This window comes from Lissotriton helveticus, chromosome 2_1 (genome assembly GCF_964261635.1).
Source record: "Lissotriton helveticus chromosome 2_1, aLisHel1.1, whole genome shotgun sequence".
In the NCBI taxonomy this organism is placed as follows: Eukaryota; Metazoa; Chordata; class Amphibia; order Caudata; family Salamandridae; genus Lissotriton; species Lissotriton helveticus.
The window spans coordinates 2,051,668,404-2,051,812,582 of NC_136059.1; positions in this window are offsets into that span (position 1 = coordinate 2,051,668,404).

Sequence of the window (144,179 nt, forward strand, 5' to 3'; positions counted from 1 at the left end):
AGATTGAACTTTTGCACCTGCTGAGTGCTTTCAGTTTTGTCTGTAATTGCTTTCTGTTGCAGTGTAATTTTTTTAACAGGACCTTTGTTGTATACTTTTAGCTATTCTCTGAGCCTGCTGTGAGGGTCAGAGCAGGGTCGTAGAATAGTTGCAAGTAGGCAAATGAACTCTGAAGGGGCCCCTCAGGAAGCACTACAGGGAAAGGTTACTAATGATAAGATTGAACTTTTGCACCTGCTGAGTGCTTTCAGTTTTGCAAAAATCCAAATATCCAGTAGCATCCACAAAAAGTAGCCCTTCCAGGTCAATATCCAAATCAAAGTGACCAGCACATGAAGAAAGCACTGGGAGGAGCCTGCTGGACAGGAACAGGAAGTTGGAGACTGTGGGGCACTTCCTTCCGAACCACCCCCCCCCCCCCAAAATGGACTCCTTGCAAAGAAAAAGTGCAGGTAAATATCAACCTGAGGAGTTATTCTGATAAAAATCATAATTTTCAAGGTTTATGCTGCCTGCTGGTGGATTTCTTGTGCGAAATTGCAAATTTTGCAATCTCGCAATTGCGAGATTGTCGCTGCCCGCCGCATCTACGTGTTCGCAAGTGTTCACTCCCGCGAAATTGTATAGTATTCTAGTTGGCAAGTGCGACCAGCAAAAAATCCGCTTTGCACGGATTTTACTAATTTTCGGCAAGTTCGCTAGAGTTCGCGGATTGCGAATTTGCCGAAAATCCGCGAGCGGAACGGATTTTACGCCCATGCTTACTTACAACGCACCAGGGGGCGCGTGTGCAGAGTGGTGGAGAAAGAGGGCATGGCCTTTGTCTACCTCTCACCAATCCCACTGCGTGGGTCTTACTGGAGGTAAAAGGTAGCCTGGTTGGCCTGTAAAGGACCCCAGCCGTGAAGCGGACTTCAATCCCCATCGAAGAGCACCCCAGGGAGCGTGTTTGTAGAGTGGTGGGCAAAGTGGGTGTGGCCTGGTACGAGTACTTACCAGTGCTGCTGTGTGGGACTGATTGGGGATATTACTTTGGGAAGTTGGCCCCCAAGGATTCTTAGGGGCCAACTACCCCTCTTGTTACCGCCAGTAAGTCCCACACAGTGGGATTGCTAAGACTTCTTCGGAGGCCATGGCCCCCTTTCTCTACCACTCTGCAAACGTGCCTTGCGGCAGACTACGGGATGGGGACGATGTCCAATTCTGTCCTGAGGGAGTTTGGGGGCCAAGAATCCCTCCTGGTACCTCCGGTAAATCTTACACAGCGGAATTCCTGAGCGTTGGTTGAATGCCCAGCACCCTTTCTCCACCACTCTGCAAACGTGACTACAAAGTAGCATATGTCTGCACCTCTGACTTAGAGGTAGTTTCCATCCCCCTGCCCTATTATGTACTAGGGCCTTACAGAGGAGATCATGCTAATCACAGGTGTACCCCAACGCATAGTGTTTCCTAGTGTATGTAGGTGTTTTCACTGTATTCTAAGTGTCTTTTAGCATAGCACTGGCTCTAGGCCTGGTTAGTGAGAGTCGGTTACCACAAGTACCCATCTGAAATAGTTGTGGGCACAGGATGATTTTGCTACAAGGCCTCTTTCTGCTCCTCTTTTGGTCCTTTCTGCACATGTCTTGCTTCTTCCTGCACTTTTCTTCCTCTTTGTGGACTTCTGTTGCTTCTTTCTGCATTTCTTTTGCTTCTTTCTGTGCGTTTTTCTTCTTTCTTAACACGTCCTACATCTGCAGGAATAGTTAGAAACTAGCATTTAGAAAACCTTTGAAATTCACTTGAAAACCCATACGTTTCAGGCACGTTACAGTTAGAAATTAGCATTTAAAAAACCTTTGAAATTCACTTAAAAAACCATAGGTTACAGGCACATTATAGTTAGAAATTAGCATTTAAAAAACCTTTGAAATTCACTGAAAAAACCATAGGTTTCAGGAACCTTCTAGTTAGAAATCAGCATTTAAAAAAACCTTAAAAATTCACTGAACAAACATAGGTTTTAGGGAAAGTTATAGTTAGTTGGACATTTCACTCGTACAAAACCAGAGAAATTCCCCTGTTATAGTTAGGTCAGGTAACTATAACTAGCGCCCCCGCAATGCACTGCTGATGACATCACATATTACATCACTCATGACATGGTCAGTGACATCACTGATTACATCATTGTTGTCATCTCAAATGACATCACTGATGACATCATCCACGTTGTAATTTGATGCATCTTCTCACACCCTTTCATAATCTTTGATACACCCACTCTAAATCACAGACTGCCATTCTCAAAACCATAGACACTCCAACACCAATAACTACATACCCACTCACTGATTCTTAGGTTTACACAGACATCCACTCACTCACCTGTACAGTCACTCAGACTTATGGTCACTCAGTATAGGACTATCATATGCACTCAATATAGACACACCGCCACTCATCCATATATGTACTCACACACCTAGTTAGAATTTGAATTTGAATTTGAATTTAAACTTTGAATTTAAAAACATTTATATAGCGCACATTTACCACGCGGTTTCTTGGCGCTTTTAGATTGCGAGAAGACAGCAGGAGCGGGGGGGGGTTTTAGACAACGTGGGCTCGGGAGAAAAGCAGGGTTTTGAGGCCTTTACGGAACTCAGTGTAAGAGGGTGTCATGCGAAGTTCCGCAGGGAGGGAGTTCCAAAACATAGGGGCGAGGACTGCAAATTTGGTTCCACCCGCCTTTTTTTTCCTAAACCGGTGAGTGGTGAGGAGTGCCTGGTGGGTGGAGCGGAATTATTGCATTATTAGTCATGCAAATAATTAATCACACTGCCATTTACTCACCTATACAGTTATACACATACCAGCTCACTTACTCATTCAAATTCTAGCACATTCTTACGCTCTTATACAATCACTGATGCAAGCACACACTCATCCATACAGCCACTCTCATAATCACACACTCTCACTTATAGCCATTTATATACTCCAACACACTAATATATTGCCTTTCACATATTTAGTTACTCACACATGTACCACTGATAAATACATTCACTCACTAACACAGCCATACACACACTCACCCACCCATACAGTCCATCACAGATGCACGCTTGAGACCATGCACCCAGTGAATCACCCACTCACACATCTACGCACAGATTCACACACACCCCACCAACACACAAACACTCAGGCACCCATACAGATACTCAGACAACCAATCAATCACCCATATAGACACTCATGTAGCTATTCACAAACCGGATTCAGACATTCACACAGTTTAGTCACTAACCCATGGATTCAGTTAGATATGTTTAATCACTCACTTATACAGTCAGTCACACACCTACTAAATCATCCATTCAGACAGTTATACACCCACTCATTCTTCAATACGCCTTTCCCTATATGAATTTGAATTTGAATTTAAAAAGTTTATATAGCGCATCTTACACCATTACGGTTTCTTGGCGCTTTTGACAGCATGCAGGCAGAAAAGGAAGGATCATTAGAGTGGAAAGGCCTGAGCAAACAAAAAAGTTTTCAGTCCCTTACGGAAGAGGGAGTATTGTTTTGAGGCCCTGAGATGATCAGGCAGGGAGTTCCAAAATACAGGAGCCAAAATGGAGAAGTTGGAACCTCCCCATTTTTTCCTAGTGAACCGAGGAACCTGCAAGAGGGATCGATCGGATGAACGAAGATGTCTGGCGGGGACATAGTTAGTTAAAAGGGAAGAGATAAAAGCTGGGGCCGTTCCCTGTCGTGCCTGAAAGACCATGCACCCAGTCTTAAAAAGCGATCGTTGCCGAACAGGCAACCAATGCAGTTCCTTCAACAATGGTGTGGAATGGTGGCACCGGGGAAGACCATACACCAACCGGGCTGCTTGGTTCTGCACAAGCTGAAGTTTGCGTAGACTATATGCCGGAATGCCGTTGTACAGGGCATTGGCATAGTCTAGCCGGGAGATGACCAAGGCAGACATAATAAGTTTAAGTGCCAAAGGGGAAAAGAAGCGGGAGACAGAGCGAATAGTTCGAAGCATCAGAAAACAGGAAGAAACAACAGCACCAACCTGTGAGTGAAGAGTGAGCTGGTTGTTAATCTTAATACCCAGTGTCTTAACCGTAGAGGACGGAAGGGGAGGAGAACCAAGAGTGAGGGGCCAAAAGGAAGAATTCCAGGGACTGGAAGAGCCACCCATAAGCACCAACTCGGTTTTATCCGGGTTGAGCTTCAGATGGTTGTGGCTCATCCAGTCCCTGATAAAAATCATAGTGAATTGAAAATTAGAGATAGCATGAGGGGAGGCAGAGAGGTCAAAGACCAGCTGGAGGTCATCCGCATAATTGTATACGGCGACCTCCAGCTGCTGAAGTGCAAAGATAAGAGGATAGATATAGAGATTAAACAATAAGGGAGATAGAGAAGAACCTTGGGGGACACCACAAGTGATCTTCAAAGGATCTGCCATGAACTCCCCCAGCCGAACCGCCTGTGTGCGGTCCCGCAGGAAGGACGAGAGCCACACTAGTGCTGACCCCCCGATTCCCGCCGCTCCGATACGTGAAAGCAAGATGGAATGGTCCACCGTATCGAATGCGGCGGAAAGATCGAGGAGCACCAGGGCTTGATGTTTATTTTGGTCCAAGCCCTCCCTGAGGGTGTTTAGGACCGACACCACCACAGACTCAGTGGAGTGTTTAGGGCGGAAACCAGCCTGGCAGGATGCCAGGCCTCCCGTGGCCTCTACATGGGTGCTAAGTACCGCGGCAACATGGCGCTCAAGCACCTTACCCAAGTATGGCAATAAGGATATAGGCCGGTAATTAGTTGGAATAGCTGGGTCGGCCCCTGGTTTTTTCAGAATGGGCACAATGGTAGCTACTTTAAGGGCCGGTGTCACGATTCCTTGTGAGAGGGAACTATTAAGAAAGGCAATCGGGGCCTGAGTGCAGACTGAGAAAATTTGCTGTAAAATACGTGTATATATATATTAAACATATTCAAACTTTACAGAAACTAACAGTCACTGGATGATGTCATCAGTGATGTCATCAGTGATGTCATTTGAGATGTCATCAGTGATGTCATCAGTGATGTTACTGACCATGTCATGAGTGATGTAATATGTGACGTTATCAGTAGTGCATTGTGGGGGCGTTAATTATAGTTAGTTCAGGGGGAATTTCTCTGGTTTTGTAAGCGTGACATGTCCAACTAACTATAACTTTCCCTAAAACCTATGGCTTTTTCAGTGATATAAATATATATATATATATATATGACAAAACATCAGAACCTGGTTCGGCAGTCGTGCCCGCCGAAACACTCCCAGGCACGGACCTCAGCGCGCTTAGTTCAAATCAGCAGACAATCAGGACCAAATGTACTGGTGAAGCAGTGAAGATTTTTGAAAGAAAATCGCCACCAGATAGCCAGGCTCAGTGCCCTTCATGACGCGTTTCGCTCGCATCATGCAAGCTTGATCACATGACGCGTCTCGTGATCGGAAGACAGATTAAATACCAAAAATTGGCAGAAAGTGCTCAACTGCCTTTCAACACAAGGTAAACACATTGAAAAAAAACTAAAAGACAGACTTAATATCGGCATTGAACTCTGAGATGACATGGTATTGCAGGAATGCAGAACAGATCATGACTGTTCATAATAATAATAGGAAATAAAAAATACATTTACATATTCCAAATTGCAACCATTGTAAACCCTGATATAGAGCATGAATGCAGCTCATCACTTATAATGGTAAAGTGCCAAATACAAACAGTCAAATATACACAGATTTAAAGTGCAATTGCAAGACAAATCCCTTCGAGATTACACATGTATAAATATATAAATATGTACATACATAAATCATAGTTAAATAATAACCTGCAAGTGCAAAATTATTAAAAGCTATAGATAAAATGTGTCAATTGATCAGTACACAGCATATAAAGTATAATATGTAAACTACTGCATCATTAGGAACCATTAAACTGCAAGTGCATGATTATGAAAATATCCTGAGGAGCAACGTCAATTGACAAATATTCAGTATATAATCTGATGTTAAGTTAAGGGATTTAATGCAGCTAACAGCCAGATACAAGAGCTGAGACCACTTAAAGGTAAGCGCAATTCATTAGATATCAAATTGCAGCAATCAAGGCATATTAAAAATGGATGCAATTTCATGTAAAACCTAGCTAAATAACACATCTATCTACTAAAAGTGTAGAAATGCCTGTCCTATCTCAATTAAGAGCAAAGAGTGTGCAAACCTGCAAAATGTGCAAAAGAGTATGTGCAAAGTTAAATTTCTAAAACAGCATGCTGTTGCCCTCAGACTATATTAAACATCATATAGTACCATTGATATTTGATGATTAGGATAGCATCATCAATAAACGGAAGGGTAGCCAGCAAAGCTCATCAAACACTTTTTTCACTACACGAACTCTGATGAGCTTTCCTGGCTACCCTGCCTTTTATTGATGTTGCTATCCTAATCATCATCATTTTAAGATTATTGACAAGTTATTTCTTCATGCGCCTGATTACTATTGGATCCATAGAAATGATACCTTGTTATTTTCTAGAGACCAATACTTCTAAGCCGTAACCGACGTTGAGAAAAAATTATTTTCTCTTAGGACTCCGCCTACCGTTGGATTCTTAGATACGGCAGATTACTAATAACTAGAGCCCTGAAGAAGTCTCTTCGGAGACGAAATGCATTGGCTAAAATGGTGTAATGGATTTTATGAAAATTGGATTCAAATGATTTCGTCTATTTTTCAATAAAAATGACAAGTATTTTTGTAAAGAACAACTTGGACCAGACACCTTTCTTTGAAGTCGTCGAGTACAATTTGTGTTTAGTTAAATTGAGAAATAATGTTTGTGATTTGAGGGGTACTGATTCCATTCTTTGTCCTGTTCTTTGGGATTTTTTCCAAATAGTAAGTGTAGAGGGGTGCACTTTAGTGTCAGGTGCGGTAGTCTTTGAATCAACCCTCTGTTATTGCTTCCTTTTCATATATATATATATATATATATATATATATATATATATATATATATATATCCTCCACCAAAGTGATCCTTCGACTCCGTGCGCTCGACTGCGGGTGCTCTGCAAAGGGGCCGGATCCTGGCCCAATTCACCATTCTCCACCAAAAATGCGGCACTCAGGGTTTCAGATAAATAATTTCAAGTTTATTACTCCAACTCCAGCTCGGACCAACGCGTTTCAGCCTTAACAGGTTTGTTCACGGTAAGTGAGCTTTTTTCTATGTCCACTATTTATCCCAATTGGCAGTTAGGGTGCATTATGGGACTAGTAGTTGTTACATAATACATTTTCATTTAAAACATGTGTTGCATGCAATGTATAAACACAATCAATTAATTGATTACTATATGTTTCTATTCGCGCCACATTTTTACGTGCAAACAGGCATTTTCATTCTCATATTATTGTCATATGCAGAATATAGTCAAAGGGTATAGTACTCATTTTAGTTCTAATAATGGTATTTTTTTAGATATATGTTTCTGTCATTGGGTATAGTATGCCATTGTCTCATATGTATATATCTTAGTTTATGAAGATTGTCCGCATATTCCAGTCTTTATTCTAGATGTATATGAAGCTCCTCATCAAAGTTCATCCCACGAGGCATTTTTGTTTTAAGTCTAATTATGAATTTGTATTTGATTTGTCGCAATTTGCGCAGTCTATTGCCTCCTTGTTCATTCAATTTGACCATGTGTATTCCATAATACGACATTGCTCTCCAGTCACTTTGTTGACATATTGACATATGCTTTGCTGTGGCGTATGACATGTCCTTATTTTTCACAGCTCTAATGTGTTCCAGTATTCGTTTATTTAAAGCGCACGTTGTGCTTCCAATGTAACATGAACCACATTTGCATTTTATGATGTATACCACATGCGTGGAGGAGCAAGTGATTCTTCCTTCAATCAAAGTTTTTTTCCCATCATATTCCTCAAAGGAGTTTTTATTTTGGCCAATCTTACATGCCTTACAGACATTACATTTTTGAAATCCATTTTGTTGGTCAGTGAGCTAATTACTTTTTTTTCTAATGTTTTTGACTTAAAATGGCTTTTGACAAGATGATCTTTTAGTGATGAAGGTTTTTTGTAGCTCATCATCGGTCCTTCGCCTACTAGTTTTCCTATGTCGGGATCCCCCGATATTAGATGCCAATATTTCTTGATCTTGCTTTTTATAATGCCACTTTCTTTACTGTATGTTGTCACAAATCGCGGTGGTCCATGTGATTCATCTTTTGCTGTTGGTGTAGTTAGTATCATGGATCTGGTTTTAAGTTCCACTCTTCTTTTACTTTTCTCCAATACTCTTTCACTGTATCCTCTTGATCGTAATCTTTCGGTTGTTTCCATGATTTTGGTTTCTGCATCTTGTTTCTTCGAGCAGTTTCTTTTCATCCCAGTGAATTCACCATACGGTATACTTGCAAGCAGTGGTTGGGGGTGAAAACTGGTTCCATGTAGGATACTGTTTGTGGACGTTTTTTTTCTGAACAGTGTTGTTCGTAATTGATTATTCTCAACATATATTTTCAAATCCAGGAAATCAATTTCTAGTTTACTGGTGGTGTGTGTGAAATGTAGTCCAATCTCATTGTCACACAATTTAGAGAAGTATGTATTGAAATCAGTTTCTGTACCATCCCAAATTAAAAACAGATCGTCGATGTAATGGACCCATAATATTGTTCTGTCCAGATCTGATTGGTTCATGGGGTTCCATGCAATCGTTTTTTCCCACCACCCCATTGTAACATTGGCGTAGTTGGGTGAGAATGAAATTCCCATTGCCGTTCCACACTCTTGCTTGTATAGTTGGTTGTTGAATAGAAATACATTGTTATTGAGACATAACCTGATCATGTTCATCAACATTTCTGTATGTTTTCGTTCTCCGATGTTTCGCTGTTTCAAAAAGTAATTACATGCCTCTAAGCCAACTTCATGTTTTATAGATGTATACAGTGAAACTGCATCTATTGTTACCAGTAGGTAGTCCTCACTCCACATGATGTCTTTCAGAATTCGTAAAAAGTCTCAAGTGTCGTTTATGTAGGAGCTCAGGCTTTTTGCAATGGGTGCTAAAAACAGATCTACATACTGAGAGATGTTTTCATAGAGGCTTTGACATATATATATATATATATATATATATATATATATATATATATATATATATATATATATATATATATATATATATATATATATATATATATATATATATATCCTGGCTCCAAAGTTACACCACAAAAAACGAGTCACTTCTTCGAGCGGGTGCCGCTTACACGGTGGCGTATCCGTGCTAAACAAATGCAGGCTCCAAAGTCTTTCTCTCCCTTCTGAGAAAAAACAAACAGCACTCCCGGGCACAGTTGCAAAAAAAGGTGGGTTTAATTACGCCTTCGACAGACGCGTTTCGGGAGAACACTCCCTTCTTCCGTGTCAAACACCCGCGCAATGCGCGCCATCCTTTTTAAAAGACAATATTTGACGGTCACAAGACATAAATGAGGGACACGCTCATTGAGGATATACGTGAGCGCCATCTTGTAACAGCTAAAATGCATTGCAAAAATGTACACTTCGTGTAAGATTATCACGTTTGAATTGTGCATCAATGTTGCATCTCAAGCATTATAAAACATATCGTTTTAGTCTATAGACTAAACGATATATATATATCTATCAAAAAGTCTCCTCTGAAAGAAAGAGTAGTGACCCCAGGGGAGATTTGAAAGGAGCACTTTATTTTGGCGAGAACTCGGGCGGATGCATTTCGGCTTGTGGGCCTTCTTCGGCGCCCCTCTCCAATCGTAAGTGCTCTGCCGAATATAGTCCTGTCTCCATGATGCTTTATGTGCCTTGCTCCGCCCCTGATATAAATAGGCACACCCATGTAGTGCTGCGTGGGAGGACTGCAAGACCCATAATGCTTCAATGTGGTGCATCGCGGGTGCAGGGATGCACGTATGGGGTGACAATGCTGGATTTGGCACTGGGTGACAGGCGCAGACCACGAACCTGCTGGGAGGTGAGGCAACACCAACGTCCAGTTCTCCCTCGGGTCTCCCCTTCGTCGCTACAACCACTCCGTGTAGAGTCCTTTAGCGGGGGCAGGCAAGAGAATCCTCAGTCGCCCAAACAGGAGATGCAATATCTCCCGACCGCCGTTTTCCTCCAGACGTCGAGGTGGGTGCCAAACGTTACTGCTAACACAGTCCAACAAAATTGCTCAGACAAGCGTGCCAGGACGTTCGGACCTCTTGTGTGGCGAGGGTGCACTAAAGTTGCGCTCTGGCATGTCGCAAAATTGTATAGCAAAAAGTCTCCTCCGAAAGAAAGAGTAGTGACCCCAGGGGAGATTTGAAAGGAGCACTTTATTTTGGCGAGAACTCGGGCGGATGCATTTCGGCTTGTGGGCCTTCTTCGGCGCCCCTCTCCAATCGTAAGTGCTCTGCCGAATATAGTCCTGTCTCCATGATGCTTTATGTGCCTTGCTCCGCCCCCTGATATAAATAGGCACACACCATGTAGTCCTGCGTGGGAGGACTGCAAGACCCACAATGCTTCAATGTGGTGCATCGCGGGTGCAGGGATGCACGTTTGGGGTGACAATGCTGGATTTGGCACTGGGTGACAGGTGCAGACCACGAACCTGCTGGGAGGTGAGGCAACACCAACGTCCAGTTCTCCCTCGGGTCTCCCCTTCGTCGCTACAACCACTCCGTGTAGAGTCCTTTAGCGGGGGCAGGCAAGAGAATCCTCAGTCGCCCAAACAGGAGATGCAATATCTCCCGACCGCCGTTTTCCTCCAGACGTCGAGGTGGGTGCCAAACGTTACTGCTAACACAGTCCAACAAAATTGCTCAGACGAGCTTGCCAGGACGTTCGGACCTCTTGTGTGGCGAGGGTGCACTAAAGTTGCGCTCTGGCATGTCGCAAAATTGTATAGCAAAAAGTCTCCTCCGAAAGAAAGAGTAGTGACCCCAGGGGAGATTTGAAAGGAGCACTTTATTTTGGCGAGAACTCGGGCAGATGCATTTCGGCTTGTGGGCCTTCTTCGGCGCCCCTCTCCAATCGTAAGTGCTCTGCCGAATATAGTCCTGTCTCCATATATATATATATGAAAAAGAAGCAACAACAGAGGGTTGATTCAAAGACTACCGCACCTGGAATATATATATATATATATATATAGAAATCCACAATCCTGGAACGCGAACAGCAACAGCAACGGACACAGCCAGGTACAGACCACAAGCCAAGGATTTCTTAGAAAAATGAAGTGCTTTATTCCATCAATGGGGATGGCGGCATGACGCGTTTCGTCCGGGAAACCCGGACTTGATCACATAAATATATATATATATATATATATATTCACTGAAAAAACCATAGGTTATAGACCATATATAGTTAGGAATTAGCATTTAAAAAACCTTATTTTACTCACACAAAACCATTGAAATTCCATATATAGTTAGTTGCACTAACTATATATCGCGCACCCGCAATCCACTGCTGATCATGTCACATATTACATCATTCATGACATGGTCAGTGACATCACTGATGACATCACTGATGACATCTCAAATGACATCACTGATGACATCACTGATGACAACATCCAGTGACTGTATGTTTCTGTAAAGTTAAAATATGTCTTACATATTGAAGAATGAGTGGATGTATAAGTGTCTGGATGAAGGATTTAGTAGGTGCGTGACTGACTGTATGAGTGAGTGATTAAATGTGTCTCACTGAATGCATGGGTTAGTGACTAAACTGTCTTAATTTGTGCATCATTATGTCTGTTGTTCTGTAAACTGCTGCATGTGTTGATCATTAGCTATACAAGAGGCTATATGTGTTATTAATTGGTTGCCCAAGTATTTCTATGGGAGATTGAGTTTGTGTGGGGGTGGCTGGAAGGTGTGTGACTCTATGCATAGATGTGTGAGCAGTTTATTCACTAGGTGTATGAGTTCAAGAGTGCATGTGGAAACAGCTACATGGGCAGTTGACTGTGTGCATGAGTGTATTGATGAGTGAATGGATATCTCAATGCTACATGTCATAGTAAGTACATATGTAAAACACAGTACATGTGAGAGTTGGCATATATAAATAACTGTGCATGAGAGCCACTGAATGAGTGAGTGGTTGTATCGATCATTGTGAACTTGTATCAGGGATTGTATAAGAGAGTAAATATGTGTTAGTATATGTTTCAATAAGTAAGGTGTGTTTAACTGTATAGTTGAAGAAATGGAGGTGAGATTGTTTCTTTGCATGACTGACTGGGTGTGTGAGTAACTCCATGGATGAGTGGCAGTGTGTGAGTGTCTGTATACACTGAGTGTATCTAAGGTTATATTAGAGTCTGAAGAGGTTTATCGTATTAGCACAAGAATGATGTCAAATGAGATGTCATCAGTGATGTCATCAGTGATGTCATTTGAGATGTCATCAGTGATGTCATCAGTGATGTCACTGACCATGTCATGAATGATGTAATATGTGACATGATCAGCAGTGGATTGCGGGTGCGCGATATATAGTTAGTGCAACTAACTATATATGGAATTTCAATGGTTTTGTGTGAGTAAAATAAGGTTTTTTAAATGCTAATTCCTAACTATATATGGTCTATAACCTATGGTTTTTTCAGTGAATTTTCAAGGTTTTGTAAATGCTAATTCCTAACTATATATGGTCTATAACCTATGGTTTTTTCAGTGAATTTCAATGGTTTTTTAATAGCAAATATCATAAGCTGTCGAATGTCAAGTACGTGGTAAGTGAAAACATTTTCGTGTTTATGCACACTGATCTGCTTTGAATGGTGCCCCCCCCCCCTCATTTCTATTAGGAGTACTCTCTCTTTGCAGATAGTGAAAGGTAGTTAACGCAGGCCTTTGCCCCCGTTGTAGTCCGTCGTGCCTGCTTCTCTCTCCATTTGATTGATTGTTATCCAAGTATTTACTGTTTTAGAATTAGTTCTCTTTGGTTCATTCTCTATTTACAAACAAACACTGAGTCGCAATACTCTGTTTAGTCTTTGCAGATAACGAAAAATCGTGTAAAAAAAAAGAAAAGGAATCGAGCAAAATCAGTAGGCCACTAATGGGATCTCTTTTTGACCTCGCTAAAATAGAAACATTAGGAACAACCCCTCATGACAAATACAAAACTAGTGAGATGAACTGAACTCCACACAATGATGGCTGCAAAACAGCTCGGCTCCGCCACCCACCCCGCCCAAAATAACGATAAAGAACGGCTGCCATGATTGGTTGCGGAATGACCAAGACGGAGCTACGAAATGGTGCTGCTCTCATGCTAACCCCAGCTTCAGTCTGAAACATCCAGAAACACTGTAGACTACCAATTCGATCAGTTCCGGTAGCGCCCCAATGTAACCCGGTAGAGAAGAACTAGCCCTCCCCTCTTTGACTGATGGTTCTTGTTGCCTGTCCCTTCTGTTGTCATTTAACAGAACTATTTAGCCTGCTGAAAGGGGTTGTGTTCCGACCGCTGGTTGGTGGAGACATTTTGACTATATTCTGTACCTGCGTTGTCGCGTAATGCGTCATATGACGCGCCGCGTTAGCGCATCCGGAAGTCATCCGGGGCGCGCAGCGCGTAACGTAAGCATAACAAGTCATGTGACTTGTTAATAAAACTTTTCATTGGTTCATTTTACTTTTCTTATTGTAATGATGAAAGGCTTGGTCATATGACCTAAAAATTACGCTTTTCATTACTTCCGAACATTATTTTTTCTTAAATATATGTTATAATGTTCCAGGCTAATGTACTTTCCCGGAAATTTTACAACTGTCCTGCAAGTAAAATATATTCTTTTTTCGAGAAAAAGAGCGTTTCTTCGTCCCATGACGGAGCCGTTGAGCAAAAGAGGGTCGACCTGCTGTCTTAGTCGCCGATACGCCTGAATATGAGATTCTTATCGATCACTTTATGTTGCAGGAATAGAAAACACAACAGCCCTTGACCATTTATCTTTACTGCGTTCCTTCGTATTATACCTTTTACCCTTCATGTAATTGGTCTGCTTTATTTCACTTGCCTTTTAATGATTCTAAAACAGTCACTATTATTAAAAACTTTACCAATGTATATACTACTACCATGTTTTCTTTTAAAAACCTTTATTGTGAAAATTTCATTATACAAATACGAGCCTATAACCACGTGGGCCTGCCACAGAGCAAACTGTAATCGTATATGATGAATAGACATTTACACTGTAGAGGAACGTAACGGGCGGGCCATTAGGTTGCAAGAACTAAGGTGTCTAACAGTTACGGAATCGGTGGACGTACATTTTATAATTAAAATACGACAGGGCCAGTTACAATAAAATTATCTAGATATACATTTGCGGGCAAGTACCATGGGTGACGTTAATTCGAACTTTCAACAGTACAGTAATCAATAACACATCAGAACTTAATATCAATAGGGATGTCGAAATAGTCAATCAATTCTCGTCCCCGCCCGCCATGTGCTTCAAAACTGCATACGTATCTCGTGATTTCAAGGTTCTGCAACCAGTACACAACAAGGAGTTACGAGTCCCATTTATTCCGGCGCCATTTTGGGCGAGGACGGGCAGGTCCAGGATATAGTCAAAATGTCTCTACCAACCATCGACTATGATGATGTTCATATGCTGTATTTATTAGAGTAACACTCATCTGTCCACATGAAATTAATTTGCCACAATCTAAACATGTCATTTTAATCTTTCCAAAGTTCTTCTAAATATTTGGGACCGTTTCCCTTGCCTCTGAAGCTCTCAGTGCCACTTCTTTGATGAATGTACTAGCAGGTCAGGGGTTCTCCTCCAAATCTCTCTTTTATGCAGCACTATAAATAATTGGTGCCACCTCTCCATATGACGATGCATGGTATAGTTACCACAACTATATTTTTTTTCGGTTCCTCTGGAGAGTTCATCGTGGCAGATGAAGCGTGTAACGTACCGGGCATTTACCTTTTTTTGCATGTACAGGAAAGGAAAAAAAAATCGAGCGTCCGAGTTCTAAGGTGTCCCAGGGCCATTTTAGTGGACCAGGCCCAAATCCAAAGAACAGGCCGCCATTTTGAGAGTCCTCTTGCAGCCGCCTGTCGCTGCAGCATCAAGAGCAGCCGAAACTCAGCTGAATGGCAACTGAAACGGTAAAGGGGCGCCCCACTACAGCAGACGAGCCTCCACCTAGGAAGGCCCATTCACGCCGGCTCCCCCCCCCTTCGGGCACCCCACGTCGTTATTCGGAGCAGTATTGTAGGATGGCCACACCAGTGCGGCAACTTGCTAGACATCACCTCGGTGGTAACCGAATCTCAACGCCTTGTGGTGTCTTCTATTCAAAAAACATTGTTATGCTGCCTTCGACCTATTCGCCGCAAGTGCGCACACAACTCAACTGCATAGCTTGCTAGACACCACCTCGGTGCCATCCGGATCTTGCAATGTCAGCACCTTTTGGTGTCTTCTCTTCAGAAAATATTGTTGCGCTGCCTTTGGCCCCATTCGCACATCAGTCCGCTACTGACGCCATCTCACAGGCTAATGGGGCGCCCCACGCCGACTTTCAGCATTGTAGAATGACCACACCAGTACAGCAACTTGCTAGACATCACCTCGGTGCCATCCGGATCTCGGCGCCCCACTGCAGATGAAGTGCCTCTCAACTATGAAACCACCACGGTGACATCCGGATCTTGGCGCGTTGTGCTGCCTTCGGCCTATTCGCACATCGGTCCGCTACTGACGCCATCTCACAGGCTAATGGGGCGACCCACGCCGAGTTTCAGCATTGTAGGATGACCACACCAGTACAGCAACTTGCTAGACATCACCTCGGTGCCATCCGAATCTTGGCATCTCAACGCCTAGTGGTATCTTCCATACAAAAAATATTGTTACGCTGCCTTTGGCCCCATTCGCACATCAGTCCGCAACTTAGACATCACCTCGGTGCCATCCGGATCTTGGCATCTCAGTGCCTTGTGGTGTCAGTCAGAAAATATTGTTGCGCTGCCTTTGGCCCCATTCGCACATCGGTCCGCTACTGACGCCATCTCACAGGCCAACGGGGCGCCCCACGCCGACTTTCAACATTGTAGGATGGCCACAGAAGTGCGACAACTTACTAGACACCACCTCGGTGCCATCCGGATCTTGGCGCGTTGTGCTGCCTTCGGCCTATTCGCACATCGGTTCCGCTACTGACGCCATCTCACAGGCCAACGGGGCGCCCCACGCCGACTTTCAGCATTGTTGGATGGCCACACCAGTGCGGCAACTTACTAGACACCACCTCGGTGCCATTCGGATCTTGGCGCGTTGTGCTGCCTTCGGCCTATTCGCACATCGGTCCGCTACTGACGCAAACTCACAGGCCAACGGGGCGCCCCACGCCGACTTTCAGCATTGTAGGATGGCCACACCAGTGCTGCAACTTGCTGGACACCACCTCGGTGCCATCCGGATCTTGGCGCGTTGTATTGCCTTCGGCCTATTCGCACATCGGTCCGCTACTGACGCCGCCTCACGTGCCAACGTATTTTCTCCGCATTTTATACCCTATGCCGCATAACAGGTCATGTGACTTGTTTATAAAACTTTTCATTGGTTCATTTTACTTTTGGTTTCCTAATGATGGAAGGCTTGATCATATGACCTAAAAACTAACCCTGGGCGTAGTGGGCGTAGTGGGGCTTCGCGGAGCTACGTGAAGTGGGCGAGAAACTACGCCCACCTCCGCACTCCGCGTAGCCCCACTACGCACCGCAGGCCTCCCTCCCGCCCTCCCTAAATACTTTAAATTAAAAGTGGAAAAGAATTAAAACGCACTTACCTTGCCCGCCGCTGCCCGCCGCGTCCCCGGGGCTCGCTATCTTCATGGCTGCCGTCTTGTGTACTAATGCGCATGCGCGGGCGACCGCGCATGCGCATTTCTCGTGAGAAATGCGCATGCGCGGCCGCTCGCGCATGCGCATTAGATACACAAGACGGAAGCAATGAAGATAGCGAGCCCCGGGGACGCGGCGGGCAGCGGCGGGCAAGGTAAGTGCATTTTAATTCTTTTACACTATTAATTTAAAGTATCTAGGGAGGGCGGGAGGGAGGCGGGTGGCGGCCAGCTACGCTTCGTCTGCGGAGCGTGCGTAGTGCCGGATTCTACGCCTGCTACGCAAAATGCGTAGAAGCCGGCACTACGCACACTCCGTGCACGGAGCGTAGCCGCCCGCCCAGGGTTACTAAAAACAACACTTTTCATTGGATGAAAACTTTTTTTTTTCCCAAACGATGAAAGCCCCACCTTGTTTCTGGATGTTTCAGACTAAACTGGCGTCAGCATGAGAACACCACCATCTCGTAGCTCCGTCGTGGTCATTCCGCGAGCAATCATGGCAGCCGCTCCCCACCAGAAGCCTGCAGGAGTCGGGGCCCCCAAAACTTTTGATGAATTCTCAAGGCGGAGGGGACGCTTTCGAGAATGGGGTCCAAGACCTAGCAGACAAGCGTCCGATTTCCAAGGTGTCCCAGGGCCATTTCAGTGGACCAGGCCCAAAAAGGAAAGAGCCTGCCGCCATTTTGAGAGTCCTGTGACAGCCGCCTATCGCTGCACCGCAAGAGTGGGCGCAACTCAGCTGAATTGCGGCTTTTGACACAGTGGACCAAAAACGGACGGAATGGCAACTGAAACGGTAAAGGGGCGCCCCACTACAACAGATGACACTCCACCTGGAGAGGCCCGTTCACGCCGCCTCCCCCGGGGCGCCCCACGCCGTTATTCGGAGCAGCATTGTAGGATACCAAAACCAGTGCGGCAACTTACTGGACATCACATTGGTGCCATCGTTCTGCTGCCTTGGAACTATTCGCACAACAGTTTGCTACTGATGACCCACCCCCCGCGACGCCCCACGCCGTTATTTGCTGGGTGGCAACTTACTAGACATCACTTTCGTGTCATCTAGATTTCGGCGCGTTCTGCTGCCTTGGAACTATTCGCACAACAGTTTGCTACTGATGAACCACCCCCCGCGACGCCCCACGCCAGAAATCTGGACGTTGTGCTGCGTTGGGACTATTCGCACAGCCGACCGCTACTTCGTTGTTTTTCCCTAAAAATGTTTATATGTTATTACTATTTTTGTTTTCTTGTATATATTTATAAATTATTAAAGTTTTATAATCTTACTACTTTGTCGGAGTGCTATATATTTTTAATGTGACACATAATTGTAAAAACTTTGATGTACAAAGAGTCATCCCTGGAATCTTCCGCTTCACGCTCGGTCCCCTCCCCAATCACAATACAGGATGGTTTTCAGATAATAGCAACGCTTCTGCTGTGACGGATCTCATCGAGTGTGGGCCTTGATCTACTATAACTCCTTTGAAGAGGGGTGATTCTTTACAGCTGTGGCCATAAACTACATCTGCAGGGCTAGCTGATAGCCTAGGACCGGCCTGGACAATCGGACACAGAGGAAAAGGAGTGTCAGAGGGTGCGGTAGTGAATAGGGCGAAAGGGAGGTGTCGGGCGGGCACAGGGTGTGATTCTCAGGGAAGAGCAGCGCAGATGGGGGGAGGTTTATTACCCATGCATAAGACAGAGAGCGGGGGTGACCACTGCCTGGGTGAGATGCTTGCGAGGGTGGGGAGCCATGCTAAGGATCGACAGCGTGCACAGAGTGGGTCTGGTCAAGGCATCTAAAATGGCTGCCGTGCACGACAAAAGTGTGGCATTTGAAAAAAGACAAGATGGCGCAGACAATGTTTTTCAACACTTCCTGATTTCCTTCGAATCGAACGTTAACAGACGTTGGGGCATATTACCAAAGTTAAGCGATATTTATCCCTAACGATGCATTGCAAAGATTTTTTTACCGTCAGAAATTATCGCAGATAAACCTTGCTATTATCAAGGTTTATCGCAAATACGATAAAAAACGACCGCAATGCATTAATATCGCTGAAAACTCAGCGATATTCTTGCATTACCGAGCTAATGCTCTTAGCCATGTTATCCACCTCCCATTGGATAACATGGCTAAGAACTGCTCAGGGCAGCTGTTACTTTTTGGAGATATTCGCGCTTATCTCGAATATTTCCAAAAGTTGATAATAGGAGATAGCGATGTTAGCGACTGTTTCCAGTCGCTAACATCTTGGCATGCCCACTTTGCATGTCATTAGTGATAAATATCACTCACATGCAAAGTGGGGCCCAAGATGGTCGCTATCTCCTACTAGCCGTCGCTAACTGGTGTTAGCAACAGCTAGGTAATACAGATATAATTTTATCTCCGCGAAGCGGAGCGCTGTTACAGATATATATCTTGTTTTTGAACGTTAATTTCTCAAAATGCACTGAAGCACATATATTGAGACCTAGCAAAGGCACATCGGGCTACCAGTCCCTAATATTTTACCAAGTTTCGTGCAAATCCATTCAGCCGTTCGATTATTATTATTATTTTTTTTTTTTGCCCCGCGGGGCCCTTTTAAAACCTCCACATCAAACCTAGGGGGTCAGCGAGGATCTACTATGCCCCCTTATGGTCATTTGCCCCTTCGCTTTGGCCTCCTCTTGTCTCTCGATCCTACCGAGAGACAAGATGGCGGCCGCTACGTACTGTTTGGAATGTTTACAGACACCGGAGAGCCAATCAGCTTCGCTTCGCAAAGCTCCGTAACGCGAAAAGTACGCGAAGCGGTGCGCTGTTACAGATATATATCTTTTTTTTAACGTTAATTTCTCAAAATCCACTGAAGCACATATATTGAGACCTAGCAAAGGCACATCGGGCTACCAGTCCCTACAATTTTCCCAAGTTTCGTGCAAATCCATTCAGCCGTTCGATTATTATTATTATTATTTTTTTTTGCCCCGCGGGGCCCTTTTAAAACCTCCACATCAAACCTAGGGGGTCAGCGAGGATCTACTATTCCCCCTTATGGTCATTTGCCCCTTCGCTTTGGCCTCCTCTTGTCTCTCGATCCTACCGAGAGACAAGATGGCGGCCGCTACGGACTGTTTGGAATGAGGACAGACGCCAGAGAACCAATCAGCTTCGCTTCACAAAGCTCCGTTGCGCGAAAAGTACGCGTCCTGGAGCGCTGCCCGGTCCACTGTTACAGATATATATCTTTTTTTAAACGTTAATTTCTCAAAATCCACTGTAGCACATATATTGAGACCTACAAAAGGCACTTTGGGCTACCAGTCCCTACAGTTTTGCCAAGTTTCGTGCAAATCCATTCAGCCGTTCGGGCTAAAAGTGAGGCCAACCGCCCTATGGAAAACTCAATGTTAAAAACACGTTTTGGGACCCCCCTTCTTTCTCGACCCCCCCTTGACGAACCCCCCCCCAATTTTCAGGGGCTGCTCAGAAACAAAATGTGCCATTTTCCTGAAAATTTCAGCCAATTCCGTCCACAAACGCCAAAGTTATTAGACATAGAATTTTCAAAAAACCCATAGAGAAAAAATCCTAACTATATATACCTACTGGCGACCGCCAGTAGGTATATATATATATATATATATATATATATATATATATATATATATATATATATATATTCCCAAAAGATGCCCTGCATTAAGGACGCACTCCACAGCCGGTGATTTTCACAATCCTTTATTTCAAAAAGAAACAGGCATTTCATTCCGATCTTTCTCAATCCTTTCTCCTAATGCATTTCAGAGCTTCATGCTCCTTTCTCAAAGTCACCAGAACACACAAACAGATTTCGCGCTGCCACAGTTCCAACTTCGTGCTTCCAAATTATTTAGGCCTCCGGTGTGCCTTCCTTAATGGTCTCCTCGCAAAGCATTCCGGAACTTGTGGTTCCATTTTGACGCTCAATTATTTCCCTCCAGTGGGCTTTGTGTGAATTCGGCATTTTTAAAAGGACACACAGTGCTAATCTCTCCAGTGAGCCTCAGTTTGAAAGTCCGGTTTCACAAAATTATTGAACCAGCTGTGCCACTTTCAGATTCAGCAAAGTTCCAAATCTTACGTGCCCATATTTAATTTCATGGTGGTGCAAATCCTCCACGGCTGGACCTGCCGTGAATAAATATTCCAAAAAGATGCTCTGCATTACGGATGCACTCCACAGCCGGTGATTTTCACAATCCGTTATTTCAAAAGGAAAGAGGCATTTAATTCTGATCTTTTTCAATCCTTTCGCCTAATGCATTTCAGAGCTTCATGCTCCTTTCTCAAAGGCACCAGAACACACAAACAGATTTTGCGCTGCCACAGTTCCAACTTCCTGCTTCCAAATTAATTAGGCTTCCGGTGTGCCTTCCTTAATGGTCTCCTCGCAAAGCGTTCCGGAACTTGTGGTTCCATTTTGACGCTCAATTATTTCCCTCCAGTGGGCTTTGTGTGAATTCTGCATTTTTAAAAGGACACACAGTCCTAAGCTCTCCAGTGAGCCTCAGTTTGAAAGTCCGGTTTCACAAAATTATTGAACCAGCTGTGCCACCTTCAGATTCAGCAAAGTTCTAAATCTTACGTGCCCATATTTAATTTCAGGGTGGTGCAAATCCTCCACGGCTGGACCTGCCGTGAATAAATATTCCCAAAAGATGCCCTGCATTAAGGGCGCACTCCACAGCCGGTGATTTTCACAATGCGTTATTTCAAAAGGAAAGAGGCATTTAATTCCAATCTTTTTCAATCCTTTCGCCTAATGCATTTCAGAGCTTCATGCTCCTTTCTCAAAGGCACCAGAACACACAAACAGATTTTGCGCTGCCACAGTTCCAACTTCCTGCTTCCAAATTAATTAGGCCTCCGGTGTGCCTTCCTTAATGGTCTCCTCTTAAAGTGCTTTGTGCTTCATCGTATTTGCTCCCTCCTAATTCTCCCATGACTTTTAATATTTATTACTGCCTCACGTGGTCTTCCCAGGACTCTATTCTTATTGATCGTACTTGGATGATCGTAATATTTATTTCCTTCTACGTCACGGGGCCCTCCTAAGCCTCTTTTTAATAAAATGTGCGTGCATGAATATCTGTGTCATATTTTTCAAGTGTGTCACGTGCTTTCGTCTCTGTTCTTATAAATTTCACGTCCTTGATGGTATTTTTTTCTGCGTCACGTGGCCCTCCCAGCTCTGTTTTGGATTATTTTTGTGTGCCACTTGCTTTGTGCTTCATCGTATTTGCTCCCTCCTAATTCTCCCATGACTTTTAATATTTATTACTGCCGCACGTGGCCTTCCCAGAACTCTATTCTTATTGATCGTAATTGGATGATCGTAATATTTATTTCCTTCTGCGTCACGGAGCCCTCCTAGGCCTCTTTTTAATAAATTGTGCGTGCATGAATTTCTGTGTCGTATTTCTGAAGTGTGTCATGTGCTTTCGTGTCTGTTCTTATAAATTTTACGTGCTTGATGGTATTTATTTTGCGTCACGTGGCCCTCCCACCTCTGTTTTGCTTTATTTTTGTGCGCCACATGCTTTGTGCTTCATCGTATTTGCTCCCTCCTAATTCTCCCATGACTTTTAATATTTATTACTGCCTCACGTGGCCTTCCCAGGTCTCTATTCTTATTGATCTTACTTGGATGATGATAATATTTATTTCCTTCCCCGTCACGGGGTCCTCCTAGGCCTCTTTTTAATAAACTGTGCGTGCATGAATTTCTGTATTGTATTTTTGAAGTGTGTCACGTGCTTTTGTCTCTGTTCTTATAAATTTTACGTGCTTGATGGTATTTTTTTCTGCATCCTGTAGCCCTTCCTGCTCTATTTTACTTTATTTTTGTGCGCCACGTGCTTTGTGCATCAGCGTATTTGCTCCCTCCTAATCCCCCCAGGCCTCTATTCTTATTGATCGTACTTGGTTGGTAATATTTCCTTCTGCATCACGGGGCCCTCCTAGGCCTCTTTTTAATAAATTGTGCGTGCATGAATTTCTGTGTCAAATTTCTGCAGAGTTGCAGAAGCAAACAAAGCAAAATATTAAAGTTGCCCAGAAAAAGCAGAATGAAAAATATAGAGAGTTTCGAAGAGATATGAGCCGTGCCCCTTCAGCGATAGAGATTTAGTGCTTTTAAAAAATTGCAGGTGAACAATGAGGAAAAGAGGGATTTTGGAGCACAACTTTACTGGACCCTTCAATATTTCCGAAATAAAAGGAAAGCGTGCAAAGTTAGTCAATAGTAGCAACATGCCTTTACATACAACTTATGTCGACATGTTGAGGCCTTATAAATCGAGCGTCAAAGATAATCTATTAAAGGGTACCTTTTTTTATGTAATGGCACATAATTTGGATGTCTTGAGTAATGATGTTCTATTGCCTGTTGTAATGTTCTCCTATATAGGTGAGAAGTTAGTAAGTTGAAGAAGAGTACGTGATTATGTCTTTCTGCACACAACATATTTTACAAACTACATTAATGTAAGAAAAGTATTTCTGATTAGCGTTTTTTGTTTGAGAAAGGTTTGTGGTAGGTTGTTTAAGTAATTTCTTGTTTAAGAAATGTTACGTTTTCATAACTTTTCAAAATTAATTTTCAGGAAGCTTGACGAATGATAATTCTCCAGCACCTGTACCATCTTCAGTACCTCTACCATCTTCATCACCTGTTCCATCTTCATCACCTGAACCATCTTCAGCACCTTTACCAGCTACAGCACATTACCCATCTCCAGCATCTAGTCAATATATACCCCTAAAAAAGGTTTTGGATGTGTAGAAGAATCCAGTAAAATAACGTTTGGGAGCAATAGTGTTGAGCTTTAAAATATATGACAGTTCTTTTTGGTCACTTAAAACAGACCAATGGATAGTTGATGAGGTTAGTTTCTGCTACATGTAAATTGTGTACAGTATGGCTAATAGCGTAGGATGTACATGTTGGTTCTTCTTTAGAAGATAATGTGCTTTCATATATTTTTACAGGTAATCGATGCCTTCCTCTCAAAAATATGTTTGTCAAGAATAAATGTATGTATTTTTTCAATCATAATACAGTTACCTATCTTTAAGTAATAATTTCAAATCAATGTGTGTACTGAAATCCTTTAATTTTAACCTTAGTGTTTAGCAATATCAGCAACAGTGTCATCCTGTATCTTCCTCGGCAAATATCGCTCTTCTACTTTTCGGGTAAACATTCCTATCTGTTATGTGACTTTTCAGTGTTACTGGTGCAAAGCAATATTGAAACTTAGTGAATATTTGAAGTAATGTTTGATGGAAATGAGTAACGTTTTGAAGAGTGAGAAATGTAAGCAAATTTGCTGATTTTGAATATATATTGCGTTGAGATTCACATTTTCAAATTGTTCTAAGTCTAAACATATGTATTTGGTATGCAATATAATAGTTTTTCTTGATTCCCATTATTAACTCTTCAGATACCTTTTGACAAAATATACACTGTTCTTTGCCCGACAAATGCTGACTGTCATTGGATACTTTTGGTAAGTGCAACTTTTTTTTAGATTTATCAATCTATTTAGAAAGTTCTTGTTGGAAAATGACTGGTTGCAATAGTTTTAATTGCCAAAAAAATATGTTTCAAATATTTTAAATGCTAATATTTCTAAATGATTTTGTAATGTATCTAGAGCACTGAAACCTATGATTGCTTTTCAACCTCAAACCTTTTGTGATTAATTGTTTTTATGTACATTAACATTCAGGTTGGACTTTTGCTCAACATATACATTGGTTATTATGTTTTCAGTTTGAAGAATGCTAACTAACTCAGCAGCAAGTTGCCGAGATTTTTACTAATGTAATATTTCTGGGGAATTATCAACTGAAAATTGCAATGGACCTAATGGAGTCATCAGGTTTGACTTTCAATGATAAATAAGGTGTCACACTCTAGTGTTGTCCTGAACATTGGATTATTCTGTATTTTTTTTCATAGAAGGTCTTTTATAGATAAAGGCATATCATTATTTTTAACATACTATAGTAAGATATTGTCATTATGGTTGTGAATTTTCAATGATGTTCGTAATGTAACCATTTGAATATGTTTGCAACAGTTGTGACAGTCTCTATTCCTGGATCTGAAAACACCTAGAATCATGCATGATATATTCCAAAATAAGTTTTGAATTATTAGCATTGATGTTATGATGTGCTAATGTACATCTTTTTTTTACATTTAGAGTCTGTTGAAAAGTATTGTGGTGTCTGCAACCAAGACACTTCATCAATTTATATGCAAAACTTAATGGTAAGTACCCTCAATGACTCTAGACGCTGAAGATCAAAATTAAGTGATATAAGTCCTTTTGCTGTTTTGGTGGCATTAAGTGTCCAGTTCATATTCGTCTGATGTAGGGTTTATGTTAATATGACTCAGATAACAGGCATTTGCAAGGGTCTTTTCAGTGTTGCATCCGCCATGTTGGATAGCTGGCTATGCACCCTTCCTAGTTATAGACTCATTACCACTTTCCCACTGAGTATTGACAGGTCACTTTGTTTACTATGTAAATACATATAAAGTTTTAATTTAAAAAAGCTATACCTTTAAACAATGCAATGTTCATAACAAGTTACTTTTCACTATCTTCCCAACAGGACCAATGTTTTGAATGCCGCAGATGGTTCCACCTTGAATGTATCAAAACGAATGTAACATCCTGGTTACCTTTTACTGGTTACAAATGTACAAAATGTATGTTTTAAAGTAAACATGTGATCGCATGCAAAATGTCTAATTAGATGTTTTGCATACTCCTGCCATGTAGTGTTGTGTCCGAATTATCATAAGAGGTAATGTTGAGACACACTTCCTTCAGCTATCACGACTTGCACAATCCTTTTAGAATTGGGCCAGACTTCATCTAATATTCCTACTTAATTTTCTTTTTGAAATAAAGCAACTATTTTGCTACGGTGTGAAATATAAATTTTAATCTTCTTCCTCTTTCAAGGTGAACAAGCAATACCGCTTATCCACACATTATTGTTCAATGGTAGTCTAAGAGGTAGTGGTAATTCCACTATCACTAAGGTAGACGTCTGACAGTGGAATCTATAATATAGTTACACCACTTTCCCTGAAGGGCAAAAAAAGTTAATGCTCCCTTAGTAACCTGTAAAATTTGGCAAACAACTCTTTCAAGGGGTGATCCATCCGAAAAATAATGCTTTGGCACAGCAAATATGGTGCAACACGCCAAGAACTTGCACCCCAACAACTTTGCTCGAGCTGCAACACGGAGATTGCAGGACAACCCACCTGCTGCTGCACCAAGCACATCAACTGCCACAGCAGCATCTTCAGCAAGCAGTCCACACCCACATATTGATCCTGATTTTGGTGAAGTTAAATTTCATTTATTGTGATGAACTTTTGTGTTACGGGGAACAGTCTATCGACCTGATAAAATGAAGGATGCAGGAGCATTGTTGTCCTCGACATTAGTATTTAGGCATATATCGAGCCTTTTTGTTGTAACAACTACTCCAGCCGAAAGCATTAAGAAATGTGCACACTTACTGCCGTTCTTGGCTGAGGTTATCAATTTTTCGTCTTGTAATTCAAATTCAAAGTGCAGGCCCTTTATTGAGCCGTCTTGGTAACTACTACCCGTGAATGGCAGTGGGTAACTTGCACACTTTCATCCTTTCTTGCGTCCTTTTTACCGCACATTGGGGCTGATTAGGATGGCCGACGGACTTGCGTCCGTCCGCCACCCCTGAGTAGGAGGGACCGTCCGCATGGGCAGCGGCGGTCCCTCCATGGCAATTAGGATGTGACCGCCACCCTGGCGGTCACATCCTGTATGTTTTACATTGCGGCGGGTGAAGCTTGAAGCAGCACCCGCCGCAATGTAAAAAACGAAAGCTGTGCATTTGCATGCACAAAGCGGCAGGCACCGCGCGGTGCCTGCCGCTTCGTGCACGCAAAGGCTGGGGGGTACCATAGGCACCCCCCATGTGCACCCCCCACGCAACCTTCACCCAGGGGGCCCGCAACGGGCCCCAAAGTGATTGTCGTATGCTTTTCCACGGCGGAAAAGCCGCAGCGGAAAAGCATTACTTTCCCTACATCCTAATATGGCTGGCAGTCTCTGATAGACACCGCCAGCCATGTTAGTGCTTTTCCGCCGTGGTCGCCTTCCGACCGCGGCGGAAAAGCGGCGGACACATTGTGAGACCCACCAGCCATCCTGATTTGGCGGTGGGTCTTTCAGGCCTCCTCGGCGGATTTCCCGCATACTCCGGGCCAGCGGTGGCTTCCGCCGGCCCGGAGTATGCGGAAAATCCGCCATCATGATGACCCCCATTGTCTGTACTTTGTGCACTTGCTTACCTCCTTAGATGTGGTACCCGTTTCTCAGGCTCCCACTGCGGAATCCGACGCCCTGTCGGTGTAATGGACTGGAAAACCAAAAACCCACTTCCCTTACAAGGAAGTGGGTAGTTTGTGCGTCTGCAGCCTTTCTTATTTTTCACCTTATTCATCTTCCACTCAATCACCCACATCAGCCACACATACACACACCTACTTGCTGACTTTCTTGGCTATGGTTATCAACTAGAGTATTTCATGAAAATGGGGGAAGAGGAATGGGTGTCCTATCTGTTCCCCATAACTAGGTAAATTTCATCAAAAAGGATAGGACACTTGTAACCACTTACTCCAAGAGATATATTGAAATATGATGAAAAACCCTCATAAACGTTGTGTTTTACGAGAAGCGGTATATGTTGTTCTCCGCCCCACACAAACGTTATGGCAACAGTCATTGGGTTTTTGCATTCAGTATCTTGCCAGCCTCACCCGAGGCGATCTCTGGTTTTATCGTGGTAGTGTCCAGAGAAAGTTTGAGTGACCCCACTGAAGCTGAAAAAGTGAGTAAAATAGTTTCCAGGCGATACTGTATTTTATTCAAATCGCTGGTCCACTAATTAAAATATAAGGGTATGCTCTGGGGATAATTAGGAATCCTTAGCATAGGTCATTAGGACAGAAAAAACGTCAACATGTTTCTGCTCTCTTGGCACGTGGGTCTAAGAGCATTCGTCAGGACAACAATAAACACACACAGTTAAAAGTATATTGTCACTATTTTGTGACAATAGTGGGTCTATACAACATAATAGTCTTACCCATGTAGGTTCTGAATAGTCACCTAGAGGATTAGAAAGGAAAAAGGGGGGGTGACAGGTGGCATTTTAACAGTTTTCTGTTAAAAAACGTGGTTATTAAGAACATGCATTGTGTTTTTTCAAAAGTTATACGCTCATGTTAGAGACATATGCAAGTTTTAGGAAACAAAACAACATAAATGACATCATGGCGAGTTAAATCAAGGAGTGGTGTCTCAGCGGTACGTAGTGCACAAAAAGCTAAATCACTTGTGACATTGTATAACTATTTTTAAATCATACCTCTATTTAGGGTGTACACAGAATGAACCTGGATAGGGAAAACGGAAGTATTATGAAAATACTACTCGTACCGAGTGTTTGGTGCTCAATTACCTCATGTGAGGTCTTACCTTTAGGTAATTGTTACCAGGTCCCGTCAGGAGGTACGGACTTTAAGTCCCAGGCTATAAAGATACCAAGAGGGGGGTAATTGTGAGGTTGCTGTCTGCCGGTGGCATTGGGGCAGCGAGCGGTAGGAGAAACACTCACCCGCGTTGGAAGCGTGTTCCGCGTCTTGTGCTGGCTCTGCCTCCTGGACGCTGGGAGCACGCTTCCGATGGCGTTTTCTTCGTTATCGGCCATTGCGCTAGAAAGAGGACTGCTTTGCAAATGATCGAGTGACCTGATTAAACTCAAAATTAAGCGGTTTAACTTTCTTCAAGTGCAATAATTTTCATTTTAGCGTTAATAGGGGAAAGTGTTTGTAATTACCATAACGCTAGATGGGAAGCACAAAATTTGAAAATTTATTTGAAAAAATGTGCAACAAATGTAAAGAAACGTTATCTCGTGTTGGACTTGCACTTAGATGTTGTATTTCAACGTGCAAAGTGGTGCCATGAGATTTCATCATTTAAACCATACTGATTCGTTTTCAGACGGTCAACCCAACGTTGTTCCTTTTCATACAGTACCTTTTCAACATTGGGTGTCCCTTCTGGTATTTTTTCGATGACAGTCCATCTCAAGTCCTCAATGCTGTGATTTTGCTCAACGAAATGGGAACAGAGTTTAGTGGTGTTCTTTTTTAGGCGAATATTACTTTTATGTTCCCCTATTCGTAATTTCACCTTCCTGCAAGTCATCCCGATGTATTTCTTTTCACATGGACAGGTGACCATATAGATCACATGGGATGAATTGCAGTTGCTATGTTGTCTCTGTGTCCAATTCAATGTGGGGGAAAGTTGTAATGTTTTTGAGCTGGTGGTTGATTTGCAGGCCAAACATGTACCACATGGGTAATGTCCTGTTACAGGGGCCATGTGGGCATTCCTAATTGGTTTGGTTAGGATGGCTTGTCTGGGGCGAGTATGGACCAACATATCACGTAAGTTCTTGGTTCGTTTATTGGCAAAGCGTGGTTTTGGCCAGTTGAATTGTCCTGTATTTACAATGTGCCAGTTCTTCTGAATGAGTTTGTTTACTTGGTATGATGCTGGGCCAAACGTAGTCACACAGGTCATGAGGTCCGCATTTTCTCTTTTTTCAAATGTAGTCAGTAGATTTTCTCTCGGTTGGTTCAGGGCTCTTTTTTGGCACTTTTTTATGGTTGATGTTTTATACTCCCTTTGTTGTAATCTGATGCTGAGATCCTTTGACTGGACAAGATAGTCAGTTTTTTGGCTACAATTTCTTTTGAGACGTAAAAACTGGCTGTATGGTAAATTGTCCCTTAATGGTTGGGGATGGTAACTTTTATAAGACAATAAACTGTTCTTGGCCGTTGGTTTTCTGAATGTTTTTGTCTCAATTTTGTTATCCTTTGAGTATATAGTCAGATCTAAAAAGTCAACGCTTTCTTTATCAGCTATATATGTAAATCGAAGCCAGGGATCGCGTGTGTTCAGCCACTCCACAAATAGTTTCAGATCGTGGTTATTGTGCCAGTTCAAAAGAACGTCATCGATATAACGTTTCCAGTAGAGTATACTGGAAACGTAAGGGTTGGTTTGTGTCAGTACGTGATTAGTTTCAAAGTTGCTCACGTAGAGTCCTGCCACCGAGGGGGCAAAAGCACTCCCCATTGAAGTCCCGTGACTCTGTAAGAACAGCTGTTCTTCAAATTCAAAGTAGTTCTCGGTGAGTGCCATCCGGCAACACTCTAGGACAAAGTGTCTAGGTGTCCTAAAATCCCAAGAGAACATCCTCATGGAAACTTGGGATTTTAGGACACTCTACGTGAGCAACTTTGAAACTAATCACGTACTGACACAAACCAACCCTTACGTTTCCAGTATACTCTACTGGAAACGTTATATCGATGACGTTCTTTTGATCTGGCACAATAACCACGATCTGAAACTATTTGTGGAGTGGCTGAACACACGCGATCCCTGGCTTCGATTTACATATATAGCTGATAAAGAAAGCGTTGACTTTTTAGATCTGACTATATACTCAAAGGATAACAAAATTGAGACAAAAACATTCAGAAAACCAACGGCCAAGAACAGTTTATTGTCTTATAAAAGTTACCATCCCCAACCATTAAGGGACAATTTACCATACAGCCAGTTTTTACGTCTCAAAAGAAATTGTAGCCAAAAAACTGACTATCTTGTCCAGTCAAAGGATCTCAGCATCAGATTACAACAAAGGGAGTATAAAACATCAACCATAAAAAAAGTGCCAAAAAAGAGCCCTGAACCAACCGAGAGAAAATCTACTGACTACATTTGAAAAAAGAGAAAATGCGGACCTCATGACCTGTGTGACTACGTTTGGCCCAGCATCATACCAAGTAAACAAACTCATTCAGAAGAACTGGCACATTGTAAATACAGGACAATTCAACTGGCCAAAACCACGCTTTGCCAATAAACGAACCAAGAACTTACGTGATATGTTGGTCCATACTCGCCCCAGACAAGCCATCCTAACCAAACCAATTAGGAATGCCCACATGGCCCCTGTAACAGGACATTACCCATGTGGTTCATGTTTGGCCTGCAAATCAACCACCAGCTCAAAAACATTACAACTTTCCCCCACATTGAATTGGACACAGAGACAACATAGCAACTGCAATTCATCCCATGTGATCTATATGGTCACCTGTCCATGTGAAAAGAAATACATCGGGATGACTTGCAGGAAGGTGAAATTACGAATAGGGGAACATAAAAGTAATATTCGCCTAAAAAAGAACACCACTAAACTCTGTTCCCATTTCGTTGAGCAAAATCACAGCATTGAGGACTTGAGATGGACTGTCATCGAAAAAATACCAGAAGGGACACCCAATGTTGAAAAGGTACTGTATGAAAAGGAACAACGTTGGGTTGACCGTCTGAAAACGAATCAGTATGGTTTAAATGATGAAATCTCATGGCACCACTTTGCACGTTGAAATACAACATCTAAGTGCAAGTCCAACACGAGATAACGTTTCTTTACATTTGTTGCACATTTTTTCAAATACATTTTCAAATTTTGTGCTTCCCATCTAGCGTTATGGTAATTACAAACACTTTCCCCTATTAACGCTAAAATGAAAATTATTGCACTTGAAGAAAGTTAAACCGCTTAATTTTGAGTTTAATCAGGTCACTCGATCATTTGCAAAGCAGTCCTCTTTCTAGCGCAATGGCCGATAACGAAGAAAAAGCCATCGGAAGCGTGCTCCCAGCGTCCAGGAGGCAGAGCCAGCACAAGACGCGGAACACGCTTCCAACGCGGGTGAGTGTTTCTCCTACCGCTCGCTGCCCCAATGCCACCGGCAGACAGCAACCTCACAATTACCCCCCTCTTGGTATCTTTATAGCCTGGGACTTAAAGTCCGTACCTCCTGACGGGACCTGGTAACAATTACCTAAAGGTAAGACCTCACATGAGGTAATTGAGCACCAAACACTCGGTACGAGTAGTATTTTCATAATACTTCCGTTTTCCCTATCCAGGTTCATTCTGTGTACACCCTAAATAGAGGTATGATTTAAAAATAGTTATACAATGTCACAAATGATTTAGCTTTTTGTGCACTACGTACCGCTGAGACACCACTCCTTGATTTAACTCGCCATGATGTCATTTATGTTGTTTTGTTTCCTAAAACTTGCATATGTCTCTAACATGAGCGTATAACTTTTGAAAAAACACAATGCATGTTCTTAATAACCACGTTTTTTAACAGAAAACTGTTAAAATGCCACCTGTCACCCCCCCTTTTTCCTTTCTAATCCTCTAGGTGACTATTCAGAACCTACATGGGTAAGACTATTATGTTGTATAGACCCACTATTGTCACAAAATAGTGACAATATACTTTTAACTGTGTGTGTTTATTGTTGTCCTGACGAATGCTCTTAGACCCACGGGCCAAGAGAGCAGAAACATGTTGACGTTTTTTCTGTCCTAATGACCTATGCTAAGGATTCCTAATTATCCCCAGAGCATACCCTTATATTTTAATTAGTGGACCAGCGATTTGAATAAAATACAGTATCGCCTGGAAACTATTTTACTCACTTTTTCAGCTTCAGTGGGGTCACTCAAACTTTCTCTGGACACTACCACGATAAAACCAGAGATCGCCTCGGGTGAGGCTGGCAAGATACTGAATGCAAAAACCCAATGACTGTTGCCATAACGTTTGTGTGGGGCGGAGAACAACATATACCGCTTCTCGTAAAACACAACGTTTATGAGGGTTTTTCATCATATTTCAATATATCTCTTGGAGTAAGTGGTTACAAGTGTCCTATCCTTTTTGATGACATTTTTTTATGGTTATCAACTATTCTATTTCATATTCCTATTCAAAGTGCAGGCCCTTTATCAAGACTTTTTGTTGTAACAACTACTCCAGCCGAAGGCAGTGGGTGATTTGCACACTTGCATCCTTTCTTATTTTTCACCTTATTCATCTTACACTCAATCAACATATCATCCACATATACACACACCTACTTGCTGCCTTTCTTGGCTGTGGTTATCAACTATTCTTCTATTTCATATTCCTATTCAAAGTGCAGGTCGTTTATCGAGCCTTTTTGTTGTAACAACTACCCCAGCTGAAGCCAGTGGGAATGTTGCACACTTGCTGCCTTTCTTGGCTGGGGTTATCAATTATTTTTGAATTTCATATTCTGATTCAAAGTCAAGGCCCTTTATCGAGCCTTTTTGTTGTAGCTACTACCCCGGCTGAAGGCACTGGGTAATTTGCACACTTGCAGCCTTTCTTATTTTTCACCTTATTCATCTTCCACTCAATCAACACATCATCCACATGTACACACACCTACTTTCTGCCTTTCTTGGCGGTGGTTATCAACTATTCTTCTATTTCATATTCCTATTCAAAGTGCAGGCCCTTCATCAATCTTTTTTGTTGTAACAACTACCCCAGCCGAAGGCAGTGGGAAATTTGCACACTTGCTGCCTTTCTTGGCTGGCATTATCATTTATTCTTCAATTTCATATTCTGATTCAAAGTCAAGGCCCTTTATCGAGCCTTTTTGTTGTAGCTACTATCCCGGCCGAAGGCAGTGGGAAATTTCCGCACTTGCTGCCTTTCTTGGCGTTTATCAATTATTGTTCAATTTCATATTCTGATTCAAAGTCAAGGCCCTTTATCGAGCCTTTTTTGTTGTAACTACTTCCCCGGCTGAAAGCAGTGGGTAATTTGCACACTTGCAGCCTTTCCTATTTTTCACCTTATTCATCTTCCACTCAATCAGCACATCATGTACACACACCTACTTGCTGCCTTTCTTGGCTTTAGCTATCAACTATTCTTCTATTCCATATTCCTAGGCAGAGTGCAGGCTCTTACCGAGTCTTTTTGTTGTAACAACTACCCCGGCCGATGGCAGTGGGAAATTTGCACACTTCCTGACTTTCTTGGCTGGGGTTATCAATTATTATTCTTGTAATTCAAATTCAAAGTGCAGGCCCTTGATTGAACCTTCTTGGTAACTACTACCCGTGAATGGCAGTAGGTAATTTGCACACTTGCGTCCTTTTTTACGTCCTTTCTACCGCACAGTGTGTGCACTTTGTGCACTTGCTTGCTCCTTACATATGGTACCCATTTCTCAGGCTCCCACTGCGGAATCCAACACCCTATCTGTATAGTGAGCTGGAAAACCAAAGATCGACTTGACTGACAAGGCAGTGGCTAGTTTGCGTGTCTCCAGCCTTTCTTATTTTTCACCTTATTCATCTTCCACTCAATCAACACATCATCCACAGATACACACACCTACTTGCTGCCTTTTTTAGCTGGGGTTATCAATTGTTCTTCAATTTCATATTCCTATTCAAAGTGCAGGCCCTTTATCGAGCCTTTTTGTTGTAACAACTACCCCGGCCGAAGGCAGTGGGAATGTTGCACACTTGCTGCCTTTCTTGGCTGGGGTTATCAATTATTCTTCTTGTAATTCAAATTGAAAGTGCAGGCCCTTTATTGGGGCTTCTTGGTAACTACTGCCCGTGAATGGCAGTAGGAAATTTGCACACTTGCTGCCTTTCTTGCCTAGGGTTATCAATTATTTTTGAATTTCATATTCTGATTCAAAATCAAGACCCTTTATCAAGCCTTTTTGTTATAGCTACTACCTCGGCCAAACACAACACGACATGGCAGGACTATGGAAAGCATCTAAATCTACAGCACTACATGCCAAAAAGTGTAAGTGACATTTTCCATCTGTAAGATGTAAGATCTGTTAATAGTAAAGAAACATGTTCTCAGTGAAGTTAAATGAGTTATTGTGATATATTGAAACTATTTTCACAACTTATTTACTGTTGTTTGTTGTTATTGTGTTTGTGCTCCTTACGTTCAATATTTTAAGATACTCTGCAACTATTTTCACAACTTCTTTACTGTAATATCGAGGTTTGTGATGCTCACATAAAATATTTTGTGATACCTTGAAACTATTTGTAAAACTTGTTTACTGTAATATCAGTGTATGAAGTGCTTTCATAAAACATTTTTGGATACATTGCAACTATTCTAAAAAATTATTTACTGTAATATTAGTGTTTGAGGTGGTAACAGAAAATAAATGTGATACATTGTGCTGTATGGCTCACTACAATATTGAAACAGAAGTGTGATAGTGTTTGCTGGAAGTGTAAGAATACATACTGGGGAATTGAAAGTATAAAAGACAACTTTGCCAGTGCATGGAAGAGTGCATGCATAGTCTACAGGTGTTTGAAACAGTCCATGCCCTAAGGCCCACTTTGCATCATGAGTTCTTCAGTACTAGCTTAATGATTACAATTCTGCAAGAAGATTGTCTTAAACCATTATTATTATATAATAATGTATAATAAATGTATTCTTGTAACATCTCATAATTTAATAGAGCTTCTAAAATAATTTCATCATGTATTTCATTTTCCTGGTTATCAATTTCAAAAGTCATATGATCATACTCAATGTCATCTAATGCTTCCACAAAATCAGCATCTAAGGTTTCGTCTAAGAAATCACAACTGATATCTGCAGCATTCATATCTTCCACTTCATTCCCGCTACTTGTAAAAAGTATGTTCAGCTCTTCTATGACACTGTTCCTAATTCGAAACCGTCTTCCAAATTGTTTTGTTGATTTTCCATACTGAATTTCTTATGTTGTAGGTCCTTGTACAAAAACATAAAAACTTAATTTTATTGTTACTGTAATATCAGCATATGTGGTGATTCATATGAAATATATTAAATATTTATCTTGGAAATGAAGCAACAATATTTTGTACTTGAGTGTATATTATTTTGAAAACATTCGAAAAATAAATACAATAAATACAGTGTCACTATGCATTGTGTCAAGTGCTTTATTTAGGATATACAGGAATATGTTACCTTTGATTGTAATGACATAGAAATTAAGACAAGATAGAACACTGCAATGCAAGCACATTACATAATGGTACAAAGCATGTCATTGGAATGTTGGGTATTAGGATAACATACACAACTCGCATATAAAATGATTTCAGAAACTTGTTACTTTTTCGATGATAAAGATTAGTAATGGATTTCCAAGAATATTTGAATATTTAAAAGGGTAAAGTAGGAGGTGAAGAACAGAGGTAAGAGGTTACATCTCAGGATGCAAGATTGGATGAAAAGGATGGTCCAAGGTGTGCATGTACAATGGTCAGTGGAGACGTTTTGAGGGCGAGTACACTGAAGGTGTTCTATAATGTGCAATATGTGCTGACGGTACCACCACACAGAATGGGCAAGAGCAGATAAAATGATGGATTGTATGTGCTTGGACTATGATGAGAATACACTGTAGGAGGACCACGGTCAAGTGCAGAGATTAAATACTTAAGACATAGCAAACGAGGTGGCAACAAGGGCCTGGAGGGTCCAAGAGTGACGGAGGCTGGGTTTCTTAACCTGTGTCCTACCTACTGTGTTGCAAGCTTAAAACAGTGACGACAGGAGTGCCTTACTTTGACTCCCCCCATTACGTTGTCAATTAAGGTGGAGGGGGGAAGGAAAGGAGTAAACTACATGTCTACAGATGTACTGCTATGTTCAGGACACTGAATCAAGCACCGAATAAACAAAGTCAGATACAAAAGAAGATACACAAAAGAAGGCTGCACAAAAGATACACAAAGAAAAGCTACACAAATAGGACGATGAATCTTGAACACAAACTGGTAAATCAGCAAAAGAACAAGAAGGCTAAGAACACAGCAACGGACGCTACGCTGTGGAACACATTGTGATGAGAGGTACAAAGATACTGTAAATAAAGCGGAATTTAAACAGAGAAAAAGTCAAAAAGATACATGGATGACAAAGCCATTGGGTTAATACTCTGTTCCCCAACACAAAAAAGATTTTGCAGAAATGATATGTTCGAATGTTTAAGGAGCTGCAAAGGGGGTACACAAACACCATCACCCTAGTGAACACACACTGCCAACCTAGAATCGGCCTGTATAAGCTCCCTTTAGACTTGGGGGTACACAAAACCACGGGGAGAAGAAATACTATCTGTTCCCCATCAACGGCAGCTGAACCCTAGTCAACACACACTAACAACATACATTCATAGATTCGATATAGATTGTAAAAAAAAAATAGCCTCTTTCACAAATTTTTTATAATGTGGGGGTTGTGTGGTCATGTGTGTGGTTGGTTGTGTGTGAGGTTGGGAAACATCACTTACAACGAAACTTTTACAACGCACTACCATTACAACGCGGTCATTACAACGCAAACCATTACAACGCATTGCGCTGGGGGGCGCTCTAGGATAGGGAATAGGTTAATTTACTATCCAATAACCTTCCCTAGTGTCCACGGGGACTGGAGTTTGAATAGTAAATTAAACTATTCACTATCCAACACCCAAAAGCGCTATGCGTTGTAATGGTATGCGATGTAAAAACCGCATTGTAAAGGTATGCGTGGTAAAAGTATATGTTGTAATGTCATACATCCGTGTGGTTGTGTGTGTGGTTGTGTGTGGACCCCATCCCCCGGGGCTCAAATATAACCCCATTCCCCAGGGCATGGCCGAGTTTTCTTTCTTTCTTTTTTTATGGAGGGGGCTGCACAGCCCCCTCCTATGCCCCCTTTAAGGCCCCGGAGATGCCATCCCCCAGGGCCTGATTTTTTAAAAATATTGTTTTTTTTTAATTGTGAGGGGGGCCGCTTGGCCCCGTCCCGGGCCACTTCTGGCCCCGGGGACCCCATCCCCCGGGGCCCGGCCTTCCTTGTTGGGGGCTGTGGGTGTCTCCAAGCCCCCACGGTCCCTGCAGGCTCCCCGCATCCTGCGGGAGCCGGCATTGCTTTTCTGCATGAGGAGCAGCTAACATGCTGCTCCCCGTGCAGAAAAGCAATTGCTGTGGTAGGGTGGGAGCCGCGAGGCTCCTGCCCTACCATAGCAAACAGCAGTGTCCCGGGGGTGGGCACCCCGGGACAATGCAGGAGTTGGCCCTGGGGGATGACGGTCCCCAGGGCCATCGAGGGCTCCAGGAGAGGGGGCGCACGGCCCCCCTCCCACCTGTTAAAAGCCCCGGGGGTGGTGTTCCCCGAGGCTGGGTGGTCTGTCACGGACCCCCCTATTTTACATATTACAGCCCCGGGGAGGTGGCGGTCCCCGGGGCATGTGGGGGGGTCCCACACAGGTTTAAAAAAAATAAAGAAATAACAAAGCCTCGCTGGGTTTTTGGGCCTTGGGGGTCCTTGTGGGACCCCCTGAGCAGGCCTAGGGGGTCAGGGTGTTTCTACCCTGCCCACTTTTTGCGTTTTCCAAGTTTGTTACTCTGCTTTCTTGTGCGTCAGATCTACGGACGCACAAGATGGCTGCCAACACTTCCTGGTTTGGAGTGTTGACAGCCAATTAGCATTCAGCTCGTGCTCGGGAAGGTACAGAGTACAGTAAGCTTATGGTAAGCTCCCCAAGATATACTTATGATTTTACTTATGATTTTCTCAGGAACTACTGAACGGATTTACACCATCTAACAAAAAGCGTGATCTGCGTACCGAACTCTACCTTTTTGCCAAATTTTGTGTAAATCCATTCAGCTGTTCGGGCTGTAGCCCTGGCTAAAGGTTCCTATGGGAAATTGCATGGGGAAAACCTGTTTTGGGACCTCCCTTTTTTCTCGGCCCCGCTTCACGAATCACCCCCAAACTTTCAGGGAAGGAGCGGAGCGGAGTAGGCCATTTTCTTTGAGAAATTCGTGAAGATTCGTCCACCGGCGCCAAAGTTAATCCAAATAGAATGTTGCGGATTTCCAATGGAAAGTAGGTCCTATATATATATATATATATATATATATATATATATATATATATATATATATACCAATTTCGAGAATGCAGACAGGAACAGGCAGATTTCGTAAACACCACAAAGTCTGTATTAGGCTGAACCGGCTCTACATCAGGTATTCAAGTTCCACCCTACGCGCTTTGGAGCCCTGCGTTCCTTTTTAATGGGCTGTTGGTCAAATGGCAAAAAAGAGCACCAACGTCATGCTTATTTAAATAACGCCCTCCAGTAGGCAGGTGAAAGGAGACCCTTGGCACTTGTAGTGCTTCAATTTAAATTCATGAGGAATTTCGCCAAACAACCACATTAATTAAACATATCAGACACCTTGTTGCGCCCCCAACAGTGTCCTCAGTTCATGTACTGCCTCCTGTTCCTCTGTTGACGGTCGCTCTGTGTCTGCCATCACAGTCCACTTGATTAATGTGGTGGTGCACCCTCCCGACCCGGACAGGTCGCTATTAAATCATACTACGAGCGTCCCAATTTCGAGAATGCACACAGGAACAGGCAGACTTCGTAAACACCATAATGTCTTTATTAGGCAGAACCGGCTTGAAATCAGGTATTCAAGTTCCGCCCTACGCATTTCCGATCCCTGTGCTCCTTGTTCATGGCATGTTGGTCAAATCGCAAAAAAGAGCACCAACATCATCCTAATTTAACTAACGCCCTCCAATAGGCAAGTGAAAGGAGCCCCTTGGGACTTGTAGTGCTTCAAATTAAATCCATGATGAATTTCGCCAAACAACCACATTAATTAAACATATCAGACCCCTTGTTGGGCCCCCGACAGTGTCCTCAGTTCATGTACTGCCTCTTGTTCCTCTGTTGACGGCCACCGTGTGTCTGCCATCACAGTCCACTTGATTAATGTGGCGGTGCACCCTCCCGACCCGGACAGGCCGGTATTAAATCATACTAAGAGCGTCACAATTTCGAGAATGCACACAGGAACAGGCAGACTTCGGTAACACCACAAAGTCTTTATTAGGCTGAACTGGCTCGCCATCAGGTATTCAAGTTCCACCCTACGCGTTTCGGAGCCCTGCGCTCCTTGTTCACAGGCTGTTGGTCAAATGGCAAAAAAGAACACCAACGTCATCCTTATTTAAATAACGCCTTCCAATAGGCAAGTGAAGGGAGCCCCTTGGGACTTGTAGTGCTTCAAATTAAATCCATGATGAATTTTGCCAAACAACCATATTAATTAAACATATCAGACCCCTTGTTGGGCCCCCGACAGTGTCCTCAGTTCATGTACTGCCTCTTGTTCCTCTGTTGACGGTCGCCGTGTGTCTGCCATCACAGTCCACTTGATTAATGTGGCGGTGCACCCTCCCAACCCAGACAGGCCGGTATTAAATCATACTAAGAGCGTCACAATTTCGAGAATGCACACAGGAACAGGCAGACTTCGGTAACACCACACAGTCTTTATTAGGCTGAACTGGCTCGCCATCAGGTATTCAAGTTCCGCCCTACGCGTTTCGGAGCCCTGCGCTCCTTGTTCACGGGCTGTTGGTCAAATGGAAAAAAAGAGCACCAACGTCATCCTTATTTAAATAACGCCCTCCAATAGGCAAGTGAAAGGAGCCCCTTGGGACTTGTAGATCCTTCAAATTAAATCCATGGTGGATTTTGCCAAACAACCACATTAATTAAACATATCAGACCCCTTGTTGGGCCCCCGACAGTGTCCTCAGTTCATGTACTGCCTCCTGTTCCTCTGTTGATGGTCGCCATGTGTCTGCTATCACATTCCTCTTGATTAATGTGGCGGTGCACCCTCCCGACCCGGACAGGCCGGTATTAAATCATACTACGAGCGTCCCAATTTCGAGAATGCACACAGGAACAGACAGACTTCGTATACACCACAAAGTCTTTATTAGGCAGAACCGGCTTGAAATCAGGTATTCAAGTTCCGCCCTACGCATTTCCGTTCCCTGTGCTCCTTGTTCATGGCATGTTGGTTAAATGGCAAAAAAGAGCACCAACATCATCCCTATTTAAATAATGCCCTCCAATAGGCAAGTGAAAGGAGCCCCTTGGAACTTGTAGTGCTTCAAATTAAATCCATGATGAATTTCGCCAAACAACCACATTAATTAAACATATCAGACCCCTTGTTGGGCCCCCGACAGTGTACTCAGTTCATGTACAGCCTCCTGTTCCTCTGTTGACGCTCGACGTGCTTCTGCCATCACATTCCACTTGATTAATGTGGTGGGCTCCTAAGCGCGTAGGGCGGAACTTGAATACCTGATGTGATATATATATATATTCACTGAAAAAACCATAGGTTATAGACCATATATAGTTAGGAATTAGCATTTATAAAACCTTATTTTACTCACACAAAACCATTGAAATTTGCATATATAGTTAGTTGCACTAACTATATATTTTGCGCACTCGCAATCCACTGCTGATGACGTCACATATTACATCATTCATGACATGGTCAGTGACATCACTGATGACATCACTGATGACATCTCAAATGACATCACTGATGACATCACTGAAAACAACATCCAGTGATTTTATGTTTCTGTAAAGTTTAAATATGTCTTACATATTGAAGAATGAGTGGATGTAGAAGTGTCTGGATGAAGGATTTAGTAGGTGCATGACTGACTGTATGAGTGAGTGATTAAATATGTCTCACTGAGTGCATGGGTTACTGACTAAACTGTCCTAATTTGTGCATCATTATGTCTGTTGTTCTGTAAACTGCTGCATGTGTTGATCAGTAGCTATATGAGTAAATATATGGGTTATTGATTAGTTGCCCAAGTATTTGTATGGGAGACTGAGTGTGTGTGTGGGTGGTTGAGAGGTGTATGACTCTGTGCATAGATGTGTGAGCAGTTGATTCACTAGATGTATGGGTTTAAAAGTGCATGTGGGAACAGCTGTATGGGCGGTTGACTGTGTGCATGAGTGTATTGGTGAGTGAATGGATATCTCAGTGCTACATGTCAAAGTAAAGACATATGTAAAACACAGTATATGTGAGAGTTGACATATATAAATAACTGTGCATAAGAGCCAGTGAATGTGTGAGTGGCTGTATGGATCATTATGAAATTGTATCAGGGATTGTATAAGAGAGTAAATATCACATGAATGATGTCATCAGTGATGTGATCAGTCATGTCAAATGAGATGTCATCAGTGATGTCATTTGAGATGTCATCAGTGATGTCATCAGTGATGTCACTGACCATGTTAAGGTTTTATAAATGCTAATTCCTAACTATATATGGTCTATAACCTATGGTTTTTTCAGTGAATTTTGAAGGTTTTGTAAATGCTAATTCCTAACTATATATGGTCTATAACCTCTGGTTTTTTCAGTGAATTTCAATGGTTTTTTAATAGCAAATATTAAAAGATGTTAAATGTATTCTTCTTTTAAAAGAAAAATATATTTTATATGTATTTAATATAATTTTTTTATGTATATATATATATATATTTTTTTTTTTAGTTTCGCTACCGGTCCGCACACCGGGTAGCTTCCCGTTAGCTCATTATTATGCCGTGACCCGGTCCGCGTACCGGGAAACGTACCGTTTGCACAACTGCCGCGTTCGAGAACAACATCGCGACGCGCCGCGTAAGCGCGACGTATCGCGTTGCCGCGTAATGCGTCTTATGACGCGCCGCATTCGCGCACTCGGAAGTGCTCCGGTGCGTGACCGAGGCGTGAAGCTCAGCAGACCGGAAGCGCTCCGGGCGCAGAGCGGGACGCGTAACGTAAGCGTAACAGGTCATGTGACCTGTAAAAAACACTTTTCATTGGTTTAGAACTTTTTTTTCCCAAATGATGAAAACCCCTCCTTCTTTGGTCACTCTGACTTTCATCTTTGTGAGAGGAAGACCTGTTTCTCCTTGTTGAAATAATGGCATCTGTAGTAGCTGCAGCTGGTGGACCCCCACCACAACCACCTAGGAAGGAAGACCACCTAGCAGTTCCTTCCAAACCAAGAGGAAGAGGAAGAAGAAGAGGAAGAGGAAGAGGAAGTAGAGCGGAGGCAGTTCTTGCCTGAAGAGCCCCGGAAATCCCACCACAAAGACAGTTTTATTTGTCAATTTTATTCATACCCTCAAGGCCAAAAAAAAGTAAATGCCCGACATGTGACATGCCTCATTTGTAAAGATGTTTTGTCTAGAGGTACAGATAAAAAGTATAGTTATGGTAACTATACTATGCACCGCCATATGCAGAGGTGGCATCCACTCAATTACAGCGTTGCAGAGATGCATCACCTCCGAGATAACCCACCAACTCCTGTGGCCAGTACATCGGCACAGGTATCTCTATCGGGACCAGAGGCGAGGGAGACGGTCCCAAATATCCAACAGAATTTTGTGCACATGAAGATAGTGTGCCTTTATTGTGGTGACCTACTTTCATGTGCGAATATGAGTATCAATTTGATAAATAGAGCATTTGAAAACCACAAGTGCTCAAAACGCCCCAAGAAATAATTTTTTTTTTGCTCCTGTTGAGCCCTTTCTAATGCCTGTTTTTCGTTGTTCCCCCCAAAAAAACATAAAATTGTTCAAAAAATACAACAAAAAATGTTCAGAAAAATAAAAAAATATATAAAACAACAAAAACATAAAAAAAAAGTTATTTTCAGAACTACCTCCCATTTTTAAAAAATTACTAACATTTTTAGCACTCTTGACTTCATTTTTCTCATGGGTGCGCTTCCCGGTACGCGCACCGGTGAGCGCCCCGTTAGCGCAACAAAAAAAAAAGAAAAAAAAAACAAGAGAAGGAGAGCATAAGAGAAAGAGAAAGAGAGAGTAATGTTAAGAGACAGACAGCAAGACAGACAGCAAGAGAGAGCAACACAGATGTACTGTGTAATACATAGTAAAACAGTGTAAAAGATATAACAAAGTGTAAGAGACAAAATGTAAAAAATATAAGGCTGTGAAACAAAGAAAGAGAGAAGAAGAATACTAAAGCAGAGGCACATGAAGAATGTGAGTGGCTGTAAAGAGTAAAAGGAAAGAGAAAAAATGATGTACAAATAAAAGGTAATAACGGAACCAGATTTAAATAACACTGGTAAGGGAGAGAGAGAAAAAAGTAGTGTGCATAACTAAAGAGGGATGAAATAAGATGGATAACATCGAATAAAGTTAAAACATGTGGATTGACAGAGAGAAAAAACTAAAAGAGGAAAAGAAGAAGTAACAGAAAGGGAATAATTGAAGCAGCAAAGAAATGTAAATAACGTAGTGTGCTTGAACTTCAGGGAGAAAGCATAATGAACAAGTAGTGAAAGAGTGAAGAGACAGAGACAATTACAGTAAGATAGACGGACTGAGTGAACGGGAATGAAGAACTGTGAGAACAGAGGTACTGAGAAAAGGAGTGGAAGGAGTGCAGTAAGTAAATCACCCACACAACACAACAGCTACCCTACCTCAAAGCACTCTAAAATATTATTTTACTGTTTCTCTTTGTTTTCCCCTTGTTACGCTCCACGGTGCGCTACCCATAGTAAAAGTAAAGAGGGGTGATAGAGGGAGAAATATTGAATTAGGATAACACATGGTGAGTGACAAAGAGAGAGGACAAAGAGAGTAAAGGGAACAGTACCTGAATGGGCTTGAGTACAACAGCAAAAAAAGATAAGTAATGCAGTGTGTGTGACTTACAGGGAGTTAGTGGGTGTAGGTCAATCTGTGGGTGTGTAAGGTGTGTCTGTGGGTGTGGCTGTGTGGAGTGTTTTGGTGTGGGTAGAGATGAGGGTGTGTGAAATATGTGTGAGAAGTGTATGAGTGTGGGGTGTATATGTGTTCGATGTATGTGTGTATGGAATGTGTGTATGTTTTTGAGGAGTGTGTGTGGGAGGTTTTTTTGTGTGTATGATGTGTAGGTGTGGTGTGTGTGTGGGGTGTATGTTACAGGTGTGTGTATGTTTTGGGAGGGGGATGAGGTATATGTGTAGGATTAAGGTAAATAATTAAGAAAAAGAGAATGAGTAAATAAGCAAAGGAAGGGAACAGAGGGTAAGTGAAGTAAAGAATAGGGATCAAAAGAAGTTGAATATGAGAGGGTAAATAATGAAAGGGGAGTAAACATGGAGAATAAAAATAAGTGAGAGAAGCAGAGTAAGAACACAGGAGTGAGGTAGATTGAGAAAATGTTAGTGACCTTAAAGCAAAGGGTGATAACAAACTACATTTTTTTAGTCATACTTACCATATAATAAATGTAACTATATTTTTTTTACTACAGTTGGTATCTGTGAAAGAGAGAACAAAAATATGTTATAATTAGTAAAATATGTATTTTAAATTAAAAGATACAAATGAAGAGCTAAAAACATCATAACACTCTATTTACAAATAAAGTGAGAGTGAAGAACACAGAAAGGGAAATAAACTAAGGTAGAAGGACAAAAAAAGGGAAAAAGAAATAGAAGGAGAGCAAATTACAATGAGTAATGCATATAGATTCACTAAGAAAAAGATAGAGAAGTACAGAGAAATGAACTGAAGGTAAGAAAGATACTAAAACAATGTGAGTTAGCAAAACTAAATCAGGAAACACAAGTGAGTAAAAAGATAATGACTGAGACAGAAAACAGTCTAATTAATGATGCATTTAGAAGAATGAGGAATAGAAGATAACTGAGAGTAAGTGAAGAACAGTCATAGAGTGAAAGGATGAAGGGAGACAGAATAATATACAACAATTTAAGGAAATGGACTGAGGAAGTTATAAGGTAGACACACTAAGAGAAAAACAGAGTGAGGTGGAGTACAATGAGTGAGAAAAGAAAAAAAGTAAGTGAGCAAAAAAAGGAAAGAGAGGAGAACACAACTAAAACAGTGCTACTGAGAAAAAAAATGTTGGTGATGAAAGTAAAGAGAAGGACATTGAAAGAAAGGAAATGATGGATAGTAACGGAACCAGAGTAAAAGAAATGGGATGAAGAACGACGAGAGAGGAGCAGTGAAGTTGTTGTAAAAGAAGTGATAGAAGGTAGATAAACACAAGTGAAAATAACACAAGTAGAGTGAGGCACTGAGCACAGAGAAGTAGTGAACGAAAAATAGAGAGAAGAGGTCAAAAGTAAGAAGCAAACAAAGATAAGCGAGGGAGAGTGGATGTCAGAGAATGGGAATACAATTTAATTTACACAATCCAAAGTATAGAATAATTTCTACAACATGTTACATAGTTTATTTTTGCTGTTCTCAGAATATATTGAATTTTACTTAAAGCAGTTCAAATTACTCATCATATGACAGCGGGAAAAAAAACCACAATCTAAAAGATTGTGTTTTAAAAAAACCTTACATACTGACAAACGACAAATGTACGCTAATCTTTGATTGACTTACTTTTCCTTGAGGCCAAATAGTATATCATGGAGGTCCTTTTCTCGTTACATAGTATTTTGCTGTTCACTTAGAAATCCATTTCATCGACTTTCTACAAGAAAAGCTCCAAAACATCTGAAATATTTTCAAAATTTTAATATACTCCTTTTTTTCAGTCATGACTCATTACTCATTCTTGCACCTTTCCATTTGGCAAATAGTGTCAGATGTATGAGTATATATGAGTACTCCTCCCGTCTTCATAGGCCAATTACCTTTACCTAAGTTTTGGCTGTAAAAACACTAGATATGAATTTATAAAGCCAAAAGTCAAACGTTGTTTGAAAGTCAAATGATTGTCGTTACATTGGGTCCAACCTTAAGAAGTTTTTAAATAGCATGTGTAATGCCCTGATGTTGTAGAAGGACCGTCATGAAAAATAAGAGCTACAGTTGCAAAGGTTCTTCCTGATATCGATAACTGAGAAGCCATGACATTTTTAATAGAAGTTGTCAATTTAGTTCCATCAGGTCTACATCGTTGGAACATTAAAATAACATAGTGACCATAATTTTGTAGCAATAATGTGGACAGCATTGCAGACTTACATTGGGTACACACCATATTGTGATCCGCTGCTTTAACTAGATTATTGAAAGACACTGATTTGCAGTCTGGTAAAGTTAAATATATAAATCTTTCAGAGTCTATTCTAGTAGTACTTGATGAAGCATAGTTATCACAGTCATGTTGCCATTGATAAGAAAGGCCAAATAGATTTTTTATATCTACTCCTTCATCTTGTAATACATCAAACATATACATTAAAAATTCCTGACAATCCTGCTGAATATTCTGTGAAAATTGATTTTGACCTGAACATATATCTAGAAGATTTCTAATTTCTGAAACACTTTCTATTTTAGCTCTATCACTACTACATTCCTCTAACACAGAATTCAATAAACAGCACAATGTTTGTTCCCGATTTTCAACAATCTGTCTTTGTAAATTTTGAAGAAAAAAAACAACATTAACTACTACATTAGCATAGCAGTTGACACCAGAACTGTTTTCAAACTGAAATCCAACAACATCTTCAACAGAATCCTTTTTGTTTCTCTTTACAATTACACTTTTATCTACTCTATGCCTTTTTGCTGATACCTCACTGCAATTACTCTCATTTCTTCTTTTTTGGCCTACCACACGCTTTTCAATCAGAGGATATTGAGGCAAATGTGGAGCATACTCTCTTCTTAACCTATTGTATTCTTTTACACAATGTAAATCTGCACAAATCTTTGTTTCATCACACTCAATCAAGTACAATCCTGCTAAAGTTCTGACTCGTGATAATGCCACATATGCCATACCCTCTTTAAACACAGAACTTCCAATGTTCACCAAAGCGCTATCTACACTTAAACCTTGAGACTTATGAATTGTCACCGCATATGCCAAACAAATAGGAAACTGTTTTCGGCGAACATATAAGTCTTTCACGAGCAAAAATCTAGCTGAACAACGACAAATTTGTTCTATTTCATCAATGTCATCAAATTTAATTTTTTAAATTTCAATTCCATCTCTATTTTTGTAATTCAGAAAACCAACAACATAACCCATTGCTCCATTTACTAGACCTCTTTCAACATTTAAATTCCTTCTTAAAATGACACGACAATTCAAACACACATTCAGAGTCTTTTCACAACCAGCAGTTTTAGATATAGTCTTCTCTAATGAATCCAATTTTGATTTCAAATTTTCAGACAAAATAATTGTTGCTCCCATATGCTCTATTTTATCAATAGCTTCCAGTTTCACTATCTCTTCATTTTCAAACTGTAACATTTTGTTGTTGAACATGGAACATTCTTTCAGAGTTGGCAACAAACATATGCCAGATTTCTTCTCGTTAATTTTCTTAAATATGTTCTCTGGAAGAATGTTTTCATTTGGGTACAAATTTGAAATTAATCGTGCATGTAAAGCTTCTTTCCCTTGCTGACTTACTTTTCCGATCCTTACATCTTGTAGAATATTTTTATAATCTTCATCATTTGCCTGCCGCATATTTTGAAGCAGTTCTGCATATTTAAAGTTTAACCATATATTAACGTTTCCGATGCTCCCTAAGCACTTCCTGGTATCTTCATGTGTGAGCGTTTTGAACACAGGTTGTCCTTTCACTGGAGTCAACTGCAGAAGATCTCCAAAAACAATAATATGTTTTCCACCAAATAAGACATCATAGTCTGTTCTAAGAATTTCTTGCATTCTCAAATGCACAAAAGCAAGCATTATATTTGACACCATGCTTACTTCATCAATGATAAGAAGTTTAATTTTCTTCAGGACTCTCGAAACTTCGGAACACGCATCTCCTGATAGCTTGTGATACTCCAATTTGTGATCATGCTCCACTGGCAGCATCAGTAAACGATGTAAAGTAATCCCTTTAATGTTATGTGCTGCCAGCCCAGTTGGAGCAGTAACAACACAAGACAGCGGTGATTCAGTCCTTTTCTGCAGATAAGTTGCAATGGCTTTAATCAGAAACCTTTTTCAATTCCCGCTTCTCCACTCACGTACAGTTGGACAGGCTTAAATGATGTACATGAGCACTCTTTTTTCTCATGACTGAATCCATGTTCAATCTGTTCTGTGACTTCATCATATATCTGTTTCTGCTCAAGGTTTAGTTGTTTCACCAAATCTTCTAAGTTAACTTCATCATCTTGACCTTGTTCCATAGCTCTTTCCACCTCATCCATGGCAGTGGCAGCTTCATTTTGGATAATTGGTCCTCCTAGTGGTTCCTGACTCAATGAAGCAGAACTCTGACTGCCTTGAGAACTGTCTCTCGCAATCTCTGCAGCAATTGTCGCTTCTTGCTCTATTTCTTCATTCAACATTTGCAGATAATTTGGAAAAACAGGACATTCTATGGTATCCTTCGTTGCATTAAAGGAGTCTTCATAACAGAGAATATCTCCAAGAAGTTCCTCTTCTTCACGCCATGGTTTAAACAGTTGCAAAAGAGCCAAATAATAAAATTCTCTTTTATCTGGATTATCACAACTCAATTTGCGATGATTAATCAAATGACCTTTTTTCTGTTTCACTAGACATCCTTCACATCCAATGACTCCATATATTCCATTATTGATATCTTCTCTGATGTTCCTCTTATAAATATATCTCTGCAGAACTTCATAGAGACAAGCGTTCTCAAGGTGATGACTTCTATTTGGATAGTATGATTCCAACATGTTTGTCTTCAAAATATCTGTACTTTCTGGTTCTTTCTCCGCCAAATACTCTATCTCTTGTACAGATTTCAAAACTCGATTTCGTGTTGCAGCAAGACCTAGACTCACCCAAATGATGGTTCTAGATTTGGCATAGAGACTTGCTGACGACAATCGATCAGAACATTCATACGCTCCAATTTCTCGATGCGACAACATCTTCAGACTGTAACTGTATAATTTCTTGCTTAGACTCTTTTCATGTGAAATGTCCTCCCACATTTCCTTTAGTTCTGTATTTTCTTTTTTTGTGATGTAAGACGTCACATATCGAGCCACAGCAATAGAGTTGTCAGCAACAAATTGAATATCCATGTTAGCATTCCACATGGACAAAATCACTGGGTTGTAGTCGTTGATGTACTTGGACTCTTCGTCTCTTTTTAAATTGTATGTATTTTTTGGTGATTTCCTCGTCACAGTATGTCGCAGAGAAGACATCAAATTATTTACTCTTCCTTTAGAAATCACTGGTCGTGGAAAGCTGAAACGACATTTTGTGTAGAACTTGTCCTTGTTTCTGAATTTTCGACGACAGTACTTTCCACAACGATGGGATTGAAAGCGTAAAACTTGTTGCCTTAAACTGTTTTCTTCCGTAGTTTTCGGAACAGCACATGTTGAATACTCTTCAATGAAACTCATCACTGTCTCATCCGAATCTGTTCCAAATTTGGGTGCATCTTTAATCCACAACAACATATGTATGTGAGGAGCACCTCTCGCTTGATACTCCTTTCTCCAAAAGAAATCCAAAACCTCTCCAAGGGGAGGATTTTTTTTGTTGGTAATAAAAGACATCATAGCTTCAAATCTATGATTAAAATATCTGCATACATTCACTGGATCCAAAGAGCACAGTTCTTCCGGTGTTTTGAATTCTATATTTTGTATATTAGCATTGGCCTCTCGTAGAAATTGAAGTAAGTCCTCCCATGCATACTCGGCACAGCTAAGAGTGAGGAACCATGTAGGAGTTCCTAAGTTTCTTAGCATACATTTCAATTCCCCATGGCGACGGTACAAATACTCATTTGTACCACGCTGACATGCCATGAGATTGATTAGATGAGATTCTAAAATATTATCTTGCAGATTCACTTTCTCCATAAAGTCCCTTGCCAAAACATTTTGCAGATGTGCTCCACATTTCAGTATATGGTTTACTGCATAAGAAAGCCCAGACAAGTCACTTTCATACAGTAGATGAAACAAATAGAGAATGCATTGACGAAACCTTGCATCTTCAGCATATAATCTTACAGTTCGATATTCAGATGCAGGAATTTGAAGTGGTCGATCGTCATATCGTCCACCTCGACCTGTTGGAAATAGCTGTGGAAAACAACGAGCTTCCAAACTTTCTTCCCATACACTAATGGGACTTCCTTTTGCTGTTTTCATTTGAAACAAGTCAATTGCATTCTCCATTACTTCTTTGGAATGTAAAGGATGAACAGTATAATGTTCATATATTTCTTCACTTCTAGACACATCAACTTTTTCAATTTGGCCGCTTGAACAATCACTGTCTTCATCTGTAGCTGTTTCCTCTGCTGCAACACATACATCTTTGTAGTACTCATTGTTTTTGACTAAATACAACGTTGCCTTTTTGACTTTCCTAACATCCACTAAATCTTGCCAGATTTTTTTACTCTTTGTTGGAACCCCATTAACTAGAATAACTAAAGGTTCCTCTTCTACTTTTTCTATACCAATTGTATCAATATTTTTTTTCAAATCTAGGGGCAAATACACAACTCTTCCCTTTAATCTTCTCTGCAAATCTGTAGGAGGCAATTTCCCTATCTTAGGCTCCATGCGAACAATTGCCTGAAAAGGATGGACACATTGAATCAAAATAGACTCATATGTATTTAAATCTATCAATTCACGGGGAATGTCTATCAACTCCAGAATATTATGAACAGCTCTAGCAGGCATTCTGTTTTGATTTAATTTGTCATAACAATATTTACAAATACGCTGATCAGAACTCAAATCAAAAGAATTCTCCACCCACAAATAAGTTGCTAAATCTTTCCACTCATAATTATCCATCTTTTCACTTTTTGCATATAAATCAACTAACCTAGTCTGAATCTTATAATGAGTCCGTCGACAACACACACAAGTAAAATTCGGCCTTTCACTTGATTTCACCTTAAACCCGGTAATTTCCTTCTCAAACTTTTCTGTATTTAAAATCTGTACATTGTCTTCCACATTACCTTGAATTGCTGTCTCAATTTCTACACTGTCCTCTTGCTCACGGAAATAACAAATCTCAATTTCTTCACAAATCTTCTTCACATCTAATTCTGTTCCATGCAAAAGAGCACTGTTTAATTGTTTAAGCTTAAGTGCTGGACTTTTTGCATAATACAACATTCTCACTAATTTCCTCATTTTGGTATGATGCACTGCTAACATCCTAAAATGATGAAAAACACTCTGACAGACTTTTCTAGAAAGACAAGCCAGTGAATGGCCTTGCAAACCTGTGATTCCTCTCACTCTGCAAGGATCTAAGTCTTGCAACAACTTCATTTTCTGCTTTAGACTTTTCTTACTATATGTACGTAAGAAATTACAAAACAAATCAATTGATTCCTGTCGCACACTACAAATACTACTACACTTCCAAGTGTACACTGGACCCTTAGTACGTCTCCCTAAAACTCCATCAGATAACACCTCTTCTGGTTCTCTAGGCACAAGTTTCTCTTTTTCAATCGGACAACCGTCTTTCACTTCATACGCTCGACCACTGGTGTCAACTGCATGCACTAAATCATTCTCCTGGAAGTAACTCTCCTCATTAAAAAATGGCTCACAACTTGAACTGTGCATCCATTCTCCAGAAAAAACTTTACAAAAATTAGTCCGATTAATTACTCTATTCCATCTACTGTTTGATTTGAAAACATCAATTGTCTTGTTAAGTGTCCTAATTCTATTGATTATTAAAATAAATAATTTTTTCTTAACTTCAAAAGCCTGATCAACAATCTTCTCTACACTTTTCTTTTTCTTATAAAAAGCAGCTCTGTGTTTACCTTTCCTAATGTTTTTTAACAAATTTAAAACCACCCTATTGCGAAACATTCGTCTACGAATGTCTTTAAACTGATTCTGCCTTCTATTCCAATACATATTATTCTCTCCTGCTCCAGTTTTAGGATTCTTTGAAGTTCTCTCCTTCCTTTTCAATTTTACTCTCTCATTTTCTTTTTCTACATGGTGTCCATTATTTTTTCTGAATGTACATATGTTGCGTAAAAAAGACTTAGTTGTCTTACCAGGAGCTTTGTTCCTGTTTTTTGAAGTATCTGTTGTGGAAGAATGCTGTAATTCCGTTGCTGTTTTTGATTGTTCCCGGTTACGTTGTTTCTTTGTCCTTTCCTTTGTGGGCATCTTTGCTTTTTCTTCAAATAACGATTTCAATCTGTGTTAAAGAAAAACAGTAGCACATTATAGACCACTATTACCAAACAACAAAGCAATGACAAAAAGCAAACGTTCAATACAGCGTTTCAGATCAGGTGAGGATTCTCCAGTGGTGCACAAAAGGTGAGGACTGTATTGAAAAATATAGTGGAAGACAGCTCTGTCCACAACTACAAAGAAGATCAGACCTATGTCTAACTCCACTGCACTCTTATACACAGGCTTCACCACCTATGCTTCCCAAGAAAATATTGAGTTATATAGTTATATAAAATTGTATTTTATAAAATTGTGAAGCTCCATGAGAAAGCGTTTGCCTCAGTCTTATTCCTGTTGTGAGGCACGTGCAAGATTGTACCTCAGTCTTATCCCTGCTGTGAGGCAGATGATTGTAAATAGGATCTGTGCTGTGTTTCCTAAATGTGATGTCAAAAACGATTTTGGAGAAAATGATTGGTTTTTACATTTTTGATTATAATGTGGCGCAGATTTTAAAAAGTGACGCATCTACCTACATGCATCAATTTTTAAATATGGAGCAAAAAGGTACTTGTTTGGGTTTTCCTGGGGAGCGTAGTTGGTGAAGCTTGTGTCTAAGAGTGCAGTGGACTAGGCTTCATGAAGCATATCCCTGTCTGCATTCTTAGAGACAGGTGTCAATTTGACTCTTTACAATGATGTTACCTGTGTTTTAAATCAGTGTAGGAAGCATATTGAGTTTGTTTACATAGAGGAATTGTATTTTGTAAAATTGTGAAGCTCCATGAGAAAGCGTTTACCTCAGTCTTATTCCTGTTGTGAGACAAGTGCAAGATTTTGCCTCAAAACACCTGTGTCTAAGAATGCAGCAGAGATAGGCTTCATAAAGCCTAATCCACTGCACTCTTAGACACAAGCCTCAACACCTATGCTCCCCAGGAAAGCCCAAACAAGTACCTTTTTTTGCCCCATATTTAAAAAATGACGCATGTAGGTAGATGCGTCACTTTTTAAACCTCTGTGCCACATTATATTCAAAAATGTAAAAACCATTTATTTTCCCCAAAATCGTTTTTGACATTACATTTAGGAAACACAGCACAGATCCTATTTACAATCATCTGCCTCACAGCAGGGATAAGACTGAGGCAAAATCTTGCACCTGCCTCACAACAGGAATAAGAGTGAGGCAAACGCTTTCTCATGGAGCTTCACAATTTTACAAAATACAATTCCTCTATGCAAACAAACTCAATAAGCTTCCTACACTGTTTTAAAACACAGCTAACATCATTGTTAAGAGTCAAATTGACACCTGTGTCTAAGAATGCAGACAGGGATATGCTTCATGAAGCCTAGTCCACTGCACACTTAGATACAATCCTCACCACCTAGGCTCCCCAGGAAAGCCCAAACATGTACCTTTTTCCCCATATATAAAAAGTGACGCATGTATGCGTCATTTTTTAAACCTTTGCGCCACATTATACTCAAAAATTTAAAATCCATTTATTTTCCCCAAAATCGTTTTTGACATCACATTTAGGAAACACAGCACAGATCATATTTACAACCATCTGCCTCACAGCAGGGATAAGACTGAGGCAAAATCTTGCACATGAAGCTTCACAATTTTACAAAATACAATTCCTCTATGTAAACAAACTCAATATGCTTCCTACACTGAGTTAACACAGCTAACATCATTCTAAAGAGTCAAATGTATTTCTATTAAACATGCACACATTCTTTATTCCTTTTAAAAAATGTAAAAACTATTTTTATGCTTCATGAAGCCTAGTCCACTGCACTTTTAGACACAAGCCTCACTACCTACGCTCCCCAGGAAAGCCCAAACATGTACCTTTTTGCACCATATTTAAAAAGTGAGACATGTAATTAGATGCGTCACGTCTTAAACCTCTGCGCCACAATATACTCAAATATGTAAAAAAACATTCATTTCCTCAAAATCGATTTTGAAATCACATTTAGGAAACACAGCACAGATCCTATGTACAACCATCTGCCTCACAGCAGGGATAAGACTAAGGCAAAAGCTTTCACATGAAGGTTCACAATTTTATAAAATACAATTCCTCTATGCAAACAAACTCAATATGCTTCCTACATTGAGTTAACACATGTAACATCATTGTAAAGAGTCAAATTCACACCTGTGTCTAACAGTGCAGTCAGGGATAGGCTTCATGAAGCCTAGTCCACTGCACTCTTAGACACAAGCCTCACCACCTACGCTCCCCAAGAAAGCCCAAACATATACCTTTTTGCACCATATTTAAAAAGAGACACATGTAATTAAATGTGTCATTTTTTAAACCTCTGTGCCACAATATACTCAAATATGTAAAAAACATTCATTTCCCCAAAATCGTTTTTAACATCACATTTAGGAAATACAGCACAGATCCTATGTACAACCATCTGCCTCACAGCAGGGATAAGACTAAGGCAAAAGCTTTCACATGAAGCAAACAAACTCAATATGTTTCCTACACTGAGTTAACACAGGTAACATCATTGTAAAGAGTCAAATGTATTTCTATTAAACATGCACACATTCTTTATTCCTTTTAAAAAATGTAAAAACTATTTTCCCCCCCCAAAATCGTTTTTTACATCACATTTACAAAACACAGCACAAGTCCTACGTAGAAGCATTCCATGTCACGACTAAAAATTCACAATTTTACAAAATACAATTACTCTATGCAGTAAAAACTTTTTACCAAGCATTATCAAAAAGCATGACACAAAGCAACATGTAAAGACCACAATTTTCTTCCAAATCTTCTCCATAGAGTATACAAGTCTCTATGTATATTAAATGAATCATAACTCACCTTTACAAATGCTTTAGGAGATTCACAACAGTGTCAGATACACACACCAATATTTCTTTAGCAGAGCAAAAGGTATGTTCTCCAAGCACTGCAAACCATAAAGGCACTAAGCATGGGCGGATTTTGCGGATTGGCAATCCGCGAACTTGTGTATTTACGGATTCGCAATCCGCGAAGATCCGCGAACTCTAGCGGATTTGCGGATTTTTCCGTTTTTTGTGTTGGCGCGTGTTCGCGCCGATTTTGGGACAAGTTCGCAATTGCGAACTTACTTTTCGGCTTGCAACGGCCGCGACTATGTTGTTTCTACGTCTGGTTTATCATCACAGGTTCACAGCACCCTCTGTTTCACCACTGCCACCCTCTGGGACACCCATGCCACCCTCTAGTACATCCTCACAGGCACCTATTAGGTTTATTTATTACTGTAGATTATGGTGGTTGAAAAAAGCTAGCACACCTGCCCTTCTTCAACTGCCATCAATTAATTTGTGTTTCATTAATGTGTCAGTAATTTTGAAAGTTCCAGTCTGGCTGGCACCTGCTTCCTTCCTTATCTGTAATTTGCTTTTTGTTGCAGTGAAATTTTTTTTTTACAGGACCTTTATGGTGCTATTCTATGAGCCTGCTGTTTGGGTCATAGCAGGGTCATAGAATTGTTGCAAACTCTGGAGGGGCCCATCAGGAAGCACTACCTTGAATGTTACTAATGTTAAGTTTGAACTTTTGCACCTGCTCATTGCTTTCATTTTAGCTAAAATCGTTTTTTTTGCAATTTCGCGCGATATTTGGGGCGCGAATCCGTGCGAGATCGATTTCGGAAGCCGCGAATACAAAATTGTTTTTGTTGCGACGTGTATGTTCGCGTGATCTTGCGCGTGTTCGCGAGGCGCTTCTAGCTATTCGTTTGCCAAGTTACCCTATCGGTCGTACACGGGCGCGGCCATCTTGTTGGCGTGACGTAATTCCGTTTCCGCCCGCTATGTGTAATCTCGCAAAGTGTGCTGCTCGCGAGTACAATTTCGCGCGTACTCGCAAGGAAAATCTCGCGCGAACTTACCCACGCGGTCGTGAACGGGCGCGGCCATCTTGTTTCTCATTCATTGCTATGGTTCTGGGCATGCTTTCTGTATCCTCTCTCAATCTCTGCCATCCTTTGCTTGTTTGAAGTTTTTTTGATCTAATTTTACTTATTATCTAACCCTCAATTTTTCTAGCTCTATATTTTTGTGTTTTCTTCAGCTTTTATTTACTTTTAAACTACTTTTTTAAACTCTTTTCTTTTCTTCTTCACTATTCTATTTCTTCTTTATCATTTAAGTTTATTTCTGCCCAGACCATGGTAAAGGGAGCCGGGAAGCACCCTGAGAAGGGGAAGGGTCCCGCACCCCGTGCCCGGCTCCCGTGCGGGCGTTTAAGGGGGGAGCAAGTGGTCCCGAGGGAGATCTTCAGCGCGGAGGAAGTGGCGGCACTGATCTTCCATGTCCAGCGCCGCCTCCCCAAGACGATCCTGGGAGGCGGCAAGATCGCGACCGGCTATGGCATCCGGGAGCGCCGCCAGCGGTGGGAGAAGGTGTGCCGGGCCATGTACAAGATCTCTGGGGTCCGGCGCACATATAACCAGGCCACCCACCGCTGGACCGATGTCATGGACCGGGAGCGGGACTTGCTGGACGCGCTCGGCGTAGAGGTCCCCGGGCTTGGTGAGTAGTAGTAGTAGTACATTTACTACTCTGTTTTATCCTGCTCTGTTATTTGCAAATCTTTGTTCTTTACCAAGAGCAATAATGCTGCCGATTACATTGAGGTAAATTATATTTCAAAATCTTCTATGCATTTCATTTTCAGGTGCACTGCTCTCCTTCTCAGTAGCCTTGCTTGCTACTATGCTTCTTTGTTTTGTATGTTGTGTTCAGAAGCATTTCATTGGCCTGAGAAATTATGTATCAGTGTACTGTAAAGAAAAGAACTGCGTAATGCTAGACAGTAAGGGTCATATTTTCAATTACCGGCGCATCCCTGCAAAGTAGCAGGGATGCGGCAGTAATTGTGTGCCATGCCACCACCACCCATTGGCCCAAAACGTCACAGAAGCCTTACGCATCTGTGCCGTAAAGGCAGCGCATTGCTGGAGTTGCGTGCCAACGATGGCGCAGCTCCAGCAATGCTCTGGGGTACCCTATCTCCCCAATGCTGCATCAAGCCGTACGTCGGCTTCAAGCGCGCAGGGTTTGAGTCATGCATCATTGTCCTAAAAATGACTGATTGACATCTTGTAGATTTCCCTCAGCCACTTTTAGGATTCGTTCCTGCGCAGGTACGCCCTCCCTTGCGCCGGAACGCCCCCTGATGGCGCAGGGCTTTACAACGTGATGCATCGCCCATATGCCCATATGTGTTTTTTTTTTTAATATATACGCCGCACCAACACCATGGCGAGTCTTTTGTTCTGCCGCTGCGTCAGAAAAGGCACGCAACAATGGAGGAAAATCAGCCGCAACTTCCGCAAGGGACTTATAAATCAGCCCCAACAGACTGAAGTCCAGTGTCCTTCCTTTAGACAGTCACATGGCTATCAGAAGAAATAGTGGCGGTGGTGGCGGGTGGATTGATAGTTTGAGTATTCACTGATCTGCAAGCAGGATGGACTTTGTCTGTCACGTGTTGCGCACTACTGCCTGCAGTGCCAGGCCTAGGCAAACCTCTTTAGTAGTCTGTTTATTGAGTTACATAGGAACTTTCTAAGTCAACGTTCCGCAAATCAGGCAATACGAATAACGTAGTATACCACATGAGATAGATCCCGTGGAATAGTTGTCTATCTATTTGCTATTTTTCCAAAATATGTTGTTATTGTTCTTTTGAAATGTTTGATTTGGTTGAAAAATCTCATCCATGTTTTATGGTTTTTCTTTCTTTCATGTTGTACATCAGCTCCCCCCAAGGGCAAGAGGACACAGGAGGAGGGTGCTGAGGATGCAGGCCAGGATCGGGCAGGCGAGGGCTCCTTTGCTGGCCCCAGTAAGTTTACATTTTACTAAACAGTACCTATTTTTTCCTAGCGTTCCTCATTCGATTTTTTCTAAATCGTCTTTGATCTTCTTGTAGACTGGATATAAATTCTTATCCTGCCTCGAATATGACTCCCTGTGGTATTACTAGACTATTCTTATTAGTCTGTCTGTGTAGCTAACTAAGATTGGACATTTGGCAATTCCATTGGACTCCCATTATATTCAGCAATACCTCTATGCACTGTCTCCTTACTGACTAGATAGTGTGGCAGAGTCATTCAGCTCCCGAAGTCACCGATTATAGATCCCCAATGATCTCTAGATTATCGTACGCAGGACAAGAGAGTAGTACGGAGTCACAGCACAGTCAAGAAGTGTCAGAGGCACTCATGCTTGCAAAAATTCCAAAACCTTTAGCTCATCCACTCTAGTCTAGAGGAACAAAAACCACAGAGTCTATTTAAGTGTAAAAGCTTTATTAAAAGTAAACACATTTATTAAAATCTACTTTGTCATAAAACTATTTAACTGTAAACGGAAAAGTGGTTAGTGCTGACGATTAATTGGACACATTTCTTGTGGTCGAGCCGAACTCTCACCTACTTTGAACTTGATCCTGGTCGTGTTCTTAGGACTCAGGAGTCAAGCTTCTGTCTGTTAGGAGAAAAAGTGGTGCGTGTTAAAAATCAAAAGCAAGCATTCATCAGTTGTGCATAAAAGTGCAGCAAGACAACAGCCTTCCCTGGAAAATGGGACATTTTTACTATGGAGTAGACAGTCACAAATTATTACATTGTATTCTGTTTTTTTAACATTTCTCCTAGACCAAATATTATATAGTAGTGAGTGGTGTATTCTAACTTTCTTAAATGTACTTTGTAGGTGTAACATCTGGTGACGGGGCCAGCGCGGAGGTGGCTGTGTTGGACTTGGACGCGGAGGCCTCTGGGGAGGATGCGGCGTTAGAAGAGCTGGTGGCCGTTCCTGTGGGGGATCAAACGGTGGTGGCGGAAACAGGTAAGCTATATATTCCTTACTTATTGAGATTGAAGACTGCATAGTGTGCTTTCTGCACGGGTGTATTACAATTACAAATCAACCAGGTAGTAGCCTCCTCGAAATGTACTTCGACTTAGCTGTGAAGTTTTTGGTGAGAAGAATCCCAATAAGTTCTTAGACGAACGTGATGGATGGGATGAACGAAAAGCGAAAGAAGGGTGTAAGTAAGTGGGACGCGAACTTGTATGATGGCTGGCAAAGAAGAACGATATGTGTTTGCTTGGACCCAGAGGTGGCTGGGAAGGAAAGAATATGGTATGGTGCATGGCTGGGTTAATGATGAAGCAAGGATGGGTGGAAGGACAGCAGCCTGGGTGGGTGAAACAGAAACTGTATGTGTGCGTATACTTTGAATGAATGGATGCCTGGAGCATGGTATTCTCTGACTCTTACATAGCAAATGTGTATCTAGAGAGAGTAGATGGTCGCCAGGTGAAGTAAGTGTTACCTTGAAGAGCATGTACCACCGCACCCGCACGTCCGTCCCAGTGCAGGGAAGGCAAGGAAAAGAAATTGTAAATGTGTCCAATACTACCATGAATAGTAGCAGTACTTTGAATTGCGTTTGCATTCACAGCATATATCTGGTTATTACGGTGGACACTCCGTACCTCTCTTAATAACTTTAGTTTACTTGTAGTACGTCATTCATGTGTGGGTGTATCACTGTGTTCACTCAATATTAAGCAAAGCACCTAAAGTCATCTCATCTGTCATTAAATACGTCCCATGTGAAGTGATAGATAATCAAATTAGTTAGCTTCTTCAGTTTCCTTTTCTAGTACTCATTTGCACTGTAGGGTGAAAGGTAAATTAATTAAGCAGTAGCCCTTGTAACAGAGTATTCTCAGTGCCACCCGTAATAGAAAAGTAATAGCTTCACCACCTGCATGTACTGGACCGGTACAGTAACGCAAGTCTGTCTCCATCATCATGGTGTGCAACTTTTTTTCTCGGGTGCAACTTCACTGTGCTGTGTCCATGTCATTCTGCCGGCTTGCATAAGATAACGTACCCATTTCCCTAAACAAGAGAGAAGAAGAAGAATAAGACTGGTGTACTGTCATAGTCGACTGTAATGGAAGTCCATAGTGGTCGTAGAATTAGTTCATTAAACTACCACTACTGTTAGAGCAAGGATGCAGAAGTGGGAGGTTACATAGATACTGTCCTCAATAGTTATGTACTGTGCTTTCAATTTGCTACTTGTACTCTGTGACCCAACTTTCGGCTCAATCACTTTGTGTTATTAATAAGGAGCATTGGTTACAGACTATGTCTTTCTTTCTTCATATAGTTGCTCCTTCCAAATCAACAACAAGGAGGGAGCAGGCTAGATTGGCCCGGCAACGGAGGCTGGAGGCCACAGTCGCCGAGTATCGGCGGCTGGTGGCCCTGGAGGAGGAGGAGGACACGCAGTCGAGCGGGGCAACATCTTCGACTGTGACCACTGCATCCTCCTCCGTGACTAAACCAGCGGGACCGAGCCGGGCTAAGAAAGCCGACCGCCACCGCCAAGCACCCGAAATACCAGCTGCCCCCCACAGGAGCTGCAAGGAACGCCAACGCCGCCTACGAGTCCGCATGTCCAACCTGGAGCAGGAGGTCCTGAGGTATAAGACCTTGGTTAAGGGCCTCCGCTCCGAGCTTGCCACCCTCCGCAAGGAGTATGATGCCCATGCCGCATCATGCACCAGCACCAGCACCCTCCAGTAGTGGAGTGTCCCTTGCCCTTTTTTTATAGACTTTTGGGGGGTGGGATTTGGGAGTTGGGATCGTTTTGGGACGTTTCAGAGACAATCGTTGGGGTTAGGGTGGGTAAGGGAGATTATTTTGTTAGGGATAAATAAATATATTTTTCAACTTTATCTGACCATACCTGTTTTTTACTGCTTTTCAGTCTGGTGGGTGGGGGGCGGGGGTGTAACAGTAACTTTGTTTTCATGAACAGTCGTAGGACTTTAGTAGTACAACCGTCAATCTCTTGTCTACTCCGAAATAATACTCCATTATACTACCTCCCACCAAACGCTTATCTTACCTGTAATTTGTGTTAGAAATTAGGGCTAGGCCCAGGGCTGGCTCCAGGTGAAATGGGGATTAACGTTGTCATTCCTGGGCGGGTGACATTTCCTCATTGCGGTGTTACTAGTGGTGTGACACAGTGGCAGTTGCATGCCTATGGAAAAAAAGAAAACGAAACCTTGTTTGTACTCCTTACTGTAGCATTACAACGGTTACGGTACGATCGAGAAAATAGCAGGTGACAGTACACTAGAACAGTGCCATAATGTAGCCTAACAAATGGTAAAGTATTGCAAGTATAACTAGTACTTGCGTTGAATTTATTTGACATTGGCTACTACTACTAGAAGATATAGTACTGAAGCTGAGTAAGTCTAGAAGATATCCTCGTATTCCTTCACCAGCCTGTTGCTGCTATCACCTTATCCTCCCCAGCAAGTGTGTGGAATTATTGATGTCATTTTAGTCAGACATCAAGCAAAACAACACAGCCCGGGGGAAGAGGGTTAGGGTTTGTAAAATGGATGGGAATGGGGGTTTCTTTTTGGGTAGGTTTTGTTGAGAGAAGAAAAAAAAAGCAGAGCATGGACAAACAATAATTGAAGATACAGAGTTTACAGACAATCTTTGGTTACAAAGTAAAGGTAAGCACATGCAGCAGTCACACTCATAGAATAAAAGACAACAATGGATACTGTATCTGTATTGCGTATGTTGTTGGAGTTGTCCTGTTGAAATTGGTAAGTAAGTTGCATGCAGCAAACAATTCCTCTTATTGGCGGCACTCCTCCATTCCAGCTGACGCTTCGTCCATCAATGTGGTGGTGAACACTGACAGAAGAGACACCCTGTCCACTGCCTGCCTGGCGGATGTTGACTGAAACCCGGCCTGTAATTATTGAACGGAAAACAGGAAGTGCTATTACAATACCACTGATAAATAAATAAAAGGTATGTACGCTGTGTGGTTCAAAAAGTGACACTTTGATTTCCCTAATAGACAGTACAATATTTTTGAAATTGCGTGCTCTGTCTGAGTCACCTTTTTAAGGATCAATAAGTATGGCCAAAATATTATAGCGGATCTTTCCCCTCAAGGTGGGTGTACTACTGTGTTTTAGAACAAAATTTGACCTTCCCAGCAATGCTCCCACCAAGACCCTTACTAAAGCCAGTCGCAAAAATGTAGAAGAACCCAATCATATCTCCAAAAACGATGCCTAGCAGAAAAATGGTTACAAAACGTACTTTGAAAGTAACAGTAGACCCAAATACAGACCGTGGATTGTATTCAAACCACTTGCCTGCAAGCAAAAGTATCCATAGCCAGCATCGCTCCAACAGTGCTCTACAACAACAGAACCGCGTTGCAATAGAACCCCCCTAAACACATGCAATCCTGCTGCTAGGGCTAACCCTAACGAACCCTAACTTACAAAAAGTGCAAAAACTGGTGTTTCCTTATGGATTTTGTCCAACAAACTTCTAGCCGGTATTAGACCTTCCCAGGAATGCCCCAGGCAAGACCCGCCAACCCACCCGCAAAAAAACACGCGACACAACACCACCAAACAGCGAAAAAGCTAAATCTCATACTTACAATGTCTCTCGGCCTTCGGTCCAAACGCGGCGCTGTGCAGCTAGGTCGTCATCATCATCAATCATCATAACTCCTGTTTTCCACCACGGATTTCCTGAAAAGCAAATGCAATCAAGATTAGACTGTCGCAACAGTGCTTCGACAGAGACCCCGGCCGCAACCCACCCACGAACAGCAGGAAGCCCCCCAAAACGCTACATTGAGCAAGATGTCTGAAGAAATGGCAAAAAAAAGGCTTTTCCTTAAGGATTTTGTCCAAAACACTTCTATCCGGCATTAGACCTTCCCAGGAATGCCCCAGCCAAGACCCGCCAACCCACCCGCAAAAAAACACGCGACAACACCCCCAAACAGCGAAAAAGCTAAATCTCATACTTACAATATCTCTCGGCCTTCGGTCCAAAGTAACGCGCTGTGCAGCTAGGTCATCATCAATCATCATAACTCCTGTTTTCCACCACGGATTTCCTGAAAAGCAAATGCAATCAAGATTAGACTGTCGCAGCAGTGCTTCGACAGAGACCCCGGCCGCAACCCACCCACGAACAGCAGGAAGCCCCCCAAAACGCTACATTGAGCAAGATGTCTGAAGAAATGGCAAAAAAAAGGCTGTTCCTTATGGATTTTGTCCAAAACACTTGTATCCGGTATTAGACCTTCCCAGGAATGCCCCAGGCAAGACCCGCCGGCGCCAATCCACCCGCAAAAAAACACCCGACAACACCCCCAAACAGCGAAAAAGCTAAATCTCATACTTACAATATCTCTCGGCCTTCGTTCCAAATGCCGCGCTGTTCAGCTAGGTCATCATCATCAATCATCATAACTCCTGTTTTCCACCACGGATTTCCTGAAAAGCAAATGCAATCAAGATTAGACTGTCGCAGCAGTGCTTCGACAGACACCAAAAATTACACACAAACCCCCGGAACCCCGCCAAAGAGCACCTCAAAGGCAAGCAAGTCAGCAAAAACGGCAAGAAATTTCCACCTCATATTTGGTCCAAAACACTTTTGTCCATTATTAGAGCTTCACAGCAATGGGCCCAAAACCGTCAACTCACCCGCAAAGAAGTACAACACCCCCACAAGTGCTGAGTCTTTCTTCATTGTGCGTAATCCAGCACTCTGCTTGGAGGGAAATCGCAGTCTGGAGGAGGAGGATAGAGGAGCATGTTCTTCAGAACTTGTGAACCTGAGGAATGTAGACTGCGGCACCTTCAAATCAATAAGCAAACAAGTGAAGACAGTTCTGATGATGGTCTTGTTTTTGGGATTAGGTGATTAAAGTTTGAATTAAATTAACTGTGCAAAACAAAGAAAGAGAGACACAAAGCACACAGGAATAAAAGTGAATAAGGACGAAAAAGAAAGTTCTTGATTGATTGTCTCATTTTCAGGGCTCGGTGTCAGGGAATAAGAACAAGATTTCGTCATCATACTCTGCGAATTCAGGCTGGATGAGGTCAGTGGCACCGAACAGAGAAAAAATCCCCTCATCTACGTTGCTGTCCTCATCGTCTTCATGTGGCGTGCTTTCTCGCACTTTGTAATCTGGTGGTATGAGGTGCTGATTCATCTTGATCATTGTCAGCCGCTCCACATTTTTGGCGATAGGCGGCTCCGTTTGGCAGTTACAATGCCACCAGCAGCACTGAAAACACGTTCAGAAGACACACTTGCGAGTGGGCAAGACAAATAGTTTATAGCCAGGTTGTAGAGCTGTGGCCACAATTGTTTTTTGCCATGCCAATACTGCAATGGCTCCTCATTAAGAAAGACCACTGTTGAGTCATTCAGATAGTCCTGCACCATCGACTCAAGGTCATCAACTGTTCCTCCACTTTGCTTACTTTTTGCTGTGCCTGTGACATTTTTTCGAGAACCATACCCCATCAAACTTAGCCAATCCTCCTCCCCAGCCACTGTTAGTGTTGTCATTGTGTGTGGTGCAGATGATCCAGTTGCCGGTGTCTTTAACGGCTGAGAGGTCACTTGTGCCCCAGCCACAGGTGCAGAAGTGGATTCTTGTGACTGCGGATGGCCTGCTGATGCTGATGCTGATGTACTGGCTTCTCCTTCAATAACCTGCCGTTCTTTTTCAAACCTCTTGGCTGACCAGGCTAACCAATGTTTGTACTTTTGAACATCTGCATCAGCGAAAGGAAAGAATGCGTTGTCTGCCAGCGCCTTTTTGTAGCGTGGATCCAGAATAGTAGCACAAATGTAATGCTGATCTGAGTTGATGTTTTTAAGACGTTCATCACCACGTAGGCGATGTAATAATTTCTCAGACAAAATGAAATGGTTTTTTTTTTTTTCATCTTTTTCAAACTCAGAAGAAACCGCCATCAGTTGGTGCTCCAGTATGCACAACAATGGGATAGCTTTTCCCAAATTACAGTCCTCCTGGCTGACTGCACGCGTGAAGAACTCAAAAGGACGAAGCATGTCTGTCAGGCTTTTAACTATGGCCCATTGCGCCTTACTCATCCGCAGGTCCTCCTTCTGAGATGTAGCCTCTGTCAAGAAATAGTGATCGAGTACCGTATACTGCTCATGCAGACGCTCAAGCATGTAGAAGGTTGAGTTCCAACGTGTTGCCACCTCCTGGATGAGTGCTTTCACTGGCATTCCACGTTGAAGTAGCAGTCTCCGCAGATGCTTCCGGGCCTTAAAAGAATGGCTGAAATGGTTGCACATTTTGCGGCAGGTGGCCATTACCTCGAACGCTGGACTCTCTTTATCACTCAAGAATTTTTGAACTACCAGGTTGATACAGTGCGCCAAACACGGCACTCTGACATGGTGACCCTGTAACATGGCCTTAACTACATTGGCGCCATTATCCGTGGAAACATAACCAATCTTGCGTTTTAGGGGGGATAGCATTGACAACACCTTTTTGTCAAACTCTTCCAAAAGGTTTTCTGCTGTGTGACTTTTCTCCAAGGCAAACATGGCTAGTGTTGCATGTTTCCGAGCAGCTTTGAAAACTTGGTCCGGGTCAACACCTGCGTTTAGCTTTGCTATAACACCTGAAAAAGAGACCCAGTGTGCAGTGATGCACATGTAATCATCGCCTGGGCCACTGGTCCACATGTCTGTTGTCAGATGTATTGTGTGAACAGCACTCTTCTGCAAAGCTGCCCCAATCGCCTGCAGCACATCTTCATGTAGTGCTGGAACCGCAACTCTGGCAAAATAGAACCGGCTCGGAACCTTCCATTTAGGGCAGAGCGTTGCAACTAATTCAAGAAAACCTACCGCTTCTACAAAAGAAAAAGGTAGAAGGTCCACAGCTAGCATTTTAGCCAGCTTAGTGTTATACAGACGCGTCAGTGGGTGGTTGCGTTCATATGGCACCTCTGAAGTAAGCATTGTTCTAATGTTGCCCTGGACCAAGCATTTACGGGCTGATAATGACTTCGTTGACCCAATTTTGCTCGCTGGTGAACTTTTGTGCGTTGGTGTCTCACTCGCTCCAACACTCTTAGTGTGCCTCACATTGGGTGTGCTGCTGAGAGGGGTACTGGGTGTAAGGGAAGTGTTTGACACGTCTTCTTCCTGCTCGTCAACATCAGATGAAACATCAACGTTTCCTTGATTTTGGCCTTTCTTGATCGCAGCTAGGTGCGCAAACCATTGGACAGCGTGCTTTCTGTCAAGATGACCACTCTGGCCGCCGGTACCATAGTTGCTACCTGGCTTACCACGACTAACTGCAAGCTTACAAAGGGTACAAATGGCAAACCTTGGATTTTTGGGACAAACAGTAAAGAAGTCCCAAACTGGGGACTTGAAGTGTCTGTGGGACCTGGAGGAGGCGGCGATACTGGTGGTGGTGGTGGTCATGAAGCTAATGCCAGATGAAGTGGAGGATCTGGATTGGCCAACTTTTGTACGTTTTCCACTTTCACCGCCACTAATTAAGGTCGAGGTTGACGCAGGTCTCTTCTTGCCAGAAAGAAATATGGAAGCGGGACGAGTTGGTGTACTACTTAACTCCAATGATTGTGGTGTTTCCACTGCCTCCTCATCGACAACATCATCATCATCATCATCACGCGCAGCAGCTCTTCGGGCTAGGGTCAAAATGTCTGTTTGCTGCATGCCCGCTGGGGCTGCAGTGACCTTTATGATGACTGGGTCGTCGTTGGCAGAGTCTTCATCAGCAGCAGTATCCGCCACTTCTTGTTGAGCCTCATCACACTCCATAAGTCTGAGACTTTGGACGAGCTTCCTTTTACGCTTAAGTACCTTTGTTGGATCATGGTGTGCCTCACTCTCAGACGGCTGTGGTGCTGGTTCCCAAGTTTGATCCGTATCATCAGAAGGAGGTGTGCTTGAAGAGGATGTAGACACCACCCTTGATCTCTTCCTTGCTAGGGTTGTGGAAGACAATGAAGGATCATCAGGAGGAGTGGCTTCCTCAAATGATACCTCGCCTTGATTGTCGATTTCCTGATGTGCCCCTACTTCGGGAGGAACAACTATTGTGGGCACTTGTTGTGACCCTCCATGCACCTCTGCATGCGCATCTCCTTGCGCTGCCTCTCCTTCCACATGTACTTGGGCTTGTACTTGCACATGTGATTGTTGTTGCCGCTGTGGTTGTTCAACACTCGTCAGATGAGCTACAACAACCTGTGTTGATTGAGGGACATTGCTGCTGCTTTCTTGCGATGAGCCAACATCACTGGTCGATGGTGATTGAAGAAGTATACTGGCTGCCTCTGCAGCACTCAAGGGCTTGGACTTAAGTTGGCGTGGTGGTGGTGGTGGCACTGAGCCCAATGGAGCGGGGGTGCTGCTGCCAGCTTGGTCCCCAGCAGATCCCGCTGCAGCTGCTGCAGGCATACTTTTTTTTTTACTCACAAAAAAAGGGGCGGGCGGCACACCAGTGTCCTTGGTAACTTGCTTCTTCTGCTCCTTACTGGCACCTTTCTTGCTAGAGGAGCTACGGGTTACTTTTTTTGGGGCCATCTTCTTCAGAGCAGGTCAGCAGGCAGCAGTTGCACGAGTTGCAGAGGGTTCTGTGTCCAGACGTGACGTCGCGTGACGTTATGCTGCACACACCGCTGCAGGACTTCTTCCTGGCACTGGTGGTTCTATTGAGTCTTCTTGTGCACCTAAAAGCAATGGAAGACAGAGGAACATCAGTTCAGTTATACACCCCAAAAAATCGACAAAACACAGAAAAATGAGCACAATCCCATGCCATCCATGATGTTTACATTGAAGACACCCCACAGAAAGACTAGGGACATGCAAGTATGCAACACTCACTACCCCTGGGCATAAGGGATGAAAAGTAGGCAAAATAAGTGCAGGCCTCAGACACTGCCTCTCCTCAAAATGGCCCCCTTACACCCCAAGCACATGTTGCCTGTACCAGCCAGCACTCAAGATGGCCACCACCACCACCCACATGGCCAGTCCACATCAACAGTACACCCCCAAAAAACAGAAAAACAGCCAGAAATCACCACAATCCAATGCCATCCATGATGTTTACATCAAAGAGAGTGAGACAACACCACAGGCACACTCAGTCCATGCACCACCACCACCCCTGGGCAAGCAAAAGGCCACACCAGCAGCCCCCCAAAAACGACAAAAAACAATAAAATAAGCACAATCCCAGCCCATCCATGGCCTCAATTATGTTTAAATTCAAGAAGACACCCCACAGAAAGACTAGGCCCATGCAACATTCACCACCCCTGGGCAAAGGGCCACACCAGCAGCCCCCCAAAAACGACAAAAAACAATAAAATCTGCACAATCCCAGCCCATCCATGGCCTCAATGGTGTTTAAATTCAAGAAGACACCCCACAGAAAGACTAGGCCCATGCAACACTCACCACCCCTGGGCAAAGGGCCACACCAGCAGGCCCAAAAAAACGACAAAAAACAATAAAATCTGCACAATCCCAGTCCATCCATGGCCTCAATGGTGTTTAAATTCAAGAAGACACCCCTCAGAAACACTAGGCCCATGCAACACTCACTACCCCTGGGCATAAGGGATGAAAAGTAGGCAAAATAAGTGCAGGCCTCAGACACTGCCTCTCCTCAAAATGGCCCCCTTACACCCCAAGCACATGTTGCCTGTACCAGCCAGCACTCAAGATGGCCACCACCACCACCCACATGGCCAGTCCACATCAACAGTACACCCCCAAAAAACAGAAAAACAGCCAGAAATCACCACAATCCAATGCCATCCATGATGTTTACATCAAAGAGAGTGAGACAACACCACAGGCACACTCAGTCCATGCACCACCACCACCCCTGGGCAAGCAAAAGGCCACACCAGCAGCCCCCCAAAAACGACAAAAAACAATAAAATAAGCACAATCCCAGCCCATCCATGGCCTCAATTATGTTTAAATTCAAGAAGACACCCCACAGAAAGACTAGGCCCATGCAACACTCACCACCCCTGGGCAAAGGGCCACACCAGCAGGCCCAAAAAAACGACAAAAAACAATAAAATCTGCACAATCCCAGTCCATCCATGGCCTCAATGGTGTTTAAATTCAAGAAGACACCCCTCAGAAACACTAGGCCCATGCAACACTCACTACCCCTGGGCATAAGGGATGAAAAGTAGGCAAAATAAGTGCAGGCCTCAGACACTGCCTCTCCTCAAAATGGCCCCCTTACACCCCAAGCACATGTTGCCTGTACCAGCCAGCACTCAAGATGGCCACCACCACCACCCACATGGCCAGTCCACATCAACAGTACACCCCCAAAAAACAGAAAAACAGCCAGAAATCACCACAATCCAATGCCATCCATGATGTTTACATCAAAGAGAGTGAGACAACACCACAGGCACACTCAGTCCATGCACCACCACCACCCCTGGGCAAGCAAAAGGCCACACCAGCAGCCCCCCAAAAACGACAAAAAACAATAAAATAAGCACAATCCCAGCCCATCCATGGCCTCAATTATGTTTAAATTCAAGAAGACACCCCACAGAAAGACTAGGCCCATGCAACACTCACCACCCCTGGGCAAAGGGCCACACCAGCAGGCCCACAAAAACGACAAAAAACAATAAAATCTGCACAATCCCAGCCCATCCATGGCCTCAATGGTGTTTAAATTCAAGAAGACACCCCTCAGAAACACTAGGCCCATGCAACACTCACTACCCCTGGGCATAAGGGATGAAAAGTAGGCAAAATAAGTGCAGGCCTCAGACACTGCCTCTCCTCAAAATGGCCCCCTTACACCCCAAGCACATGTTGCCTGTACCAGCCAGCACTCAAGATGGCCACCACCACCACCCACATGGCCAGACCACATCAACAGTACACCCCCAAAAAACAGAAAAACAGCCAGAAATCACCACAATCCAATGCCATCCATGATGTTTACATCAAAGAGAGTGAGACAACACCACAGGCACACTCAGTCCATGCACCACCACCACCCCTGGGCAAGCAAAAGGCCACACCAGCAGCCCCCCAAAAACGACAAAAAACAATAAAATAAGCACAATCCCAGCCCATCCATGGCCTCAATTATGTTTAAATTCAAGAAGACACCCCACAGAAAGACTAGGCCCATGCAACACTCACCACCCCTGGGCAAAGGGCCACACCAGCAGGCCCAAAAAAACGACAAAAAACAATAAAATCTGCACAATCCCAGCCCATCCATGGCCTCAATGGTGTTTAAATTCAAGAAGACACCCCTCAGAAACACTAGGCCCATGCAACACTCACTACCCCTGGGCATAAGGGATGAAAAGTAGGCAAAATAAGTGCAGGCCTCAGACACTGCCTCTCCTCAAAATGGCCCCCTTACACCCCAAGCACATGTTGCCTGTACCAGCCAGCACTCAAGATGGCCACCACCACCACCCACATGGCCAGACCACATCAACAGTACACCCCCAAAAAACAGAAAAACAGCCAGAAATCACCACAATCCAATGCCATCCATGATGTTTACATCAAAGAGAGTGAGACAACACCACAGGCACACTCAGTCCATGCACCACCACCACCCCTGGGCAAGCAAAAGGCCACACCAGCAGCCCCCCAAAAACGACAAAAAACAATAAAATAAGCACAATCCCAGCCCATCCATGGCCTCAATTATGTTTAAATTCAAGAAGACACCCCACAGAAAGACTAGGCCCATGCAACACTCACCACCCCTGGGCAAAGGGCCACACCAGCAGGCCCAAAAAAACGACAAAAAACAATAAAATCTGCACAATCCCAGCCCATCCATGGCCTCAATGGTGTTTAAATTCAACAAAACAGTTGTATCATGCACCCATAACCAACCCTGGTCCTACTGGATACTGTGGCTACCCACAATATAATTTATTTAATTTTCTGAAAAAGTTCCAAAATTGTACTTGCAGCAACTGTAATGCCCCAAACAAACTTACTTGTGAAAGTTGATTTCTAATCCAAAAGTGATCCAAAGACAGTCAAAAAGGCCTCAAATCCAAATATCCAGCAGCACCCACAAAAAGTAATCCTTCCAGCTCCAGATCCAAATGAAAGTGAACAGGAGATGGACAAAGCACTGGGAGGAGCCTGCTGGACAGGAACAGGAAGTTGGAGACTGTGGGGCACTTCCTTCCTCCCCCCCCCCCAAAATGGACTCCTTGCAAAAAAAAAGGCCATGCAAATGTCAACCTGAGGAGTGATTCTGATAAAAATCATAATTTTCTGAAGGTTTATCCTGTTTGCTGGTGATTTTCTTGTGCGAAATTGCAAAATCTCTATTTCGCAAGTGCGAGATTGTTCCTTTCCGCCGCAACTACGTGTTCGCAATTGCGAACTCTCGCGAGGTGTGCTGTGCAAGGTGGCAAGCCGCGAGTACGTATTCGCGGGCGACAAACTCCCGCGGGAACACGCAGCAAGATATAAAATGGCGCGTCACTCGCAAAGAAAAACAACTCGGCAAACGCTAAAATGACGGAAAGTGAACGCCGTGCACCACGCCGCGCGCCGCAACCAAGCAAAAAATCCGCCGCGAGCGGATTCACGGATTTTCGACAAATTCGCGAGAGTTCGCGGATTGCGGATTTGCCGAAAATCCGAAAAATCCGCGAGCGGAGCGGATTTTACGCCCATGCTTATAAACCTCTAATTCTACACAGATATCCCTTTTTGATAACCAATTAAAACTCTTCCCTCTCTATTTTCAAACCAACACCCTTCCCCCCCCTCAGCCTTTTCTACCTGTTACCATAGCAACTCCCTCCTCACTGAGCTCCCAGGGTTAAAAGTTTATTCTACAATGTTGCAAATCACCTCTGCAAGGATGTTTGACCTGCAAATACACCAGCTTATCTGGTGTAAGGTTTCTTTAAATAACTTTTTTTTAACCATTCAAATTACTTCTTACACAGAACACAACCATGCACCCTAACTTTCAGTTTTCACCTATCTCATTCTACCAATCATTGCTTGTGATTCAAGAGCACTGAAACTCCACAGGTTTTTTTTTAAAACTCCTATTATTCCAAGTGCCATTTCTTTTCCACACTTCATCTAACTGCACCAGAATCTCCTCTGACCATGTATTCTGTCTGGATTATTGGACATAGCTATATCCACTGGGCTCAAAGGTATGCTAGTACCAGAAATTTACACAACCTTGATTTATCAAACGTGAACATAAACATAAAATGGATTGGCCACAGAGGATTAAAATGTCACCAATTGATTCCATTGGTGAAAACCTTTTTGCATTTGCCACACCCTGACCTGTTAATTGTGCACTGTGGAGGAAATGACTTGGGCACTTTGGCTGGGGTAGGTCTGGAAATGCTTTTAAAGGACACCTTTGAGCAATTGATGGCACTTTTTCCACAAACTGCCTTGGTATATTCCAATATATGCCAAAGGCAGAAATGGAAGTGGTCCAACCAATTTTGTCCACAATTTGAAAAAGCACGAAAACATGTGAATAAATCTGTTTCTGCTTACATGAGAGACTATGGAATGGGTTCAATATGCAACAACAACTTGCGTTACAACATGCAAGATATTTGCAGAGAAGATGGTGTGCACTTCTCAGATGAAGGGAATAGAATATTCCTCCTGAATTTAAGACTGTGCATTGGTACCTACTTGTAGGTACCTAAATCAGCTACAGAACCCAATAGCCCTTTTCAGGGCTACCCTATCTCTGATCACTCCAAATGATTATCTTTTTCTAACTTTCTTCACTATTTTTCACTATAGTACGCTCCCCGGTACGCTTCCCGGTGCGCGTACCGGGTGCTCCCCCCGCTAAAAATAAAAACTTTTTTTTTCTTGTTTGCCTATTTTGGCCTCCTAAGACCCCCTCAGAAAACCTAGAGGGTCAAGCAGTGCCTACGATGCCCCCTTATACCCATTCCCAACGTTGTTTGTCCTCCATTTTCTATCTGAAATCTACCGAAACACAAAATGGAGGACTCCCGTAGCGCTGCCGTAACGCGTACCGGGGCGCGCACCGGTGAGCGCTCCCAACATTTTTTTAAAGTTAATTTACATAAAAACCTCTGTAGAAAAGTTCACCAAATATAGAATAGGCAATACTACATACCAGTCCCTACCATTTTCCCAAATTTGGTGGAATTCCATTCAGACATTTGACCTGTAGCCCTGTCTAAATATCCTGAGGTAAATTACATAACAAAAACACATCTGAAGTGTTAGAATTGACAACCAATTAAAATGTTACTTTCATTTTCTATTTTTTTTTCCTGACATTTGATTGGTTATGTACATGAATATAAATGAAAAATGAGAGGGAAACACGGCCATTTTGACTACAACTACCTGAGGTACATCTTGAAAGGATTTTCGCATTTTTTCTTCTCCACCTCTCTCTAAAGTAAGTTGATAATTTGTAAGGGGCACTTTAAGTTAATTTGTAAAAACGTTTTCTGATAATTATTTACTGTCCCTCTGCTATAGTTGGAGATAGAGATAGGCTCCTCTGTTATATTTATTGATTGACTTAGGCTTCTCTGCTATAAATATGAATTTACTTACGCTTCTTCACAGGCACTTTTTTTTTATTTCTACTTCCTGCCTGTTACCATACACTACCCAAAGTTAACTTAACTGTTAAAAAAACAGAACTACCTGTCTGAACTTAAACACAACACTGCCCTAAATCTACTGATATAGTTATTTTTTTTGCAATTTACAGCAAAAAAATGGAAGGGAAGCAAGAAAATATCAATATTTCCTTCGAGATTACATCTGAGGAGATTCTAAATGGAGATTTTTTGGATGAAGATTTTATGGATCAGTCTTTGGATGAACAATTTATTGAATGTTGACAAGACATAGAAACATGCATGTTTGAGGAGATTCCAGATGATGTAATGCTGGTAGTTTTATTGAACTATGAAAATTCTGACCAATAAATTTGTATTTAATAATTAAAAATTGTTTGAGACATTATTCATTTTTATATCTAATTCATGAAGTACTACCAAAATAATTATGTTTATATTATAGTATAAAGTGAAACTTACAATATACTGTGCAATTTTAAAACATCATAAGGGAGCAGGGTAGACTACCCATGATCCCGTATGTCTTCTCAGGGAGTACTTAAACGATCTGTTTCTGCTTTCCTGACAGACTATGGTATGGAATCCATATACCACAATAACTTCTGTAACAACATGCAAATTATCTACAGAGGAGATGGTGTACATTGACTTTAAGACTCAGCATTGGTACCTACATGTTGGTACTTAAAACACCCAAACAACACAACAACTCTATTCAGAGATACCCTACCTCTAAGCACTTTAAATTATTATTTTAGTGTTTCACTTAGTTTTCCCCATGTGTAGACGTGGGGGAGGTGTGTGTGGGGGATGTGCAGGGGGTGTCTGTGAGGTGTGTATGTGTGTGTCTGTGTGTCTAGGGGGATGAGGTGTATAGGTGTGTGGGGTATATGGATGTGGGTGGGGATATTGGTATGTAAGGTGTGTGTGTGGGTGTGTGGGGTGTTTGAGTGTAGGTGGGAGTGTGGGTGTGTGAGGTGTGTGTGGGATGTGTGTGGGTGTGGGAGGTATGTGTTTAGGATGTGTATGTATGTATGAGATGTGTGGATGTGTCTGTGAGTTGTCTCTGTGTGTGTTGGGGGGAGATGTGTGTGTGGGATGTGTGGGGTGTGTCTGTGAGATATTTGTGTGTATGTGCATGTGTGTGTGTGTGTGTGTGGTGGAAGGGGGGTGAGGTGTGTGTTTGAGTATGGGTGTGTGGGATGTGGGTGTGGCTGTGGATGTGTAAGGTGTCGATGTGGGGGTGTGGGGTGTTTGACTGTGGGTGGAAGTGTGCATGTGTGAAGTGTGTGTGGGGAGTGTGTGGGTGTGGGGTTGTGTGCATGTGGGTGTGTGTGGGACACACTTGTAGGTACCTAAAACAGCCACAGAACCCAAAAGCTCTTTTCAGAGCTACCCTACCTGTAATCACTCAAAATGATTATTTTACACTATTATTTTCACTATTTTTCACCTAAGTACGCTCCCTGGTACGCTCCCCGGTGCGCGTACCGGGTGCTCCCCCCGCGAAAATCGAAAAAAAAATATATATATTTGTTTGTCCCACGGGACCCTTTTATGGCCCCCACATCAAACCTAGGGGCTCGGGGGGGTGTACCCTGCCCCCTTTTGCTAATTTTCCCCTTTGATTTTTGCCACCTCTTGTATCTCAATCCTACCGAGACACAAGATAGCGGCCGCTGCTGACTGTTTCGAATGTTTACAGACACCCGAGAACCAATCAGCTTGCCGTGCGCAAGTCGCGTGGCGCGCCCGGAGCGCTCCCCGGTACGCGTACCGGGGCGCGGTTACAGATATATACATTTTTTTAAACCTAAATTACTCAAAATCCACTGGAGCACATATCTTGAGACATAGCAAAGGCACATCGGGCAACCAGTCCCTACAATTTTGCCAAGTTTGGTGCAAATCCATTCAGCTTTTCAAGCTAAAACTGCGACAGACCGCCCTATGGAAATTAACATGGGGAAAACACGTTTTGGGACCCCCCTTTTATCTCAGCCCCCGCTTGACGGATCCCCCCCAAACTTTTAGGGAAGGAGCGGAGTGCCGCGAGGCAAAGTTGCTGACAAATTCAGCCTGATTGCTCAACCGGCGCCAAAGTTATTCCAAATAGAATGTTGCGATTTCCCTATGGAAATCAATCCTAACTATATATACCTACTGGCGACCGCCGGTAGGTAATATATATATATATATATATATATATATATATTTATATGCGTATGTGTATTTTGACTGCTAACCATGGCCCACTGCGTGTTCTAAAACCCCTAAAACATGTTGAAATTAGCTATACCCATAATTGGCAAATTGAACGGACCCTGTATATGGTAAAAAGTGTATCCAGGGCCTGTAAGTTAAATGTTACATGTAGACTATAGTGACCGAGCAGACATGACTTCATGGTTACCACTGTAGTCTATCTATTCAGTTCTAAAACTGCAAATTTAACCTGCCAAAATAAAATCTTTTGACCGGTACAACCCTCCTTTTAAATGTTACATAATCCCTCCTAGGTAAGCCGTAATGCCCACAAGTCAGTGCACATGGTATATAAAAGTAGGACATGTGAAAGTTTAATGTTAAACCTGTTAATACGGTAAAAAACAAAACAAAGCTAGTATTTTTACTTTAGCAGCTTTGGCTGCTCCATAGGAAAGCTTTGGGATAAAGTATTACATTTTGTTATCTCCCTCTAAATAAGATTTAAAAAAGCATTAATTGCAAGCCCAATTTACTGGTAAAGTCAGATTTGTATTACATTTTTGGAAAATATACTTTTAGAAAGTTATATTTTCCCTGCCTAAAGACTGTAGAAGCCAATTTACATGAGCTACAGCTGTCATACAGCAGCTGAAACCCCCTGAATGAGGTGTGAACTTGCTCCCGGATCTAAGACAAGGGCATTGATTGAGCAGAGGTGTGTGGTTCCCCTAGCAGAATGACCATCCAGACTGTGCCCAGGAACTTCATGAACTTCAAAGAAGCCTATCCTGTCACAGGTAAATGTTAGCTAACGCCTGAGTAGGGTAGTCTTTTGTCCACCTTTTCAGGTGGGCAACTGTCCCAGTGGGAGAGCAGCTGCCCCCAGAACTAGTTTGAATTGAGTTGACCACAGGGGCGGGATTGCTCATTTACCTGGCCATACCTATTGGATGGACATAGGAGCGCAGCACAGGGGTAGAATGGTTCTTCCATCTTGGTTTTAGGTAGTGAACTGTAGAATTGTTTGCAGTAGGGCACGCAGGAACTGCTGCAAATGTGGACAGGGTTACCCTTGGGACCTTTTCTTCTATTGGTTAGGGAGGAGCCTAGGAATAAATGTGCTATCCCTGGGCACTCTCTTCAGAACACTGGACATGTGTAAAACAGAAGGATTGCACCAGGATGTTGAGCCCAGTGAGGAGAACAGAAAGGCTGAATTTGCTCTCACTTCCCAGGACAAAGGAATTGAATACAACAGTCAGTTGGCAATTGAATTCAATGAAGGTGCGGTGCTGCTGGGCCACAGATTCAGGTTGTTCTCTCCCTTAGCTTTTCCTCCGTAGCAAAGGCGTTTCAGCTGGATGTCACAGGGAGGGTATTTGGCCCTGTTCAGCTACAATTTGCAGCCTTGCCCCAATGGAGGAATCTGACCTCCAGAAAAGTCTGAAAGTCGAAATGTTCACCGGGCAAAGGCACCAAAAGTATTCTGCCAGCTAGGGGCTTTCTTTGGATGCAAATTTTGAATTTCTTCTATACTAGGCGTGAGGTTCTTTGAAATCTGAACCTGTGTTTAAAATATCATTATTCTGCTATGATTTTGATATCAGAGAAATGAAAATGGCAAGTTTTATATGTGTGTGTATTTTCATCACGATACAATGATGAATGCAGAAGTTATTGACAAATTCATTGTGAGCCCACAGGTTCTATGTTGTGAGCAGCAGCCATCTTAGGTGTTGCCCTTTACATAGGCATATACATGAGCCAATGATTCTGGTAGAGCAAGTATTAAAGGACACGTACCCCTTAGCTTGAGTTCTTCCTGACTCCCATTTGACCTGAACAGGCTGAATCTGCCTACGTGATGTTGGCCTCACCAAACCAGTCCATGCCCTCTAGTCAATCCATATTAAAGATCTGAGCAACTTGTTGTGTACATTGGCCTGAGCAAGATTAGAAGGCCGAATACAGTAGCCATGCCTGTTTATGACCCACAAGCATCCCTTATCCTACATTTCTATCTTCCACACCTGGCTCCGTTTCTCTGCTTCTGGGCTTTTACAATGGGGAGGTGACCGTTTATATGATGGGGAGGAAACCAGTTCTATTGTGATTTACTCCGGCCTGCACAGGAAAATATGTGAAGTTTGACATATGTTCATGATGGAAGATGGGTTGGACAGTTTGGGCAAGCAAACTGGTATTTGTAATTATAACATGCTTTGTTAGTAACATGGGAGTGACCTACAATGATGTGTTTCAAAGCAAGAATGTGAGCCTAGGGCCAAACTTTTTGTATAAAAAGCCTGCCTGAGAAAGCTCAGGCAGGCTCCCTCTTTCAGTTGTAAAACTACGGTTGGACGACGAAGCCTCATAATTAATTATAATAAAGATGTCTTTTAATTTTACAGATTGGCTGTCAATTCCTTTGCTGCTTTATTATGCAAACTTCGGGATAGATCCCTGGTGGGGAGAGTGAGTCATTTTCTACTTTTCCTCAAATGGCGCATCCAACTGTGGGCCTTATCATTGAGTGGTTATCTACAAGGGTGTTTTGTCAAAGGATGGAAAAACTGCTGGGAAAGACAAGACAGAATTCTACCAAAAAGAGGTACTCTGGGCACAGGGTTTTCTGGGGGATTATCTGTCTCTGTGGCCCAGTATGTGTTTTGATTTTTCTGACTTAAAACTCTCCTGAAGTTGCCACTCCTGACTAAGGAACCCATTCTTTTTTTGCTGTAAGTATTTTTTAACAGACTGTTAGTGCAGTGGGGAATTGACAGTTACAATTTGGATAAATATTTGTGTATATGCAAATTGCAATTTGTATAGGCAGTTAATGAAGAGATATTTTCTCCATCTGCTTTAGTTGAAGAATAAAAGTGGGTCGCTCCCAGTCCTTTGTGGTTCTGAGTCCTTAGTTATTTATTGGTCGCAGAAATGTGACGCGGTCCTTAGTATTTATTGATACTCTTGGTTGTTTTTGTAGATTATCACTGGTTGCTTTTGTTAAGATAATCTTTGGTTTGGGTACCGGTACATTTGGTTCATTTGGTAGGCCTTTGGTTGCTGTGGTTCAGATTATCGCAGGTTGCTTTAGTTGGATAATCTTCCTCAGTATTGGTTCCTTAGTATTATTTGAACACTGCAGTATTCAAAAAACCGTGGGTCACGTACATTTGCGTGTATATCGTTGGAGATAGCCCCATGAAGTTTGAAACCCGACTAGTGAGCGCAGATGCCTGGTCGCGGTATTTTGTTTTGTATTAGTACTGACTAGGTTGCAACAAAGGATTCCCGGTTGGAGGATTCGCGTCTGATACCTCCGGTTGGAACTCCAATTTATGAGCTCTCTTTAAAGGTCTGTGAGGCTGTCCCTTTTGCAGCCTTCTGGAAATCTGTTGAAGAATTAAAAAAAAACAAGAAAAATAGGAACAAAAACGTTTTTGTTGTAAATATGGTTTACAACTAGTATTGGCAGGTTATTTTTGAGCACAGTCTGTAGGCTGTTCCTTGTTTCTGTCCTAAGTGTTGACTTATGGGTTAAAATGTGTGTTTAAATGTCTATGTTATTTGTGGGTTTTGTTGTAAATTGCGACGGCGCTATTTACAAGAAATGGTTAGAGCACGCTGTTTTGTGTGTCCTGAGTGTTTGACTCCCCTTCTGTTTTGTGTCTGGAATGAGCTCAATGTATGTATGTGTATGGGTCACGTTCAATAGATGTAAATAAGGCTCCAAAGAAAAAAACTGAAAAAACGAAATTGCCTGTTCTTTAGACGCACGGTGTTAGATGTTCACAGCCAAGTCTTTTCAGCTGCAGTATATCTAATAAGAATGTTCATTCAGCCAGCACCTCTCTAGTTAAACACGGGCGGTGGAATTTTGCAAACAGTCCTTTTTTAAATAAATGTGGCGCAGTAATCTCACGCATTCCCAGTTAGGCAGCTGCGCCTAGGCTTGTGTGTTAATATGTATCTAAATAATAGGCTAGGGATATAGTGAGCGTTTTACATATAGAACAGTCACAAATAGCAATAATTAGGTTTCATTAGGAGAAAATAATTGTTAATTATGAACAATAATTATTAAAAACAAGTACTACAAAAATCGTTTTTTAATATTTGTGAAGCTTAACACTCATACTATGAACCCCTAGCATTAAAATGTTTGATTTAAGTTATGTTGTACCACAGAAATGACCAAACACTTCTGTGCGCAATTTCCCTTACCCTAGGTGCAAACAAGCTCATTTCTATAAGGTATAACGTAGTATTTTCAAATGTATGACTCATAAATTAGGTAGTAGACATTCTAGTAATACCCATTATGCAATAGAATTGTAGGATATTTATTTCTTAGTATCTAGAATACCAAAGTCGATTTTCAGATAAATAGACTGTTTTAAATGGTTACAGGGCCCCTTTTTAAAGTGTCTCTTTAGTAAATACATACATTTAGATCTTAATATATATGTTTGCAGGTTGTGCCTTCTTATGATTCAGCGAGTCAATGTGTCATAGAATTACAAGAAGCTTTTATTCTAAAAAAAAACTAGTATGTGTGTTATTAGGTTTGGTGATTTATTTACAGTAAATCTAGGTTAATAATATAAGAGTAGGGAGATGAATTTTAGCGCAAAAGAAAAGAAAAAAAAAGAGAGAGAAATTATTGTTTTAAATAGAGTGAAATATTGCAGGTGTTTAAACTTACTGGCTTTCGTCAGCTTCAGTTACTATGAGCAGGGGACTGGCAGAACCTGTATAACGTGTTCCAGCAGTAGCGGCCGAGATGTTATCTTGTAAGGCTGTCTTGTTGACATTTGTGACCTTTTAATTTGGGCCTCGCCTGTGGAATGCAGCATGACACGGTTAAACATGCATCTGATGCTAACTTCAGCTGCCTCTTTGTATTTAAATCCCTGCCCCTGTCACGGTCCTGACCCGAGGTCACTTGAATAGCCTGACTTGCTCCGATAAATTTAATTCCTGCTCATGTCCATAATTTAAAAGTGTCTTCTTAAAGCGTTACAAATTTGACATTAGCTGGGATGGGGTTTTTGTTTTTGAACTAAAATGAGCAGAGGATGCAGGGCACATGTACAGCAAATGATGATTGCATTTTAGCCAAAGAATAAATAATAGCTCCAGCATGTTCCCACAAAACGCTTGTTGTTCGGTAAATTATGTCATCAACACATTTATCTCAAATCAGAAATACGGCGGGGCTGACACAGCATTGCATCCCGCTAACAATAATAAAAGGAACACTATTTAATTTGAAAAACTGCAGCCTCATTTGTCAGTACCCTGAAGGATTCTAGAGCCCACACGTGGTTTGCATAGCTCCCAGTTGCTTTCAAAATGCTGCACACAAGCGCTTTATATGAGATGTAGTTGATTGTATATGATTTAAATCTGTAACCTTCATTCATTGCAGGCTGGCTTGTTCTCATTTGCCGCATTCACATTACATCTGCGTTAAAAGCGCACATCTGAGATAATAAACAAATAGGAAAGGTATTCCTCATGCAAAATTGTAGCACCTGCACTTCATGTCTTACAAATTAAGCACTGTGTAAAATGAGGGAACATGATTTAAAAAGGGCAAATGCAAAAGTGATTGTTTTGAAAAAAAAAAATATCAAACATTCTGCTAAATGATCTGTAGAACTGGTATATGTGTGTCTCCATGCTAGGAACTAATTTTTTTTAGTTAAGTTTATTTGACAAAAAGAAAAACGAAGTGTTACATTAAGTTTTAGATAGGCGATAAGTAGAAGCCCTTCCCCAAAATTCTGCAACTTAAAGGCCTTGGGCCTGAGTGAGAATGGGCGTTTTTGCAAGGTACATGGACAAAAAGTTACAGGTAAATAATGAGAAGTTTTTTTGTATGTCACATTGTATCATGTTTTGTAGTCTGATAAAAAGGGTTATAATTGATGTTGTGTTATGAAAAATGTGTGTGTCGTGTATCTTTTTCTGCTTCTTCCTACAGATGATTCATGGATTAATTCACAAGACACGTGAGTTGGCTGGTTGAAGAGACTATTTTTTGTAAGAGAAACATGTGTGTGTTTATGTTTTCATTTGTACATTTGGCCCACTGAAACGCGTTATTTGACACAGCGACATTATATTTGACTGCAGAGTATCAATTACCTGATGCCCTGCTGTCAAAAGGAGGGTTAGACTTGACAATTGAGATTGGGCTGCAGGCTTATAGTATAGTATGGTATTATGCATGACCGCTTATTCATATATGCTGTTTGTTTGTCTGGGCTGTTTTTTTCCTTGTGCTTGATATACAGCAAGTATATCTTATGGCTTGAGATGGCTTGATATGTGTATTTTTTTTTAATCCCCTGTGCTGTGAAGGAACACATATGACGATATGTGTTATTTCACAATAAATTGGATGAATATTGTATTAAGATAAATTTCACAGATATGGACCTCATACTGTGAGCGAGTAAGGCAGCAGTTTTTCCAGTGCATGCCTAAATTTGGCTGTAATGATATTTAAGAAAACTAAAATGATATACTGGATCAAAGTGTGCCACCCGTTGTTAGTCACTTACTGCCCTTTTCCCTTAAGGACAGGCAGCTCTGCATTTATGTATCCTTGATTGGGCCTAAGGATGGAATTATAGATCCGTGACTAAAGGTGGCCTAATTTCGATACCGCATTTTTTGATCGCATTTTTTGATTAGCCTATGGATTCATTTTTTTCTTTCCCTGAAGAGACAACTGAACATTAGTTGGAATTACCGTGTAGGGTATAGATTGTCAGCGGTAGAGTTAAATTTCTGTAACATTGGTCTTTCATGTATCCCCGTGCTCTTGGTGCTGCGTCACACGCCTTAGGCCACCCAAGCAAACTCTTGTCCTTCCTATAGATTTTTCTTTTTGCTTCTTACCTGACCAATGTTGCATCATGTTTAGTTATTGAAGATTTTAGTTGTGTTCTACGTCCATTTTCCCTTCTCCATCTTCCTTTCACCAATCAGCCCATTTTTTATTATGGGTGTATTGTTCATGTTCACACTTCTAGACTGCAGTGATGTATTAGGAACCCCCCCTTATGCTACATACCATTCCCTTTTGTGTGACCAGACTGGTTCTCAAGAATTTTCTTTAGGCCTACTTCAAATGCCTTTTCAGTCTGACTGTCAGGATAGTGATAGCCTGGTTGATTGACCCTATACAAGTTTTCCATCTCAATAGGAGATATCCCCAGTTTTGTTTCTGCTGCCTCAATTTTTTTAATTAGATGTGTTCTAATCATGCAGATACCAGGAATCTCTAGTTCTTGTCCTTTTGACTGCACAGTTGATCAGTAGCCTTTGTATTACATAGCGCACTTGATGCACATTGTTTTAAAAAGGGACTTTTCTTCATGTCCTTGATAATGTGCATTATGCCATTTCTCTGTTTGAGATGTTCTAGATGATGGTTAGGGAAACCTAGCCTTCATCATTAAGGAGAATATGTATTTACCCCATTGAATAATGTATCCCATTAGGTAACGCCACTGTGTGAGGGCATCCATTTAGGTTCCCATGGTGTATTGCCACTCCTTTGCAGATTACAGGCCACTTGCTTGCAGTCCTCTTGTCAAAAAAGCCAACCCATGAACTGTTTTTATATCTGACTTGAAGGAAACTAACAATTGTGTTACACTTCCTATATCACTAGGTTCTGCGGGATCTTCCAGAGTCAAAAAGGAAGAATGTTACCCTGCAGACCGGTGATCAAGAAAAAGCCTGGTCCCCATCAGTAAACATGGCAGACGACTACAGACTTCTTGGCCTTGCAATTCCTGACAGCAATCAGCAGCGTGAACAGCAATCAGCAGCGTGAACAGCAATCAGCAGCGTGGGCAGCGGTCATCAGCATGGACAGCGATCATCAGCGTGCCTCCAGTGGAACCTCCTAAGCAAGCCATTTGTTTCATCAGAAGGCGTTGTAAAAAGAGAAGAAAAAAAAAAGGAGCTGATTTTCTGTTTTGCCTCAGAAGTTCAGTGCAAAGATGCGGAGGATCCCTGCTTCTGATGGCAGAACGGTCATCTACTTTGTTCAACTTGTTCAAACTGTCATGTGCTTGAACCTCTGACAGCGCGCGGTCCCCTGACCCCCCTTGGCCTGAGTTTTTGGCCTTTCCCCACACACACCTCTTTTTCTTTGCTCCAGCGGAAAGGCAGTGCACCTGAGAATATGAGTTTGGAAAAAGGCACTACATTCTGGTGCCCTTGAGAGAGCAGCTTGAGCGTCCTCTGACACTAAATAATGAGTGTTGGAGTCTGAAAGTGCTGCTGATCTTGCTGGGTTGTTTCTCAGTAGTGCTTGGATCTGCATGAAATGCTTTGTGCCCTTGATCAATGAAGGGCGCATCATCTGTAGTATCTGCCACGAAGAAGAGACACTGGTGCACTGCCTTGAGACATTGAGACTTTGTAATTGAGCTATGAGTGTTTGCCAAGAGGGCACTCCAACGGATACTGAGTCATGAAGAGCCTGAATGGAGAGGCCCAACGCGAAGAAGACACTGGAAGCGGATTTGATGGACAATAGAAGCCTGCCAGTAGAGGCTTTGACGGACTCTGGGTATTTTCTGTGAGCTTGTCTAGAATTGGAGTTTGGAAACTAATTTTTGCAGCTTTGCTAGCATTGTTTTAAAGTACTATTCTCTTTAGTAGAAGCAGAATAACGTCCATTTTCTGTGAAAGAGTATTCCCTTTTCACCTCAGAGCATTAATGAGAGTCACCACTGTTTCACTTGAACATATGATGAATTACAGAAATGCATAAGAATACCTAAAATGTACTAGATAATTTTAGGATTTACGTTTGCTTAGGGTTGTGGAAAATTATGATTCATTTGTAATAGCGGTCAGTGCTTTGTTTATATGTTCCTAATGACGTGTTTTCTAGTGTGTTTTAAACATGGCGTTGTCTTTTATGGGTAGGATTGTTTTTTTTTCCTGCCCAATTCACATCTGCACCCACCTCCCACACCTATGTCTTTCTTCTACTTCTTTGCATCTTTCCAGATGTTACCCGAACACGGATAGTTAGGAGATCAGAGTTTACTGATAATTCCTTTTGTATCGTTTTCATCAACACCAGTTAGTAGTTGGACATCACTTATTGTTGGGTGTGTGGTCTTGTACCACATACTACAGATAGAGGCACTCCCTATTTTTGTCCTGCCATATATGGCCTTTGTTCTACTGCATGTGTAGGGAGACCTGTCCCGAGAGAGAGACGCTAGATAATAGGATTATGCTTCAGTAACATCTTGAGGATTTTTATAAAATATAGATCTGGACCCAGACTAGCGTGAGTATAGGTTATTGCCTATGTAAGGGCAAAAGGGGCGTCTGAGGTTCTTTGAAATCTGAACCTGTGTTTAAAATATCATTATTCTGCTATGATTTTGATATCAGAGAAACGAAAATGGCAAGTTTTATATGTGTGTGTATTTTCATCACGATACAATGATGAATGCAGAAGTTATTGACAAATTCATTGTGAGCCCACAGGTTCTATGTTGTGAACAGCAGCCATCTTAGGTGTTGCCCTTTACATAGGCATATACATGAGCCAATGATTCTGGTAGAGCAAGTATTAAAGGACACGTACCCCTTAGCTTGAGTTCTTCCTGACTCCCATTTGACCTGAACAGGCTGAATCTGCCTACGTGATGTTGGCCTCACCAAACCAGTCCATGCCCTCTAGTCAATCTATATTAAAGATCTGAGCAACTTGTTGTGTACATTGGCCTGAGCAAGATTAGAAGGCCGAATACAGTAGCCATGCCTGTTTATGACCCACAAGCATCCCTTATCCTACATTTCTATCTTCCACACCTGGCTCCGTTTCTCTGCTTCTGGGCTTTTACAATGGGGAGGTGACCGTTTATATGATGGGGAGGAAACCAGTTCTATTGTGATTTACTCCGGCCTGCACAGGAAAATATGTGAAGTTTGACATATGTTCATGATGGAAGATGGGTTGGACAGTTTGGGCAAGCAAACTGGTATTTGTAATTATAACATGCTTTGTTAGTAACATGGGAGTGACCTACAATGATGTGTTTCAAAGCAAGAATGTGAGCCTAGGGCCAAACTTTTTGTATAAAAAGCCTGCCTGAGAAAGCTCAGGCAGGCTCCCTCTTTCAGTTGTAAAACTACGGTTGGACGACGAAGCCTCATAATTAATTATAATAAAGATGTCTTTTAATTTTACAGATTGGCTGTCAATTCCTTTGCTGCTTTATTATGCAAACTTCTGGATAGATCCCTGGTGGGGAGAGTGAGTCATTTTCTACTTTTCCTCAGGCGTTCCCATAAAAAAGTCAACAGTTTCACTTGGTCCTCATCCACTGGCTCTTTGGTTTCTTTGCCCAATTACTCGGCCACAGCCTTGCCCTGTTGAGGATTTTTTACTTTTATTTCAGAGAGTCAGAAGGTTGAATCGTGTTTCGTATCCAATCAACTCTCCATTATGGTTGGGTTTAATCCCACCTAGGAACTGTTCAAGTGCACTAAAATGACCGCAGTTGGGGCATAAGATTTTGTGGAGCTTTTTTTTATTTAAAACATTAAAAAATAATATCTCCAGTACTTCTTATTGGAATTTTCTTTTGGGGCACTCTCCCACCATACCACATGTATTACTCTTGACCCCCCCAGGGGCTAGTTTTAAAGTAATGACATGGAATATCAATGAGCTTCTTGACTGGATCAAATGAACAATTGTCCTCCACTATGCCAGGAGGCTCCACCCAGCGGCGTTCATGATGCAAGAGACATACATTTTGGACATGAGTGGTCCTTTCTGTGTAGATTTGGTTATGACTGAGTCTTTAATGCAGGACATGCTAGAGGATCCAGAGCAGTGGCCATACTCCTACACAAAACCTTCCCCCTGGTGGTGACTAAAGCATGCTTGGCATCACAGGGTCGCTACACAACAGTATGAGGCATGTTGAAGGGGAAACAATTTAACCTCCTGAATGTAGATGCCCCACCCCACTTACTTGCACAAACTCTTGAGGTGCTCAGAGACATTGTCACTGGTTTTCCTCATGAAACCGCAATTATAGGAGGGATTTCATTGCGACACCAAACCCTGAGGTGGATTTCTCTGGTCCCCTGTCAGAGCACCGTATGTGAGGAGTGAAACATCTTGGATACTGGCTCAACTCCTTGAGCTTGTGTGATGCATGGTGCACATGGCACCTGAACAGCAGGGAATACATACATTTGTTGGCATCAACCAAGACTCTTTCACAAATCAATCTATTCCTCTTACTGGCCACGGACCTGCTTCCCATCACAGCAGCCCAGGTACCCCCGAGATGTATCTCTGACCACTCACCGGTGACCCTATATCTTGGGACACTGGATCGAGTCAGGGAATTCAGCGCTTGGTGTCTTATGAATGAGCAATTCAGGGATCACATCAGGACAGAAGTCAAACTATACTTTAAAACAAATTTCGGCTCAGGAACCTCTTTTTGGGTGCTCTAGTCAGCCAGTAAGGCCACGATCTGAGGGGTCGCTAAATCACATATTTGTTGGATGAACAAGCTAAAGAGCAGAGATATTTCTAACTTAGAAACTGAGATATTACTAAGACTCAAGAAACATTAACTCCACCAGCATGGAGGGCGGGGTTAGGGAGAACATGGCGGCTAGCTAGAGAGACTGGTCGGGAGTGCCGGTCCTAGGCGGCGTGCTACAACGGGCGAAAGACGGGAGCAAACAGCAGAATAGCAAGTAAGGAGGATGATCTGCACTGGTTATCAAACACGCTAACTCGCGTAATATTAATGCGTGCGAGGGTAGGAAAGCCTGAGCGATATTAGCGAGACAGTGACGCTGTGGGGCTAGAGCTCTGAGAGGCGGAGGAGAAACGGCCGGCGAGTGAAGTTGAAGGCGGCAGTCTATGGAGAACACGGAAGAGGGTAGAACAAGCTGCACTGCACTAGTGGCAGTGGAAACAGCTGAGGAGGGGACTGAGAAAGGACCCACAGGACTGTTGGTGTTACCTTCGCCGAAGGGTTTTGAGTGCTGGAGTTGTGCTGCGCTAGAGAGAGGCAGAGGCAGGCGGGCGGCTGCAAGGCTCCAGTTCTCCGCTGGTGGGGCTGTGGGGAGAGGGACAGCACAAGAGGGAAGTCGTGTGCAAACTACTGTGAATCTGCCACAGAATTCAGCTGGGGGTTTAAAAACTCACAGGGTGCAAGACACACGGCCAAAGGAGAGAAGAAAGAGCCCACAGAAATTTAGTTACGCTTTGAGGAGCACAGGGAAGCCTGTAATGGAGGGTTTGCCCCCTCATAATACACAACAAAAGATAAAAACTCCCTTCAATTTAAATTTTTAAAAAACGCAAACAAGCTGGTCAGGAACACTTGGGAAAAAAATTTCCATTAATCCATCTCTAAATTCTTACTTCAAACCTGTTCCTAAGACATTGGTTCTTGCAAGAGGTTGCAAGCAAGGAGAGTCAATAACTGAGGACTGGGCAGAACACTTGAGCCCAAATCGTTAAAAAATTTTGGAGGTGGAGGAGGCTGCGGTTACAGAAGCAGGAGAGATGGAGCCCGAGGTTGACAGTTTGTCAGAAACTTTAATAGAAGGGGGCCCACTGGAATCCCAATAGAAACAGGAAACAGTAAGGAAGGAAGAGTTAACCAGAATGGGGGAGAGTTTGATGGGATTGAAGAAGAGGGGGCTGCTGCAGGAGACGGGGCGCTACACTCAGATAGCATGGTTATCGCTCTCCTGAGAAAATTAGATCTAGATGTACATGGTGGTTTGAGGAATCTAAAAGCAAGCAGGATGGAATCAGGGAGGCAGTAGGTTTACTGGAGGCTAAGTTTGATGAGTTAAATACACGGACAGGAAAACTGGAACAAGAGGTCAAGGAGATACAGGAGGCAGTGGAAGATAATTGTAAGGAGCTCGAGGAGGTTAAAAGCAGAGAAAGAGCATATGAGGACCGGTTAGAGAGGTTGGAAAATATGCAGCGAAGAAATAATCTGAAAGTTTTGAAGCTTCCAGAGGGAAAAGAGGGGGAGGATTTAAAAGGTTTTGTAGTCCATTTATTAAAATCTGAGCTGCAGTTGGAGGAGTCTGAAGAAGAGATTACTGCTGACATACAAAGGATTCATCGCGATCCCTTCAGACTGAAGTCAAATCGGTCCAAGCCTAGAAGGGTCTTGATTAACTTTCTTACTTACAGTCTAAAAGAAAAGATCCTTGCCATGGCATTGAAAAAGGGCTCTCTTATGGCAGGGGAGGCAAAAATTGAGATTAGATCTGACCTCTCGGTAGTTACTGCAAACAGGCAGTGGGAGCTGGGGAAGCGAATTGAACCCCTAAGGAAATTGGGGGCGACAGTGCAGTTAAAATTCCCAGCTTTTTTAAAAGTTATGTGGAATAACAAAATGTACTCCTTTAGATTTGTTGATGATGTAGACAACTTTTTAGAGTACTGCCAAGGCGGTGGTGCATAATTAAACAGTGCAGTTCGAACTTACGGTTTCTGTAATTTGTAATTTGCAAATTTGTAAATAGAATAGAACAACAAAATCAACAAAATAAAAAAAATAAAAAATGGGTTATGTATAGAAGCTAGGGTAGCACGCTTATTGGTGACCGGCACTCAAAGGGCCTAGGTTTGGGCCTTAGGAAGCTGGAAGGGTTTTCCCAGGGAGGGGGGGGGAATGGGGAGGGGGAGTTGGTTAGGGCTTAGAGGTGGGGGGGAGGGATAGGAAGAAGGGGGGTGAAAAACAAAAATGTTCTCATATGCTAAGGACCACCTTGAGGGTAAGGATTCGGAGATCAGTATATGATGGTGGAGGGTAAGGGTGCGAGGGTAATAACACAAATAGTGAAATGGGTGTCATGGAATGTCAATGGTTTAAGGGTAAAAGCAAGAAGAGACAGGATTCTGAAGTACTTTAGGGATACTCCCGCTAATATAATGATCCTTCAAGAGACTCATTTAACTGGGGACGAGTGTAAACAATTCTTGGGTCGACTTCGGTGGATAAAGTATTTTTACAGTTCACCACAAACAAGGGTTACTAGAGGAATATTGGTGATAATTAGAAACGGGTTGGATTGTCAGGTAGAGAGTAGTATAGCAGATGAAAAAAGGGCGATGGTTGATTGTGACTCTAAAGATAGTGGGTTCATTATACAATATTATTGGCTATTATGGTCCTAATCAGGACGATGTTACCCCGCTGCTAGAACTAACACAAGAGATGACTGGGCTTTCAGGATATATAGTTCTTGCAGGGGATTTTAACACCGTACTGGATGCCAAGCTTGATAGATCTGTTAACAGCAGAGCCCAGGGAAATTGTAAAATGGCTGCTAGTGTTAAAAACGTAATAGAGCAGTTTGGGCTCTGCGATATTTGGAGGAGGCAGGCCGGGTCTGGGCTTGGATACACATACTATAACAAAAAATATAGTAATAGATCTAGATTAGACTTTTTTTTGTTAGATGCAAGATTAATTGACAATGTGAAGGAGGTGGTACACGTAGGGGTTCATTTGTCTGACCACTCAGCGGTCTCCCTAGAATTGGAAATTGGGTCCAGTGTTGTGGATTCAGTCTGGAGGTTAGACCGTACAGTTTTGTATGACCAGGAAGCAATGCAGTCCCTTCAACAGGAGCTTGAGGTATTTTTCGAGCACAACATAGGATCAACCAAATTAGATATTGTTTGGGAGGCCACTAAGGCCTTCCTTCGAGGCAGGCTAGGAGCACTGGGGGCTAAGAGAAGGAGGGAATACTATCAGGAAGTATGGAGTCTGGAGCAGAATATCCGAAAATATGAAATCATGATTATAAATTCAGGGGGAGCTCCTGTGGAGGAGACTCTTCAAGAGTTGGAAGGGTTAAAGGAACAACTGACTGCTGTGATTAATAAAAGGGTGAAAGAAAGATGGGAGGCTTCTAGGCAGGACCACTTCGAATATGGGGAAAACTCAGGTAAACTTCTAGCTTGGAAGGTTAGAAAAGATCGGGTTAAAAACATGATAAAAGAGGTTAAGGTTGGTGCAGAAGAAAAAGTAGTCTCAAACACAAATGAGATAGTGGAGGCATTTCATAACTATTTTGCGGAAGTGTATAGTGAAGACTTACATCCAGACAAGCAGGAGATGAAGGAGTGGGTCAGAGTTCTAAAGTCTGCTACAGAAGAACAACGAAGAGTTTTGAATAGCGAGATCAGGCAGGAAGAGGTAGAGGAAGGTATTAGGAAGGCAAAAAAAGGCAAAGCACCTGGCCCTGATGGCCTTCCTGAAGAAGTATACAAGAGTCTGATGCAAGGGTTGGCACCATTATTAACAAAGGTGTTAAATGAGGTGTTTTCGGGAAACACGAAGATTCCGGCATCATGGGACCAGGCAAATATAATCATCATACCTAAACCTGGTAAATCTCCAACACACATGGATTCATATAGACCCATTTCACTCTTGAATTGTGATTACAAACTGTTTACCAAGATCTTGGCAGAGAGGCTGGGCAAAGTGATTCCGTACTTTATTCATGAAGATCAAAAAGGATTTGTGAAAGGTAGACACTTAAATGAATTAACATACTCCCTGATAGGCAGTATAGATGTTGCGGTTGAGCAAAAGCTTCCCCTGGCAGTGGTGGCTTTGGATGCTGCCAAGGCTTTCGACCGTGTCAATTGGGAGTTTTTGAAAATATTACTTGAGCATCTTCAGCTAGGGGAAAATTTTCTTTAAGCGATGTCACAATTATATCATACGCCAAACTCTAAGGTCTTGGTTAATGGGGTTCTCACAAAATCAATCAGAATTGCGCAAGGAACTAGGCAGGGATGCCCCCTGTCCCCACTCCTATTTGACCTTTATATTGAACCACTGGCCTGCAAAATAAGAGGGTCAGAGAACATTCCTGCTTTCAGGTTCCAAGGGTGGTCAAAGAAGATAGGGCTATATGCGGATGATATTGTAGTTTTAACATCAAATCTGACAAAATCATTGGTGGAAATTGAAAGCATTACTAAAAAGTTTGGAGAAGTTTCAGGATATCGATTAAATTCGGACAAAACTGAAATTATGGCTTGGAATATGGCAATAGAGCCTGGGATCGCAAAAAAACAGATTAGATACTTAGGGGTACAAATCACTCAAGATATAAAACAGCTAACATCAGTAAATCTGGCCAAAGCAAAGAAAGACATTACAGCATTACTGAGAAACTGGAGTTCAATACCACTGACCATGATTGGCCGGGTAAATCTGGTCAAAATGATGGTGCTTCCGAAGCTGACCTTTTTATTTGACTCTGTTCCCCTTATGTTTGAGAAAGAAGGCCTAGCTAAGCTACAGAGCGAAATTGGTTCATTTATCTGGGGCTCCAAGGGGTCAAGGCTATCTTGGAAAAAAATTCGGAGAAAGTATGCCAAGGGAGGTTTAGCAGCCCCAGACTTTCAATTCTACTCTTGGGCTTTTTTGCTTAAGAATTGTAGAATGCTTCTTGGAACTCCCAATAATTCATCAATAGGGGACCTTTTTGCGGCCATGTTGAAAGTAGAAAAATGCTACAAGCGCGGCTTTCTATATGGATTTGCAGATCCAAATTACTTCAAAAAAATGAGACTGAAGGTTTTAAGAGACCTAGCCACGGTGTGGTAGCGCATTAGACGTGTGACAAAAATTCCATATTTTAGCGTGGCTGCACCAATTTGGGAGGTCCCGGGGGCTCCAAGTTGGACGGAAGATGCTTTAGCGAGGGCATTGAAAACCGAGGGCCCACACGTCTGGGGTGAGTTGTTTTGTGAAGGAGCCCTGCTACCGTGGGCGGTTTGCGAGCAATTATGGGGTCGTAATTTTGCAAAATTTAAGTATTTGCAGACACAAAGCTGGGTAGTAGGTAAGGGAAAGTTAATTGGACGACATAATGAGTTCGAAGAGAAGCTGATTTCAAACATACGGATGAAAAAAGAAGTGGCAACGTGGTATTGGGAAATAGTCGAGATGGAGGATGGCCCTTTCCTACTTCCAGAGCTCCTGTGGGGAGAGCGCTTGCCGAAGATCGCAACAGAAGAACAATGGCAAGTAGATATGTTGATTCTTTACAAAGTGGTAAAACCTGCAAATTTAAGGAGGAATCACTTGTTCACTATCCACAGGGCATACTGGACTCCAAAGAGGCTTGCAAAATTCAAAGACGGGGGCAAGGTGTTATGCCCAAAGTGTAAAAGTCCAAACGAAGATGACATCCACATGTTTGTGACATGCTCAGAGATTCAAGATTTTTGGGCAGCTGTAAGTGAAATGTTATCAAAAATGTTGGAGCTAAATATCACGGTAAGCCCTGAACAGATCATCTCGGGCAGACTGGACATACAAGGTAAGGTCCTTGATGATAATTCTAAGCTGTTTTTCTATGCCATTTTGATTGCTCGAAGAGAAATATGTAAACTTTGGATTTCGTCAGAGCCTCCGACAGAATTAATGTGGATTAGAGCTATGAGAGTAATAGCTAAGTTGGATATGGCTGGGCAAAATAACAGGAAGCACCAGTTTTGGAATTTATTTTTAAATCACTACGGGTGAGGGAAATGGAAGTCAAATAACTCTTGACTTTAATGATGGGAGAAAAACAAGGTCCGATGATTAAGTCACTTCGGATGCTCTTGGAGGTTAATGTAACCTATATGCTTTCCTGCATCAGGCACGGCTGTGATACCTCCCACTTCTCTCAAGCCTACAGGTCTGCAGTGTAAGCAGTAGGAAATAACCTCTCATAGTTGAGTTTGAAAACCACCCAAGGGCGTTACAAGATATGAAGAGGTGGGAAGTGGCGTATGAGGACAAAAAAAAAAAAGAAACATTAACTCCAGTAACTAGCACTGGATGAGGCTCTTCAGTACTGGAGAGCTTCCTCCAAATGTGTATAAGAACATGGAGACAAAAATGGAAAACTCCTCTATTGGTTAGCCAATGGGGAAATGAGGTCCAGCATAATCCTGGGCGTCAAAACTTCATCAGAGTCATTTGTTGACTAATATCGAGAGCTATATTCTCCTCACACCCGATCTAAATGGGAACAAGCAAGTCCAGTACTTAAAGAGATACTCTTGTCTAGTTTTACAAAGCTCTAGAAAGCTGATCTGAAAGAGATTATCACAGCTGCTGAAACAGAAAAGACCCTGCAAGACCTGAACAAGAGGAGAACTGTGGGATCAGACAGCTCTCCACTGGAATCATCCAAAGCAAGTTCACGTCTGTTGAACCTGTAGGGTGAAGCTGAACAACAAGTCTCCTTCTCCTGATAACTGGATGTGGCTGCCATAATAGTCCTTCCTAAACAGGGCCAGGCTCGGGAACAGTTTGCCACCTACAGGCCCATTTCACTGATCAACATGAATCTAAAGATTTTCACCAAAATTCTGGCAAACAGGCTATAGCAAATTCTAGAAAACCTTATCCACCCCAATCAATGTGTTTTTATGCTCAATCGCAGAACTCGCCACTGCATAAGAATGTTCAATGTAGTACTGGTGTGCCATCATGAGTTGACAGCTATCTATGTGCTCCTTTTAGTTGTCTTTAAGAAAGCTTCCAACATGGTGGACTGGTGCTACCTAACCCAGGTCCTTCATTGTAGGAGATTTGGCCCTTAATACTGCAGATATGTCCAACTCCTATACAAGGAGCCCTCCACCCAGGTCTTAACTAACAGAGTATTCTCTGCCCCCTTTCTGATCCACAGGGGAATAAGGCAGGGTTGCCCACTCGCCCCCCTTCTTTTTGCATTGGTTATATAATTTCTTGCAACATTTATAAGTTGTGGCAGTCAGGTGCTGGGCTGGTAGTGGAAGAAGTGAATTGAGGATAGGAAAGTCCTGAATGCTGATGACGTGCTCCTCTTCCTAGGTAGCCCACAAATGTCAGGTCTGAGGGTCCTGCATATCCTATGAGTCTTTGTAGAAGTCTCTGTCCACATAAGCTGGTGCAAGTCCCGTTGAAGGGCGAAGAGGAAATAGTGTCCTGGATCATCCCAATTCAGTGACTGAGTTGCAAACATCTGGGGACCCATCTATCGGTAGCCTGAGGCAGCATCTCAATCTCACACCCCTGCTAGCAGATACAAAATATTGTTTTCAGAAATGGACTACCCTCCCACTGAATGTACTTGGAAGGATACCCCTATTTAAGATTATGGTACTCTCAAAGTGCCTATATAGCCTTCAAAACGTCCTGCTCATGGTTTTTAATGCCTGGTTCACGAAACTTACTGCACTCATATGAGCATTCCTTTGGGGAGAGAGGCCCTCATGTATGGCTTTGGATAGGTGCTGCCAGTCGACATACGGTGTAGGGATGGGGCTAGTGGATGTCAGGCTCTATTATTGGGCATTGCAGCTCTTGCACATCAAATGAATGGAGGAACGGGGGCTAGAGCGATCCAGCGTTGTGTGTGGAGCTGGCCCTGTTGAGTCTGGACAATGACCTTGGACTTCTCCATGGATATCCCATCCCCTCCCATACCCTGGAGCATACAAGAGTGGCTTTTGTGTGCTGGCAAGCCAGGCTCAACTTTACAAGATAGGACAAAAAATGGATACAACAAACATCATTATGGAACGGCTGCTAGCTGAGCCACACATCCTAGCTAGCAGGATTCTGTCCCTGGGATAACATTGGGATTGCCACTTTTGGGGATATATGGAGTGGCGCACATCTAAAGTCCTTTGCCAAATTACAGGCACACATTCAATTATGACACACCCAAATTCACAAATACCTGTAAATTCAACAAGCACTCTCCAAACATTGCTCAGAAATCTCAAATATAGTCCGTTTTGAGGCCCAACTGCTGATGGGCAGCTTGGACCATGGTGGAGTTTCCAAGATGTAATGTTTTCTGGTAAGCAATGTACCAGACACACTTGGGCTTTTAAAGCTCAGGTGGGAAGGGCGGATAGGGAAGCTTGATGACTCAGACTGGAGAGGTGCTGGCATGGACCCTCAGGAAATCACCACATCCACCAGGCTCATACTCATCCAATTAAGCTACTCACATGTAACATGTCATATCTTGCTGCCTCTGTCATGCTGATAAGCTTCCCACACCCAAGTGCTTCCACTGCTCCCATTCAGATGTGGACTTCTTTCATGTGACCTGGCAATGTTCTAATCTAAATCACCAGAATACTCACAAGGGTATTAGACAGACACATAGGCCTTGCACTTAGAGTAGCCATGTTAGGTATTTTGAAAGGCATAGGAAGAAATTGGGGAGAGTGAGTGCTGGTAGGGGTAGCATCGGTATTAGCTGAATTAGATATTGCATGTAAACGGAACACCTCAACCCCACCCACAATTTCAGAATGGCATTGGACTTGTACTCAAAGCAGGAAAAATTGGTCTACAAAGCAAGGGAATGCCCAAAGAAACATAGACGTATGAGGGGCAAATGGTGGGATATTATGAACTCAATGCGGAAGCCGAGAATGGGGTGCAGGGGCAAGTTGATCTATAGTCTGCAAAGTGTTTATAGGAGGTTGGGCAGTGGCGGCTGAGAGGTGGGAATGATGGATGTGTATTGCCATGTTAGAAACAATCTGAAAAAATAAACATTTGTTTGTCAAAATAAATGAATTAATGCAATGTATTTTAAAGTCAATTTTCTTGTTACAGTGCAAAGATTACATTATTAATGTTTGTGCAATCAACAAATATATATGTTCAGACATAAAGTGGACAAAAAGCAATCTGTTTAGATTGATGTTACATTCTAGTTTCCTAAATTCCTAGATAATAAATGGTATCCATTTTAATAATATACAATATGTTCTGTCTAGTTTGTGTTGTTCAAATTATTTTAAAAGGGCCTACGTTTTTGACAGGATCTCACTTTTTCTTTTTGCTGGGTTCCCTGTTGGTATGTGCTCCACATTTGGGGATATTTTTGTAAGGACATCTTTTTATTATTTTGCATTTGTAATTTTATTTTGCATTATTATTATACCTTTTCTATTGACTACAGGCTTATTTTTACTTTAATTTTCTTGTCAAAAAGTGCACTTGGATTATTTTAATTTAATGAAAAACGTGTATGACAAATGGAGAATTATGGGCTTTTCATGTCTGAGCCCACAATGTATTTTTCTTATGAAGGGCACTTGCCAGTTATTTTAAATGACCCAGTTATTTGGTTGACTTCTTTATAAACCGGATCGTGTACTGTTACTTTTGAAAATGTATGTTAAGAGAGCCTACAATTGATTTTCCATATTATTTGTGCTGACTGTATTGCTGATGTAGCTTTAACTATTCAGTGAATAAATATACCTAAACAAAGGACAAGTGAGTGCCCCTTTTTGGTACGTTTCTTAGCATGTTTTTTAATTCATTTTGTCTTTCACTGGTCCTGCTTTTGTAGTAACTTACCAGTTCCATTTTTGTAGTAACTTACACTTTCTAGCAAGTCCTGCAATGCACATGGCCAACCGCTAGTACTACAATGCCTTCCGACAGAAAATAATGCAGGTAGGGCCTTAAAATAAAAACCCATAGGAAATAATATTACATTTAATTACATTATTTACAATAGTTTTAAAAACAGATACAAATTAATCAATAAAATATAGAAGAATAGTACATCTTTATTATGTATATATAAATATGTAATAACCTATTTTTCATTTAAAACATAATGTAACATTAATTTTTATTCAATATAATGACATTCAGTGCAATTAATTCTATGCATCAATTTGTATAGTTACTGATGCACATTAGAAATATCTTTTTCCAAATGCAAATCTATACTTCAGAGAAAAGAATTTTAATATAATGTAATCTATTTTCATTAATTAAAGTTTAAATCCACAATTAATTTAATAGTGCTTAGCACGTTTTCTATTTTGATCTGTATTCAATGCAAAGATATAAAAATAATTGACAATATTTTATGTAAATTAGAAAAAGACTTCTCTATAGTTTACCATTTGGAGCTCTCCTCCCTGAGTGGTAAAGTATAGGGAAAATGAAAATAAATAATTTAACTCAAAAATAAATATGAAAAATATGTTATGTTTCTGAATATTAATAAGGGAGAAAGCAAATTGCAGCTTGCTACAACAGGAGGGTTTGGTGGCCTTCTAGGATCAGAAGACCACCATGCATGTGATTGCTTTTGGATAAGGATTTTTTTTTATTTTGTTTGAGGTGCTAGTTGCCCTTTGGAATGTTCTGTACTCTTCAAAAAACCTTTGTGTATTCATTACCATCTCCTTTGAGATGTCGGTAAAATGATCTCAACACTCAACAGAATCAGCCCTACTGTATACGGCTGAATCCCTCAGAGCAGTCCTTGATCAAGAAAAAAGGGAAGTCCTGGTTTGATTGGATCTGTCGGCCGCGTTTGACATGGTATCACATGTCATCTTCCTAGACCATTGCGCATCCTACAGCATCTCCCATATAGTCCTGGCCTGGCTAAAGAATTTCTTGCAGAACCGCAGACAAGTCATCACACTTGGCCAATAAAAATCTAAAGAAAAAACACTGCTCTCTGGTGTCCCTCAGTGGTCTAGCCTCAGCCCCACACTCTTCAATGCCTAAATGGCTCCACTGATCAACTTGATATCGTCCTTCAACATAGAGACCATTTCATATGCGGGCGATACACACTTAATCCTGGTGCTGGATAATAACACCACACAGGCGGATGAAACCCTCCAGCTATGTCTTACCGCCACTTTTAATTGGATGAAATTCAACCATCTAAAGTGTAACTCGGAAAAGACTGAAATATTACCACTAGAAAAGAGAACACTTTCTCCCCTAATACGTGGTGGCCAGCTGACACCACCCCCGCCTAACACTGTGAATGTGGTCAGAAACTTGGAAATTAAATTTGAAGCCACCCTCTACTTTAAACAGCAATCACTGGCAGTTGCTGGAACTTGTTTTCATATCATAAAATCACTCACATTTTTTTTTATTTTCTTCCCATCTCAGCCAGACAGACAGTTGCAGTGGCCTTAATCACGTCCAGACTGGACTATTGTAACAGCCTTTACGCAAGCACAAATAAGTCAGTCTTACACAAACTCCAAATGGTCCAACACGCAGCAGCACGCTTAGTGCTGAAATGGCCTAGGAGGTCTGCTGCCTCAGCAGCGTTAGAAAAACTCCATTGCTGCCAATCCACAAAATATTTTTTTATCAAGATCCTGATAATTACTTTCATGGCTGTGCACTCCTAAGGCCCACACTACCTCCGAACCAGATTCGCGTGATATACACCCTCCCGTAGTCTCAGACAATCGAACGCAAAACTGCTAAAACTACCAGCATTTAGATATATTATAAAGGGAGGCAAATAGGCTTGCAGTGTTAGGCTCCAGGCCTGGAACAAAGTTCCAAACCAGCTTCGCCTGTTCCAATCTGAGACACTTTTCAGGAAAGCTCTAAAGACCTGAATCTCTCAGCCCCTGACACCCTTTGCAGAACTCTTATCTAACACCTTTTCCTTGCCTGCAGCCACCTAATCAGTTTCCAACTCGGCTTTCCGCCTAGCGCCATGATGCTCCTTGGAGTGACAGCTGCACTCTACAAGTGTTCAGTTACATTACACTACATTACATGTCAATGTTTTATGACAATGTTTTTAGATACCAAATAAGTAACCACTCTGGATCCCATATTAGAAGTTAGAAAAACGTTTCTGTCTCATAAAATTGGATTAATACATAGAAAATAAACACTTCACCGGTTTGATGCCAAGGATGTAACAGGTACGGCGCTGTTGTGCTTAGGGTGTAACTGTTACATCCTTGGCACCACACTGCATAACCCCTCTGCTGTAAACAGCAGACAAATTTCCTTTTTATTTTTTCAGCCTTGAGAGGCATTTTTTTCCAGTGTAATGACGATTGTGCGCATTGCGCGCAGACGTCATTACATTGAAAGTGAAACTGAGATAAGATGATCAGCTCCTTTCAGTTTCACTGCTTCAGTGCTCCTGGGCCTATCTCTGAACTGCACTGAAACACACAAAAGAGGTATAGTTGTAAAGGGAAGAATCTCTCCTTTTCAGTGCTACCCTTTCCTAGTGGATCCCTGCTTGGAGATCATCGCAGGAGGGTGATCCCCAAACAGGGATCCACTACTAGACACCAGGGAGTGGGGAGCGGCCCCTTGGGCAGGGGGCCTTTGTTCCCCTCATGTTATTTTGGGTATAGGCAGTCTTTCAAAGCACACTAGACACTAGGGATTATTATATTTTCAAAACCTAGGGGTGGGTGGTGCACAAAATGGGCATGCCAATGTCCTCACCCCCAAAAGAGGCAGTCTTTATGTTGCCCCTGCGGAGTACACACAAGTGAGGTACCATTTTTATCTTGGAGGAATGCTGGGTTGGTGGAAGTTTGTGGCTTCCCACAAATTTCATAACTTTCCATCACAGAATTGTGAGAAAATGTGTTTTTTTTTAGAAAGTTTGAGGTTTATAAGGGATTCTGGGTAACAGGAGCTGGTGAGAGCCACACAAGTCTCCCCATCCTGGATTCCCCCAGGGTGTCTAGTTTTAAAAAACTGTACAGGTTTGCTAGCTTTCACTAGGTGCCAGCTGAACTAGGGCCCAAAATCCACAGCTAGGCACATGGCAAAAAAAGGGTCAGTTTTCAGTGGAAAAATTTTATTTTTCCACGTGTTTTGGGCTGTTTCCTATTTCGGGCACTATGCCTACCCACAGAAGTGAGACTTGGGGGAATGCTGAGAGGGTGGAATGTTGTAGCTTCTTGCAGATTCCAGAAATTTCTATCACATAAATTTTGAGGCTTACAAGGGGTTCTGAGTAACATAACCTGGTGAAATCCACACAAGTCACCACATCCTTGATTCCCCTGAGTATCCATTTTTTTTAAATGTACAGGTTCGCTAGGTTTCATTAGGTGCTGCCTGAGACAGGGCCCAAAATCCACAGGTAGGCACTTTGCAAAAAAAGGGTCAATTTTCTGTGGAAAAATGTGATGCGCCCCATTGTGTTTTGGGCTGTTTCCGGTTGTGGGCACTAGGCCTACCCACACAAGTGCAGTACCATTTTTATCGGTAGACTCGGGGGAATGCTGAGAGGGTGGAATTTTGAGGCTTCCCACAGATTCCATAACTTTCCATCACTCAGTCAGTCAGTCAGTCAAACCACTTTATTTGATTAATTAAAATCGGAAAAGTACAGTACACAATACACAATATAATAAAATCGTATGTATGGGAGATGTTAAAAAAGAATTAATACACCAGGATCAATTGTAAAATACATCAAAGCTTAAAAACTATTTCAAAGAAATGTCATAGAAAAATAAAACACGAGTTATCATACAATGTTTAACATTGGATACCTTTTATTCCTAAGACGATCCGCTACAACTAAAAAATTGGCAATATTAAAAATATCCCATCTATTATTTAACAGTTGGAGATAAAATAATGCAGGTCTAACCTGTAAAAAGGCCTTTCCCCTCAATAGAGGAACTAAACATCTCCTGCAAATTTCATTATAGTAGTCACAGAACATTATAAAGTGCAGTGTATCCTGTTGTGAGAAATTATCACAGGGACATGGACCTATGTCCTCTGGTTTACACCAGGCCTGCTTATTACCCAACAAGAAGTGAATTAGGTTAAAACGAAACCTGATTAAAAGTCGGCAATGGAATTATCAGGTATGGCTCAATTAGTGGGGAAGTATTTATCAAGAAATGAGCCCAGACTGAGGGTTTAACTCCTGCTCTTCATGTTCCATCAACAGTAAGTTCAAAATTTTAGTTTTAACGCATTTCACATCCTCTTTTCTAATCCTTTTCGGAGCTTTAAAGAGTTCTGGGTGACCCAGTATAAAGAGCACCAACTTAACATAGTGCAACCAAGGTATACTATGATCTTGTGATTCAGGGTTAAATCTGGATTAAGTCAGGTCTTAAACTAGCAAACCACAGGGGCCAACCTCGACAAATCTGACACGTATCTAAGCCCCAATTCTTGATGAATTGCAAGGGTTAAGGAGGATTGACGTACTGACAAAAGGATACGTAGAAATCTATTTTCGACTGTCTGCACCCCTTCTACATACTTATAGCCCCAGATGGCGGAGCCATATATAGCAATGGCCATGCATTTAGATCTGTAAATGTTAAGCATGGCTTCCAGGGGCCTAGCCCCCAGGCGCTATGCAAACCCCGGTACAGCTGCAGTTGATCTAACCATTGCACTTTTTTGGCTTTCTGTTGGGGGACCCAGGTACCTCTGTCATCAAATAGAACCCCCAGATAAGTAAAAAAGGACACCCTGGACACCTCTGCTCCATTACAGTAAAATGATTTTGCTTTTTTATTTCTTTGGCCCATTGACATAACTTGAGATTTTGTTATATTCACTACTAAATCCAGGGACTTCATAAAGGCCCCAAAGGCATCCAGTAGCCTCTGGAAGCCAATAGCTGTACGGGCTAATAACACAGCATCATCCGCGTATAGAAGAACCAGAATACTCTGTTCTCCTACTCGCGGAATATCCAAGCTAGCCTGGTCTAGGGTCTTATCTAATTTATGTCAAGTCAAGTCATAACATTTATATAGCGCACTACATACCCAGAGGGTTTCAAGGCGCTTAGGAAGGGGAGGAGGATTATTTGTCAAATATCCACGTTTTAAGCTGCTTTCTGAAAGCTAGGTGATTCTGGGTGAGGCGAAGGTAAGCGGGGAGTGAGTTCCATGTTTTGGCAGCCAGGTATGAGAAGGATCTGCCTCCCATGGTGGTCTTGTTGATGCGAGGTACAGTGGCGAAGGCTTGGCTGGAAGAGCGAAGTTGTCGGGAGGGGGTGTAAAAGGACAGTCGAGAGTTGAGGCAATCTGGTCCGATGTCGTAGAGTGATTTGTGTGCGTGGGTAAGCAGTCGGAAAGTAATCCTCTTATTGACGGGTAGCCAGTGGAGGTCTTTAAGGTGACCAGAGATGTGTTCGTTGCGTGGGATGTCTAATATGAGCCTGGCTGAGGCGTTTTGGATTCGTTGTAGTTTCTTCTGGAGTTTAGCGGTGGTACCTGCGTAGAGGGTGTTTCCGTAGTCCAGTCGGCTCGTGACTAGAGCGTGGGTGACTGTTTTCCTTGTATCGGAGGGGATCCAGCGAAATGTTTTTCTGAGCATGCGAAGAATGTTAAAGCAGGAAGAGGATACGGCGCTGACTTGTTTGTTCATTGAGAGTGAAGAATCCAGGATGACGCCAAGGTTCCGTGCGTGGTCTGTCGGGATGGGTGCATTTCCGAGGGCTTCCGGCCACCAGGAGTCGTCCCATGCAGAGGGGGATTTACCTAAGATGAGGACTTGTGTTTTGTCTGAGTTCAGTTTCAGACGGCTTTGTTTCATCCATTCGGCGACTTCCTTCATTCCTTCGTGTAGGTTAGTTTTGGCGGTGCTGGGGTCCTTGGTGAGAGATAGGATCAGTTGAGTGTCATCCGCGTAAGAGATGATGTTGAGGTTGTGTTGGCGGGCGATGGCCGCGAGGGGGCTCATGTATACGTTGAAGAGGGTGGGACTGAGTGAGGATCCTTGTGGTACGCCGCAGATGACTTCGGTGGCCTCGGACTTGAAAGGTGGGAGGCGGACTCTCTGGGTTCTTCCGGTGAGGAACGAAGTGATCCATTCCAGTGCCTTTCCTTGGATTCCGATGTTTCTGAGGCGTTGTAAAAGGGTGCTGTGGCAGACTGTGTCGAAGGCTGCAGAGAGGTCGAGGAGGATGAGGGCGACTGTGTCTCCATTGTCCAGCAGAGTTCGAATGTCGTCTGTTGCTGCGATGAGGGCGGTCTCAGTGCTGTGTTTGGCTCGGAAGCCAGATTGTGAGGAGTCGAGGGATTTGTTGGCTTCAAGGAAGGCGGCGAGTTGGTTGTTGACGGCTTTCTCGATGACTTTGGCCGGGAATGGAAGAAGCGAGATGGGGCGGTAGTTTTTGAGTTCGGTGGGGTCTGCTGTTGGTTTTTTCAGAAGGGCGGTGAGTTCAGCGTGTTTCCAGTCTTCTGGGAAGGTAGCGGAGTTGAAGGAGCAGTTGATGACGTCTCTGAGGTGCGGAGCTATGTCGGAGTCTGCTTTGTTGAAGATGTGGTGAGGGCATGGGTCTGTGGGGGATCCAGAGTGGATGGAGTTCATCAGGCGGATGGTGTCCTCAGTGGAGATTGGCTTCCAGGCGTTAAGGGTGTTAACGGGGGGAAGATGGTCAGCTGATGGTAGGGTGGGTTGGCTTCCGGGTTGGTTGACAAAGCTGTTGTGGATGTCAGCAATCTTGTTGTGGAAAAAAGAGGCTAGGGAATCGCAGAGGGTTTGAGAGGGGGTGATGTCGTTGGAGTTGGCCGAGGGGTTGGAAAATTCCTTGACGATGTTGAAAAGTTCCTTGCTGTTGTGGGCGTTGTTGTCAAGTCGATCTTTGAATGCTGTTTTCTTGGCTTTTCGGATCAGTTGGTGGTGAGTACGGATGGCGCTTTTGAAGGCGTCCTTGTTGCTGGTGGATGGGTCTTTTTTCCAGGCCTTTTCAAGGGAGCGGCATAGTTTCTTGGACTTCTTGAGGTCGTCGTTGAACCATGCGGCCTTCTTGATGCCAAGTTTGTGTTGACGTTTTTTCAGTGGTGCTAAGGTGTCGGCGGTGTTGGATAACCAAAGGGTGAGGTTGGAGGCGGCTTCGTTGGCGTTAGAAGAGAGGGCTGGGGAGGTTTGAAGGAGCGATGTGGAGATCTGTTCTGTGGTGATTTTGTTCCAGTTTCTTTGTAGAGTTGGTTGGAGGTGGATGATGGGTTTCGGCTTGTTGTAGGTGAAGTGAACGCAGCTGTGGTCAGTCCAGAGGAGATCCGTAGTGTGGCTGAAGGAGACATGGTTGCTGGAGGTGAAGATGGGGTCGAAAGTGTGACCTGCGATGTGGGTGGGGGAAGTGACCAGTTGTTTAAGTCCGAGGTTGTCGAGGTTGTCTAAGAGGGTGGCGGTGTTGCGGTCGTTGATCTTTTCAAGGTGAAAGTTGAGGTCTCCCAGAAGGATGTAGTCTTTGGAGGGGAGCGCGTGTGGGGTGATGAAGTCCGTGATGTCTTCACTGAATTTTGCGCGTGGTCCTGGTGGTCTGTAGAGGAGGGTGCCTCTGAGTGTGGTCTTGGGGTCGATGTGGATCTGGAAGTGAAGGTGTTCGGAGTTGGCGAGGTTGGCATCAGAGCTGGTTGAGATGCGGATTGTTTTCTTATGGACGATAGCGATTCCACCTCCTGTATGGTCGGTGCGGTCCTTGCGTGTGATCTTATAGTCATCAGGGATGGCGATGGCGATGTCAGGGGCGGAGGAAGCGTTCATCCATGTTTCCGTTAGGAAGGCGACGTCAGGAGAGATGGTGTCTAGTAGGTTCCAAAGGTCAATGGCGTGCCTGTGGACCGAGCGGGTGTTGAGAAGGATGCATTCTAGGTGGTTGGGGTCGGGAATCTGTGTTGTGGTCGTAGCGGAGTTGGTGACGGTGCTGCTGAATTTGCAGGAGTAGCAGGAGAAAGGTCCATGGGTGCGTCCAGGAGCGGCTTGGACGCAGGTGGGGGCGCGGCCGGGGTTAAGGGCTAGGAGGGTGGCGGCATCGTAGGTAATGCGGGGGGGGTGGGCGGCGAGAGGGGCAGGGGGTCTGGCGCTGGGCGCGGTCCAGGCGTGGACGGGCGTAGACGGGCTTACCTTTGGCGCACCTTCGGCGCGGATTGGGCGCGGTCGCTGCGCGTGAACGCTGCGCGCGGGAACTACTGTCATATAAGGAAGAGGAGGGGGGAGGGGCGAGGGCGACTCAGCTAGGAGGCGGGGCGGGCTGACCACGAGAGCAACAACAAACAAAATGGAGGAGGGGGGAGCACAACAGAGCGCCTGGGAACAAACGCGCTAATACAGCAGCTGAAAAAGTACACTTTAAAGCCAATGCGCGTTATATGCAAAGCGGCAGCCAGGCAGATCAATAAGAGGCACACAGGAGGCAAATGTCACAGAAGCGCTGCAGTAACGATACCTGTACACGCCAGGGGGCACTGGGAGCGACCACTCCGGCCAAAGCGAAGAGCGAGTCACAGCGCTTCCAGGCAGGGAGGCGCTGTTTGTATCCTGTGGGAGGGCGACTCAGCTGGGAGGCGGGGCGGGCTGACCACGAGAGCAACAACAAACAAAATGGAGGAGGGGGGAGCACAACAGAGCGCCTGGGAACAAACGCGCTAATACAGCAGCTGAAAAAGTACACTTTAAAGCCAATGCGCGTTATATGCAAAGCGGCAGCCAGGCAGATCAATAAGAGGCACACAGGAGGCAAATGTCACAGAAGCGCTGCAGTAACGATACCAGTACACGCCAGGGGGCACTGGGAGCGACCACTCCGGCCAAAGCGAAGAGCGAGTCACAGCGCTTCCAGGCAGGGAGGCGCTGTTTGTATCCTGTGGGAGGGCGACTCAGCTGGGAGGCGGGGCGGGCTGACCACGAGAGCAACAACAAACAAAATGGAGGAGGGGGGAGCACAACAGAGCGCCTGGGAACAAACGCGCTAATACAGCAGCTGAAAAAGTACACTTTAAAGCCAATGCGCGTTATATGCAAAGCGGCAGCCAGGCAGATCAATAAGAGGCACACAGGAGGCAAATGTCACAGAAGCGCTGCAGTAACGATACCAGTACACGCCAGGGGGCACTGGGAGCGACTACTCCGGCCGTCTTATCTAATTTATTAATATAGAGGGTAAAAAGTAGTGGCGCCAATATACACCCCTGACATACATCTCTACCCAATTTAAAGTGCCTTGTGCATTTACCTTCCTGGGTGACCCTAACTGTTGCTGGGAGATCCCGGTGTAAATCTGCCAAAAAATATACAAGGCAGGAGTCAATGCCCATTTCAAGTAGGATAGACCACAACTTCGATCTGTTAACCAGATCGAATGCCGAAGAAAGGTCCTTAAAAGCCATCTGCAAGGTACCTTCTTTGGCTATGGTATATTTGCCTATTATTAAATGTAGGTTAATGCACTGGTCAATGGTGCTTCTTCCTTGTCTAAAGCCATATTGTAGGTTGGATAAGACCTCATTATCATTCACCCAATCCGTGACTTGAGCTAGAATCACTTTGCCTAAGATTTTAACAGCAGAATCAATTAAAGATATCGGTCTGTAACACCGTGGATTCCCTCTCTGACCCTTTTTAAATGCTGGTATGATCAAGGATAAAGACCAGGAAGCAGGAAACCCCTATACACTTGAGACAATAAAAACATTAGTTAATATCTTGGCCCAAAATTTTGGGTTACTTTTATTCAAATCAGCATGGACGGAATCAGGGTCCGGTGCTTTATTACTAGACATCTGTAATGTCGCCCTTTCTACATCCTCCTCCTTAAAAACAACAAGAGGTAAAACCCTATCCACTTCCATGCTTATGGTGAATGACATTAGGTCCATAGATTACTTCAAAATGGGAGAGCCACTGGGCCCCTGTAATATTACATTCCAAGATGCCATTCTCTATACCAGAAAAGAAAAAGGTTTCCTAACAATGGCACAGAATTTCGAGCTATCCTTTAAAACTTCAACAGATAAGCGTGCATTCCAGGCCTCCTTTTTTATCTCATTTTTCCACATGGAGACAGAGGTTTTATACTGTTTCCTTAGCATGACTATCTGCTCCTTATCTTGAGGTATATTTTTCAGGGCTTGAGCCAGGTTGCGATGGGCCCGTGAGCAGTTGTTTTGTAAAACCACCTTTCGCCCATAGTTTGTCTGGATTTGTTGTTATATTCAGATCAGATGCTATGACCACAAATGCCTTCAAAGGCTCTAAGGACCTCAACCCCTGGAGTGGTATTTTCAACACATATTGCAGTATTATCTTTAGCTTTTTCACAGAGATTAGATAAAAACACTTCAGGAATTACCTTGGCCCATTTAAGCCTCCTCCCCTGATCAGTTGTTACCACGGAACTTTCCATCACTCAAATGTGAGGAATATGTGTTTATTTTTTACAAATGTTGAGGTTTACAAGGGATTATGGGTAACTGAACCTGGTAAGGGCCGCACAAGTCACCCTATCCTGAGTTTCACTGGGTGTCAAGTTATCAAAAATGGACAGGTTTTCTAGATTTCTCTAGGTGCTGGCTGAGCTAGGGCTCAAAATCCACAGCTAGACACATTGCAGAAAAAGGGTCAGTTATCTGTGTAAAATTGTGATGTCTCCATGTTACGTTAACAAGTAAGGTACCATTTTTAATGGGAGACTTAGGGGAACAATTGTTTTTACCAGTGGTCTTTATATGCATTTCTGCCTTTCACATGTAAGACAGTGTGTAAAAATTGAAGACATTTTGAAAAATGCCCCCTAATTCTCCTGCTAGAATGGCTAACCACAAATTCAGAGATGTGCAAATAACCACTGTTTCTAAACTTCATATCTTGTTCCTATTTTGGAAATACATTATGTAAGTAAGTAAGTAAAAATGTATTGTGTCTGATTAATTAAAACCATTACAAAAATACATTTGAATGCGCATTTGATCAATAAAATTTTTTACAAAAAAAGAAATCTTAGTTGTTAGAAAATGCAATAGTTATAAAATGAGGGTTTGAGGAGTGTCCATAATTCATTATTTTTGTCTAAGCCACCGACATCTTAGTTGGATAGTTTGAGCACCACTAATTTAAAAAATGTTACCAACATCCCATTTAGTAGCGGAAGTCTTGGATCAAAGCATGCAAGGACTGCTTGTCTCCGTGTGCGTATTCTATATTCGTTAAAAGTTGTTTTTAAGAGAGCTACTGTTTCCTCTTTTAGCTTCGAGCAGGAGCATAGCAAGTGTTTGATATCTTCTTTCCCTGCACCGCATAACCTGCATATTGTCCCACAGTTACTTCTCAGCCATGGTTGTAGATGGGGTATGGCTGGTAGGAGTCTTATCCTTCTTTTTTTTTTTTTAAGTTCAAGTTTATTGAAACCAAGCATAACAAAAGATATGAGAAACAATGCAGCAAACAGAATGAGATGGTAATAAACAGAGTAAGAATAATATAAAAGGTGCATAAAAAATGGAATCAATAAACACTTATAACTAAATTTAAAAGGGAAAGGAGGGAGAAAATAAAACAGAGTTAAATTTAAACAGAGTTAAATGTAAATAAGGCATATTAAGAGTAAAACATTGTATGCAATAAAAGATCAGCAAAAAGAGAGGAATAAAATAGAAAATACACAGCAATGGTCAGATATGGAAAAAGTTGAAGGAAAAAGACAACTAATAGATAATCATGGAGGTTTTTGAACATCATCTGAGGGGTTGGTATGAGCAACAATCGTGATGGGATTAGGGAAAGAAAGTGTGGAAAGGTAAGTAGTAAGTGGGATCCATAAGAGGTCTCTTTTTATTGCAAGGGAGACAGGAGTGACATAGTTGGTATCAAGTCTATGATGAAAACAGATACCGTTCCACCAAGCAGAGTAAGTGACCTTTGTAAGGTCTTTCCAATTGGAGGTGATCAAATGAAAGGCGACAGCGAGAAATAGGTCAAGAAGTTTAAAGTGAGAAGGGGACTGAGGTAAGTCTAGGGATAAGGAACCTAAGAGGACATTAGAGGGGGAGAAGGAAAGGGATATGTAGAAGATAATGTTAATACGGGACCAGACTGAACCCCAAAAAGCAACAATAGTGGGGCAATGAAATAACATGTGAAGGAGGTCTGCATTTTGATAAGGACAGGACCAACATTTGGAAGAAAGGTCAGGGGAAAACGAGGCTAATTTTGTCGGGGTAAACAATAAACGTTGGTAAAGGAAATAAAGAGTTTGGGTAGTATTGGCAGCTCTTGACGTTTTATGGATTTTGAACCATAGTTTGTCCCACAAGGAGACCGGCCAGGATATTGACAGATCCCGTTCCCAAGCCAATTCAGTTTTCGATTTGAGACGTTCAGAGGGGGATATAAGACATCTGTAAATGCGAGAAGCCGGAGGAGAAGTATGCAAGAGTGGAAAGAGTGTGGAGCAGGACGGAGGCAGGTCAGAAGAAGTGGGAAGAGATTGAAGATATTGAAGAAGAGAAGGAAGCAGAAGATCATATTGTTTCCGAAAAGAAGTGGGAAGAAGAAATTGAGATTGAAGATCTTGAAAGGATAAAGGAGCGTTATCGGACAGAAGTTGAGAGATCCATAATAAACCCTTGGATCTCCATGACTTCCAAAAGAAAGAACGATTTTTGATACGGAGTGCTTTATTGTGCCAAATAGGTTGTTGAGATAAAGAGAGAAGAGAGGGATATGAGGAGGGTAAAAGTGGAGATAAAAGATGATAAGAATGGGCAATGACAGGGGAGTGTAGGAAAGATGTATTAGCAGAGAAAGCGAGAGCTTCAGGAAAATCGAACGGTAAGATAAGAGATTTTTCCAAGGACAACCAGACTGGAGGATAAGTAGGGGCATCCGAAGAGAGCCAACGAGAAGCCTGTTTAAGAATAAAAGAGGAATGATAGGACCTAAAGTCAGGGAACTTAAGGCCAACAATCGTCTTATCCTTTTTGAGAGAGGACAAAGCGATGCGCGGGGGTTTGTTCTTCCAAAGAAATTTCTGTAGGAGAGAATCTAATCGTTTAAAATAATAAATAGGTATGTGGACAGGTATCATGGAGAGTGAATAGAGAATGACAGGGGCAAGCATCATTTTGATCGAGTCTAATCTCCCCCACCATGAAAGAAAAAGAGGATGCCATCTAGTGCCTGAATCAGTAAGTTTTTTAGTGATATATTCGAAATTAGCTTTCAAAGTGTTGGGATTAGTAGGGGAAATGCAATAACCCTAAATATTTGATTTTGAGAGGCTGCCAGGAAAAACCAGTTTGATGGAAAAAGTGTGGAAGACATAGGAGATTGAGAGGTAAAACTTCGCATTTGTCGCGATTAAGGCGGTAACCAGAGACCATGGAGAAGGCGTCAACCTGACGAAGAAAGGCAGGTAAAGAGGACTCCGGGTTAGAACAATATAAAAGAATATCGTCTGCATAAACAGACAATTTGATTTGATTTGGACCTGGATTATAGCCGGTGATTTGGGAATCTTGCCGTAATTTTGTTAGAAATGGTTCCAGAGCTACAATAAACAATAAGGGAGAAAGGGGGCAACCCTGTCGAACACCTCTAGAGAGGGAAAAGTAATCAGAGATTTTGCCGTTAGCGAAAATGGAAGCTCTAGGGCCTGAATATAAAAGGGAGATTAGAGAAATCAATTTAGGGGGGAAGCCAATCCAAGTGAGGGCATGAAACATAAAATCCCAACTGATCCTGTCAAAGGCCTTTTCAGCCTCTAAAGTAATGGCTGCAAGTGGATATTGTAACGAAGAGGCCTTACTAAGTATGTTAAAGAAAACTCTAGAGTTGTCAGAAGCAAGACGACCCTTGACGAAACCGGATTGTTCAGGGCCAATGAGTTCAGGAAGGATGGGATCAATGCGCTAGGCAAGCAATTTGGCAAAGATCTTATAATCTGTATTTACAAGGGAAATAGGGCGATAATTCTTACAAAAAGAGGGGTCTTTATTATCTTTAGGAATAAGACAAATCATGGCTTCTTGAAAAGTACCAAGGGAAGAACCATTCGCAATAAAAGAATTGAATAGAAGGAGCATGTGAGGAAGAAGAAATTTGGAAAAATGGGCATTGAATTCGATAGAAAAACCATCGGGACCAGGTGCTTTGCCGCGTTTTAAGACAGAGACTGTATGGGAGAGTTCCGCCAGGGTTATGTCGGTTTCAAGGGGAGTAAAATCAATGTGAGAAGAAGGTGGAGAGGCAAGTGAATGAAAGTAGGCGGATAAGTCAGAGGGAAGGGGCAGAGACTCAGGCGTATAAAGTTGTTTATAAATGGCGACAAACTCCTGCAAAATAGTTTCATCTTTAAAATGGGAGGTGCCAGTAGAGTCTACGATGGAAGCAATGCGGGTGCGTTCTTGACGAGTTTTCAGATATGAGGCTAAGAGTTTTCCCATTTTATTCTGACCGCCGTAATAGCGAGCGCTACTTTTGAAAAGATAGGAAGCTGCAGCATCGGTGGACATTTTATTGAAAGCGATTTTAGCAGTGATAAGTTCCTTTAAAGAGGGATCTGTAGGGGAGCGGTAATAGGAGTATTCTAACTGTTTAATTTTAGAAAGGAGTTGGGAGGATTGGAATTCAAAGCTCTTTTTTTTTAGAAACGTAATTCATTATAAATCCTCTGGCGGTCGCGTTGAAGGAATCCCAAATGATAGATGGAGAGGAGTCAGAAGTAGTGTTGGTATTGAAAAAATCCTCAATAAAGGACCTGAATTGGCCTGAAAACGTAGGGTCCGCAAGGAGAGAGTTATTGAAACGCCATCTGCCCGAGGAAGGGGAGAAGGGGATAAGGTCAAGGTCAACACTGACTGGGGCATGATCGGATATGAGGATAGAACCTATGTCTGAAGAAAGGGTACATTGGGTGAGGGATTTACTGAGAAAGAGATAATCAATGCGAGATTGAGATTTGTGAGGAGGAGAGAAAAAACTAAATTCCTGGAGGTCAGGGTGACAGAGCCTCCAAATATCAGTGAGAGATTTGCGACGGAATGCAGTGGTAAATTGAGTATGCATTCTGGACTGGACAAATTTAACGTGGGAATGTCTATCAAGGATAGGGTCGTGAACTTGGTTGCAATCCCCACCAAAAATAATATACTTATCATCAAGAGAAATCAGTTTGTCAGAGACAAGTGGCCAAAAAGTATTATCAACTGAAACTGGGGCATAAATGTTAAAAAGAACCAGGGGTATATTGTCAATCAACAGTCTGGTAATGACCCAACGACCATCAGAATCAATATCCGGATGAGTAACAGAAACATTAAACTTTTTGTGAACTAAAATAACAACCCCATTCTTCTTACCCAGGGCTGGGGAAGAAAAAACATGTCCGACCCAAAGTCGTTTTAATTTAGAGGCTTCAGTGTCCGAAAGGTGGGTCTCTTGTAGCATGGCAATATCTGTTTTCAATCGAGCCAAATGGGACTAAAACACATTGCCTTTTAATAGGATTATTCAATCCTTTAACATTCCATGAGGTAACTTTGAATGTAACAGATTAAGAGCAAGCATCTGAATATAAACAGCATACAATGTAATACAAAACTGTAAAATTATAATCTGATGGAAAGAAGAAAAGGTAAAATTTGAGACGTAGGAAAAAGAAGAAGAAAACTGGAAAAGGAGAAAAACAGGTGAGGAGAAGGTGAAAGTAAAAGAGGAATAGATGAAGAAGTACCATGCAATGAAAGGAAGAGAAGAGGTAAGAAAAGGGGAGGTAAGCAGATGAAAGAAGAAATAGGAAAAGATAGAAGGCGAAGAAACTGGAGAGAGTAAAACGAGAATATCACACATGAACAACCAAAGGGAAACAGGAACCAAAAACATACCTACAGAGGGAAGATTCAAGGAGAAATGGGGAGGGAGGGAGCCAGACGGGATGAACAGCGGAAACCGGGAACGAGCAAAACGGAGGACCAGGAGGCATCACGTCATGAGAAGGAAAGAACTGTGGGAGGAAAAATAACAACATGAAAGGAGGCAATAAAAAAATACAGAAGGATAAAATTCAGTCAGCAAACCGACAAGGCAAACAACAATGAAACAGAGGGAACAAAGAATCAGCCAGCATTTGAAGACGAAGAATCCATAGCATCTGAATGGTGAGCGTTGAAGAAACTCTGAAGGCGGAGAGGATCTTCGTAGGTCGTCGTCCTGTTGTTATAGGTGACCCTGAAAAGGCAAGGATGGAAAAGTCCGTAGTGAGCGCCCATAGCGCGAAGGGCAGGTCTCATGTTGAGGAAGGCCTTCCTTCTGCTCGCAGTGGCCTTGGCGTAATCCTGGACAAAAAATAAAGTGGATCCAGACCAAGTAACACGCTGAGATGACTTAGCTGCAGATAAAACTTTTAACAAGTCTGTATATTCCAAAAAATAAAGGATTACCCCTCTTGGCTTCTGTGAAGGGGAGGCAGTAGAGGAAGGACGGCCCAATCTGTGCGCTCTTTGAATGTTCAGAGTGGTGCCCTCTGGCATATGGAGGACCTTAGGGATGAAAGATTTGAAGAAAGTAAGGGGGTCTGACCCCTCCTGTCCTTCCTCAAGGCCGTAAATACGGAGGTTGTTGCGCCTATTTTGGTTTTCAAGTTCCTCGACCTGTCTCTGTAGCGTGAAAACTTGAGATTGAAGAGGAGAAAGCTGAGCACAAGTATCCGTAAGAGAAGAAATAGAGTGTTCCACCGCAGTGACTCTGTTGTCGATTTGTGACCAGTTGTCGGTGAGAACTTGGAGTTTTGCGTTCGTCTCTTCCATAAAGGGTCGTAGTGCTCTGATCTCTTCCAATAAAATCTCCATAGAGACAGAGGAGGCAGGTTTAGGGGGAGAAGGAGGATTGTGCTTGAGGCGTTTAGTGAGAGATTTCCCTGAGGCCGTTGCAGCAGAATCCAACGCCGCCATATTGACTGCCTGAGGAGGAGATCTCGAGTCTTGAATACAGGAGAATTCGGTAAATATCTTCGAATTCTTGATGAAGATATGCCTTGGAGAAGCTTTCGAAGAGAGAGTGCCCTTTAATCTGCCCATAAGAAAAATTGGCAAAAGCGCGGCCCAAAATTACGTATAAATTGTGAGAAGTAAAGCATCACAAAATGGCCACCAAGTTCAAAGTCAGTCAGAAAGAAGGGGCAACAAAGATAAAATTGGAGGCATGGGGAAAGGCAAAAGCGCAACTAAGAGGAAGAGGTGAGCCAGGAAGAACGTTATCATCGGTGAAAAAGAAGCCACAGTATTTCCGAGGAAACAAAACAGATCGGCATCTCAGCGCGCCAGGAAAAACAAAATTGCGGTCGCATGGCAGCAGCGAGAGAAGAAACTCACATCGTCAAGAAAGTCATGAATTCTCTGCTGGGAGGAACCGCAAATGTCCAAGAAGGAGGAGCAGGTGGTCCGACGTCCTCACATCCAAAAAAAAGCGCTGAGGGAGCACGAGAAGTCACTAGCCTGCAGAGGTCTCCGGAGAGCTTCACCCGGGCGCCGCCATCACCGTCGGGTGCCAAGCCACGCCCCTTTTAGCCTTCTTTTGATTTCCTGCAATTCCCTAGTCCAAGTTAAGCCTGTAACCCGGGTGATTTATATGTGCTTAGAATCATCTAGGCGTGGTGCCTATGGGCAAAGGTGGCTTTGTCCTTTATAAAAGAGAGTCTCTTTATGCATTTATTTACTACATGCTTAAATTGTACATGCGTTAGTAGAGTTTCCCATAGTTCTTTTAGTCCTATAATAGCCAGTGACTCCTCCCGGCGTTTTGGAGCTCCTGCCCAAATCTTGCCAGAGCTGGTGGTTCAGTGTGTTCTCAGGTTAATTCTTTATTTTGTACCAACACTTAATATATGATCCTTTCCTTGCTAGTAATTGTTTTGTTAATCCAAATTCCAACCGGATCTGGGCTTGTGAGGTGTAAGATGGTAAATTTAAGAGGCGTCTATATGCTTTTGAAATGATAGTGTTCAGCAATTTCACATCTGTGCCCCTTAGTGCTTCGTTGCCATAGGTAATGGATGACTGAATTTTAACTTGGGCAACACAAAGCAATGGTAGAAAAGTGGGGCCGGTCAGTCTGGTTTTAAGTTGTCTAAGTGTTGTCACAATCAGCATGCCTTTCCTCTTTGTGGCATCAAGGTGATTTGAGAAACGGCCTCCCCTATCAACTATAACGCCAAGATATTTATATTCTAAGCAGTTCGCGATGGCCTTTGTTCCAAGGAACCAAGAGTGGGAGTTTTTATTCCCAGTTATTGACAATACTTTAGTTTTGTCAATGTTCACTTCGAGAAGGTTCTCTTCAGCGTATCCATGCGGTGTGTTGATGAGATGTGGTAGTCCTACTTTGGTATGACTAACCGGGACCACATCGTCTGCACAGGATATGCTAGGCAAGGCTTGACCCCCTAGTCGAGGGGCATGTGCGTTGCAAGCTTCTAGAGCAGGTGGCAGATCGGCTGTGAATAAGTTAAAAAGGGTTGGCGCTAAAACGCACCCCTGCTTGAGGCCTTTTGTTATTGGTATGCGCCTCGAGAGCTGGGTACCGTTCCCAAGCTCCACCTGAACCCTCGTGTTAGAATGCAGTTCGATCAAGAGGTTTAAAAGAGGAGCAGGGATCCACCAAAGAGCTAATTTTCTCCAAAGATTGGCTCGATTGACATTGTCGAAAGCCGCTTTGAAGTCCACGAAGCAAAAGTGAAGGGATTGTTTGGTGAGTTTTGCTTTGTCAATAAGTAGTGATATTGCCAGGAGGTTTGTTGTGGTTCCGGCGTCTCTGCAGAATCCAGTTTGGCTGGGTGGAATTATATTGTACTTAGTTGCCCATTCGCGCAGCTGTATCAGTAGAAGCCCTGCAAAGTAGTTTGCCTCAATGTCCAGTAAGGCTATCAGGCTGTAATTTTTTGGTAGGGTTCTATCCCCTGCTTTGTATATTGGTGATATAATTGAGCCCTTCAATGATGCTGCGAGGCACCCAGAATGCTGACCAACATGAAAAGTGGGGTCAGAGATTTTGCCCAGTATTCCGGCTCATGTTTGAAGAGGGCTGGGGGAATTCCATTTGGCCCTGGTGCTCTGTCTTTCCTTCCTTTGAAAATTAGTTTCCTAATCATAACAGCGTTGATTTCGATTACTGCGTTTTCATATGGTTTTACTGTTTGTGAAATACATAGATTTCCTTGCTACCTATTTTCCACTCTATAGATTTTTTCCAAATTAATTGCTGTATACTCTGTACAAAATGAAAAACCATTGCAAGGTACAGCTCAGTTTTTGGCTCTGGGTAACTTGGGTTCTTGGTGAACACTACAAGCCCAATATATTCCCGCAACCATAAGGGTCCTGCGGTCGTAACGATATATTGCTTTCAAAATGTAGCATAGTTAGAGTTGTTACAGGTGAAAATGTAGGCAAAATTGCTGTTTTTTAATTTCAACTGTAACTTTTCATAGGAAAACTTTGAATGATCTACACAAATGATCCTTTTCTGGATTCTGAATTTCGTCTTCTTTTCCAAAATGTATAGTTTTCCGAGTTCCATTATTAGCTCCATATCCATTTCTACCACTAACTGAAAGGAGGTCGAAAGCATGAAAAATCGGAAAAATAGGCAATGTCCCACTAAAATGCCAAAACTGTGTAGAAAATGTTGTTTTTCTGACAAATGTCTGCCTGTTCCTGAAAAAGGTGAAGATAGTGATTTTAGCACCACAAGCCCTGTGTTGATATCATTTGCAGGGAAAAAACACAGATGCTGTTTTCTGCAGCACTTTTTCAATTTTTTTTAAAAAAACAAACCAAATTTAGCTGTATTTTGCCTAATTTCTCAGCCCCCTCGAGGGAAATCCACTAACCCTGGATACCTTTAGAATCCTCAGGATGTTGGAAGAAAAGCAGGAAAACTTGGTGCGGATACCTTATGTGGACAAAAAGGTATTTGGGCCTAAGTGCAAACTACCTCAAATAGCCAAAAAAGGGGGAGGCCTGGCAGGAAAGGGGTTAAACACTGAATTGGAGTATTTGTGACAGTTAAAATGCTTAGTCCACCTGGCCCCAAATTTGGAACTAATAAGTGATGACATGTCATAACTTCTCTCATTTCTCCTAAGATGCCACTTCCGGATTCAGGGTGAATGTAGACAATTGATGTAATGGAAGAGAGCCTAAGTATGAAACACGCCTAATCACTGTCAAAAATAAATAGGAAGAAAAAAAATTGCTTTAGAAACTAGTAGGAAGAGCAGTCCCTCCAGTGAAAATTGAATGGTCCTTTTAAATGTGAGCAACATTTTCAATTACCAGGAACAAAATGGACAGTTAGTAAAGAAAGCTTTATAAAGGCAGAAGAACAACTTTTAGAAAAGACTTGGGGCCTGATTTAGAGTGTAGCGGATGGATTATTCTGTCACAAATGTATTACAAGTGCGTCATATCCAAATACCCTTGTAATAAGGTGGACGAGCTATCCATCACGTGTGTGATGGAGTAACCTGTCCGCCAAACTCTAAATCAAGCCCTTTAATGTACACTTACATTTGATCACCATAAACAACTACAAATCAAACTGCTCTTAAAATGAACCTTAATAAAAACAAAGAGCAAAAGTTGATTTACATTTTAAAAAATGTGTATTTTATTTTTACATTCGGATTCAAGGAACAAATGGCAAATTAACATTTATAATACACGACCTTCTATGTGGCACACATCTTTTTTCTACTTTCCTTAATACAATTTGAAGCAAGCCCTGGTGGAGCGTCAGATTCATAAAGTAACTGATATAAGAGCAGTGCCAGGATATGCATGAAAGCTTATGATTTAAATACTACTAGCCAACATGCAATCGTTTTGTTATGAGAGATGAAACACTTGCAGGCCTGGCTTTTATGAAGCATGTGTATGCTTCACCGCCGCTGTTTCTTTAAGTATTAAAGGAAACGTGGTTGTAGAAATTGGCTAACGAATGTAGGCTTTCCGTGCCTTTCCAGCATAATAGACTTTCATTATTCCTTCAAAGCCCTCCATCAAGCCTTTCTCTGTCCAAGAATAGGATTGTGACCTTTTACGGAGAGGGAAAGGTCACTGACATTAGCCCAGCAGGCAGGAAGCGTTGCTTCTCAGCTGTGCTCAGAGCACCTAGGACCTAGAAGTAGACGCTGAAAATTCAGTGGGGACGTGAATGCTATGACCGAGTTGTCAAACACAACCATAATCTATCTTGTGCTGGCCAAGCACCAATTATAAGTAAGAGAAGAGATACGAACTTTTAACTTCAACAGAGAATAATTTCCATAGTGTTCTGATGCACACCTAAAACTACATGTTCGTTACAATGTACATAGGAATATTGTGCTTTTATTGTGTTTAATAGTACTTTAACATACCAATGATTAAATTGAGCCATGGACATAAATGTGCTTTTTCGTCTTTACAGCCTAAAAATCTATGTGTCCTTTCTTTGCAGACATTCACAATTGAAATCAACAAACAGCCAGAGTCACAATTTGGAAATCAAAAGTTGGAAAAATAGTCATGTAGGCTTATTTTCAGTAAATGTAGGACTTTTCAGTAGCTCTTGAATAATCACCAGAGTACACACTTGCACGCCGTATTCATGTTGACAATTGGAAATTCGAAGCTGAAATGTATTTTCAATTTGTACCTTCTTTGGGTTAAATTAACAAGAACTGCCGCTAAGTAGCATTAGCGTTAGTTAGCAGCAGTTTTCTTATGTTACCTATCACCAAAAACTATCGCCCTGTTTGCTATGTATTAATAATATGTTGCTACATGGCGATAGTAACAGCTGGCCGTGGTGAAAACTGCCACTAGCACTAGCATCAAGTCGATAAAAGTGTTGAGGTTAGCAAGAGAAAAGTGATAAAAAGCCCATTAGTGGCAAAAAACTCACGTTATTCAGCTCAATATAATTTTTTTTGCTTCTAGAGGCAAGAATAGCCTATAATTCCACCTCCAGAGGAAGATAGGAAATAAAACCAATGGAATGCAGAATGGAGCAGCCAGGGCCAAAGCAGCCCAGATTGACAAACCCCCCAAGCCCATAACAGCCAGGATGACCAGCCTTAGTAACAGGGGAAGAAGAAGTGCAGATTCAGGGCTACAGGTATGAAACGAGGCGCATTGCTGGGAAAAACCAGTGATGCATACCCTTTTCTTAGCACCCTCCTTGCAACACCATTGCAGCCAAAACCTTGAAAGTGGGGACAGTCCCGGGGCTCGGAGGACTCGCTGGGCCTGAGTCTTTGACTCTAAGTGGGAGGCAGGGGGCTGTGGAGTTGCTGGCCCATGGCAGTAGACATTGAGGCATCGGCGATCACCCTTACCTGGTGGTGAAGTCTGGCAGTTCACATTGAGACACATTGCTGACCTGCGTGAGAAGACCGCCTGGAGCTGTGAACGGTAGAGGCGCTCCTGCGTACCAATGTAGAGAGGACTGTATCGCATACCAGGTGCCACCACTTAACTGGGGGGCTAGGAGGAGTTTACCAATGGTGGGCAGCGCCTCTCTGCATCTCAGGCTGGAGGATGTTGCGCTGGCCTGGACGCTGTGGATAGCAAGGCCCGGACCAATGCCAAACTTGTGTGGTGGAAGCGCTGCAACTTCACGCCTAGGGGCCCTGTTGCATCGCCTGCATCTGGAGGTTTCCAAGCGGACTTGGCGGTGACTGCTGTATGTAGGCTTGTGAAATCCCACCTGGCTGAGGCTCCTGCTGCCTGAGTCGCAGATTTGGAGAGACTGCAGTGCATTGAGCTCCAGTGCCAATGTCCAGGTTAGGAAAAGGTAGGATGCGTAGCGGAGGAGGCCGGATGCGAGTCAGGCCAAGGGTTAGCACCTGTGGGTGACGCACACTATGTTCTGAGCAATCCCTGTACTGCGACTGAACTACATTACAAAGGGCACAACACAATACTGGAGGGGGACTCCACTACCTGGCTCAAGTCACTGAGATCGGCCATTGGTGGCAGTGCGTGCCAGGGGCATGGGGGCCTGTCCTGGCCCAGGCCCTTGGGTATGCAGCTGGATCCACTATCACTCACTGGGGAACTGTGTAACACAAAATCTTGTCGCCACTGTTAGATCAGAAAAGTTAACCAGGAGGTGCTGCCTTCCCTTGTCCCCGGTTTGCTTTTTGGTGTATGGGGGACTAACCCTTATTGGACTTCCTCTTCCCACAGCACTGCACCATCTGTTTGCTGCTGCTGCTGCTGTCCCCATCTGCTGCTGCGGGTTCCTCTGACCCAGAGGTAACATGTTAGAGTCCCTTTTCCACCACAGGCTCCAGCCTGCCCCTCATCTCTGGTGATCCAGTGGTAGAGTGACACTGTTCTGCAACTTGACTGCCCACTTGTCCCTCTTTTCTGCTGTTCCTGTTAATCTTTCTGCTCTTCTCCATTGCTTTTCAAACTTTGTCTATTTTAATCTTTGCTTTGTTTGCCTTTGTTTTTCCTGTGCTTTTTTGCAGTTCCTTTTTCCTTATCCTCTCCCTCGTTGTCAATGTGATCCCCAGCGTCTCGCCCCTTCCAATGTCCTTACCCGTGTTTCCCACCTCCCAGCTGTCCATTCCCCACTGCAGCACTACTTAATGGTGGACGCTGTGCGGCCATTCCTCTTTGGACACTCCACCACTATGACGCCAGCACCCTCCTCGCCCTCAACCATGGATGCCACGCCGCCTTCCACCTAGCATCACTGCAGTATACCCTTGCACCCTGTGCCTGCCAAAATTGCAAATGCCCTCCTTCCACATCAGCACACCAGCACCTCTTGCCACCCAGCAGACCAACAGCGCACCCGACCAGCTCAACTACATCCTTCTCAACGTGCAGTCCCTCCACAAATACGCCACTGAAATCTGGGACCTGCTTGACCCAACCTCTTCAGACATCACCTTCGTTATGGAGACCTGGGCCAACCTCTGCTCCGGACCGGACATCGCCATTGCCATAACCAACGGGTACAAAATCACCCACAAGGACCACCCCGACCATCCAGGAGGAGGCATTGCCATCATCTTCAAAAGCACACTTCGACTGACCACTCACTCTAAAGACCCAAATGCGATCATGGAACACCTCCACTTCCAGACCCGGACCAACCCCAAAACCACCCTCTGCGGCACCCTCATCTACAGGCCCGCAGGGCCATGATCCTCATTCACTGATGCCACTGTACACCTCATTGCACCCCAGACTCTCCCATCCACCGACTATATCCTACTCTGAGACCTCAAGTTCCACCTGGACAACCCCAGTGACCAGAACAGCACCTCCCTCCTGGGGAACCTCACCAACATCGGACTCAAGCAGCTAGTCACTGCACCCACCCACATAGCCGGACACATGCTTGAGCCTGTCTTCTCTGCCAACGGGAACTTCAACTACCGCCACACCACAGAACTCTCCAGGACTGACCATCATTGTATACATCACGCCTTCACCACGCCCACAGTATACCACCGCCATCATTGCCCTTTTCACAGCTGGATCAAAGCCACTGAAAAACTTCTCGTCATCTCCCATCAATGTTTCTCCAACTGTGCTGGCACCCTGGCATCCCTCAAGAAAAGACCAGGCAAACAACACTCCACGAAGGCCAAATTCACCTCCAGACGTCTCGGGTAGAGATGGAGCCACAACATCAATCAACTCCGCAACACAGTCTCCCTTGCACCATAGAGAAAGGGTGCCTGCGTTAGCACATGGCAGCCATTGTGCGCCATCGTAAGGGAAAAATACAGGGGAGCTTGATCCTGAGCCCCTTCCGGAAGTTTAACACCACAGGTGCGTCATTTTCTTGACATACTTGCCATGTAGGTTTGGTTCAGTGAAATCACTCAGATTTCACTGCGACAATTCTAGGATGTCCTAGTTTCAAAACCTTATGCCTGCCTCATGGCAGGGGTAAGGGTGATGCGGTGCCATAGAGATAGGCTGGCCCCATATATTGCTAAAGTTGCATCATGTTGGCAGCACAATTGTAGCAATGCATGACTTTAGCATTGCCAGATACATCAGAATTCCAGATTTATCTGTCATTGATTGCGACATGGAGTGCCATACATTGAATACGGTGCATCCATGGTATCCCAAGGAAGGTGCTGTGTAAATTGTCACAACACTGTTTTGTTTCAGTGATGCAACACTTTTCATGAATTAGGTACAGGAATGCACCATATCTTATAGATGGGGCACATCCCGGTCCTTTTGTTGTGGAGCAGGGCAGCACAGCAATGTTCCTTGCAGCGCTGTCCAGCACCTAAACAACTAATATGTGGACCCAAGTGTTTGCATCAATTTTAAGACCAGCTATTTTCTGGTCTTAAAAAACTGCCTTTAAATGGACTTAGCAGCAGTTTTGGTGGGTTATGGCTAAATGGGAGTTTTATTGTAAATATCGCAAAGTGGGGTTAACGCCAGTTTTCGCTTGGGAACGCCCACCTTGCATGTCATTTTCATTAAGGCCCGCTAACAGAAGTGGCGATCTTAAGAATTCATGTGTATGCTGAAAAGTGCTGCTAACTGCAGTTAGTGGCACTTTGTAAATAAGGCGATTAAAAAAAAAAGCTGCTGTAACGTCAAAAACTTGGCGCTAAGGCAACGTTAGGTTCTTGTACATATGCCCCTATGTTTCTTTGTGGAAAAGTCTCTATTAATTTTGGGTTTGCGTGTGTGTCCACCCTATAAACAGATTTACTCTTGCATCTAACAGGAGAACATCTTTCGTTCATTTAGACGTATATATGGTTGTGAATACTCAAAAACGTGTATTGCTCACATGCCTGCCTGTAATCGTAGTTTTTCTAACATGGAAAATCGATCAGATGAGTAGGACTGCAGGGAATTTAAATTCAATGAATCAGCAACAAGATTTCATCCTTGTAGGTTCACTTCGGAGCAATCAAGCATTTGAAAATCAGGCCCAAATTGTTACATTTCAAAAAGTGTCTTTCTGCTTCTTTATTCTGAATTTGGGATTTTATTTCACTCCTTGCAAGGTTGAAATGAATGTGATCTACATCACTTGATCTCTTGCCCTCATTTAGCTTCCTGTCAATTTCCCAAATATCTCAGTTGAGCTGAAGGTTGTCATGCAGTAATCGGGTGTGAATACCACATGTTATTCTGGCTTTATTAACACGAAACGCGGTAGTAACTTCATAGCAGGAAAAAAACAGGAGGTGCAGTACCAAATTCTCCATGATGCAAAATGACAACATAGTAAGTCATTTAGAGCCGGAGTGTGCCCTTTATTCTTTCAGTGAAACTCCGTGCAAGAGGTCCGCCATATGATGCAGACAGAGAACAACATTTCATACAGTATGTTGATGTGTGCTATTTTATTATTTCAGTGCTTACGTGTGGATGAGGTGGTGTTATCTCCAAAGATGAAATGCTTAAGGAAAGGCACATAATTGTCATTATCATTATTGTTTCTTCTGGATTAACAATCCATATAACATTCAATAAAACATAACAGTAACAACATTTAAAAATAAATAAGTACAATACATAGTTATAAAAACAGATGCACAATCTGTCAACTAACGGAGAATCAACTTTCACAGTACAGATGTAATAATGTTTGTAGCAGTCTAACTATTAAAATAGGACAGTAGCAATTTACTGCTAGAGCAATTCTAAAAGGGCCATTGGCTCCAAAGAGGGAGTCACAATTGCTTTCCGCTCAGTATCCTGTCAATATCTTAATTAGAGCATATGAGGGGCAGTCCCATAAAGTGGTGGTACAGCCCACCATCTCGTAGACCAATTTCCTAAATCTCAGGCAATTGCGCAGATGGTTCCTTCTAGTCGTTTACGAATTATCCAAGCTGCCTGTAGATTTTGACCATACCAAGAACAATCACTTCTCTTGTATCCGACTTAAGAATCCTCAGAGCTAAGTCAAGGGTCCTAAGTCCAATAAGATTGCACAATGGAATGATCCTTGTCTTTCTTGGGGCTCAATAGGCAGTACAATAAAATAGAAAGTGGGAAATAGACTCAGGGGGGTTGTTACAGACAGGACATGCTTTGGAAATGCTGTTGGACTTCTCCCATTTAGGGGTGAATTGTGCCAATGGGAACGTCCCATACCTGAACTTCAAATAGAGCTGTCTGGGCAAGGAATCTTGTATGGTGTCAAGTGCTACTTAGTATGATGACATAATCTTGAAATCAAGGAATTGTTCTGTTAGGCTACCTGTCTTACAAGCTTTAATATTGTCACCTCAGAAACAATCCCTACATTGATCTTTAATCAGTTGTCATGTGTAGCGGGGACTACTTCTGGGTTGACCCAAAGATTTTCAAGAGCTAGAGCATGGAGCATTTTCTTTACTTATGACAGCCAAGGGATACTTAAATGGCCTGCTGTTTTTCAAAGCTTCCTTATTGGGTCCCTATATGGCTCTGCTGTGCCCAAAGCCTATGCCAGAGGACTAACGGTCTCGACTTTATGGTACAAAAAATGTGGGTACAGACCCTTATCGTGCAGCAGTAGGAGTTTAGGCATGCTCTGTGGGAGATTAGTAAGTTGTCTAAGAAATCTATTATCTACCGTGCTCAGCTCTGCCATTTCTGTATTGCCCCAGAGCTTTGTGCCATAAAGAGCTGCACTTTTTGCCTTTACTTCAGCAGCTGAAATGTTAATTAAAGTAGGGGGAGCAGCGATGTTACTAGATATGGTTCATTGGACATGGCTTCTTTCCATACTAGGAACATTGGACAGCCTCTGTGTGTTATTATTATGACCTTGATGCACGCTTATTGCACTATTCCCATCGATCCCCGTAGTAGTGCTCACAGGAACTACAGGAGCACTTGTTTCCTATTTGGCCCTGCATAATTAAACAACCTTTAAATGCAGGCCCAATACAACGCACATTGTCTGAGGTCAGTTTGGAATGCACACTAGTAGTTTGTGGAGGGAGCAACCTGGCTTCCAGGGCAAGGAGACCTTCCACAATTTCCTGATCTCTGATTAGGAGCTTGATGTTATCATATGTACTAGAGTATTTTGACATACGCAGGGCATGGACCATGTCTATTCAAATAAAGACAAGACATTTTCACGGTCAGCGTACCCAGTGTTCGACCTTATTGACTAGACACTCTGTTGCTTCCTACTTGCCCACCTTCAGTTTAGGAACCCTTGTCATGTAAATAATTCCACCCTGTGGTGGCTTGATTGGTGCTAAAGGGACACTCGAAAAGTGGCGAGGGAGCGCACCTAGATCAGGGTCAGGTAACCCTTCTATCTGGTGCCTTTGCCAATGATTGACTTTTCTGTAGCTGAGTCGGTGCCTCAGCCGCAAAAGCAAAAGGCTTTGCTCTGTGGTGGGCTCTGCACAATGAATTTTGAGCGTCTGACTCCAGCTGGAGTCAACTTGTCAGATCCTCTAGCTGCCTATTGGTGATCAGCCGTTGCTGCCACAGAGCACCAATGATAGTGTTCTCCAGGCTTTTGGTGGAGGATGTCTTGGTTAATCACGTTTTGGTGAGAGGTGAGAGTCAGAGGAGGCCCTTCCTTTAGATCTTCGCCTCAACCAAGACAGTCACATATACATTGGCTAGTTTTGTTCAGTTTTCTCTCGCATTGAGCATTTGCGAGGATATTTAGCTTTATTGAGTATTTCCCTATTTGATTTCTGGAGCTCTTTAACCGTAGAGCAGAGGGTTTGCAGAGTTCCCACCAACAACTCCATTGCTATGCTTAGGTTGTCAGCTCCTCCCACCACAACCTCTCTCCCCAATACACTGCAATCATCAGCCATTGGCAAGTTCCTATCATCATCATCCATCTCCAGATTTATAAGATTTAGATATATATCGATCAAAGCAAACAATGTTAGGTAAGAGCTCTGTTGCTGTAGAAACTTGACTCGAATAGGCCAAGAGAGAAGTAGGTGTATGAGAGGCGGATGCTGGCTGTGTAGCAGGTCAAGGCTAGGGAAAGAATCAGTGGTAGATTAGGGCTGGCCCGATTCATCTATAGGTACCTAGTACAATTTCCCCTTCCCTTTCCCCTTCCTACTATATGCGGCCTTTATGCTACTTCCTTTGAAGTAGTCAGTGATCTAGGGTCTAGTACCACCTCCCTCCTAAATGAGTTGTTTCTTCACCCAGAATGCCCTCCACCTCCTCAATTAGCTCAGCAATTGCATCTAGTGTGCAACTGTCAGCAGCATATCTTTTTGCGGACTTACCTACTTGGCCTTGCCCAGTGATGTTCCCCAGGAGTTTCCTCTTGCCCATAACAGGTAGGTCTATTAATATTTCTACGCTCGGGAAGTTATATAAATTAGATAAAGTACTCACACAACCACTGCTGCAAGTCCTCGTTGAAGAAAAGCTAAGGGTGGTGGTCCAGCCCTGCCTCTTCCTGGTGCTGATGGGTGCAAGACGGGCCCACCGTTAGCCTTGGCTTTTCCCACACGTGTCCAGCACCATGAGACCTCGCAGCACACTTTGTAGGGCGCCAATGTCAGCTTACAGGTGCGGCCTGTCAGTAGCCCTCCTCTAGACTCCTGGGCTCCTGGGACTTCCAGTCCCTCCTCGTAGTTTCACCCAGTGAATTTAGCACTCCCCTTCCAAAGATAAACATGCTTTACAGTGTCAAGCTGCTCCAGGTAAACCCTACAGGTAGCAAATGTCAACATTGATCCCGAAATAGGAAGTACCCTGTTAGGCCAAGCACAATGCAAAAAACTTGATTGTACGTTTTCAAGTACATGTCACATTATTTCAAACAGAACGCCTCGGGTCCCTCGAGAGACAGATGTAGAGAATGGAGTCCAGTTTGGGATCATGCGGAACGTCCCTCTTTCCACTCCAACCTGACCTCACACCCAGCAACGTGTGGTGGTGTCTCCTGGTGGTGGCTTTAATGACAGACAGCCACACAGAAGCTCCATTGTCCCGTTTGTTCTGCATAATTCCGGCTCTACAAATGGTATCTCCCCTTCGCTAGCACATAATTTAGGCCCAGATGTACGACCATAGCATTGTGCGACTCACAAATTGCGAGTCGCAATTTGCAACTTGGAAAATGCTATTTACAACAGTGTCTGAGACACTGTTTGTGATTCCCAATGGAGTTGCAAATTGTGTGCTTCATGAATATTAATGAGGCTGTTGCAATATGCGACCCCATTGGGAATGGCTAACACTTCCAGGTATGGTGGCCTGCTGGGGTCAGAAGACCACAATGTTTGGAACTGCTTTGTCAATAAAGCAGTTTTTTTTTAAATGCAGCCCGTTTTCCTTAAAGTAAAACGGGATGCATTTAAAAAATGAAAATGAAACTTTTCAGTTTCATTTCTTAAGGGCAGGGACCACTGCCTGCTCTTAAAAAGTCTTAGTTCATGCATTCCCAAAGGGGAAGGGGTCCCGTTTTGCTGTTTGCGAATGCCTTAAGAAGGGTGGTAAACTGCAAGTGTTTTGCAACCACAATTGCAGTCGCAAAACATTCAGACATGGGTGCTGAACTCGCTATTAGGAAGGGATGCCCTTGGCACACCCCTTCCTAATAGCGAGTCGCTAACCCTAGTTTGCGCGTCGCTAATTGATTAGTGGCTCGCAAACTAGGGTTGGTACATTGGCCACACGTTTTTTGCAGTTGCAAATGGGCCTAAAACACCTTTGCGACCGCAAAAAATGGTCGTACATCTGGCCCTTGGAGGTGCTAGTAAACATGAGAATATTATGAACTTCTACTACTTTTCAAAAAAGCCAATGTAAGAATTGCTATTGTTTAGTTCAATAAATATATTGTGATTTGTTATTTATATGTAAAATTGCTACTCATTTTACTTATTATTAATCACAATCGCACCAGTATTAATAATAAAGTGCATATAGCACTCTGGAATTGTCTTGGTGATTCTCAACCCCTTTGTGATGCAAAAATGAGAAGCGTGGATGTTTGTGATTTAATAGAAAAACACATTTAAATAATACCAAATCTAAACAATTATTTTCCCAAACTGTTTAATAACATTTTTCCTAGACTGTTTTTTCAAAATGATATTTCGTATGATTTTTGCATTTACACGAGTAAACGCCATTAAGCTTGAAATGGGTTATCTGTTGATGATTCTAAATGGGCTAAAGTACCCCTTGACATACATTAGGCTATTGCAAGTCTCTGAGAAGTACCAAGACCGTACCGAGAAACAATGCTGAAGGTCGAGTTCCTTACAAGGTCATAGGACTCCAAGGTGACTTGCAATATCATTTTTATGCAAAGCTGAGGGTATTTTAGTCCCTGTAATGCATGGTTACACCAGCTCCTACACAGAAACTTTTTAAAAACTTGTGTCTTGCTCATTCACGTTCATTGCGGACATGAATAATAAAAACTGTATAGCAAAAGTAAGCAAACCAAAAGGCAGTGACTGATTTTTGGCAAACGATATAATGATCGGTTTCAAGTAAATTAGATTTAAAAATGCTCTAGCAAAACATTTTGCTTTTAAGGATCCTAGATGCAACCTAAAGCTCCTTGTCCCTAGGTTACGGCAAACCGGGCTAACCCACTTGTTTCTCAGTCATTACTCGATAGCTTGGGCAAAACAATATTACATGTTCAATTGTTTCTTCAGCCTGGGGTCAGGATGGGCAAACGTTGTCACTGTTACTTGACTTGTGGTTCTATTTGGCTGTAAAAGCACTTAAAGGAAGGATCCCTATGCAGAATTTTACGTAAGGGGTCTTTGCTATTGGGGGTTGGATCTATTCTTTAATGACTCTGTAGCAAGATGGTTTCCGTCTCATTTAACTTCCTGCATTCTTAGCTTTTGGTCAACCTGGTTTTGGACTTTTACTGTGAGTGAGTCTTGCTAATGGAATCACAGTCACTGGAAACACTTTAATTGATTGAGAGTGCTAACCTTCAGTTTCAGATTTCTAAGATAAGGCCCACTGCTGCAGAGGTTGGGTAAGAGGATATAGGCTGGTAGCACGGGAACACAGGCATACATTCCCATGCACGCGTGAGGGCGGAGAAGAGCATGTGAGACTACTATCTAGCTTATTCAGGTATCTGCTCATAGGTAGCTTGTCGCATAAAGATCCTTTCAGGGACTGGTGCTGACCTGGTGTAGACAATATTATAAAAATGGGGATTCATAGTCTACATCTGCAGTGATTACAGACAATTCAATGTGAACTAGACATTATGGTTGACACCTGCATCAAAGTACGGATTTTGCCTACTTAGACCTAGAGATACAGGTGAGGTACGAATCGTGAGGTAAAATGGATACTGTGTGCATATATCTAAAGTCACTTTTGTAATATATGTACTCCTTATGGCACTTGAGGATTTGCCATAATTCTCTGACTCAGCTCCGATTTTAGATTTCTTGATTTTGTTCCCTACACTGGGTCAAGTTAATTAGAATTGAAAGCATCCCCACAAAACAGGGCCATTGGCAAATGCTTGGACTTGTTCCTGGAAAAGGAAGGGAGGGGGATGAAATCTGCTTGTGATAATTACTTTCCACACTACACCTGGCCTAGGGAGGTTCAAGCTCACTGAAACAAAGGGGAAAGGCCAGACCTTGCGAACTAAACAAAGGAGGGGCTGCACTCCTATAAAGTTTTGGAGGGCAGCCCCCAGTCAGCTTTGAAAGTTGAAGATGGAGCTTAGCCCTCTGAGAATGCCTTTCAACAGCCCTCTTCAAGTAGCCATGTTGGATTGTTCCAGACTGCTCTGCAGGAAGGTTGGGACAGAAGTGGAGGGAGAATGTGTCACCCTAAGATTGGGAAGAGGTGCATACCTTGTAGAATTTCCCACCCCCACTTAAAACCCCTGCACAAGAGTGACTTTCTGGGACCTTTCTGAACCAGGGAGCGAAGACAGTGAATGGATGTCCAGCAGGAAGGAGAAGCCAGATGCCTCTACGGCAAGGATTGACATATGGACTTTGGACTCTAGCAGGCAATCTAGGACAAGGAGATTTTCTCCAAATCAGGTGAAACATTCTGAGTAACAGTAGAGGGATGGACCTGCTGGGGGGACCCTGGATGGTTTATCTGGATCACTTGTACACTGCTCCTGCAGATGGGTGAGCTCCATCAGGAGGTGGATATTTGCTCAGTTGCTGACACACAGGTGCCCTGCAAGATGGATAAAGCCATGATGCCTGAGGATTAAAGCAGTGAGAGTACTGTGTTGGCGGGCTGTGCATGGGCTGCTAAAGAAGTGTTTGGGTGAAGGTAGCTATCCGGAGCCCAGACTAAAATAGGCAGGATCTGAGCTCTTCATCAAAGGGGGAGGGCAGCGAAAACAAGCTCCACCATCGAAAATAACATTTAGATGTCAGAAAGCCTGAAATGTTATGTGGTTTAATCAAGATGATAAAACAGGCTTTATTGATAAGCACAAAGTTAACAGTTAATCATTACATGTTTTGCTGTAAGGCACTGAAATGTTTTGGAATGCTTTACTGACATCACACAGTACCATTCATAGTTATTTTAATGGTGTTTGATTAGATTATTATGACATATATCGACATTTAGTGATGTGAAGACACCATAGCAAAGCCAGTAACCCTGCCTTTGGATAATGACACCTCTTTATATTGTGGCCTGGTCCAGGTGGATATGTTGTGTTTACAGGGTTCAGGGCTCACTGAGGGTGTTAACTGTTATGAGGGTGCCACAATAGGTATTTCTACCTGCGTGTTCATAATCAAATACTTTCCTATTTATAAGTAAAAGCACTGATTGAGCCCAATTTATTGATTATTGTTGATTGTGTGCTTGCAAACTTTCTTCCAGACCCTATATTGTGAAAAAATGAACATGAAGCCATGAATATCATTTATTTATTTATTTAAGCAATTTGTAGAGCACACAAATACCCTTGGGTATCTAGGCGCTGCAAACTGTATAGAAGATCGAGCCAGGAGTAGGGTGCCTATTGATTAAAAAGCCATGTTTTTACCAGTTTCCTGAAGGCAAGTGGAGTTGGGCAGAATTTAATATGCAGAGGAAGGGTGTTCCATAATTTGACAGTGGTGACAGTGAATCTTCTGTCACCCCAGGACACTTTTTTAGTGCAAGGGACCTTCAAAAGGTTGGCTATTGAAGAACACAAGGGTCTATTGGGAGGATAGACACACAAAGCCTTCTTCAAGAAATCAGTTCCAATTTTATGGATGGCCTTGAAGGCAATGCAGAGTGCTTTAAATTTAATTTGGCTTATTATAGGTAGGCAGGGAAGTTTTTGAATTACCGTTGAAATTGGTTGATACTTGGGGGTACCTGTTAACATTCTAATGGCCGAGTTCTGCACCCTCTGTAGTCGATAAGTGACCTTTTCTGAGCGTTGATGAAGAGGCCATTAAAGTAATCAATTTTTGACATTACTAGGGTGCTAATAAGGGTTTTTCCAGCACTTTGTGGAAGAAAGGTTAGGAGTTTTTTAATCATCCTAAGAGTGTAAAAAGATGAAGAGACAACTGCATTGGCATGTGATGTAAAAGCCAGCTTGTCGTCGAACAGGACCCCTAAATGTTCTACTTTCGAAACCGGGGGAGGTGGTGGTCCCAGATTGGCAGGCCACCAAATGGAGGACCATACAGGAAAAAGATTACCAAAAATCCATACCTCTGTTTTGTCAGAGTTTAACTTTAAGCAATTGTTGGCCATCCAAGTACTGATGGGCAGCATTATGTCTTGGAAGCTGGCCGCAATTGCTCCTCCGTCATTGTGGATTGCTAGCACCAATTGTGTGTCATCGGCGAGGGATGTGAGACCCATCCTGTTGTTTTGGATGACCCTAGCCAGGTCTGACACATAGATGTTAAACAAGGTCGGACTCAAGGATGAACCTTGTGGCACACCACACGGGAGGGTAAAAGGGGAGGACTTGTAGTCGCCGAGACTCACTAGTTGTGTGCGGTTAGAAAGAAAGGAGGCCAGTAGTTCTTTGGCCCTCTGTTTGATGCCAATGTTTGAGACACAGTCGATCAATGTAGAGTGATCAACTGTTTCAAAGGCTGCTGATAAATCTAGCAGCACTAGCACAGCAGCACCACCTTGGTCTAGGACTGTTCTGATTTCGAATGCTGCTTTAATGAGGGCAGTTTCTGTACCATGGCCTTTCCTAAAGCCGAATTGCGTTTCATCCAGAAGGTTATTATCTTCTATGTAATGGGACAGTTGCGAGTTCATTATTTTATCAAATATTTTTGCTGGGAATGGAAGGCTTGTGATAGGTCTATCATTTTTTGTTTCTAAAGGACCAAGGTGCGGCTTCTTCAGCAGCTGCTTGATAATAGCCTTTATCCATGTAGAAGGGTAATTACATGTGTTAAATATGGCATAGAAGACTTGTTAGATTTGAGGCTAATAGATCAGGGATCAGTTTTAAAACAGCAGAAGGACAGTGCTCGGTGGGGGAGCCTGACTTGATGGTTAGGATAAGGTCCTTGATCTGTTTTGGTGAGACTTGACTAAAATTTGAAAAGGAAGGGGTATTTTCTTCATTATCAGGGGTGGCCATAGAATAGTCAGCTTTGGGTTGGGCGGCGAAGTTGACGTATATGTTGCTGACTTTGTCTTGAAAAGAGCTGGCCAGTTCATTGCAAAGGTCTTGGGTGGGAGCTATTGGAGAGTTTGTCACCGACCCAGATAGTTTAATGACTACCTGAAAAAAACTGCTTGGTGGAATCTTGGGCCGATTCTATCTGACTAAGGTAGAATTTGCTTTTCTCCAAATAATGAGATGCTTATGCTTGGATATTGCTTCCTTATAAAGGGTTTTGTCAGTGATATTATAGTCTCTACGCCAGCGTCTCTCGAGGTTCTTGCATCGTTGTTTTTCAAGCCTGAGTGACTCTGAAAACCAAGGGTACTAAGAAGTTGAAGGTGTTATGGAGCCATTTGGAATAGCTGGATGAGGCAAGTACAGGGTCTGGTATAGAGTCGTAGTTAGTGGATAACAATATTTTTTAAGGAGCTGCTGATCCATGCTACTCCAAGCTTTAAATTGTGTGGGTGGAGTAGAGATACTGCGCGAAAGACTGTATCTTTTTATCTGAATATCGAACAGGACTGCCCAATAGTCAGTCCATGTGAGGGGTATGGTGTTCATTAACGATATTTGCTTGTTGCTGGTGAAAAGCCCGTCCAGCGTATGACCGGCTAAGTGAATGGGGCTGGTCACCAACTGGAGGAGGTCCACTGCCTCCAATTCTGCAATGAGGGTTAAAGGGTCATTATCATATTTCTGCTGATCACTTTACATTTTAGAAAAATACATCAGAAGAATGAAAGGCAGGTCCTATTTTCCTTGTTTAGAACATAGCTGTAAATATGCTCTGTGACCTATCTTTCATCCTGGCTTCTGTCTCTGGCAGCAGTATTGTGACGTCAGAATTCAACTGTAATAATTTATTATAGTTGGCTGCATTATTTCTATATTTGCAGGAAACTAGATGCATCAGAACTCGCCTATAATAAGAAAATTAGACTAAGGCTTTTATAAAGGGATTATAGACTCCAGTGTATTACACAAGGTTATCACAGACACTATTTGACTTCAACCTTAATTTCCAAAGTCCTATAACTGCCTGATACTAACCTCAGAGCCTCCACCTTCTCTTCTCACTGCTTTCTTTTTCATACCATTTTCCTTCCCTATGAATCATCCGTCCTCCGCTGCCTTCCTCCTCCCACATTTTTGTTGGAGGGGGCCCGATGCACACCACCTCGTTCACTCATTTCTAAAATTAGTTTTCTACAGGGTTGCTTTATCACATTTGATGAATTGCATGACAATAACATTTCAGCATCTACATCACAATACCATAAGGTAACTATATATTTACTATTACACTTACCTCCTGAAGTAAATATGTTATGTTATGTTATGTTATGTTATGTTATGTTAAGGTGAGCTTATAGAGCGCTCTGTCACCGTGGGTTTCCTGGCGCTGATCTGGTGCTGGGGGTGGACAGGGGGGATTAGCTAGATTGTGGGAAAAGCCATGTTTTTAGAGATCTACGGAATTGGAAGAGCGAAGTGGAGGATTTAAGTGAGGGTGGGAGAGAATTCCAGAATTTAGGGGCCAGATATGCGAATCTCCGACCTCCGGTTCTGCAGAGTTTGAAAGAAGGGACAACCAGGAGGCGGAGGTGAGAGGATCTGAGGTTGCGTGAGGGACAATAGGGACTGATAAGGGATTTCAGGAATGCGGGGCAGGGACCAATTAGAGATTTGAAGGCAAGGCAGCCGATCTTAAAGGCTATCCTCGAAATGACAGGAAGCCAATGCAAGTTGGTAAGAAGAGGCTTAGCGGAGTGCCATTTCGGGATCCCGAAGGCCAATCTCGCCGCTTGGTTCTGGACGATCTGCAGCCTAGAGAGAAGGGCCTTGGGCCGACCGTGATAAAGAGAATTCGAGAAATCCAAGCGGGAGAGGACAAGAGCCATGATAACTTGAATCAGAACTTCGGGAGTCAGGAGATAGGCCACCTTCCTGATCCCCTATCTGGGGCTTAAGGGATAGCTCGGAGTCAATAATGACCCCGAGACTCTTCACCGAGGCCACAGGGGTGGGAGGAGGGCCTAGCTCTACCGGCCAAAAGTGCGGGCCCCAGTGGATAGAGCTCTTACCAGGGAGGAGGAGCTTTGTCTTCCCGGGATTCAGTTTGAGTTGATTCTGGCTCATCCACTGGAGAGTGTGGGACATAACCGCCTGAAAATTAATGATAGCAGAAGGAGAATTGAGAGGAAAGATGAGTTGCAGGTCGTCAGCGTAGTTAAAGACAGTGACGTCCCACTGCCTCAGAGAAAAAAGAAGAGGTCAAAGATAGAGGTTAAAGAGAAGGGGGGATAAAGAGGAGCCCTGGGGAACCCCGCAATGTGATCGTTCCTTAGGTGCCCTGAAGGTGCCCAGACTAACTGTCTGAGACCTCCCGGTCAAGAAGGATTCGACCCATGCCAACGCCAGGCCCTGGATGCCGGCCTGCTCGACACGATGGAGGAGGATGTCATGGTCCACCGTGTCGAAAGCGGCCGACAGATCTAAGAGAACCAGGGCCTGGGGGGTACCCCTGTCAGCGCCGCCTCTCAGAGCATCCAACACGGCCAAGATCACTGCCTCCGTGGAGTGGCCGGGTCTGAAGCCAGCCTGGTTGGCTTCGAGAAAGTTGGAGCTCTCGATGAACTGTGAGAGGCAAGCGGTGACGTGGGCTTCCAGAATTTTAGAGAAATAGGGCAGGAGAGATATAGGCCGGTAGTTCGCCAAAACTGCGGGGTCCGCTGCCGGCTTCTTCAGTAGAGGCACCAAAACGGCCTCCTTGAAGGAGCTGGGCACCGTGCCAGAGGAAAGAGAAGAATTCAGCAGAGGAAGAATGCAATCAGGTAAAGTAAGGCAGATGTCCCGTAGTATAGATGGTGGACAGCAGTCGTCAGGTGAGCCAGACTTGATGCGAGCGGCCGGTCTGGCCATAGAGTCTGGATCAAGAGAAGGAAAATGTGTGAAAGAGAGTGCATTGTGAGGGGGACAGACAGTATCTGTGCCGGGACAGGTGACTGGAATAGTATCCTTAATCATAACAATTTTTTCTAGGAAGAATGTACTGAGAGCATTGCATGATTCCTGAGTAGGAGCCTGGTTCGGGAGCGTCCTAGAGTCAGAGGTAAATTCATCGAGGACTTTAAAAATCTCCTTCGACTTACAAGAAGCTGACAAAATTCTCTTGGAGACATATGCTGTTTTGGCCGCAATTATGGCTTTTTTATATTTATTGCGGGCGGCCACGTAAGTGTCTCTGCCTGTGGTGCAGTAATCTCTCCTACACTTACGCTCCAATTGGCGTAGCTCCAGATGTTGGGTATTTAATTGGGAGTTAAACCACTTATAGGAGTGGCTATGCCGGGAGCGGGGAAAGTTGGTTAGAGGGGCAAAAATATCACTAGCTGACGTAAGCCAGTGAGAGATGTTACCGTCTAGCTCGTTGATGCAGATGTCATTGGAGAGGGAGGGGCGGGTCTCTGACAGATGGCAAGGCAAGTTATGAGAATCAGCAGCCCTCCACTTGCGGGCGGCACCGCCCTCTAGTGGCGGGGCCCTGATATAACCATAGACAGAGATTACAGTCTCGATGAGAGAATGGTCAGACCACACACAGGGAGTGATCAACGGGCAAGAGGACTTAACCCCGTGAGTCCAAATGTGGTCGAGGATGTGGCCTCCGATGTGGGTGGGGGACTTGACCAGTTGTGTGAGATTTAAACAGGAGAGGGCTTCAAATAGCTCAGTGGCGTGAGGCCCGGCATCCTTGTGTTGGAACCAATAGTTAAAATCGCCGAAAATGGCGACACGAGAGGAGGATGTAGTAAGATTGGCAAGCTGCTCAGTAAAGGAAGAGGGGAATAAAGGCATGGGGTGGGGGGGCGGTAGAGTATTATAAAAGTGACTGCACCCACCTCAGTTCCCAGGCTGAGAACCAAGTTATCAACTTCAGGAAGAATCATGGATGAGGTGGCTATAATTTTTAAGTCCTTGCGTATTACCGCTGCCACCCCGCCACCAGGGCGGCCCCCGGGGCGATTAGCATTCAACAGATAGTAGTCTGGAGGTAATGCCGCCAGGATATCAGGGAGGGAGTCGTCAGTGAGCCATGTTTCCGATAGCAAGAGAATGTCAGGGCTCTCAGCCATGAGTAAGAGAAAGATGTCAGTTTGATGTCTAATAAGAGAGCGGGTGTTTAAGTATAGTATTCGGATGTGTGACTCAGTAGAAGTTGGTGGAGCATATGACACATCCGACCCCGAATGGAGGGGGATATTCCCCGCGATTCCAAGTGCAGAGATGCGAGCCCTGGTGACAGAGGAAAGGGGGCAGGGGAAGGGCTGTAGGCTCTTAAGAACAGAAGACGTATAGGAGATAACAGAGACAGCGTCCCTGGCCCCAGGACCCGTCCGGCCGCGGACGGGCGCAGACGGGCTGGACTTAGGCGCGACCCGTCCGCTGCGCTCCCTGAAAGGGGGAACCATTTTGTAGGGCCGAGGGCGGGAGGGGCCGAGCGCTAGTCCGCTCGCCTGCTCCCTCACCCAAGATGGAGGCACACTGGGTCACGACCCAGGCAGAACCTATCTCATCTGCGATGGGCGGGCCAGGAGGCGGGGCAGAGAAGTCACCGAGCTGGAGTGCAGCGCGACCAGGAAGGGTCCCAGCGCGCACTCAGAAGCGAGGTGGGGACGAGCAGGGTAAGTAAGTGAGATAAAATCAAGTGTCAGCAGCTCCGGGACCTGCACAACAAAAGAGTTAAAAGCATACACAAAATACAAATACAGGCGGGTAAGCGCAACAATGCTGCCGGCTGTATAAATGCGAAACAAATTTTAAAAGTAGCGTGCCCCAGTCCAGCTAGCGCCTGAGACCACCCGCTAGCACCTAATCACCCGTGAAGTGACTGGCTCGGGTTTTTGTAGGGCCGAGGGCAGGAGGGGCCGAGCGCTAGTCCGCTCGCCTCCTCCCTCACCCAAGATGGAGGCACACTGGGTCACGACCCAGGCAGAACCTATCTCGTCTGCGATGGGCGGGCCAGGAGGCGGGGCAGAGAAGTCACCGAGCTGGAGTGCAGCGCGACCAGGAAGGGTCCCAGCGCGCACTCAGAAGCGAGGTGGGGACGAGCAAGGTAAGGAAGTGAGATAAAATCAAGTGTCAGCAGCTCCGGGACCTGCACAACAAAAGAGTTAAAAGCATACACAAAATACAAATACAGGCGGGTAAGCGCAACAATGCTGCCGGCTGTATAAATGCGAAACAAATTTTAAAAGTAGCGTGCCCCAGTCCAGCTAGCGCCTGAGACCACCCGCTAGCACCTAATCGGTGGAAGTACAATTGTTTGAGAATAGTAAATATTAATTTAGCTCAATAAGTAGTGATAGATCAAAGTAGCGGATGTAATATAGGAAATTACTGTAGATTGCTGTTAGCAACCTCTAAAAAGTGCTATACATCCTTGGCTTATCCTCCTGCCCCATACTCCTCTTTTTCACTTCTTTATGGGGTGCCCCGTATCCTCTTTCTTCATCTTAAAACTGTACCAACCCTGCCCCCCTCTACCATTATCTCCTTTTTTGCAGAACTGGGAGTTCCTATCGGGGCACCAGTTTCTTTCATTGTAAAACACTTCTAGTATGTTAGAATTATCTTTTAACTGTTTTTGTTTCTCTATAATCTTTGGTCAATTTGTATGCCTATTATTTTGATTTTCTATCACTTGGGGTTTCAATTATTTGAGTTCTCCGAAATAGGTTTGTTTTGTTTTTATAAAAATTAACAAGGTACACTTCCTGATTAGATAAGACAACTTCTGGTTTACTTTAGTTCTTAGAGGGTTCTTTTTCAATAACTGTTTCAGTCAAGAACCACTGAATATTGTATGCGTCTCCCAGGTGTGAAAATTCATGACTCAGCTATTGTCACATGAGCATTTCTAGATGATCCACTGGCAGTAGGACACATTTTGGACCACTTCGGTAGGACATACTTGTCATTTGCTGTAAATGGCCCCTTCTGCCAGGTCACCCCAAACCTTTTAGGCTTCCTTCTCCTCTTTTTGCTGAATTTGTTTTTGTTGGCTTTACCGATCTGGGCACTTTACCACTGCTAATCAGTGCAAAGCTGTATGTGTTTTTCTGCTTAAAACATGGTAACATTGGCTTATCCACAATTGGCATATTTAATTTACATATAAGCCCCAAGTAAAGTGCACTGCAGGTGCCCATGGTCTGTAAATTAAATAGCAATAGTGGGCCTGCAGGACTGATTGTGTGATTCATGCGGCCTAACGGATAGAGTGGTCGACCTCAAAGCTGGGGAGCTGAGTTCGTGTCTCAGCAGGAATGCTCAACATTCTGTGATTCTAGACAAATCACTTAATCTACCCATGCCTAACAAAAATGAATGTGTCCATCTGTAACGCAACTGGTGCTCATATATAGTGCTCTGATACTTTTGGGTTGAGTTTGTGCTATATAAAAGTCTCCGCACCCCCCAAAAAAGTAGCTCTTTAAATCTCAGGCCTGCCATTACAGAGCCTGCATTTTTAACTGCCATGGCTAGCTAACAGGATAACCTACTTGTCAGGTCCAAGCCTTAATTTATATTACATATAAAGCACTCCTAATGTCGAAATGGACAGCCCAGGAGCAAGATGCAGAGTCTTTAAAAAGAAGAATGTGCACTTTTAAGTTTTACATGCCCTGTTAGTGAAAAACTCTTAAATTAGTTTTTCTCTATTGCAATACCTTTCTCTCCCAGATGTTAACATTGGGATTGCTTTATCACATGTTATAGGTGCAATTCCCAATTGGAAAGATGTAAGACTCCTAAATCTGGTGCCTCTGTAATCACACTTTAAAACCACACCTCACGGTAAAGTCGGATTTTAAATTGCAATTCTGAATACCCCACTTTTAGAAAGTGGGCATTTTCTTTAGCCATTTGATGCCTGTTGCCTGCCTATAATACATGTCTGGAAAGGGTGACAGCTGGGATTTATTATTATTTATTTATTTTAAGCATTTATAAAGCGCACCTGTCACCATTGCAGGCATCCTGGCGATAAGAGACAAAGAGACCGGAGGGAAGCGGGCTAGCAGGGGAATAGCCAAGTTTTTATCCTCCTTCTGAACGTATTCCCCCTGGACAGCCACACCCAAAGGGAGCTTAGGTGTGACTTGATTGGGCATCCTGGGACTCACACTTAGAGCAGAATAGGCTGTATCCTGTCCCCACAAAACAGCTGCATACTCCCTGTAGTGTGTCTGGAGGTAGGGCAGGAAGGGAGGAACTATTTGCACTTCAAAGACATCTCTCTGAAGTTTTCCCCACTTCAAACACACAACTCGGTATAAGTATTGGACCTTTGACTTCAATGTTTCAGCACACTTCTGGACATGTGGATACTCTGCCAGGAAGAAAGCTTGCCATGTTACAAAAAGGCTGCCACTTTGCTGAACTGCTGCTCTGGAACAATTGCTTTCTTGTTGTGCTGAGCAGCTGCCTGCTGCCCTCCCTGTCTGAGTGAGGGGGACTGGACCCACCTCACTTGAACCTAGAACCAGAGTGGCTCCAAGGGCTTGTTCAGAAAACTTAGGGATATCAAAGATTCTCAACTCACCTGAATCAGCACCGCAACTCTGCCATCAGTGAGTCTGCCCTGCCAAGTGGTGCCAATCCAGTCCTGGGCCCTTGGAAGTGGGTTTAAATTGCTGATGCAGCAGAATCCATTAAAGCAAAGGACTTGGAGCCGATACATCACCTTCAGTCTACTGGTCAACGACGACACATCTACTCCTCTGTGCCTCGCATTTTATCTTTGACAACACAACACCTCCTCTGCAGCTCTCTTCTCAACTTCAACAATTCGCAACTGAGGTACTTATCAATGGACCAACGCTGGTCCCTGTATCAGGCCTGCACTCCATCATGTTAGGCCTGAACTTTTTGAGTTGATCTGGTGTAGCGTGGCCATGGCGTTATAGGCTTGTAATCACTATATTTCAATTTATTCTTTAAAAATCCATAACTCCAGTTCTACTTATTACATTTTTGTGGTTTTGGCCTTATTCTTCCAATACAACTACAAATTCCCTCTTAAGTAAGCCTGACTGGTCATTGCCTTGCTACCAGAGGGTGAGAACAGAATAATTTGGGTGAGTTTGTGACGTACACTGAGTAGGATTGGGGTTCTTGCTTGGACTGGGTGCATACCACTGCCAACCAGAAACCCAATTTCTAAAATCCTTCTTTGTAAAGGAGTGGAGAGGAGTTGGGCAAACGGCAATGGCAGTTGACCTCAAATCTGGGGTACTGGATTCGTGCCTCGTCAATGACGCTGAACATCCTGTTATTCTGGGCAAATCACTTAATCTCCCTGTGCCTAACAAAAATGAATGTGTCCTCATATAACCCAACTAGTGCTATATAAAGCGCTCTGATACCGAAATCGGGTTACGTTTGTGCTATATAAAACTCTGTAAAATAAAATTAAAATTAAAAAATGTAAGCCTTCCATTCCAAGGGTTCCTGTAATATATTTAGATTATTCTATACATTACTATGAAAGACAGCTGCTGAGATTTTTTTAAACCCTATATTTTCAATACAAATCTGGTACCTTATCTGTTCAAAATCAATACTTTGTGTCACAGCTGAAAATATTTGCTTTATGAATATTTATATTTGCACATAGTGAGTTTTTCCCTAATTTGTAAGTACATACTTTATTCAGAGCTCTCCTCTTTTTTCAAGATTAAGTGCAAGAAACATACTAAATGTGGTTTACCAAAATGTTTTCAATTTGACAATTACAGTCATTCCATTATGAGGAGGAACTATAAAACTGAAAGTATCAGAATGCATAATCAAGAGAGCTAAACAAAACGTTTGTTCCAGCAATGCTTATTAAAAAGCATTGCTATACTTAGTGAGTTTAAGCATATTTGTATTCAGCATTTTTTTGATAAGCAAATACAACAGCTAGGAATGTTGCTGCATAAACTGTTCACCATATTTCATAAATTGGGTTAATCGTTTGTGGTTTTGATTTGGTTAAAGCACTCAGAATGTGACAAATTCAGTGTAAAAATATAATTTGAATTATTTCTAGCATATAAAATGTATAAATCATTACAAGAAATTGGGTTGCTGGTTGAAAGGGGTGAAGACCTTCTCAAGTAGGAATCACAATCCTTGTCAGGATGAGGCACAAGCAAACCCCAAATTAACCTGGGCGTATCCCTCTGCTTGGCTTGGCTCAGAGCATTTAGGCTTAACATCGAGGCAATGTGTAAAGTATTTATGTATGTATTTGTATGTATTTATACTTATTAAGCGCAACTGTCACCCAAAGGGTATCCTGGCGCTGAGACCATATCATACTATCAGGTGAAACGCATTACATTGCTCTTGGGAACAGGTAGGTCTTAAGATCCCTTTTGAAGGAGGTCAGATCTTGTCTACTCCTCAGTGCCAGAGGTAGGGTATTCCATAACGTGGCGGCCGTAAAACTAAAGGCACGGCCGCCCATCCTTACCCTGTTGATCCTGGGAATCCTCACCAGGAACGCGGAGGAAGATCTCAAAAGTCTGGCAGCTTGATACCAAGAAAAGAGATTTTGAAGTGGTATCGGTCCTAGTCCATGCAGAGCCCTGAAAACAAGGCATAAGGCCTTAAAGGCAATCCTCTGCTGGACAGGTAGCCAATGAAGATCAACCAGTGCTGCAGATGAAGAAGCAGAGCACTTCAAACAATAATAAAGTGAAAATACAATACAAGAAAACTCCCACACCAATTCAGAAAAATGGAGTACCTTTTAATAAATAAAACAAGATAGAAATTACAAAAATCCAATCGGTAGAACCAGAGATATGCATTTTGAAGATGTAAGTGAAAATAGTGTCAAAAAGCACAAGACACCAACTGTG